Source organism: Mixophyes fleayi, chromosome 8 (genome assembly GCF_038048845.1).
Source record: "Mixophyes fleayi isolate aMixFle1 chromosome 8, aMixFle1.hap1, whole genome shotgun sequence".
Lineage (NCBI taxonomy): Eukaryota > Metazoa > Chordata > Amphibia > Anura > Limnodynastidae > Mixophyes > Mixophyes fleayi.
The window spans coordinates 31412251-31513928 of record NC_134409.1 but is presented as its reverse complement, the minus strand read 5'-3'; the positions used below and the strand labels follow the sequence as shown (position 1 = coordinate 31513928).

Sequence of the window (101678 nt, the reverse complement as noted above, 5' to 3'; positions counted from 1 at the left end):
CGAATGGGAGTGCTAACGGAAACCTAGAGGTGTTTGGCAGAATGGAAAGAAGGTCCATGAAGAAGATAATAATGTCTTCATGAGTGTGCTGCGGGATGCAGAATTCTTACTGAGGAATAAACACTTTGATAAGTTCTTGCTGAGAAATGAGCACTTTGGTAAATGCAGTGTGTATCAGGGAACAATCCTCAGGAGAAGAAAGTGAGTTGTTCTGGTAATGAACTGAACTCAGGAGTTGGTTTAAATAGGGAGCTCCCAGTGCCTATTGGCTGCACAGGTCATGTGAATGCAGCTGCCGGAGTATGGTTGGACTGGGAAGATTACCTGCCAGAATCCAATATGGCCACGCCCATGTAGCAGAACAGACAGAAAGTGTTTGTTTACAAATGGTGAAAGTGCTTAGGAATGCTGCAGGTGACCAGGAGAGGCCTGGATGGCTGTGATATGACACCAACGGACATGGTAAGTTGGACTAAGACCCCGATGTGTGACATCTGGTTGCTGGTCACACCGCCTCAGATGACTGGCCACACCCCTTAACACTATTTCCTTTGCCCAAATAATTTTCTTTACTTTGTGGGCCCCTCAGGCATGAGTCCGACACTGCCAAGCGCATTATTTCTGCTGGTAACTGTACATTGCTACCCTTGGTGTGTTAACGTTTTATAAACTTTGCTTTTATTAAATCAGCATGTGCAGATTTGCTGATTCACCCACAGATGCTTGAGATTATTGATATATTTTATTTATAAAGCTCTAAAATTTTACGCAATACTGTACATTGAGGGAATCATAATACAAACAAATTGCATACAATAGTAAAACACAGAAGGTAAGGATTCATAAGGTAACAGAATAACAATGAACTAGTCATTGTAGAAATGTTAAGATGGCGTATCTATAATAAGTAACTCAATTTATTCTGGTGCCAAAATTATGTTTTTTCCTCCCAATGAGGAGCTAGGCTTCATTGTGACTTCACTGCATTGGCAAGGCTTTGTGGCCCTACCCCCTGACAGGTGCAGTATTGTGTCACAAAGGCACCATACTGCACCTTTATGGGGATACATAATGGTCCAACAAGCAAAATACAGAACAAGTAAAGGTAAAATGACAACATAAATGCCATAATACAAAAACTTAAACATAATACATATTAGGCATGATACAGAACAAACAAAAGCTTAGTATGCCTAATATAAGCATGCGCCGGTGAATGAAATAGGAGCATACAGGAAGATAGAAGGAGAGATGAGTGAGAGGAGTGAGAGCTTACAATCTAATGTTGAGAGGTGAGGCTGAGACAAGAAGGTGGCCATTGTGTATGTATGTGGGTAGAGGCAGGCTGGTTGAGTGGAGTTCGGAGGAATGGTAGGGAGCATAAAGAATGGACTTGAGGGAGGTAAAGAGGAGTTAGATGAAGAGGTATAATGTAGAAATACAAGGGGATAGAAAAGGGTTATTATGTGTATGTACAGGGGTAAGAGTTATGTATATAGTCTGCTTTGTATTAATGGACAACATATAAAATTTGCCTGGCTCCTAAACTTGAAAAAATGTGTCAATCCTTGCTGTATGACATGAGGAATATGAGGAGTAAATGTGAGAGAATTGATTAACTTCTATATAAAACTGATGAATAAATAAATAGCAAAAAATAATATACTGCATGCAGCAGCATCACTATGTATTATAATGAACCCTCAAAACATCACACATTATTAAATATTGACACAGTTTGAGAGATGATTTAGGTAATGTTCGCAGTCAAATCATTTTCTGAAACTAAACCAAGAATAAAGAACACAAAAGACCTGTTGGTCTCTGAAGCAGTTAATGGGGGAATTCAATTTCCCCCCAAGTACCGCCGCGCTAAAACTATTACCGTTATTACGGTAGTTTTAGCCCAGCTTTCAGCTCGCAGCTCAGGGAGCTGCGAGCAAAACGGCAGGTGTTAAAGCTGCCGTAATAACGGTAATTATGCGCACTATTACCCCTTAGCTTGTACGCACCCCTTAGATTGTACGCTCCTTTGAGCAGGGTATTCTCTCCTCCTGTCTTCACCACTGTTAACTCTGCTCTCCAGCTACTTAGCCCTCCTCCTTGAGGACCCTCTTTCCCGCGTCCCCTCTCGCTCCCTCCTCTTCCCTCTAGGGGTCTCCCTGTCATCCGTGCCTTCCCTCTTGGATTCCGTCGTTGGCGGACCTTCCCCTCTCCCCTCCTCCGCCCCTCTAGCGGTGCTTTGAGCTCACTGAGTTACTGTGATTATTGTTTACTGTACTGTGCTGTCTCACCTCGTATTGTAATCTCGTTTGTCCCTGTACGGCGCTAAGGACACCTAGTGGCGCCCTATAAATAAAAATTAATAATAATAATAATAACTATTACCGTAATAACGGTAATAATGCGCAGGCCGTGTTACTTTTAACAGTAATGCGGCCAATTGAATACCCCCCAATGAATGAGTTAGACTTAATCACACAATATGTTCATACCTATTTGGATTGTTTTGGTTTTTCATTTTATTCCTAAATTTGTAAATCATTCTCTTTTATATTTGCTGTAAAGCTATACATTGCAGGAGGGATATAGCAAAGTTAGTGATGAAAATTCCGCATTCCATACAGGATAGATATATAAAACATACCTAGTAGTGACATATAATATTGGCCTGTATCTTTAATTCATATACTTTGAGAAACAGGTTTACTGTGTACTTTGTAGGAGAACGAGATGGCAGTGCAAGCTGTTGTGTTCTCTGTCTGATTAAAGGCACAGACACAGTCGACCCATATAACATTCCTTTGTCCATTGGCTAAATGTATTAATAAGGCAGCAGCGTGAGGGAAATAATTCATAATTGTATAATGTACTCTTAATTAAGGGAGTTGCACTTTTCACACTGCACTCTTTGGCTCTGAGTTATTAAGGAAAACACAGCATAAAAAAGGAGTAACTTTGCACCTGGGCAAAACCATGTTGCATTGGAGGGGGAGGTTGTCACGAGCCTCGGCTGTATGCCACATCCTGGCGTGAACTTGCAGCCGGGCATGTGCTTTAGGTTCTATACTCTGTTATTTTCCTTGTGGCATAGATTTAAAAGGATGTAGGGACAGCCTCCAACACCAGGGGGAGCTCTCTTATGATTTAAACTGGTTCACTTATATTTTTATACATGCTTCCTGGTTTTGTTATTACTTATGCTGGTTCTAGCTAGTAATTAATTAGCTGCCTCCTGAGGCTGATTGTCAGCCCTATCCTCCTCTGTCCTGATTGGGTCTTAGTGCTATTTAAGGCAGTGAGATCAGAGCCTCACTGCCGGTTATAGCGTGCTGTTCACAGTTCTGCTGCCTGCTTGTTCTCTCTCTGTTTGGCCTGTGACTGACTGTGACTGACTTCCCGTGTATGACCCTCGCTTGTTCCTGGACCTTGAACCTATTCTTCTGACCCTGACCATTTGCCTGGAAACCGGATTCTGCTCCTCCGCCAGTGCCCCTGACTTTTCGTTTGTCCCTGGATTCTGTACCTGTGCTTGTGACCTCTGACCTTGGTTTACTCTGCCTGAACCCTATGCTGCTGTCACTCCACTCCTGGGTTCTCCTTAGTCGGTATACGATTCTCGACCCTATGTCAGCCTGCAGCCAAGTCTGTCCCCACCACTAGGGGCTCCAGCCAACACCGGGCTTTTCAGAGTAGACTCCGAGTTTTATTGTGCTGGCTAGGGAGTTCCTAACAGAGGTAAATTTAAAATGTGGGCCAGATTTATAGTTGAGGTAAGTCATGTTCTAGATCATAAATTTCAGTGTAAAAATGAATCAAGTGTGTGCTAGATGAAAAAACAGCCAGTATTTAACTTATGTGCAACATTATAAACTAATTTGCACCTCTTGCATTGTAACATGATTTTGTCCAGGAGAAAATTTACTTAATTTTACCTTACTTTCCTTAATGACTGAGGCCCTTTAAGTGATCTCTGAAGTGCATTGTAGAGGAGGTAACCTGATAGTCAGCAGTGAGTGGACAAGTTGGGGAAGTGTGGCAAAGGAAATGTATTAAAATAAACTGGAGAACAGCCTCATGCTAATATATTTGTAATGCCCCGTGAGCAGGGCCGGACTGGGACTAAAAATCAGCCCTGGCATTTAAAGCATACAGGCCCACCTGTTGTGGGTTCCATGCACTATATTGTTGCACACTGATGCTGGTGCAGTACACGTTGCTGGTGCAGTACAACATGATATAGTATGAATGTGTGTGTGTGGGGGGTAATTATTTCTCTAAATAACCATCAACAATACATTGTTAGCACCCCCATTACATCAATAAATACCATGACTATACGATATTAGTACCCAAATTATAGCAATAAATAACCCCCCCACACACTCATACTACATTAAAAACAGCATCCAGCATTACCCCCCTACAGTACAGCAACCAGCATCACCCCACATTACAACAACCAGCATCACCCCACATTACAGCAACCAGCATCACCCCCCACATTACAGCATCCAGCATCACCCCCACATTACAGCATCCAGCATTACCCTCCACTTAACAGCATCCAGCATTACCCCCCACATTACGGCATCACCCCTACATTACAGCAACCAGCATCACCCCCACATTCAAGCAGCATCCTCTCCTACTTATTAGCAATACTAAGCCCCAAACACACTACAACATTGCAATCACCACACCACCCCATACTACAGCAATACCACCAATTATACAGGTGCCACTGTTTGAAACCAATGTTTTGCTTTTTTCAAATCTCCCACAAAATAGCAACAACAGAATACTTACACACATATAATTAACTGGTACCCTCTTCTCTCAATTAAATAGCAATGGCAGAATTTTCATAATTCATTTCACACAAAATAAAATTCTAACAAATATATCAGAAAAAACATAACTATTGAATGATCATTTGAACCCACATGGCAGCATTAAAAGTATTTCCATATACAGCAAAATGTCAGAGGAAAATATTTTTTTTACTACAGTAACTGGATATGCATCTTTTCTATTCATTTTAAATAGCACAGTATATAAATTAAGGGGGATAGAGGAGGTGGGTGAGAGATTATTGGATGTGATCCATCAGTTTGATTAGATAGGAAACATTTAGATTATTTACTTGGAGACGTCTACCTCCTTGACTCACAGGCAGGGCCGACAAGAGGAATTTTGGGCCTCGGTACAGCAATTTCTTTGGGCCCCTTTCATATTCAACAATGAGAGACTTGCCATTGGCAGAAGTTCATATTATGTCACACCATAGTGCACCCAGTTCATATTATGCCACATCGTCGTAGTGCCCCAGGTCATATTATGCCACATAGTATTAACCCTCAATTCATATTTGGCTATGCAGTAGTGCCAACAAATCATATTATGGCATAGTAGTGCCCCCAAATCATATACCATACAGTAGTGCCCACAAATCATATTATGCCACAATAGTGCCCACAAATCATATTATGCCAAAATAGTGCCCCCAAATCATATAATGCCACAATTGTGCCCCCAAATCATATTATGCCACAATAGTGCCCACAAATCATATTATGCAATACAGTAGTGCCCCCAAATCACATGATGCCATAGTAGTGTCCCCAATTCATTATGCCAATTACAGAAGTGCCCCCAGTTCAAGAAAGGATGGTCAAAAACACATTGCACATGAGAAAATATATGAATTTACCTGATTATGGCATCCTGTGTTCTGTTCTCCTACTGGGCGCGCTGGGCGAGGAGGGATCCACAGCTATCCGCTCACACAGGCAGTCGAGATCAGGGACAGAGGGCAGTGGTCGAAGTGAAAATTTAGAAGTGGGGGTATGGAAAATATAAGTGAATGGAGTATGAAGGCTTACTTTTTTCATTTTTTTTAACACTTGTCCCCTCTGTGCATTCCTATTCTTCATTACTACATGTTTTTTATGATGGCTGCATCCCTGACATTTCCATTCTTAAGATGTTTCTCTTTTTCTTTTACACTTTCTTTTACCTATGCCCCTGCACCATCTTCTCCTCTGTCCCTCTCACATGTCTCTCTGCACCATCTTCTTCCCTGTCCCTTTCACACAGCCCCCTACACCATCTTCTCCCCAGGCACTCTCACACATCTTCCTGCACCCCCTTTCCCCCTTGCTTTCACATACCTCTTCCTGTACACCCTTCCCCCATAGCTCTCTCACACCTCTTCCTGCACCCCCTACCCCCCTGGCTCTCTCACACCTCTTCCTGCACCTCCTACCCCCCTGGCACTCTCACCCTTCTTCCTGCACCTGCTTTTGTCCTTGGCTCTCTCATCCTTCTTCCTGCACCCTGTACCCCCTTGGCTCTCTCACACCTCTTCCTGCACCCCCCCATGGTTCTCTCACACTTCTTCCTGCACACCCTACCCCCCTGGCTCTCTCACACTTGTGACAGCCCCGCGATTCTCTCCCCCTTTCAGAAAAAAAAAATCCTTAGGGCAGAACTGGAAACTGTGTCCAGATTGCATGGCACAGTGCCAGTTTGGAAGGGCCGGCACACTTCCAGCACTGACAGAGGGAAGAAGCAGGTGAGGATAAGGGGGGAGGGAGCGGAGGAGCTCTCATCAGTCACGCAACAGAGGTGGCTGGTTCCTGGGGAGGAGCCAGCCACCAGGAAGCCAGTAAGTGTCGGACCAGCCCATCTAGCATTTGCCAGAAGTGCCAGATGGCTAGTCCGGCGCTGCCCCTGAGGCATGTGTAAGTGCATGTCGTTCCCCTTGTGTGTATGCCTCCATGCATGTATGAAAGGCTTAGCATGACGCAACATTTTTCAAAATTGACTTGGTTGTCCAGAAATAAACAGGAGAGAGAGCTTCATTGATGGACAAAGTTTTGAGTGATAACTGTTCAATTCTACAACGTTAATCTGTTTGGGTGATGCCAAGGACAAAATCGAGTTTGTCTGAGTTCCAAAAGGGGGTCTCTGAAAATCAGAGATGAAGAGTGTTTATAATGCTGTAGAGACTTGGTAATGTGATCTTGATGTCCTGCCTGTGTGTCAAGTAGTGTGAGTGTTTGTTCTGAGAAACACCAATAAGGATCAAATAAGCACTTGTCTGTAGGCAGGAAGGAGGTGAACTAGTACCCAGTATGAGTGATTAAGCTGAGTGACTGCAACAGAGTAACAGTCCTACTACATAAAATGTCAGCTCTTCTCTGAAGTAACTGTACTGCCTAAATTAACGAGGTGATCTGTGCTTCAGTGTGAAACTGAAAGTAGTAAAGTATGTCTTACATCTGAGTTCCCAGTATTGTGAGTTCCCAGTATTGGGTTCCAGCTCCATGTGCTTAGCTACAGGTGCCAGGTTTGAGGTAAGGTAGACTGGACCAGTCGACGGGGATCAGAAAGATCATGAGGTGCTGTCTCCCTTGCTGGCTGCTCCCAATCTGTCTTACTCTCAGCTTAAAAGTAGAATATAAGAATAAACAGGATCAGCTAAATTCTGCATCACGTGACCTCCCCTGCACAATGCTGCTCGGCTTTGCATGTTTCATGTACCTATGATTTTCCAAACAGGCCCCGACATTCCAGGATTCAGACAACAAATCAGCAGCTGAGTTCGAAAGCAGCAGCAACAGATAGGAGAGAATAACACAGTCCACAAAAATTCTTTTCCTTTAGCCCTTCTAATTTATTTCCTAACCTCTCTTACTCTCTCTATATCCTTATTTATTTTTCTTCCCCTATACCTTTTTGAATCTATCTCTCACCTTCCACCTTGTCCTGTCCATCACCCAGATGTGTTTTTACCTTCCATTTTATCCTCTCTCCACAGAATTTCAGGACAACAAGAATCAGCTTGAGGCACAAAAAGTCAGCGTCCAACCATTAACCATCATGTAATTGAAAACTTTACTTTCAGCTGATGTTTGCCAGAGACCAACTATTGTTTTTGTTCCACTACACTTTGCCCCCACATGCTGACCCCACCCTCTCTACTGGCATTCTTCAGTACTGGGGGATGCCATAGTATGTACTTCCTCTGGGCATCATGACACCATGCTACACTGCTGCACGGGCCCCAGTAGGAACTGGTGCCTTGGTAGCCTATTGGGTAATGCAACTCTGAGTTGAAGACGAAACATGCAGTCTCCCATCGAGAATTAGCAACGCGTACATATATAATAGAGGAGACTTAAAAGTAGAGACACATAAGAACAATGCTGCAAGGTGCTCTGAGGGCCTAATTCCACAATGGCTCTATGCAGAACACAGTTGAATACTTAACTACTGTCCTCATTTCTCTTACAGAAAAGCAGAAGAGCAATATAGTGAGTGGTAAACTACTTACATTAGCTTTTTTCACTACCAGGATGAAGAATTAATATTAAATGTGATTTGTCAACTAGACAGCTTATATTAAAAAGTAAATACCATTCACAGAACATTAAACTAAGCTTCATCTGCCAGTACATCAACCTGGGTTCTTGCAAGATAAAGTACATAAACAAACCTATAAATTAGAAATACTGGATTGAGAAATGAGAACTGTATACAAAATCTGCCTGGAGCTAAAGCTGATGGTGTTCAATGTTGGCAGTGATGAGAGCCTGTATATTGCAACCTGTACAGAGCCAGAGAAACTTAAGTTACTTCTGAGCATTGGCACATTATAATAATGGTTGATGGGGCGACTGTCTCATGCCCAGGGAAATAAGGGGCCCACAGGTTCAGCTCCACCAGGGCAGCCTGTTTTTGTTTCTTGTTTTTATTACCACTTTTTATAAAAATGTTTATTAGTATGGGGGAAAAATAGCCCTGATTTGCACAAGCTTTACAATGCAAACCCAGACCTGTAGAGGGCATTGATGGCCTTCATAGTGGCTAGCCGCTCCCCATGGACTAGACAACATATTAGATCTCCTGCTGCTGACAGTGGGAGTCAACCTGACTGACTCAGCTCCTAGTTTGCCAGCCTAAGGCAGGATATATTACAATTAGACTAGCTGATCATAATAGTGATAAGATCAAAACTGTAACTGCCCACCATCTCCTCATCTCCCCTCCTGCCTAACAAGCTTTGACATTGTCACCCATTTAACCTCCAAAATTGACAATACCCATCAAGAGTTCTCCGCCTGCCAGACCCCCACCTGCCTTACCCATACCCTCGGCCTCTTGTCAACCTATAATCGATTCTTTCAACCCTGTCTCCAGTCTGTGCCTTCAGACATCTATTCTGCCTCTACCTGCTTCCTTGACCCTATTCCTTCTCATGCTCTCGCTCTCTCAATGTTTGCCATCACTTAGCCCACCTCTTTAACTTGTCTCTCTCCACTGGTATCTTCTCCTCATCATTTAAGCACAATCTTGTCTCACTCATCCTTAAAAACCCTCCCGTCGATCCTTCCTGTCTTCCTAACTAATGCACAATTTCTCCAATGCCATTTGCCTTCAAATTACTCAGGCAGCTTGACTATAGGCATTGCGTAAGTTTTTCTGCTCTCACTTCCTCCTTGACCCTCTCTAATCTGGATCCGTCCCCTTCACTCCAGAGACTGCCCAGAACACCAAAGATCTTCTCCCTGTCAAGTCTAAGGGGCACATCTCCTTACTCATCCTCCTGGACCTCTCTGCAGCTTTCAACCCCTGGACCACATTCTTCTTCTATTGGCCTTCATGGCACTGTCCTCTTCTTGGTCACTTCCTTCCTGCCCCACCCCTCCTTCTCTTTCTAATTCCAACTACTCTTCCTCTCCTTTCCTCTCTCTCACTCCTCATTGGGATCACACAAGGCTCGGTCTTTGGGTCTTTGCTGTTCTCTCTGTACCTTCTTACTTGGTGAGTTTGTCAACTCCTCTGGTCTCATAGACCACCTCTATGCTGATGACACCCAAATCTACCTATGCTCTCCTTCTCTAACCTCTTCCATTCTCTTCTTTCTTATGTGTACAGCTGTCCCTTTGCTATCTCCTCTCAAATTTACCAACATTACATAAAGTTTAAAAGATGTCTAAAATTGAGCTTATAAACTTCCCTCCCTCTAGATTCTCCAAACCTCCCCAGATCTCTCTATCAATAAAACTGTGCTCTGCTCTGTCCTTCTGTCTGCTTCTTGGCTGTCATAATTGACTACACCATCTCCTTCACCCCCACATTCTCTCCCTTTCCAAATTCTGTTGCTTCCACCTTCAAAACATTGCAAGAAGTAGACCCTTCCACACCTAAGAAGATACCAAAACTCTCACCCACTCTTTCAATCTCCCACCTAAACGACTGCAACATCCGACTGTCTGGCCTCCCACTCACTAATCTCTCCCCATTTTAGTCCATATTCAAAGCCACAACAAGATTGATTTTCCTCTCCCGCAGCTCTGCTTTTGCCTCCCAGCTCTGCCAAACTCTTCACTGGCTTACATTACTTACAGTATACAATTTAAACTCCTCACTGTCTGCCACAAAGTTGTCAGCCACTCGACCCTCCCCCTACACCTCCAACCTAATTTCATTGCACACTCCCAAAATCAAAGTGTTTCATTCTGAACGCATTTGGACAAGGGACAGTATCAATGACATCTGAACTATTTATGGTGCTGTTTAACTGTGAGCAGCACACCCCCAAAACAAATTGAAAACAAATAAAAAAAATATGTATCTATCTATCTATATCTTGCTTTTAAAATGTGATTCAATCTAAACACAATTGTGTGAGGGACAGTATTACTGACTTCTGTATCACTAAGCAGTCAAAAAACAGGGAGCTCTTTGACTGTGAGCAGCACACCCCCACCCCCAAAAGTTTAATTCTTACTTTTAAAATCCCAAGTGTTTCAATCTGAATGTAATTTTGTGAGTAACAGTATCACTGACATATGAACTATTGATTGGACAAAATAGAGCGTGCTGTTTGACTGTGAACACACACCCAATAAATCTAAATATATTTAATTCTGGTTTTTAAAATCCAAGTGTGACTGTGAAGGCTATTGTGAAAGGGGCAGTATCACATCTGTATTAGTAAATGGCCAAAAGACAGGGTGCTGTGAATGACCTGGCATTGTGTGCTAGAACTACTATGTTGAAGGGATGAGGAGGAGGATAATGATGCGTAAAACGATACACCTACCCAGTTGGTTGTCACGATCATGTGTCCTTTTCTAGGGACTGAATAGCATTTTGTTTAACCTTTGGATACAGATGAAGAATTGCTGTAGGTAGAAATGGAATTGAGATGGAATTTGGAATAGTGGACACATGATCTGAATTAATTTGGTAAAACCTGATGCGTTTATAGCAGAAATTGGACACAGATCCAATGCTAACACAACTGTCATGGCTCTAGTGAGTCACTGTGTATACTAATTAATGTTTAATACAATGCTTATTCTTGGTCCACTTCTGTATAGAATTTTCACCCCCAGCAGAGTTAGAATGCCTCTTGGGAATCATGGATTGCATTCTGGAAGTCAGTTTACATTTGAAAATTGGATGGTGAACTACACACTAATAATGAGGACACTGATGATGAAGGTGTTGACGGTGAATATTGCATGAGGTGTCTATTCTGCTGCTAGCTGATGCTGGACTGCTTGTTACTATAAATGATTTTCCACCTTTTGCTGAACTAGTTGAATTAAATTGCTGCAAATTATGTAACAGGGAGAATGTGCCTAGATGTTCAATGTCTTTAGCTCTACTTATTGTGGGGTCACAAATACTACAGATGCCTTGACAAATGTTGTCTGGGTTGGGTTAAAAATATTTCCACATGCAAGAGGTGGATTTTTTTGTCTTTTGCCCAGTATGAAAAATACCCCTATCATGGTATGAGGTGGTACCACTGGTGGCTTCTTTACTTTGACACAATCATCGTCCTCCTCATTATTTTGTTCAAGTCCAACACATTCCAGCATTTTCAAATCCAGAATTATCCCCCACATCCTGTTGCATTTTAGCAAATTAAAAAGTAGCATCCTCAATTTCTATGTCTAAATCATCATCATTTTACTCATCCTCACATTTTGATATGGTTGTGAAATTTTGGAAGGTGTCTGCCCTATAAGTACAGTGTCAGAATCTGAAATGTCAGACTCACATATAGCTCTCAGGGACACCCTAAGACTCTGCTCAGAATTCTGTGAATGCCCAATTTGGTTTTCAGCCTCAGTGTTCTTTCCATGTTCTGATATGGGCAACAAGGTGGTGCATAGGAAGTTACAGAAGATGCAAAATTGTGTTGGGCACACTCTTTGCAATAGGCATTTTAGTGCATGTAACAGGACCATTACTAGCAAAACATGGTCAGGGTTTTGTTGTCCTTGCGGGCGATATTTGGAATGTCAGCTATTTTCACTTTTCAAGACAAATCACAACATTCATCAGTAACTTTTCCCTTAATACTTATATCAAGAGATGATGTTTTCTTTTAGATTGACAAAAGGTATTTTTTGATTTGGAGCACCTGTGAAACCACGCTGTGCGATTTTTGGATTTGTACGACTGAAGCATTAAGACACTTGCTATCCACTGTCCCTTTCAGTGAACTCTGAACTGTCATCATCTCGCTATCTTAGGCTGGGCACACACTACAGAAATTACCAACCAATGTGCTATCTACAATGATTGTACCAACGACTGAAGTTCTGATCAGTCGGCTGATTCATGTGTACACACTATACATGTTTTAAATGGTTTTTGCCCAACTCGGCGTTGGGGCAGCCAATATTGTCTGTCATAACCTTGTTTCAAAAGATTGTGACTCTGTACACTCTAAACTGATATATATCCTCCCAGCAGCAATATGCTCAATAAATTGAATTAAAGGGATACATTTCAACGTGAAAAAATGCCCACAAACAAGGATTCGAATAGGAAATACAATATTGCAATTCATTCTATAGTACATTTGTGTATTGTGTATGTTCATTTGCAACTGCACATTTACTATGGTTTATTTAATATGATGCCCACAATTGATCAACAGCAAGTTCATGGTCTTTTGCTTTTCGCTATGCAAGAACACTACAAGCACAGACCCCTAGGGATAGAAGGAGAAAGAACTTGATGGACCAAGGAGTGGTTGTACAGCGGAGGCTCCTTTTCACATATGCTCCTGCTACAGGATATTCGGGACAACCCTGATGACTTCAAGAACTTCCCGAGGATAAATGACTCCACAATCCAGGAGCTGCTCCAGCTTGTCACCATACTCATCCAAAAGTAGGACACCCATTTAAGGAGACACATACCTGCAGAGCAGAGACTGGTTGCTACCCTGAGATTTTTGGCCACTGGAAGAACACTGGCTGATCTTAAATACAGCACAGCAATTTCACCTCAAGCTCTAGGTTTGATCATACCTGAGACATGTGATGTTATTGTACAAGTTATGCGTGGACAATATATGAAGGTTTGCGAAAAAAATAGTCTGTTTTTTAAAAAATATTTTTTAATTAAAATAGAAACTAAACATATTATAAACTACACAAACAAAATATACAGTACAAAAAACTGTAGAGATGTATAAGCGCTGCTATTTACCTATATACTGATGGGATATGGAACCCGTCTCTGCGCATCAGAGATGGGCAGTTGGGAAAGATGGGAAAGCGGAATGAATATTTATGAGAATTGAGGGCAAACATTGATTAGGGTCTACAGGAGTATGAGACCCATCTCTGGTGTGCAGACCAGAGATGGGCAGAAGAAGGGAAAGCAGAACGAATATTTTAACTTAAATAGGGCACACAAAAAGCATATAAAAGAAATTCCCTCCATCATCCATCCCTCCATTATCACACTGTGCCCCTTCATTGTTACTTTTGCCCCTTCACAATATAATATGTGCCCCTTCCAGCGCTAATTGACAGTGAAATAATTGAGTACAATATGTATATGACAAACCTACTAAGCTTTACTTATTATAAAATCCCATTACAGGAAAACAAATGTGAATGCCAAGATATAAATAAAAGCAAAATCAATTGTAGATGCCAAGATACAAATGAATAATCACTAGCAGAATAAACAATAAGACACAAAGGTGCACAAAATGGGTTGGCACAAAAAATATGGAAATTGGAAATAAAAAAGAAAGAAAAAAGAAACAATAGAAAAATTGAACTGTCCTGAATCACTGAAAAATTGGTTGCTTCTAAATGTTTATATCCAGAATAGGAAGATGAGTACTTGCGGTGTTGCTGAGCCCAAATGTCAGATCCTCATGTTGGATGTCTCAGAGCAAGGGTGGTTGATCCGTGTGCTGCAAAGCGAAAACTCTGCTCTCCAACAGGAAACAGGAAGTAGTGTGCGTTCCACAGTGGAATGCACGCTACTTCCGGTTTCCGAATAATGTCCCGACCAGGCTCGTCTCGTCACTTCTGTGACTTTTTCAATATTTTTTTTCATTGCTGGCTCCCCCACCACCCGCTGGGACCACTGGGCCCTAAGCAAGTGGCTAGGTTGCCTAACGGTAAATCCGACCCTGCCCACATTGCTCTGCCACAGCAACAAATCCTTCTTTGGATAAGACAGCTGACTGTGTAATCAAAAGAGAAGGTAGACTAGTTAGTATGACAGTACATGCATGCATTGATTTAGCATTACAAAAAAAATTCTCTTACAGTTTCCTGTGACAGTAGAGGAATGGAAAGTTATTGTGCAAGATTTTGAAACACTTTGGAATTTCCCCAATTGTGGCGATGCCATAGAGGGCAAACATGTCAGAATTATGCCACCCTCAAAAAGTGGATCCTATTACTACAACTATAAAGGATTCTTCAGCCTTAATCTGATGGCGATAGTGGATGCCAACTATGAATTCCTATTTGTGGACAGTGGGAAAAATGGAAAAGTGTCAGATGACGGGGCATTGGAGCAGACTCCTTTCCATGACCAACTTAAAAACAATACACTTAATTTGCCTCCAAGAACCAAAACACAATTTGGACTAAATTTTATTTTTGTTTCAGATGAAGCTTTTGCCCTGTACCCCAATGACACCAGAGAGGAAAATATTTAATAGATTGTCAAGAGTGACGCGAGTTGTGGAAAATGCTTTTGGTATATTGAGCAACAGATTTAGTTTTCCATTCCACCATAAATCTGCCCCTAGACAAAGTAGACAAGGTGGTGATGGCTTATTGTGTCCTACACAACCATCTTGGGCGTAAAAGCTACAGAGCGCGCAGTGGACCTAACAATATGAAGAGCACTGTAGAAGTTGAGGAATGGTTGGGTTGACACCAATGGAGTCTTCCTAGGTGAGAAATTTCAGTAACATAGCAAAGGTAAATAGGGAGGCTTATTTGCAATATTTTAATGGTGAGGGTGCAGTCCCCTGGCAAATGGCATTTTGTATTGTATATGGATTCGCATTGTATGTTTGATTGTACACTTAATTATCAGGTAAATGTAAACAAATAGATATTTTACTGATTAACAATATTGTATGTTTTACTTACTGTGCCACTCACTAGTATGTTGTCTGTTTCTAGAACTTCAGGTGAGGTACTACTGTCCATCTCCATGTTGTAGGTAGACTGTCTTGCTGTTTCTTCATGAAAAGCAGGAGATCAAAATAGCACAACTTGGGCACATAAACATCCTCAGCCCCTGCCTCTGATTGTTTGGAGGCCTCAATCTTATTAAGTTCTTTTTTGAATACAGAAAGAAAGCAGTGAAGTATCATCATTACAGTTAATAGGAGAAAGCAACCAAAATTTTGTTTGCACCAGTGTCTACCTCCATTTTGAGAAATATCAAGTGAGGAAGACAGAGAGTGTTGGATGTTATATGCGTGAGAAATATATACCTTTCTAAAGGAAAGATTCTGCAAGTTTTATGTTTTTACTGCTGACTTTTATGCTCTGCCAAGCCCAGTGATTCAAGTGAGCTGTCTTATTTTTTTTAGTTATCTGAATTGCATATATGTTCCTTGTTACTGCATTACCATCTTATTGCACAATTTCTGTATTGCACTGTTTGAGCGAATTTAAGTGCATCAGCAGCCTAAGTTTATTGAATAATGTCTGTGTAATTAGAGCATGGTATACGGTTCCTAGTAACAACTAGCGTTTATACTGATAAGTGGACCTGAGGTAACTCTTAATTTAATAACCTAGAAGGCGGGTAAAATAGAGGTACTCTCTATAGTATAAAACGCTGTCTATATATTTTATATATATAAATATATATATTTCTATATATCTATATCTATACATATTTATATATATATTGCTGTTGTGCTAATTTCATTGCACTGGAAATTCTGTTTAATATGCTATTTCACTTGACCCATTTATGTACATATTGCAAAGCAACCTTCTCATGAAGAAACATATTATTTTATATAAAAGTTAAAATATTTAGTGGTTCTCGCACTTCAGAAATAAATGTGCCGGTGTGGATTCTAAAGACGATCCTGAAGTGCCACTATTTGACTTGTGTGTCTGAGGTCATTGATAGGAAGTGGGTAGTAGGTTCCCTTAGACTCCCACTGGTGTTGCAGGTTTCCTGGACATATGGCGAAGACGCCACGGCAATCTGACTAAGGTGGAGGAACTGCATAGGAGAGATAATGGTGAGAGCTACTATTCTACTACAAGCCCCTATTACATAGGTACACCTGGGAAAGGTATAATAAGTTGTTTTGTTGAGAAATTACATTTAACCCTTCAGTGCTATAATCACACTTTGACAGGAATGATCCTAGGACCTGTGAAAATGACTCTAATATGCTGGCTTCTCTTATAATTAGACCTACTTGATGCACTGTGTAACAGTTTGCACATTTATCTGTTTCTTGTATTGTTCCCATGAGGTGAAAGGGGGCTCTATATTGTACAAAAATAAGACGATCAGTTCAGAGATTTCACTGTGCATTGGGGACCCCTTCTGTCCAATATGCTTTAGGGTCTACCTGGCTTCTCCACGATTTTGTGATACTTGATAATTGGTAGGGAGACCCTTGCTTACAGGGAACCCTTGTAGCCCCTCTTCAGACCGGAGTTTCCCGTCCAGTGTCATCCAACTATAAAAGCTGCTGTACTGCTAACCTTTCTGTAAAGAAGGGGTGAGCCTATGAGGAAGACCCCCAGAGTAGTGGGTGAGCACTCCTAAAAATATATTACAAATAAACAATGACTTCACTGCTGCACTGACTCCACTTCTTAAAATAAGGGATGGCATCTAAATACACCAATTTTTTTTATGTAATAAGTTTTGTTTGTATTACCTCCAAGTGATACATAATTTGTGACAATCACACAAAAGTGACTGTTGCACTTGTAAGGCTAAAATGCTACTCTGGCCCCATTATAGCTGCTTAAAAATCTTCTCCACTTAGGAGATAATTATTCTGCATTGGGTACTTTAGATCCTCAAATTAATTTTATACCCATGGACTCCACATTGTGTCATTGTAGGGCACCGATATCTCTAAATTGTTAACCTGCCGCAGCACTGCAAGGCCTAAATAGTGTTGTAGCCGCTGCCACCTCAGGCCCTATGAGTTCCGTGACTGGCAGTGCGCAAGTGCTATAATACTCCCTTACAAGAGCTCCGGTGAACAACCACCTCACTGAGCAGAATCTAAGGCCTTACACTCCATGACTGAGAACCTTTAGTCACTGTGGATCCCTTGCGTTCCTACCTCACCCACCGAATGGCCGTCTATGGCAAATTGGTGTGGCAACTTGATCTGGTTGGACACATCCACCAGACAACAACCAGCAGAACTGAAACCTAAACATACAGAGAAACTAGGGACTTAAGCCCAGGCAGGACATGGCAGAGATAACCAGGCTGGGCCAAGGGGCAAAGCTAGACCAGGACCAGAGCAATCCCCAGAAAAGACTCTGGAGTGAATGTACAAAATTTCATATAACTTATTATACATACTCACCCACACAATCCTGCATCCTGTTGCAAGTTCACATCAGAAATTTACAAACAACATGGTCAAAGCTTCAGTTTCTAGTCATTTGTCTTCAGGCCATCGGTCAGAGAAGACTTTCTTATTATCCATTTATTTTTTAACTGCTTCATTATTATTGTTGATATTACAAGAATTGTAATCCAAAGATCTAGATTCTTTTAAACCATAAGAATCACATGTACATTAGAAGGGGTAAAACCATGCTGTCACCCAGTGGCCACATGTGAAATAACAGGCTGTGCTACCACTGTTAAAAAAACTTATGAAATAAAAGACTGTTGGTTAAGAGAACTATTCTGCTCCTCAGTTACAGTCTGAATACATACGTCTCCAACCAATAAGCTAATTGGTGCCCCCAGTAACTGAAAATGACAATGTCCCTTTAACAATGGTTGCTTAATTATTTCATGGGGCACCATGGCCATCAATAACCTATTCAGTATACCTTCTCTTCTAGCTCACCAGTAAATAAGTACTTTCACCTTTGCAACCTCTACCTGCACAAAACCTCACTGGGAAGGATAAGAACGGACACACAAAAAACACTTTGCAAGTCTGAGAGTACACTGTCCCCAGTACTTAAAAATCACAAACTAAGAGCAGAGTCTGACACCAACTTGCAGATTTCCCCAGCAAATTCAACTCCCCCAGAGAGATTATTTGAGAGTTTAATTTGTCCTCTAATAACAGAAATGAGATCAGGGAGATTCTTTCATACATTAAACCACTCCCAACAAAACAAGATCTCCAAGAAACTGAATGAAAGGAAGTGGCCGCCATTCAGAGTGACATATGTCAATCAGCAGATTGTCTCACCACATTAGAAGAAGGAATGGAAGCTACAGATCACATGGGCTTAATCTTAGAGAAGTTATCTCCTCACAAGCAGCTGAGTCAACATTTCTAAACGTCATGTTGTAAGACCTGCACAACAGAGGATGCTGTAATAACATCTGCATGAGAGACCTGCCAAAGGACATTCCACTGTTTTGCTTGATAGACATATTGAAAAAGATCTTCAAAATGTTCCTAGACCAGGACCTGAATAACTAAATTTCCTTTGACAGGGTCCACAAATCATTGAGACGAAGCTACATGGTGTCATCAGCAGTCTCCACTACTTCATGCAAAAGGATGAAATTCTCAAGAAGATGCATCAACTTGATGGAATCATCTTTAACAGAGACAGAATACACATCTGTTGTGGGATACATTACAGCAATGAAGAGTCTTAAAATCTCTTACAGAAGAACTTTGTATAAGTAACCTGAAATACCACTGTGGTCTCCCACTTAAAGTACAAGTAACCTGCAACACGGAATTAGCCACACTTCACACATCGCCTGATTCAGATGTCTTCTGCTCAGTCCTGGAAATACAGAAAATGGACCTTCCAGATTGAAGAGATCTCTCACATCAGATCAAATTCTCATAGTCTGTGCCTATCATTTTCAATAGCAACAGTTTAAATAATAATAAAAATGACTGTATATTTCTGCATTGCAATAAAGACGGCTATATACCTGCATTACCACAAAGATTGTGTTATATTCGTGCATTTTGTTTTGGTTTGCAACTGATCCCTGCACTACCTTAGAGTCACAAATATAAAGTGAAGTCTTCCAATCAGTAGTCAGAGGGAGACACACCTGAACTACATAACAGATCAGAGTAACAAGCAGACAGCAAAGCAGATGAAAACCTAACAAGTACAACAATAACAGCTTCTATTTGTTTCACATCTACACTCACTGCTTCATCATGAACAGTGTGTACTTTCTGGAGAAGATTATTGATCCCAGTTTGAAACAAAGCAAAAATGATAAATACTGTAAATGTTAAACAAGAACTGCAAATGACAAGCCACAAAAGTTCAGAATTCAAAGTTCAAAATTCAAAGTTTTAGGCATCTCTACTAAGGAATAATTCAATGATTACGCTTTTTGATGAATATTTTGACTGTGAGATATTTATTCCAGTATTCTACCAAAAGGAAGCTGTATCTGTAAGATAAAAAAAAGTCATTGTACTAAGAAATAAGTAAGTTATTTACTGTGGAAAGGATACATTCCAAAAACATACTAGTAGGTTTATGGGCTGCTTTCAAATTGACCCTAGTCTCTCTCTCTCTCTTTGTATGTTAGGGAATTTAGACTGTAAGCTCCCGGGGGGCAGAGACTGATGTGAATGAGTTCTCTGTATAGCACTGCGGAATTAGTAGCGCTATATAAATAGCTGATGATGATGACGATGACATATTCCCCGAAATGTAAACATTTGCCAGTTCATGAAGGGTATGTATGTATGTATGTGTGTGTGTGTGTGGGGGGGGAACATTCAGTCATAAAGTGATTCACCTAAAGTTATTACCAATACTGAGTGGGTGGGTTTAGTACAGCATGGTCAGGTGTGTCTCGGTAAGTAGAAAGCACTCATTTCAAGTGTTTCTCCAAATCCATCACACTACATTTGTACCTTGTATAAATTTAAATGGAATTTTCAAAAATGACAAATTCAAATATCAATCTCCTATTTTTTTTAACTAGTTGATTTTGGGGAGCCAAAGCAACATTTGAATATATTTCTGATTCACCAGAGCTGTTCAGAGTACACAACACAATCCATTTTCAAAATCTAATTGTATTTTGTGGGTTTAGTTACATTTCAATAATAGCCTAGTACATACCAAAAGATGGCAAACAACACCATTGCAATCTCTATGTTACAGAGAAAAGGGTTAAAAACATATAGTACAGTAAGGGTTACAAATATCAGTACATTTTTAATATTTACATTTAACCTTAAATGGAAAATTGTTGGCACACATGTAATGTCTACTTAGCTACTGCCAACACATTATAAAGGATTATTTCTGAGCTTTGAATATGTCGTTGGTTTGGACACATACCAGCATATGATGCCATGTTCATGACTGATGTCAGGGACTTTTAATACTATAAAAACAGGAGCTTTTACTGGTTGTCACATACACTGTGTGCTGATCTCAACAGACTGCAAAATGTTTCTCATCACACTGCTCATGCTGGTTGGTGCAGCCCTCTGTAAGGATGGTGGTATGTATTTAATAGGAGTAAAACACCAACTTTAATTAAAACTTTATTACTTACTTTTTTAATGTTTCTATGCTCTCAACTGTGAATGCTATTTTCTGTTTAACTCAGGTACAAAATCTGCATCTGATGACATAAACCATATGACAGATACATTACATGTAAGTAGTACTGTATTTCTATGAAATATATCAATTGCCGTCCAGCATTAATAGATAAAAAGGAAAGATATTACTAATATATTAATAACTAAATCAATATGTGGTGATAATGGGTTTCTGCTGGTCCAAGACACAAATATCAATTAGATTTTTTTTCCTTCTGTAGACTTGTGTAAACTGCAAAACTATATACAATGTTGTGGATCTTGTAAATAAATTGGTTAGATTCATGTGAAGTCACAGGATTCCTTGATGCACTGTATTTGGCTGTCTCCTATGTTCTCTCCTACTTATATCCATCTCTGTTCACTCGTTGTACCTCATTTATGAAGCACACTGGATGCACACAACAAATAGCTTTGGTTTTGAATGCCTAGATGATCCACACTTTAAGATACACGTCTACTCTCAAGAGCTGACTCTATAAACTAGAGGTTTGCCTAGGATTGTAGGAATGGAGAGGGAATGTGAAGATGTGCACTGTGCAAAAGTATAAACAGTCCAATCTCCCAGCACTTTAGAAATATCCCTTTCAAATTCACTATCATGAGGAAGGGAGTCAGGGAGGTTACAGAAAGAAAGAGATATTGGTAAAGCAAATACATTGGTATTAACTTCAAAACATGAAAACATGTTGCCTTTGGATTTTTAAGAACCTGGTACAGATAGGCAATAACAAAAATGTCATCACAATAACAATATTAAAAAAATTACAATCTACATCATAAGAAATATCCAGCAGGTAGAAAATACATAAAATTACTTATTTACACCATATATTGCACAAACAATGTAATGGATTTAACAGTATTAAAATTAGAGAAATACTTTATTTTTATATTAATAACATTCTCAGTCATTATACTTCTGAGACACCTGACCTATAAACTGCACATATTGCACCTAAATACTTATTACTGTTCCCATTATTATATCTTGAGTTTTGATGTTTGTTTAACATACTTAATTTTCCTTGTATTCTGTAATATGTAATGTTTTTTCTATACAAGATTGTACTTACTTATGGTTGATTTATGTTGATTTATTTTCTTTAGAACTCTGCAGAGCTTCGCAAAGATCTTGTGAAACTCATGTCTGAAATTAAAGTAGCAACGGTACTGTACATAAGCTTGATTTATATGTTTTTTCAGTAGTGGTGATAAATATAGATGACAATAAAAACAAAATCCAACATAGCCATGTAGCACTTGTATTTCTGTCACCATTCATATTTGGATTATTAAGCTGATGTAGCCCATGCCCATGATCCGCACAAACCATGCCCCTTTTTTATGAGGCCATGCCCCTTTTCTAATAGATCCTGCCCCTTTCGCCGTACATTATGCAGAGTGTGGTCATAATGTAAGATGGATCACGCAGGAGTCTGGTTGGATAAAGTATTAAGTTAACCATTAAAGCTCTGGGCAAGAATCACTGGGGCAGACTTATTGCCACAATAGGGGCAGAGTTCATTAATAGGCCCCAGAGAGTTGTTGGTCAGTTCGTTAGTAAAATATATTCAGATTATTGTTAGTCAGTCAGTAAATTATATTTAGTCAGTACGTCTTTAGTTCATTGTTAGTCAGTCAATCGGTAAAATACATATGTTTAATCATCAAATTATTAAATTTTGTAGATAAATTAGTCAGTCTATTACTTATAATAGATAGATAGATAGATAGATAGATAGATAGATAGATAGATAGATAGATAGATATAGATAAAACGATCCATTAGAAATTCACTATCAAAATCTAGAACAAACAACAAATGCTAAAGTGAACATTTTAACTGCTCACGCTGTGCAGGATAAAGACTGCTGGAAATGAGTCATTTTGTTTTTACATTAAGACTAACTGATAAGACTACATAAAAGCGGTGATAAGTGACCATTTTGTACTTAGAATAGACCTGATTCCTGAAATATAAAAAATATCAAAACGGTGATTTTAGTTGTTTATTAGTTGTTTATGAATAGTTAGTTGTAATTGCTAGGATCTTATTGTATCATTTAAGTACTCTTTTCTATATTTCCATTTTGGTACCCAACAATCCCTTGTGACCCTTCCCCACCAAGCCACTCCTTTCAAGAGTCCAGTTTGGGCCTTGTTTTGGTCGGGTTCTCGACCACTATTAGTATCAGGTTTAATGAGATTCCCTTTCTGACAATAGAACCAGAGTGGTCCACAGAGTGACCTCCAAATACAACTTGGGGAAATCACAACCTAAACACATGAAAGTGGTAGAAGTGGCATTTGCTCTATGCCTCCCTTTTTAATATTTTTCATTTATTCTTGCTGTAATACCTTTTAAGTTCTGCAGACACTGACCCTACAAACTGTTCTTTTCACATGTTATGAGAAATATCTACCAAATGGTATTTTTTTTAACCATATTTAAATCAACCAAAATAGCTGGAAATAGCCAAAAACAATATTTTGTTGCCCCAACTCTAACCTATAATGCAGTGATTATTACGAGTTTTCAAGGATTTAAAAATATTGGCTTCACTAGCGGTTAGAGAAACTCAGAACTTTCCCACTCATTTTAAAGTTCCCATTCATGTTATTCTGTTTTCCAGAATATTCACTACCTATAGAATACCAATTGAAATGTATGGGAAAACATTTCACTTTGTTCATCCTGCAGTTTTCATTTTAATATATCTGTCAATTCTTTCAGGGTATCCAAATTACTATTCTAAAACTAGTCTATTTAACTAGAAATGAAAATCACTATAGATAAAGCTTTAATATTAATATCAATGCTCCAAATGAATCTCTATGGGCTAAATCCTCCATGCACCTTGTACAAGTCAAGGTGCATGGTGGGGCCAAAGTGGATTTTGTGCTGCATGGTGGATGTTTTGTGGTTCATATATAACCTTCACTGTGTTTCAGTATTCTACTAATCTGCCATAGTTCTATCATCCCTCATATCAGTTGCCTCAAACAAAGATTCCACCACATACAAAACACTAAAGAGTGTTACTTGCAAATGTAATCATCATATTAAGAGCATGTAACAGAAAGAATACAGTTTTACGTACAACGTTCCCTGTGTGATATATAAGGACATTACAAGTTAGCTTGGAGTTATGTTCCCTTTATAAAAGCACTTGGCCTGCAACCTGGTTCTTTTGTTTGGGCACAATATTTCTTTAGTGTCTCCTAATATTTCACAACAGACGGTATATTATCCCATATGCAAAGGGTCTAGACGTTTTTAGAATATACACAATACTTTTCCTAAGTTTATCATTTTGGTACAACATTGCACAGAATAATTTTGTTTATGTTATTTTTGAATGTATCGTAAAATATAAAAAGATGGAACCAAACTTTAGTGATTATTTACATGAATACATTATTTATGACCCTTTAACAATTGCCTACAAAACATAGGATGTACAGGATTTGTTGGGTTTGAAAATCTCAAGTGGAAAATGGAACATTTATCAAGTTATTTTGTATACAATCTAAAAGTTTTTAAAGTTTTAGGAAAGCCATCAACTTCTTAATATAACTTAGTGAGGACCTATTCGAACTGACACTTTATGTTTTAGTTTCTTTTGCAATTACATGGCTTGTGTATAGCCCTCTGAGCAGTTATGCAAACAACATAATGTATTAATTAAGCATATTAGTTATTATTACTTTTTATTACAGCCGGAGGAATTGGAGGACAAATCTGAAGAAATTCTAAAACAATTTATTGACACACTTGTATGTAAATCTTTCTGTATAAACAGCTATAAATATTAATAATAGCATAATTGCTGCTCTTGGCAATGCCGGGATATATTTAGTGGAGGAAGAAGGTTATAGTGCCCAGCACTTCAGAAGCGCTAGGCGGACCCCAATATGGTGCGGCCACGCTCCGTGCAAATACTGTCCTGATTTGCCCAGTTGAAATATTGGGAGGTTTGGATTCAGTGTAATCTACATCTAACACCATCTGATAGGTCAGCTATTGTTAGGCACAAAACACTATATCTATCAGTGCTGGAAGGCAGAGGCATCTAAGACAGATCTCCCTACACATAGGAAAATACTTATTGACACTGGTCACATGATTTCCAGTGACCAACATGGAAGCCTGTACATTCCCACTGAGCTGTTCATAGAGCTCACATTAAAATAATAAACCTTTTAAAAAGAAAAAAAGAAAAAAAAAGAGGACCTGCTCAGTTCTCCAGGTGAGGGACCCCACCAGGGCCGGACTGGGACTAAAAATCAGCCCTGCCATTTAAAGCACACAGGCGCACGTGTTGTGGCTCCATGCACTATATTGTTGCACACTGATGCTGGCGCAGTACAACATGATGTAGTATGAGTGTGTGTGTGGGGGGGGGGGTATTTATTTCTCCTAATGACCCTCAACATTACATTATTAGCACCCCAATTACATCAATAAATACCATGACAATACATTATTGGTACCCAAATTACAGCAATAAATAACCCCCCCACACACTCATACTACATCAATCACCCCCACATTACAGCAACTGGCATCACCCCCCACATTACAACATCCAGCATCACTCCCACATTACAGCGTCCAGCATCACCCCCCACATTACAGCATCCAGCATCACCCCCCACATTACAGCGTCCAGCATCACCCCCCACATTACAGCGTCCAGCATGACCCCCCACATTACAACAACGGCATCACCCCCCACATTACAGCGTCCAGCGTCACCCCCCACATTATAGCAACACCCTCTCCTACTTATTAGCAATACTAAGCACCAAACACACTATAACATTGCCACCACCACGCCACCCCATACTACAGCAATACCACCAATTATACAGACGCCACTGTAGGAAACAATGTTTTGCTTTTTTCAAATCTCCCACAAAATAGCAACAACGTACAGAATACTTACACACACACATATAGGTAACAGGTACCCTTTTCTCTCAATTAAATAGTAATGGCAGAATTTTCATGAATCATTCCACATGAAATAAAACTAACAAATATTAAAAAAAAACATAACTATTGAATGATCAGTTGAACCCACACGGCCGCATTAAAAGTATTTCCATCTACAGCAAAATGTCAGAGAAAAATATTTTTGTTTTACTACAGTAACTGGATATGCGTCTTTTCTATTCATTTTAAAAAACACAGTATATAAATTAAGGGAGATAGAGGAGGTTGGTGAGAAATAATTGGATGTGATCCATCAGTTTGATTAGATAGGAAACATTTAGATTATTTACCTGGAGACGTCTACCCCCTTGACTCACAGGCAGGGCTAACAAGAGGAATTTTGGGCCCCGATACAAATGAAAGATTTGCCTTTGGCAGAAGTTCATATGATGCCAAACCGTAGTGTGCCCAGTTCATATTATGCCACATCGTAGTGCCCCAAGGTCATATTATGCCACATAGTATTACCCTCAATTCATATTTGGTCATGCAGAAGTGCCCACAAATCATATTATTGCATAGTAGTGCCCCCAAAACATATACCATACAGTAGTGCCCACAAATCATATTATGTCACAACAGTGCCTCCAAATCATATTATGCCACAATAGTGACCCCTAATAACATTATGCCAGTAGTGCCCCCAAATCATTAGTAAAGCCCAGACAAAAACTCATTCACAAATAATAATTGGTACAGCATATCAGATACTGAGTGTGAGTCCTAAAAGCAGCTTAATACATAATTTACAATGCAAACAAAAATAGATATATTGACACAATTACAGATAAAATTTATGACAAGCAATGTTTTTTCCTCTTAATTAAAAATCTCTGTACAGATAAATATGCAAAAAACATTACAGCGCAATGATGAGCAATACATAGTGTTAAACATTATTGGATACGCTGTAGTGTCCCCAGTTCAAGAAAGGATGGTTAAAAACATATTGCTCACGAGAAAATATATGAACTTACCTGATTATGGCATCCTGTGTTCTGTTCTCCTACTGTGCGCTGGGCAAGGAGGGATCAGCAGCTGTCAGTTCACACAGGAAGTCGGGAGCAGAAATAGAGGGCAGTGGTCGAAGCAGAAGTTTAGGAGTGGGGGTATAGAAAATATAAGTGAATGGAGTATGAAGGCTTGATTTTTTATTTTTTTTAACACTTGTCTCCTCTGTGCATTTCCATTCTTCATTACTACTTGTGTTTCATGATAGCTGCATCCCTGACATTCGAATTCTTAAGAGATCTCTCCCTTTACACTTTCTTTTACCTATGTCCCTGCACCATCTTCTCCTTTGTCCCTCTCACTTAACCCTGCACCTCCTGTCCCTTTGTCCCTCTCACTTAACCCTGCACTTCTCCTTTGTCCCCCTGCACCACCTTCTCCGCTGGCTCTCACACATCTTCCTGCACCACCTACCACCCTGGCTCTCTCACCCCCTCTCCCAGCGCCCCCTTCCCCTTTGGCTCTCTCACCCCCTCTCCCAGCGCCCCCTGGTTATCTCACCCCCTCTGCCAGCACCCCCTGGCTATCTCACCCCCTCTGCCAGCACCCCCTGGCTATCTCACCCCCTCTCCCAGCACCCCCTGGCTATCTCACCCCCTCTGCCAGCACCCCCTGGCTATCTCACCCCCTCTGCCAGCACCCCCTGGCTATCTCACCCCTTCTGCCAGCACCCCCTGGCTATCTCACCCCTTCTGCCAGCACCCCCTGGCTATCTCACCCCCTCTGCCAGCACCCCCTGGCTATCTCACCCCCTCTGCCTGCACCCCCTGGCTATCTCACCCCCTCTCCCAGCACCCCCTGGCTATCTCACCCCCTCTGCCTGCACCCCCTGGCTATCTCACCCCCTCTCCCAGCACCCCCTGGCTATCTCACCCCCTTTCCCAGCACCCCATGGCTCTTCCACACTCTTGACTCCCCCCCGCGCGATAATGAGGGCACCCACGCGACACCCCCCCCCACGAAAATCGTGCCCCCCCCTCTTCAGTAAAAAACAAACAAAAAAAAACAAAACAGGAAACTCACCAGTGCACAGCATAACGGGGGAGGGAGCTGAGGAGCATGCAACAGAGGTGGCTGATTCCTGGGAGGAACCAGCCACCAAGAAGACGGGAGAAGTGCCAGATGGCCAGTCCGGCCCTGGACCCCACCCAGCAGGTGTGGATTTACATGTATGTGCCGCCCTATGCCTTCTCCCACCCACAGTCTTAGTTCATGATTAACACTACCACTGTATCTTATTTGTTTAAACTCAATCCATGGAAGTAAATACATGATATCCTATACTAAGCTCATGGTTAAAGATTTTACATGTTTTAATACGTAAATAATTGTTTATAAATAGGCATTTGACTTTAGAAACATATTTGTTAATGTTAGAGAGAAACTCCCTAACATTAACAGTGTTAGATATATGCATAAAATTACACGTTTTTAAATTGTACATTTCCATACACAATATGTGTCTATTAATAGCATTGTAGACCTTAAGAATAATTTACTAATGGTTTGAGTAGACAAGTACCTTTGTGATGTTACGAAATGTATTTGGGAATCAGACACCTATTTCTATAGAACATATGGATGAGGAGCGAGTAAATTTAGAACAGTAATAATGGGGAAGTCTGAGCGCTCATATTAGCTGCGGGATAAGCACAATAGTGCACCCAAATATGTAATCATTATTCAAAACCAAGATTTCAGGATGATCAGCAACCAATGGACATTGGGAATATATATGAAGGCTTCCTGGTTTATATGATGAAGCAGGTGGTGGAAATTGGTAATTTAAACTAAATCCCTAGATCCAAATAAGCATAAATACCCAGCAAGTAAAGCATATGTAAACCAATATACCTCACAAGAGGAAATTAAAATATTTGTCACTTAAAATAGACCATAAATATAGTATATGACACATAAATCAGGCTAAAATGAGCCGTAAAATGGATGAAAAATGTAAGAGTATAACTTAATGAAAGTTCAGGCCCAATGAGACAGTAGAACCTGCTTAGTGTTGACACATGTGCAAGACAAGGTCAATTCCACCTTCAAAACTACAAATCTCACACAACAGATGTACAGATGGACCATGACAGCGCTCAGTGTAGACGTGCACCTATGTATGATTAGACTAATCAGTGGGTGATATTCTGTACTTATAGATGTGCTGCACTGGGTAACTGCATGTATTGTGTTATTTGTGAGTCTGCTAGGTTAACAAAATAAAAGGGAAGCATGGTTTCAGGATACATTATATTTTGCTGACCAACTTAATATGACAGAATTGAACAGAGTTTTCATAAGAAAAGCAGATATTTAAAGTCATTAAAATATTTAATAATATTTAAAAGTGAATATTTAACATCTTATCATTGTTGATCAATTCACAGAAAAAGTTTGGCTGTACCTTGGATATTATCCTTAGAAATAATGGAACTACATTAGTAAGTTTACATACACAAAATTCATATGCACAATAATCCTATAATTTAAGATTGTAAAAGTCTGTGTACAACTCACTGGTGTGTTTAAGGGGGTGGTGATTCGGTTAAGAAATATTGTCCAAAACATGATACAAAGTAAAAATGTTCCAATAGTATTTGTAGACTATGCTAGATGAGGATACAGATATTACATATTTCTGTGTGCATTATATGTATGCTAAGAAAAATATGTCTGCTTTAAAAAAAATTAAGATGAGAAGCAATCTGATCTACTAGACATGTTACATATGGAATATCCACACCAGCTGTAGTCCTGCACTTGCCCCTGAGATATATTACTTATAAATTACAGATTGTTTGTATTCATCAAGCTGCTTCCCATCTCCTATACTGTAAATAGTAAAATATTATGGAATTTTGAAAGAGAATTCACATAAATCCAAAATGTTGTTTATATTAAAATCCAGAAATTGTCAGTGTTCTATATTTATACTATATTTATGAAACTAACGCATTTTTCATATTGCTTTTGGGCAAAATTTAGAAGAGAAGGATTATGCAGATAGTGCATTCATGCTTACAGATGAAGTAGAGATTGTTCCACAAAGATACTTAGGGCCTCAGTTAGAGTTATAAACAAATACAACTAAAAAGGTACAAACTTGTATTTATCACACCATAAAATGCAAGGGGTGCAAATGCTGTGCCAAAGTGCAAAATTGCTCCCTCTATCTGGATTTACTCTTAACACTAAATGAGGCAAAAAATGTTTTCTAGCTCAACTATCCCAAACTACTCACAGATATGTAACAAGATAGCAGATTCTCAACCTGATCCTTAGGCATGGGGCAGCATTCACTAGAATTCTCGGCTTTCTCTGTATCTGTGAGAAAACAGAAATTTTGTAGCCGCTAACACTAGAAAATTTTACATTTGTGGTTATTCAGTCACTGGCAAGAAAGTTTGAGCAAATAAAAATACTATTTGGCAGTTCAAGGGCACAACTTTGACTGATATACTTAGTTTTCGTGTAATTGACAAAACAAAATGTACAGGTCTTTTTGAAATGTTTTTATTGATAATGTTATAGCTATGGATGCTCACATTTCCACATATTGTAAAAGCAGGCATTTTTCACTATAGTAAATCTCCTCCTAAATATGAAGGCATTTGTCAAATGCTGGCTACTAGGGAAAATATTGCTGATTGTAATGGGAAGATATGGGGATTGAGATATTTAAATAGCGTTTATTGATTGGAGAATATGCAATTTGGAGGGGATGATCCTAGTTTAGCAGATAACTGAAAAGCCCTTTTTCCCCTCTTAAAAATACATGATTTCACTCCCTATTTAGAGGTGGTGGAGATCAGGCTAGGCCAGGGTTTCCCAAACCCAATCCTCAGGGCTCCCCAACATTGCAGGTTTTCCATATCTCCCTTCTGGAGCACAGGTGTATTCATTACTGACTGACCCATTGTAACAGATCCACAGGTGGTCCTAATTATGTCACATGTGATCCGGAAACCTGTACTGTTGGGGAGCCCTGAGGACTGAGTTTGGGAAACCCTGGGCTAGGCATATACAGATGAATAATATATATTTTATTATAATGGTGTGTTCCAGTGACCACTGTACCACAGTGGGTGTGCTGTACCATGGTGCAATGTTCCTGATTGTCAGGACTTTATGCTGTGCGGAGGACACTTGATCGTGTTATTTGTCCATAAGAAAGGTTCTCCATCTGTAGTGTCATTGGGATGCCGCTTACACCAAGCATCAGCACTTCATGCAGGAAACCACATTTATAGGTGCAATTCTATAAATTATATTTTAAAGAAATAATATAAAAATGTAACATATGATATATAGACCAATATCCCCGTACGTCCATGACTTCAAAATATTTAAATGTGGATCCAACATGCAGTATTTTAGGGGGAAAAAGAAAAAAATTGTTATTAATTAAGCCTTAACTAAATGTTAAGGGCTGGTTCGAAAGCAATTGTAGACAGGACTTTGAAGTGATTTTTTAACTTTTGCTGGCATATGCATTTACATCTGGGAAGCAATCCTACACATAATAGAGCAAAGGATCTATGCAGAAACACTTACCTAAAGCACAAAGTGGATAATAGTCTATGTATGAACATGCTGGACAAACATGAAGATGTGTGTAACAATGTGTGCTGTCAGATCTCCATTTTTGAAACTTCATAAAATTATATTTTGTATTCCCATTGTTCCCCCTTTAAATAATGTGGTTTTTATATAGTTTGCACTGTATAGAACATGCCTTGCTATAATAATTATACATGGAAGCTACCTCTTAAAAAGAGTAGGGATGCCTGAGTGACCCAACATGTGTTCTGTTATTTGGAAAGAGAGTATAAAATAAAATTATTTAAAAATAAATAAATAAATGTTCCATTCAGAGATACAGTTAATTTAGTGCTTGGCACAGTTTATATTTAAATCTCATTTTAGAGAGACCTACTCGATGAAGGTGTTACACCGGTTGCAGAAAATTCGCAAAGAGCTATGGGATACATGTTGGTAAGTTATGTTTATTATTTTGTTTATATTTTTAAAATCTTTTATGTTACACAAAATAAGTTAGAAATAAATGTTGCATACTGTACATTGAAATTATTGCTGGCAAAATTTCACACTGGTGTTGAAGTTATAAGGCTTGTAGCATTTAAATCATAATATTATTGTGACATATTTTAAATAAATCAGCCAATTAAGGTTTTTACACAGCATGTTTTAGAACAACACTTATTAGATGTGATAGACAAAACCTTTAATTTGTCCATGCAGTCAAAGTGGGTACACATCACGTTTGAGGAACATTAACAATGCACTAAAGGACACATCTCAAAGCTTCCAGCATCATTTAGCGCAGTGGTTCCCAAACTGTGTGCCGTGGGTCCCTGGGGTGCAGCAGCGATCTCAAAGGGGTGCCGCAGCCAGCAGGTAATAAGCAAGATAGGGGACTACTTGGTAATTATTTTTGCTTAGGGGTGCCTTGAAAAAATTATGGAGAGCCTAAGGGTGCCTCGAACTGAAAAAGTTTGGGATCCGCTGATTTAGCGTGACCATACACACATTACACGGACACTGACAAATGTTTGCTAAGAGCTTAGCAAGTGCTGAATGAGCATTTCCATAGAACTCCATTGTATTTTTAAAGCATAATTAATGGTTAGAAATTAAGTAGCCCATAACAAAATTGACACAAAGTGAATGCTTGTCAGATGAGTACAGGTAATTTGACTTGCATATTATGATGATTTTCATCCTAGCACTTTTCGTATGCATTGAGAATGTGTTTTAAAATAAAGCCCATGTGTATGAAGCCTAAGGTTGCTTTTCCTTTCTTTATATGATACTGTAAGCTCTTTAGCCAAGCTCAGGTGGAAAAAAGTGCATTGGTTACTCATACCAGCAATTCATACTCTATATAGAAGATACAAATAAAAACTGTTTCATCATGAAGCAGCTGTACTTCCAGCCCCAACCTGTAGTTCTTGCTCATCATAGCTATTGTCCTATTGATTTGTTAATGAATACATATTATTAACATGATCTACCTTGAGGATGATACATGTTCTCACATATTTGTACTTGATTATTACCCCGGATACCTGCCTGCAGGAGTATACTGCTGACTGAAAAGCTCCATGCAATGGGGTAATCTGGATTTCCTGCTTGCTCCCAATCCCATATTATATGTCCAAAAACCACTTGGATAAATCCTAAATGTTCTTGCAGATGGAACCCTGAATTCTGTTTTCTTTATACCACACAATTGTTGTCATTCTGCTACAAAGACATCACTGCTTTTCACATTGAGATCTAATTTACCCAGATGTAGCCGTGTTTGAAAGAAAGAAAATGTTGAGCACCACTAAATATTAAGGTCAACAAAAGTGGTGCATTTGTTATATATAATATTTAACTCTAAAATATATTTAAAAAAAAACAATGTTTTATTTTTTTTATAAAATAATGCTCAAATTATAGTCCCATGCACTAATGAAAAGTGAGTGACCCAACATGTGTTATGTAATTTGGAAAGAGAGTATAAAATATAAATATTTAAAAGTAAATAAATAAATGTCCCATTCTGAGATACAGTGGATTTAGCGCTTGGTACAGTTTATATTTAATATTCAAATCTCATTTGTAGACAGGCCTACTCATTATTACTGATAAATCCATTGTAGAACCATTGAAAACAATATTAGAAGCCATTTTGGTAAGTTATGTTTAATATTTTGTTTATATTTTTTAAATCTTTTATGTTACGCAAAATAAGTTAGAAACAAAATTTGCATACTGTACATTGAAATTATTGCTGGCAAAATTTTACACTGATGAATTTATAAGACCTGTAGCATTTAAATCATATTATTGTGAAATATTTTAAATAAATCAGCCAATTAAGGTTATTACACGGCATGTTTTAAAACAACATTTATTAGATGTGATAGACAAAACCTTTGATTTGTCCATGCAGTCAAAGTGGGTACACGTCACGTTTGAGGAACATTATCAATGCATTAAAGAACACATCTCAAAGCTTCCCAGCATCATTTAGCGTGACCATACACACATTAAACGGACACTGACAAATGTTTACTAAGAGCTTAGCTCAAATTATAGTCCCATGCACAAATGAAAAGTAAAATACAAAAACTGCAATAACAACAATTTTACATTTGCATTAAAACTAAAATGACAAAGGATTCCCATAAGCAGGAGCCACCAACAATGGCTATATCACTGGTTATCAGATACAGAGTAGTATGAAAATATAATAAACATAATACAGTTCAAAGTGATGTAGTAATTACAGCTCTCTGCTATAACTGTGTATCTTATGGTAGGTAGTTCCTAAATTACACCTGCGGTATACAGAAATATGTTTGTGTGTTCAGAAAAGTAATGATAGCAATCCCAATAGAAAAAAACAGTCAAAACCTATAAACATAACATAACACCAGAACTATGTGACCACAGATATTAATGAATATGAGTAACTCACAGGAAATCAGTATGATATGGTAATAAAATAACATGGTCATAAAAGTAAAATGTTATCTATCAATAGAGAATATAGCAAAACTGCAATATAAATAATCAGGTTAATATTAATGCATCAAAGAACAAATAAAATGCAGTTGTATCAAGGAATGTGCAAAACGTTGCTAGATATTTATGTAGAGGCTGCTGAACGGATAAATGCTAAAGTATTTAGCTCACTTGGCAGACAGTGATGGAGTATATGTTTCTCATATGATTTCCAGTTGCCCTGCTCTTACAGTTTATATATTGCTTCACTATATAAACTGCTGAACATGCTGGCACTTGAAATATTAAACATTTGTGCACTTTCCATCATACATGCTGTATACACAGGCAGATTTGGCCACTCTGTGAGTGTCCGGATCAGTGTCAATATATTATAATATGATTGTTTGGCTTTTGGGCCAAATAACTTAATCTATGGGGTAAAAAATACATTGTCATTGTTTCAGCCCTATCAAATTTTCTGCTGTTGCTGACATGTGATCACATGTTGAGTGATGTTGTGTACATCAAACTTATACAGCGATTACAGTTGAATAATTGATGTTGCACTGCAAGGGGTGGAAATACAAACATATTTTGCTGGTAGGGCGCATACTGCACTTCCATGCTGCACACTCACATTACCCAACTTTTATTTTACATTGTATTTTAGAGGTTAGCTAGACTGCATCCCCCCTTCCCCACCCCCCTTCAGCACAAAATGTTTTTTCAGGTGCACCCATTAGCTGGAGTTTCTCCTAACTCGATAGAAGGAGCATAATATCCAGTTTTATTCCCCAAAATAGTCTGTCAATTAAACTGCATGTTTCCAGTGATAACTTGTACCATTTTACAATATGAACAATAGATTCAGTAATTTATCACTGAGCTTACGAATTCCTATCTTAAAATATTGGTGATATTAATACTAAATATTCCCCAGGCAACAGTGAGTGTGCTCATACCATCCAAAAGCTGTTTGTACAGTAAACGCTAACATGTAGGAACAAGAGAAAATGTATCCAGTCATTATGGTCAGAAGTATCTTTAATTCTTAAAGGGGTTTAAATAAAAACACAATTTTGCAGAAACATTTTCATATTATATTTTACAAAAGCTTCTTAGTATAGACATCAGAGGAATCTGTAATTTAAGCAGTTTATGTCTCAAATGTGATATAAGTAATATATATGTCAAAAAGTATATCTTTATAGGAGTGTATTGGATGACGAATATAATCTAGATATTCAGGGTATTACCCACTTAATTGATATATGCATATATTTAAATATTGATGATTGATATGAAAATTCTCTTAAAGAGACAGCAATACATTGATTTGCGTTATGAGGACATAATAACTGTATACATTAATAAGATGATAATGTATCCAAAATAGGTGCTTTTACCAGCTGTACTTGAAATAAAATATTATAAATATCAGAAATATTAAATAAATATGTAGCAAGCAAATATATAAATGCAATAATTATAAACAATAAAAGAGGAAGCTGACAGCTCATATTTTAGTCTTATTTATTTTAACACAATTTTCACTTACACAATCACAAATCACTTGTTGTTTTAAACATGTTGCCTTATATACAAAGAGGATGGTCTGATTTTAAAGCATATCAATAAAATGAAGGTTTTATCTATTGTAGCCGAAGTGTGGCCCCTACATAAATAATACACAGTGATATAAAAGCTCCAGGACATTTAAGTTTTATGTTACGTTTTCTATTTTTAAAAACCTTTAGACTTTATTTAGGAATTTTCTTTTTTCTAAATATTTTGTCTTTTGCATATTTTCAAGAAATTACAAGGTATTACTGAAAACACTGTGGATTTACTTTGGAAAGCGGTAACGTCATATTTTTTGAACAATATTTTTTCCATTTTGAAAAGTATGTTATAGGTTTTATTGACTTATATCTCATAATTTTTTATTTTAAGAATTAATTCACTCCCCAAGTGGCAGAACTATGGGTTTTCCATGTCTTCAATAATCCACCCTTGCTGGTGCAAATACCACTTCAATCTCCAGGGCTCGACACTCTCAATGAATACAGCATTTAGTGCAGTGTTTTGATAATGTTCAATCAATGTTATAAAAATGCTGCACTAGAAGGTGTATTCGGTAAAACTTCTCCAGTATGTCTTGCACTTGAGAGGGGCTTATTACCAGTGCTATTACAACTGATCAATGCAGGAAATATTGGGGTCTGCATTATACAGCTTTTATTTTGAATACTCCCATTCATAAACTCACTAAATGGAAAATAAAGAAATGCACGAGGAATGCAATAGTGCAAAGGACCTAACAGGTAAGATAAATGGTATTTGATCAGTTTGCCATGCATCTAGTATACAAAGGAAACTTGGATTCACTTTCAGCATCATGAACATGAGTGGAACTCTACATTAGTCCATACGTAGAGGTTTTAGTTTAACTGCCCTCATTTAATAAAAAAAGCAGAAACTGAACATATAGGACCTCATGTAGAGTGGGACGCAAGTCCAACTCATAAGCGCAAAGAGCACTCTTGGCTACTACGCATGTCAGACTGAGACGGATCTCCCTCTTGTACCTCTCTATGCTTAGAGAAGAGGAACAGAGGAGGAAGTGGGCGGGCCTAGCAATGTAAAGGTGTGCTTACGCTCTTTACATGCTTCGCAGAGTTGGAGGCAGCCGCAGGTAGGTCTCTAGGAGACATATCTGCTGCGTGAACTTTCTCCTGGTGCACGTTCCATGCTAATGATGAGGACCATCAGCACCGGCCTTGCTGTTTTAAATAAAAATAAGAAAACAAAAGTGTTAATTTTTTTTTAAAAGAACTCCCTCAGCTTAACTAACCTTAACTAACTAACTTAGCTTAACTAAGCTTAACTAAACCTACTGTTGTTTGGGTGGAGAAGCAGAGCGGGGTTTTTTTTAACACTAATTTATTTATTCATTTCTCTGCCTTACAGGGTCGCTGTGACTGACACACTAAAGTGTATCATGCACACTAGCCCATAAGGCAGATAAAGAGATGTGTGTGCAATTTGCATAGTATTACCATTTACAAATTAAGTGTCAATTTCGTCCAACTCTGGGCCACAGTGTGAAATGTATAAAGGACAATAGATGTAGTTACTTGGAAGATCAGTGGAACACAAGTAGACTAGGATTTATGGTAAGACCACATAGGACTGGGCTAGGGAGACAAGATTATAGCAGCATCTTTTAAATGTTTTGTTTCTTATGAATTGTTAATGTCCTACTGGTGCTTTATACTTCAATGCATTTTATTTATTATTTTATATAATATCTTCTGCTTGCAGAGGGCAGCAAGTGCAAAATTCATTTTAGTTTCTTGTAGAATACATTTCATTACTTTTTACAGCTGGGATGTGATGTCAGCTGAGGTCCTTGTAATGGGATGTAGGGGCGTAACATTGTGGTGTGGTGGGGTTGGAGAAAAAAATATTTTAATGTAATATTAAAGTTTTGATATCTCCTCTCTTAGCCGTCTTCTCATGTTAGTGTACTCCTGGATGTAGCTGTTTCTCTGCCTGTTTTCTCTTTTTCTGCTGCTTTGCATTTCTCCACTAGGTTTTCTCTTTTTCTTTCTGTGGTCTTTTCTATGATTCTTTTATCATCTGCTATCAACACACTCATCTTCTGCTGCCGTGAGAATTTCAAAGATCTTATTTTCTCATTAGCTTGTTTCATTCTCACCCACTTTAAAACTGAGCACATCCTGGGCAGGCAGGAGGTGGAGACAGTGGCTGTAATATAAATATTTAAATATGTCAATCAATATTTTTTACAGTTGAGCCCCGTATTAACATCAAAGTGTTTGAAAAAGCTAACAAAGGTATGAATATTGTGCTGTCTGTAAGATAATATTCTGTCTTTACTAAGGTGAATACATTACTATGGTAAATACATTGAAATTACATTATAGGAGTTCACTGAGGTAAACACTACACAGCACAGGACATCTATCTGCACCCTGGGATACAACAGTCATGGGCAAACGTTTTGAGAATGACACAAATATTATTTTTCACAAAGTCTGCTGCCTCAGTTTTTATGATGGCAATTTGCATATACTCCAGAATGTCATGAAGAGTGATCAGGTGAATTGCAATTAATTTCAAAGTCCCTCTTTGCCATGACAATGAACTTTATCCCAGAAACAAAATTTTCCCTGCATTTCAGCCCTGACATAAAAGGACCAGCTAACATCAGGTCAGTGATTCTCTCGTGAACACAGGTGCTGGAGATCATTCTGTCATGCTGGTTGAGCTAGAATAACAGACTGGAAGCTTTAAAAGGAGGGTGATGCATGAAATCATTGTTCTTCCTCTGTTAACCATGCTTATCTGCAAGGAAACATGTGCAGTCATAGTTGCATTGCACAAAAGGGCTTCACAGGCAAGGATATTGCTGCCAGTAAGATTGCACCTAAATCAACCATTTATCAGATCATCAAGAACTTCAAAGAGAGAGGTTCAATAGTTATGAAGAAGGCTTCAGGGCGCCCAAGAACGTCCAGAAAATGCCAGAACAGTCTCCTAAAGTTGATTCAGCTGTGGGGATTGGGGCACCACCAGTGCAGAGCTTGCTCAGGTATGGCAGCAGGCAGGTGTGAGTGCATGTGCATGCACAGTGAGGCGAAGACTTTTGGAGGATGGCCGGGTGTCAAGAAGAACAGCAAGGAAGCCACTTCTCTCCAGGAAAAACATGAGGTAGAGACCTATATTCTGCAATAGGTACAGTGATTTGACTGCTGAGGACTGGGGTAAAGTCATTTTCTCTGATGAATCCCCTTTCAGATTGTTTGGGGCATCTGGAAAATGCTTGTCCGGAGAAGGAAAGGTGAGCGCTACAATCAATTCTGTGTCATGCCAACAGTAAAGCATCCTGAGATCATGTGTGGGGTTGCATCTCATCCAAGGAAGTGGGCTCACTCATAATTTTGCCTAAGAACACAGTCATGAATAAAGAATGGTATCAAAACATCCTCCAAGAGCAACTTCTCCCAACCATCTAAGAACAGTTTGGTGATGAACAATGCCTTTTCCAGCATGATGGAGCGCCTTACCATAAGGCAAAAGTGATAACTCAGTGGCTCGGGGATCAAGACATCGAAATTTTGGGTCCATGGCCAGGAAACTACCCAGACCTTAATCCCGTTGAGAACTTGTGGTCAATCCTTAAAAAGCGGCTGGACAAACAAAAACCCCCAAATTCTGACAAACTCCAAGTATTGATTAGGCAAGAATGGGCGGCCATCAGTCAGTATGTGGCCCAGAAGTTGTTTGACAGTATGCCACCGCGAATTGCAGAGGTCTTCATAAAGAAGGGTCAATACTGCAAATATTGAAATATTGACTGTTTACATAAAGTTAATGTAATTGTCAATATAAGCTTTTGACACTTATGAAATGCTTGTAATTTTACTTTAGTATATCATAACAACATCTGACAAAAAGGTCTAAAAACACTGAAGCAGCAAACTTTGTGCAAACCAATATTTCTGCCATTCCCCTAACTTTTGGCCATGACTGTAGTTCTCTTGGTTTAGTCTCTTTGTAACAATCTGCTGTGTACATGGAGAATACTTTCTATGTCAGACACAATAACTGAATTGGTTTTACTATGTTTTTCTTGACATAAAGTTGAAGCTGGGGCAAGGATCTGATGGATTACTTCTCCTAGATCTCCTAGATCCAGGTTACACTAGATCTATTAGTTTTGTGTCAGGAGAGATCCAATCCAGACCTTCTCTAAAGGATTTCCCCACATCTGATTGGATCACTATGACATCACAGAGATTTCTAGTATCCACCTAGTACCTAAAGCAGAGGGGATCTGGTTGGCAGAAACTGAATTACTTGTCTCCTGGTTATTCCCTGGACCCTTGGGATGTCTCAGAACAACAAGTGTAGAGAGGTGATCTAAAAACATCACAGTACTGAAAGACAGATTTTAAAAGAAAATATACAAGCTAATCTGTTTGTAGCATACACATAAATTGGCAATGTGATAAGAATCTTAATTACATACTGTATATGGCAGAAATATGTCAATATCAATATATTTGTATATACTGTATATCCCCCTTGAAATCAGACAGAATTGTATGATCTGGGAATTTATTACAGGGTGAGTTGCTAGGAGTTCAGGAGCACAATTTAGTTAATATTTTGTATTATAATGTCAGATGTTTTTGCAGAATTTAAGTCTTCTTTTATTTTGAAGCCACATAAGTGTAATAGCATCAAGCATTCAACCAATAACAGACATTTGCTGCTTATTGTTTCATCCTCCCTGGAATCCTGGCACACATTAGATATTTGGGTTACTTGGCGTATAATTATAGGATGTCTTTTTCAGTTGCATAATCAGCACTTGGTAACCAAAGGCCTCACTTCTTTTACACTGATTGAAATTGTTTCTTTGTTATCTTCTAGAAGGAACTTATACAGCTGGTTAAGGAATTGCAAGATTTACTATGCAAGGTAAGGAAGAATATAAATTTCAGCTTTACCTTCCTGTGCCATTGAAATGATTTGGGTGAGAAGTATTCCAATACAATGGATTTAAATTAAACACAGCCCCCTCATCAATGGGGAATAATTAACAACTCAAAATATATTGAGCCCCCCGTGCAGACTTCTTACCTTTGGTAGTGATAATGCCGACTGCTGCTCCTCCATGTCTGTTATAGGCTGAGTTTGTGATGTCATAGTGTAGTGCACCAGTCACAGCACAGTGACACTCTCTCAGCCTATCACTGACACAGAGGCCTTGTGCTAATGTCACCCCATCCACTAACATGCTTCATTATAACTAGATCACATTTTAGAAAATATTTGAAATATTAAAATTGTGGTTAGTAATGAAATGTAAAGTTTCTCGCAACAATAAGGTAAGGTTTGACACAAGTCTTGTATCTAGATGTATTTATGGATATTTTGGTTTGATACTTACATTTTAGCAAACAGGGATATATTAGTTATAAGATATTAGTTTTATGACAGAGTCCACCTGTTACTACGTGTGCTCTTGGACAAACATCCCACTCTCCTGTGTGCCCCTATAATAAACTTTGCCAAAACACAGATTGATAGTCCATTTTAACAACAGAAATATATGTACAGTATAACAGGAAAAACAATAAAATGAAAAAAACATTTCACCAAATATAATTGTAAACCAAAATCCAATAAGTGCATCCAACAACAGAAATAATAGGTTATTTTGTATATGACATGGGGCCAAGGAGCACCAGTAATACCTGGTCAACTGAAAGAGGAAGTTGTAGTGGAACATTTCTGTGTTAGACTCATGTATTTCTTTATAAATAGAACATAGCAAAAGTATGAATAATGCCAAAACCTTGATTTACTTCACATAATTTTAATAGTGATTTTACATATTAAATCTACTGTAGGACGTATATTACTAAACATGTTTATAATGTGTACTAATTGATACTAAACAATGAATCGCTACACAATTTACACCACAGTTGCGAGTTCTGTCACTTGTATAAAGACACTTGGCTATGACAATGTATGTTATATGGTCACGGAACTTCTCAGGTGCTTCTAATATTATTATCATGTATCAGTATACATTTTCCTCCATATTATTAACACAGATTATTTTGAATTTCATTGCATCAATAAACATAACACAAATTTTAAGATCCTACATACATTCTATGATTTCTATGCAATATTATATTTTTGTTGAATTAGGATGAAAACCTAGTCCTGGACAGTGAACAAATCCTTGAAATTTTGGTAAGATTTTTTATTAACTTTCTAAGTCAAAGTTCAATATTTCTTTAACAGTTTAGTGGGTTTTTAATGTATAATTTATTTTGTGATCATCAGTTACATTTATAATATTTCAATAAACAAGTTTATTTTGCTTTATTACATCGTAAAATTGATTAACTGTTTCTACTATATATTCAGTAGATGAATTTCCTCTATTATAAGCTAAACTCTCTCTAGACACAGAGATACTTATTGGTTGATTTTTTTTACTTAATAGTTTCCCAGCTTTCACAAGACTTGATGCTTTCCTCCATGATGCATGGAGAATGAAATATTGCGGGGAGGAAATAAAGCCTAAAATCTCTGTAAATGTGGTTTGGAATTCTCCATGTATTATTACTACGGTAAAATGCACATTATTATCATTAGGACGGTAAACTTTCACGCTGATTATTGCTCGCAGGTCTGGGAGCCGCGAGCAGAAATCTGAGCTAAAATGACCGTATTAACGGTAATAGAGAGCAGGCCACATTACTTTCGGCAGTAACACGGCCAACTGAATGTGCCCCTAAGAGTGCTTGCCTTCTGTACAGTTGTGAAATATTTACACATATTATATACATGCATAATCCAAAGAAGGGTTGAGGTTAAACCTGTTCTTGAGAGCTTGCAATCTAAAGGGAGAGAAGAAATAGACAGATTTGCGTCTGTACAATGTACAGACTGTTTGAAAATGGTTTGTGTAAGAAAGGTACTGGTGATGGAGGGCATAACTTTAACAAGAGGTATGATAAGCATTAGCTTTCAGTCACTGCTTATAGTTTGAGAGACTGGGAAAAGACTGATATTACAGGGTAGAGCATTCAGGAGCAGAGTGACGGCTCTAGTAGAGTCCAGCAGACATTTATGAGATTAGTAACATATGAAAGTAAGGCTGCAGGTTGAAGATATTTTTATTATTTTATCCTTAGTTATAGAAGGTACAAGTGAAAGGGATGGTGGAGCTGTACAGCACAGGCAGGACCGCCAGGAGGAATTTGGGGCCCTAGTACAGCAACTTTCTGCAACCCCCCTCCACACATAGTGGGAGAAGGGATGTGTGTCGAAGAGGGCGTGATCACATAGTGGCTAACATGGGGTGTGACTTCGCCTCTTTAGACATGACATATTGTGTATTAAAATGGTGTTGCTCTCACCTACCTGTTATTGCAGCTTTCACAACCTGGTACTGGGTTCTTGTATGGATCCTGGAAATTCGGGTTCCTGTTTGAAAAATGTACAGGTACATGAAATATGGAAAATAATAAGTGAGCACCGTACATAACACAGATATAAGTGTGTAGTATACAGTACATAAGATAATATAGTATATAATTACATAACAAGCAAAATATATGTGATTAAAATAATGACAAATATCTATATATAATAGAAAATAAAAGGACAAAAGGCCCCTAATAGTGCAGTAGTTTAGGATTAAAATGCAAAAACTATAAGGTGATAATTCTATGCATACCAGAAGAAAAAATAATAATAATCACTTATCTGTGTTAGGTTCTTGTTAGTGCAACAGTACATCCAGTTTACTTCACAGTGTTAGGCCAGTCCTCTCCATTGAGATACCAAAAGAATGGGATGGAAATGCCATATAGTGTAGGATCATTAAAATCCAGTTTTATTGCACAAAATCATATAAAATGCACACTCACACAAAGTAAAGGAATGTGTAGCTTATCTGTAATTCAGGTTCAAGATGTCCCTGTTCCTCTCCTTGATTGGTAGATCAGGAACTGCTGTTTTCCATAGTGGTAATCCAAATAAATAAAGGTTAAGATAAATTTATGTAACAACCAAAGATATGTAAATTACTAAATAGTCATATGGCTCAACGAATTTCGTCTTGTAAAGACTTTGTCAGGAGGATTTGCAAAAACATCTATTTTTCACTGATTTATAGTGAATGACGGACGCCATTTTGCACATGCGTGATTGTCGAAAACGCCAATATTTACAATTTCTAATAGAAGGACCAGATGGTAATGTGTAATGAGCAGCTGACAAGCTGCCTGTGGGTACTAATAGCAATCTTATGAGCACAATTAGAATAAGGCCAGATCCGGTCATCTTCACTGTCGTGTTCAAGCTAAGTCTGATTATTTTCAATTCGCTTTTGAATGATTTCGGGGGGGTTTTCGGGGAGGGGGGGGGAACCGACTACCACCGATCTGCCCTATTTTTATAATGAGAGAGAAAGTGCTGCACCCATCTTTAAGTAATTGAGGCTACTGCGGCGGCCATCTTATGTCAGGGCTAATACAGAAATCATAAATAAAACACCTATGGGCACAGTATAAGCAAACATAACATCTCGTATACAGCAGTTTTAACTTGGCAAACATGTATTACATAATCACAGTTAATAACATAAAAAGAACCTATACTTGTTATATAAATATCCATATAAAGTTATAATACACATATACAATTGCTATTTATGTACATTTAAAAGATTGTTTAAAAATCAATCTAAAAACAGCATATTCAATATAAATATCATATATTACAACCAGACACTGTGAAACAAGGGGAATTAAAACATGGAAATCAATTTATCGTAATACTTCTTTGATAAGGGAATTTTTGTCACGAAACACACATGTACATTCGTAAAAGAGTGAATATAATTTTTTTTAATACAAATTCAATATGACCTTATGAGTATAACCAGCTAAAATACATGAATGATATTAAAAATCTATAAGGCGTAGACCCCATATTATTCTAAAAAGACCTTAAAAATCATGAATCATAAAATAATTAAAGATATTTAGAATCATATTCCAATATACTATCTAAAATTAATTTTTTTTAACATTGCACATAACGTAAAATTATCTATTTTTAGCTGTATTGTATAATAAACTCTGTGAGGTAGATCTGATTTCATAGGCCAGGGGAAAACGCAGAATTTGAGGAGGGGGGTTTCCACAGCACCCCACCAGTGGACCTGACCAGCATGCATGGGGCGTGGCTATAATTTTAGACAGTGCTAGGTAGCTCTCCAACTTTTGCAATTCCCCTTTAAATACACGAGCAATGCTGCGTGAACTACTGTTAGGTGCATGTAGCTCCCCCTTCATGAGTAGAGCAGTGTGAAGTGGGACATACCTGACTGAGTGGGTCAGTTCCCAAACTCAGGACTGCCCCACCAGAATCAGGACAGTTGGCAGAATGTCCTGCTCTCTCCTACCTGTTCTTCCCGCTTTCAATACTTGTTGCTGCCGCTTGGGTCCTAAGCTCAGTTGTGCTTGTCTGGATCCTGGAATGTTGGTTCCCTGTTTGGAAATAGAATAGGTACATGACATATAGAAATATCAGCAATGAGTGAACACAGTAGGCTCCCTGCTTCTCTGCAGTCCGACATTAAATCAAAACAATTCATGTTTTATTATTAGTGCCCCTTTCCTGTAACCAGCCTGACTGTAAAATAATTTTATTCACCTTTAATAAAAAGACCCACTTCCCCCAAACAACCCCAAAATTAAATTAATAGTAATCACATTTATTAAATAAACCTATTTCCTACCATAATTTAAATAACTTGCATTCACTTTTAAGAAAAAGCAATCCTTTCTCCAAAACTCTGCCACACATTTAATTAATAGTGGCCAAACTCCCAACATTAATCATCCCACCCTACAATGATAAGTCTGCACCAACCCCACTATTAAATTAAATTAAATTGCCCCACAATCACCCCACAAACAAAATAACACCAATTAGCCAGGGAGGGGTTTGGAAAAAGAAAGTTAATAAAAACATAATGCACGACAGGCAGGACAGGGGTTTCCAGAGACTAGGAAACCCCCCCTGCATGCGCCCCTGTAGGCCTCATTAAATCCATTGGGGGTAAGTGTATTGATTTGGTATATCCAGAACATTTCCCATTGTGATAATTTGCTCTGCATGTCTCCCCCTCTAGGGCCTAATTGGACATGTTCTATTGCCTTAAGTGTAATATGGCTTGGATCAGAATTATGTTTGGAGGCAAAGTGTTTGGAAACCGAATGGCTTTCTGCCTTATTTTTTAAGTTACAAATATGTTATTGGATTTTTAATTTTAATGGTCGTTTAGTCTTGCCTACATATTTATAACCACATGTACATTCTAGTAGGTACACAACCGTATTTGTCTGACAATTCATAAACTGTTTAATTTTGAACTTTTTACTGCTATCAAAGTTGTTGATACACTTGTTAAAACCATTCAGACCTAAAAAAGTTTTATTAAATTTCCTATTCACGTCCGGCAATGTACTAGGGGTTAGGTTGTGTTTAAAGATAATCTCAGGTTTTTCTGGGAAGATGTTCACCAGTACTGGGTCCATCCTCAGGATTTCCCAATGCTTAGGGATTGTTGAACTTTTTCTGTGTTCACAACAATTATATTTTGTGATAAATGGAATACTATCTTTCTTTTTATCCCTTGTAGTATATTTTAATAGGTCTAATATCTATATGTTTGGAAATGGTCAAATAATGAAACACAATTGTAAGTGTACAAGAGAAATTGCTGCCTCTAGGGGCTCTGCACCCCAATACAAAAATAAATATACAATACAAATTAAGAGGCGCTCAAAAATTACATAGAAATTTAAACTCCAAACCAATTTATTAAAAAAATAACAATATGGGGGATACTCAATCGCCAGCATTGTGTGTGTATGTATATATATATATATATATATATATATATATATATATATATATGGCCCCTGGTAGCGGTCATCCATGTTACTCTGGGCACTGCTCCCCTATGATGGTCAGAAGTGAGCTTAATGTGCCAAAACCGCATGGCATTGAAGCTCCAGAATGCCGGCATTTTGGGTCTCCAAAAATTATGCCCATTGCTATTGTTTCTATTTTATCAATCCAAAAGGTCATATAGTCTGGCAAGTTAGATGAGCGGAGAGAAAGAGACAGAAGGGGTGATTGTCCCACCTTAGATATGTGTGGGCCCCTTCAAAGTTTTGCTATGAGGCCCAGATATTTCTAGCTTCCTCCCTGTCCTTTTACATGATTCATTCAAGCGTTGCTTACATATAACACAAAAATATATGAATAGCAATGACATAGAATATACATTTACAGCCTATATTCATTTTAACCCAAAATAGTTTACTAAATTACTTCAAGCGGTTGCTAGTAAATGGTTAGATAATTGCCTCAAATAGTACTGCATCCACTTTGCACTGTTTTACTGATTTTCAAACTCCAACTTCCATAACAATATTTCTTAGTGAAAAGTCCTCTGTAACCCCCCTAAAGTTGTGTATGCCGCAGAGTATTTTCTGATGATCAGGTTAATAAGCCTAGCAAATTGGATGTGAGTATGTGAAGTGTTTGCCTGCAGTTTAATTATGAGTAACAAGTGCAATGTAGTTGAGAAATATTTTGTTAATTTTTAATCTGTCTAGATAGACTGTTATAGAGATACTTCCTGATGATCTTATTCATACTTGCCAAATTTGGAAAGGGGTGGGGCCGTGTCATTAGGTCCCCTCCCCTAAACGGGCAACACAGTTTTGTCCAATTACAGCAGGGGGCGGGGCCACAATGACACACAATTCACACCTTAAGCCCCGCCCCAGCCACTTTAAAACAGATGTCTTTAGTAACCGGGAGGTTGCCCTGCTCTCCTGGGAGGACTTCCAGAAATTCGTGAGCCTCCCGGCAATTCCGGGAGATTAGGCAACTTTGGTCTTATTTGTTTTTTTTGTGTAGATCTGTTATTGATTTGCTATACATACAGACAGGGCTGCCACCACAAATTGCGGGGCCCAGTACAAATGTAACAGGCAGGGGGCCCCTCCTTCCTTCTCTCACCCCACCTTCATTTTTAAATTATTCTCTACACAACATTTACCTCCCACCCCCATTCTCTACAGTTACCCCCATCATTAGTTCCATCTAACCCCTGCAGTAGTTTACTTACCTCTCTGCGCCTTCTTGCAATCTCATTTTGGCTTCTCTGTATTGACAGCACTGTGACGTTCTTAATTAATCTCTGTCCGGAAGCTGGGGACCCGGGGTCTGGGACTTGAGCAAATAGTGGCAACTGTGGGTCCCGACATCCTTAATTACGCACAGAGGTCTTTCCCAACAGTACCTCTCACATTTCAAGTGCAGCTGCTGCCTAGAAATGGTTCCCGCTACCTCCCTTAATTCACTGCAAAGGCCACCACCCATAATAAATTTGTTTGGGCCCAGGACTGGTGGGGCCCCACTCTGCTGTTGTCCCCCATACAGCTGTACTCCCTGTACCCTCCTGATGGCGGCCCTGCATACAGGTACAAAGTGGTACTGGCTTTTAATGAAAGTGATCTCCTGTATTGCTAAGCGGAAGACACTTCGTCATATAGCTGGATGGGGTATCTACACCTGAGTTTATTTTATGCCTGTTTTCCGGGTCTATTTTAATGTTATCTATTTTTATAATTTTTTTATTATTTTGGTATTGTTCGTTGTAAAATTCGAATGTAAAAATAAATGTTCTAATGGTTTGAAGTTATAAACACTATATGCGTATATTAATTATATTATGCTATGTATAGTGATGGTGATTTTTTTAGTGTGCTATGAGCTGTCTCCAGTTATTTGATAATATACATACACAATTAGAGTGATATATTTTAATTTAAATGTTTGATTTTTAATTTAACATTCCCAAAGAGATTATTTACAGGTGTGTTTTTTTAAAAAAAACTGTTATATAATTGGATATCCGCTATTTAAATATTGAGAGTTCCATTGGATCCAATTATACACCATAAAAGGAAACGAATCAGGCGAAGGATCTTAGTGCACAATTTGCCTAAAGGGAATAGCTGCATTACTTCTAGATCAAACTGAGCTAAAGAAGCGCTGACATAGTGATCAGTGCAGGAGACATCCGATTATAGGACTGTGCAGCTACTCCTTCTTTTGTTAAACTATTTATGAAAGGATCTCTCTTATTCCTCCTAATCAATATTGGAAACAACTATAGATGAGCGGGCTCAGATTGCGGTAATCCGAGCCCACCCGAACAGTGCGGATCCGACGGGATCCGAGCACTGTTCGGGTATTTCCGGCGGCAAAAAAAAACGAAACAGAGGCTCTGACGTCCAAGTCTCGCGTCGGATCTCACGAGACTCGGATGTCATAAATTCCCCGCTTGCGGCCGTCATTTTCATTCGGGCTCAGATCAGGGAAGGTTGTAGTAGTGGTGCTCCTGTGTCCTGTCTGTGTCCTGTCACTCTGTCCTGCTAATCCAGTGGTTACTTTGTGGTGTGCTCTGTCCTGCTGATCAGTCCAGTGGTGCTTTGTCCAGTGCTCTGTCCTGTTGAGTCCAGTGGTGCTTTGTCCTGTGCTCTGTCCTGCTGAGTCCAGTGGTGCTGTGTCCTGTGCTCTGACCTGCTGAGTCCAGTGGTGCTGTGTCCTGTGCTCTGTCCTGCTAAGTCCATTGTTATTAAAAATTTATTAAAAAATTATAAAAAAATAAAATAAAAATAAAAAAAAAATTATACAAAAATAATTTTAAAAAAATATAAAAAAAATTATAAAAAAAGTATTAAAAATTTTCTACTGCAATATATAAATACGTTCACTGTTCCTGCAGTCCAGAAATATTAGTACTGCAATATATAAATACGTTCACTGTTCCTGCAGTCAATAAATATTAGTACTGCAATATATAAATACATTCACTGATCCTGCAGTCAAGAAATATTACTACTGCAATATATAAATACGTTCACTGTTCCTGCACTCAAGAAATATTAGTACTGCAATATATAAATACGTTCACTGTTCCTGCAGTCAAGAAATATTAGTACTGCAATACATAAATACATTCACTGTTCCTGCAGTCAAGAAATATTAGTACTGCAATATATAAATACGTTCACTGTTCCTGCAGTCAAGAAATATTAGTACTGCAATATAAAAATACGCTCACTGTTCCTGCAGTCCAGAAATATTAGTACCAGAGATTAAACTGTAATGGAGTACAAAAATTTGGAGGATAAAGTAGGGAAAGATCAAGAACCACTTCCTCCTAATGCTGAAGCTGCTGCCACTAGTCATGACATAGACGATGAAATGCCATCAACGTCGTCTGCCAAGGGCGATGCCCAATCTCCTAGTAGAGGGCATGTAAAATCCAAAAAGCCAAAGTTCACTAAAATTAGCAAAAAAAGAAAATTGAAATCATCTGAGGAGAAACGTAAACTTGCCAATATGCCATTTACGACACGCAGTGGCAAGGAACGGCTTAGGCCCTGACCCGTGTTCATGACTAGTGGTTCAGCTTCACCCAAGGATCTAAGCCCTCCTCCTCCCCCCCTCTAAAAAATTTAAGAGAGTTTTTCTTTTTGCTATTTTTTGAGAACTTGGGCTTTTTGGATTTTACATGCCCTCTAGGAGATTGGGCATCGGGCTTGCCAGACGACGTTGATGGCATTTCATCGTCTATGTCATGACTAGTGGCAGCAGCTTCAGCATTAGGAGGAAGTGGGTCTTGATCTTTCCCTACTTTATACTCCAAATTTTGGTTTTCCATTATATGTAGCACAAGAGAGCGTACCCCTAAGCCACACACACTCGGCAAAGCCTTTAAAAATGATATGCGGCACAGGAGAGTATCACTGGACTTATACTGCTGAATCAGTGAACTTTGTAATAGCAGTACCACTGGACTTATACTGCTGAATCAGTGAACTTTGTAATAGCAGTACCACTGGACTTATACTGCTGAATCAGTGAACTTGGTAATATTGCAGTACCAATGGGCTTATACTGCAGGATTGGTTTTGCAAATTTTGTTGTAATTAATTTTTTTTTTAATTATTTTTTTGTATTTTTTTTTTTATAACTTTTTTTAAATTTTTTAAACGCTTGGGAATAATGGGGAAATAACTATGCCCTTAGAAGCACAGAGCACAGGACACAGCACCACTGGACTGAACAGGACACAGTACAGGACCCAGCAGCACCACTGAACTCAAAATTGACAGAGCACAGCACACAGCACCACTGGACTGATACTGCAGAACACAGCACAGCACAGCACAGCACAGAACTAAACAGCACAGCACAGAACTAAACAGCACAGCACGAGATCTACCAGGACAGAGGACCACCTAACAAACCCTCCCTCTACCCTGATCAATGCCCGAGTGAAGATGGCGGCGACTAGCGGGGAATTTATCGGTTCCGAGTATCGCGAGATCCGACAGCGGGATTATGACTCAGAGCCTCCGTTTCAGGTTATTTGGCGCCAATACCCGGATCTGTCTCGGATCCGACTCGGATCGGCAACGTTCGGGTGGGCTCGGATTCAGGAAATCCGAGTGCGCTCATCTCTAGTTACAAGGTGATTATATACATACATTTAAGAAGGTTTTTTTTTAATAAGTAATCATTTTGGAAATGATAGTTTGAGGTTTTTTTAAATCGTTTATATAGGATATATTATGTTATTTTGTGCTTTCATTATGTCTTAGTTTTGTTTGCCCATAGGACTGTTGTTACAGGTAATGCATCATATGATAAGAAACTCTTTTGGTTCCCTCTCCCTCATTGCTTTCCTCTATTTTCTAATTTTATTTTTTCAAATAGTGATCTTGGGTTCTAATTTCCCTAATCAACCTAGGAGCCCATTAGGATAAAAGAAGATAAATGTAGCACAGTGGCCATAGGTTAGACAGACATGATCTTTTTGAAGACTTTCCTTTGTGGAAAGAACAAATACTTTACTGATGTATGATTAAGGAGATATTCAAAGCATGAACTTGAGCAATGGGATTGATAAACCCTAAACGAAAGTACTATTATCTTCATGCAGGACAATCCAGGTGTGCTACTATTTTATAATGTTCAGTGTGAGCGTTCAGTATGCAATAATGCTACAATTTCCATAGGGTACTTTTACAATAACTTTTTTTGTTTAATTCATACCTGATATTCTGGAAACTGATAATCCAATGGTATAATAAAGCCCAAAGGCTTCCTTCCTGCAGGAGGACACCAGTGATGGTGAACTACAAATAAAGCCCATTTCTCTTAACTAAATTGTGCAATCCAGTAATCCCCCCCAGAAGATAGTGGGGTACAGTTAGAGACAAACAACATGCGATTGCAACTTTTCCCAATAAGAAATGCACTGCATCGCTATGGTAAGCTTGGTTGTGGGGCTGGGCGTGAGGTCTCTGGTGAGCCTATCGTACAAATGCCCCTGCAGTGGGCCATCCACACATGGTGCAAGAACAGTGTTAGAACTTTGTAGTCTTCAGCTTAACAGATACATGTAAGTAAAAGTGTTAAATGTTGCCATTAATTCTGTCTTTATTTTTAAGGAACGTCTTCGCTGTATTCTCGGAGATGTTTTGGAAGTTAAGAAAATATTGGTAAGATATTTTATATATCTTAGTTCAAATACTAGTTCTAGCACATCATTTAATCTTATATAACATTTCTTTCTAGTACGAACATTCTCAAATTTAAAATAGCTATGCCCCTAGAACAGGCTATAACCCGCTGTGATTGCCATACCCTGTTCTTACCCATTTATACACGTCCGTCCGGAACCAATGAAGCCATGCTTAATTTTTGTAATTAAGTAAGGCTCTACACGTAGGGTATATTGGTAATCAGTTTATACCAAAAAAGAAAAATCACCGCACCAGATAAGAGTAATTAATCAATTAACTTCCTCAAAAATTTGTACATATAGATACCTAGGATAGAAAGGGATATCCCAGGGGGTGCCCCCAACACATAGTTAATACATTCTGATGGAAAAGGAAAGATAGTGTATATCAGGGGCACTCCTAATCATTACTATAGTAAAATCTAAATTTTATTTCATATGCATTAAAATTGGTAGGGATTAGAGCGAAATATTAAAATAAAATTCACAACAACACTGTTTGTCTTTATGTTCTATTTTAATATTTCACTCTAATCCCTACCAATTTTAATGCATATCACTTAAATTTAGGTTTCACTATATTAGTGATTAGGAGTGCCCCTGATATGCACTATCTTTCCTTTTCCTTCAGCATATATTGGTAATCAGCCCAGTACAAAGGGACAAATCCCCCCAAAATGGGAATGTCTCTCCAAATCCATGAATGTCGAAGGTACTCAAAAGGCATGTTAGTAAATTCACAAAAAGCACATAAAAAATGGTAAGACCAGTGGTCGTATATATGGTGGTTTACGATAACACGATATTTAGTTTCTAATATCCAATATTTAGTGTTGCAGAATAAAGAGAATAGAAACATTTTGACGTCTATTTAATAAATCACCTGTCTAAGATTCTGGGCATAAGGACTATAAAATCACAATGATCATATGTTGATACATTTGGCCAACAAACCTTATTCAATATTTGACAATCATTCCAGGATACAGGTTTATTTCTCCTCTGTAGTCCAGTGTAGATCCAGTTTTTTCTGATGTGTAGGCATAGTGTTAAGCAGGTTGCAATGAGCATCTAGCACTAATCCCCCATGAGTAGGGTAATACCCCTGTGGTTCTTCTGCTTTATGCAACCACCCTTTGTTTGGGCTTTAGAGAACCAGGACGATGTGTGGTCACAAAAAAAAAAGGAAATTGAGAGACAAAATACTCACAGACGGGATTGTTAATGGATCCATAATGTGGCACAGAAGTGAAAATGAAATAGATGGTCAAATTCCCATTAAGAGTTAAGGCAACTGAAGATGATGATATTGATGAATCAGTATTTTTGTAGCTCCAATAGAAATCAGCATAAACAGTAAGTAAAATAACTTTGGTATCTGATTTGTGGGGACATGTTATAGTAGCTATGATGGTCACAAGACAGACTCGCTTAGTCAAAATACTTTTTTGAAAGGAATGTATATATACATTGCACTCTGGTGAATTTGACTGTGAATTTGACAGCACCAAGTCTATAGACCACAGGAGCAGGCACATAATGGTACATGATGATAAACAAATAGAACCATTTATACTTCTAAAGTTAATAAGTAACAGATATAATACAATATTCATACATTACACATATTTAGCAAGAAAAGTGTAAGGTAAATTTATGATAATATACATTTCTCTATCTAAGTGCTAAGTGAAAAGTTGAAACTTGCTGTGAATTCCATTTTATTAAATAGGGTAGAATATATTAGATGGGACACATCTCCAGAAAGGATACAAGACAAAACAAGTTAATATTTGATATTCAATAAATACTAGAGAAACATATTTGACTTAATTATAAAAAACATAGAGGCCCTTTAGGAGTAAGGATGTTACGTTTTGCAGCATGAAGGCACAGTGGTAAGCATTGCTGCCTTATATCTTTGGAGAGAATTGGTTTGATTTCATCCAGGTCACTATCTGTGGAATGTGCTAGGATTTTCTCCCACAGTCTAAAAACATACTGATAGGCTTATTGACTTCTGACAAAATGGATCCTACTTTGTTTGTGTGGTAGAGAAGTTTAACTGCAAGTTCCCCTGGAGCAGGGTCTAATGTGAATGATTAAATATTCTCTGGAAAGTGCTGCATTATATGTTGACATTATAATGCTTCTTGTGTAGTCTGCTATATGATTTACTATGCTGTATAACTAAAACAATATCATGTTTCAGGAGGAAACACCTGAAGCCGAGAAATTGCTTGAAGGATTATTACTCAATGCAATTGATAATATAGTGGTAAATATGAAGTACATTATATTTTGGTACTATTGCACTATAAAATTTTTATTACAATGTATGTTGTATAATCACAGAGATGCAATCTGGTGTTACTGTCTTAACACATGTGTAAATCTAATTAATAGACAGGCAGTAAAATTCACAGAACTGGAGTTAGCTCAAAATCCGAAACTTTTTTGTTTAATTCTGCATTTTAATATCCATATTAAAAATCTTTAAATACATTCACATTTGTGAATTTGGTTCGAAAGTATTCATTTTAAGATGCAATTTAAAGACAAATCAAAGGCATTTTTGTGATTTGACCTCTTACATTTAGACTTATAAATCAGTCATTGACTATTCAGTATCACAGTTACTACAAGTTACACTATGATGGGGAATTCCACATGTTAGCAATGCAGATGTTATCTCAGGATCAAACTATGTAATAAACAAAGTTAATAAAATCAACGTTTAGGTATGAAATATTTTGGGCTATGTTTTGTTGTTTGAGCCAATAGTCACCTTTAGTAGGTATTCCATTGTAATTTTTGTTATAACCAATATGCCGCATTATAAACCCAAAAACATTAAATTAAAGAAATTTTAAATTCATTTAGGCAAAAGAGCACTGCACGTTGTGATTTTATTTTGTCATAACATATAGTGGAAAATTGGTAGCTCACTATTTTAAATCAATGATATGGTTAAAGTACTTTATACAGTTCAATTATTTTGCAAAGTGTATTATGCAGACTCAAATAGAGTATAATTTTATTTCAGAACATTGTAAATGAAAAACTGCATCTGCAACTGCCTGCAGTAGCCCCTTTGTGTTCTCTGGTAAGTGTGAAATACTAAATAATATTGTAAAATATTTTCTAGAATTCAAACATTAATGAGCAGCAATAAATAATCTACAGACAGAAATCTCCGACATGCGTACAAAAAATGGCAACAACTTTTTTTATCTTTGCTACAACACGCTTGGCAAATCCTAATCTATGGCTGGGTGACTACTAAAGTCTCAATAAGCGTCAGTGAATTATATGCAAACCTGTAATTACAAGCGGTTCACTAGTTCTGGTGTTTGTCATCATCATCTTCCACTACTTACACCTGCCCATGACATCCTCAAATAAAACTGCTTTTTCAACCGTATCTAAATCTATGTCCCAGACTGAATCCATACACAATTGTTTTAACAAGCCCTTAGTGTACATTGCCAACATTAGAACACCCCTTCCCTGAGGTCTGAATCGCCCCAGTTATGTATGTTCACTTTCTGAGCACACGCTATGTAAATGGTTGCTTCACTCTGAATCAGGCCCATAATGTTAAATGTTATCTAGTACCAACATTTACACTAACAGTACATTAACGAAAACACTATTGGTAAACAATTTATGGAACACTCCTGAACACATTTACATAAACACACACACACACACACACACACACACATTTATCTCAATGCTGTCAGCCACATGTGTTCCAGCACTGTCAGCAGATCCAATGCCTTCTTCTGCTGTGCTTGTTCTGTACATCTGCTCACACTGTATTCTCAGCACCAGCACATTTCATCTGTCACCAGGGAAAGAACTTTTCTTCTCAATGCTCTTGTATCCACCAAGGCCTCTTCCACCCAGTCTCCATCCCCCAACTAAGTTTCTTTTCTTCCCTCAGTTTTCCTTGTTCTCCCCAGATGCTTTGTCTCATGTGCCCTTTCCTTCATCCCTCAACTCTCTGGTCTCTCTCACCTCTGTTGTCTTCCTCCTCTTATTTCTCTCTCTTCTCCTTTTAGTGTTATTATTTTTTCCTCCCCGTAGATGATCCTCTCATTTAGACCCCAACCAACCTGCTATCTGCCTTCTCTCCTGTGCTGTCAATGAGAAGCCTCAGGAGCAATTGTAAAGAAAACAGCTTCTTTATTTACTAGAGATGATCCGACGGGATCCGAGCACTGTTCGGGAACTTCTGGGAGCCAAACCGAGGCTATGACATCCAAGTCTCGCGTCGGATCTCGCGAGACTCGGATGTCATAAATTCAGCACTAGCGGCCGCCATCTTCATTCTGGCTGCGATCACTCGTGAGAGAGGTTGCAGTTAGGGAGCTCCTGTCCTTGTTTAAATATTAGTGGTACTTTTGTGCTTTGTCCAGTGCTCTGTTCTGCTGAGTCTAGTGGTGCTTTGTCCAGTGCTCTGTCCTGCTGAGTCCAGTGGTGCTGCCTGTGTCCTGTGCTCTGTCCTGCTGAGTCCAGTGATGCTGCCTGTGTCCTGTGCTCTGTTCTGCTGAGTCCAGTGGTGCTTTGTCCAGTGCTCTGTCCTGCTGAGTCCAGTGGTGCTGCCTGTGTCCTGTGCTCTGTCCTGCTGAGTCCAGTGGTGCTTTGTCCAGTGCTCTGTCCTGCTGAGTCCAGTGGTGCTGCCTGTGTCCTGTGCTCTGTCCTGCTGAGTCCAGTGGTGCTGCCTGTGTCCTGTGCTCTGTTCTGCTAAAAAATAAATTAAAAAGTTATACAAAAATAATTGTAAAAAAATATTTTAAAAATACTAGGTACTGCTGTATAACTCCAGTCCAGTGGTACTCTCCTGTGCCGCAGATAATTTGTAAAGGCTTTGCCCAGTGTGTGTGGTTTAGGGGTACACTCTCTTGTGCTGCATATAATGGAGTACAAAAATTTGGAGGATAAAGTAGGGAAAGATCAACACCCACTTCCTCCTCCTAATGCTGAAGCTGCTGCCACTAGTCATGACATAGACGATAAAAAAGCCATCAACGTCGTCTGGCAAGGGCGATGCCCAATCTCCTAGAGGGCATGTAAAATCCAAAAAACCAAAGTTCACTAAAATTAGCAAAAAAAGAAAATTGAAATCATCTGAGGAGAAACGTAAACTTGCCAATATGCCATTTACGACACGGAGTGGCAAGGAACGGCTTAGGCCCTGGCCCGTGTTCAGGACTAGTGGTTCAGCTTCACCCAAGGATCTAAGCCCTCCTCCTCCCCCCCTCCAAAAAATTTAAAAGAGTTATGCTGTCAGCAACAACACAGCAAACAACTCTGCCTTCTAAACAGATGACATCACAAATCCCCAAGACGAGTCCAAGGGTGTTGGTGGTTGCGAAGCCTGACCTTCCCATCACTGTACGGGAAGAGGTGACTCCATCCACCATTTGCAGCACACCCTCTGCATATGCTGGAAGGATGACCCACAGTGTAGATCCAGATTTGGATAATCAAGATGTCAAGGAGGCTATTGATGTAGCTGGTGTTGTGGAGGAACTTGACGAGGAGGATGCTGATGTGGTTATCATAAATGAGCCACCAGGGGGGGAAACAGTTGTTGTCCATGGGATGAAAAATCCCATCGTCATGCCTGGTCAGAAGACCAAAAAATCCACCTCTTCTGTCTCGAGTTATTTTTATCCGAATCCGGACAACAAATGTATGGCCATATGTAGCTTATGTAAAGCTCAAATAAGCAGGGGTAAGGATCTTGGCCACCTAGGGACATCCTATCATTTCAGCCACAGTAGTTTGGTAGGCCCTGTCACTGAAATGATTGGTTTGTTAAAGTGTGCATGTCCTATTTCAACAACATCAGGGTGGGTGGGAGGGCCCAAGGACAATACCATCTTGCAACTCTTTTTTTGCCATTATGTGCTCTTTGGGGCCTAGTTCTATCTCCATCAGAGATATTCCTGCAGGCCATGTCACCGGCACAGCTATGTTGGTGTTAGACGTGCGCTGCATACTCTGTCTGATTTAGCAGAAGCTAGCCATTGGCCTTAATAATCAAATAGGCTTTCCGTGATATTACATTGTCAGGGATAAGGCTAAACTGAGTGTCATGGTATTTGAGATCCCTACCTTACCTACACACAGCGTATACAGCGCTGCTATTTGTTCTATCATATTAATGTTTAGATAGGGTCTCTACATATTAACACACTCCGCTTGCTCACATCACCCAGTGAATCAAGCGCTATATAAGTGCCAACTTTTATACACGTTAGGCAGCGTCTTTAACGAGAATACAGTATCTATATAATTGTGAGTGCTTTAAGATCTTACATGACCTTTAATCAGGCCACTTTAATCACTGCTCTATTACAGATCTCTGTACAGTGATCAGCATGCATATTTTTGCAGAACCAATTTAAAAATTATAAACAGGGTCTCCTAGAATACGTACTATTTTATTTAAAGGAGTTTTAAGGGGCATTACACTCTAATAGAGAGACTCATCATTTCTGAATAAAAAAAATGCTCTAATTCTTGTTAAGTTCTCAAAAAGAGGAACTGCCATTTCTATTACTACTTTCTTTCTTTCTTTCTGTATTTCCAAAATAGAGGAACTGCCATTTCTATTGCTACTTTTTTTTTTTTTGTGGTTCAAAAAAAAAATAACTGCGGCCTTAACTGCTATGTTGGTGTTAGACGTGCATCCGGTGTCCGCCATCTGTGCAGTGGTATTCAGACCAGTTGAGGGTTATATATTGTGGCCCCGGTACCAAATTGGGTACCGGGGCCACTCCACTACGCAGTCCAGATAGATGCGTATCAGATATTAAACTACATTCAATGTTGGGGCCAAATCCAAAATTAATTAAAATGACCTGTTATCGTCAAAAACAAGAGGTATTGACGCGTTAGAACTACACCCTGTATATGCTGCAGAGGATGTAGGATCAGCCATCTGTAGAGTGAAATTCAGACCAGTTGAGGATGATATATTGTGGCCCCGGTACCAAATTGGGTAACGGGCCCACTACACTACGCAGTCCAGAAAGCTACCTCGGTCCAACGTTTTGAACTAAAAACAATATTGTGAGGTGTGAGGTGTTCCAAATACACTGGAAATTAGTGGAAATTATTGTTATTGAATGTTATTGAGGTTAATAATAGTGTAGGAGTGAAAAACAAACAAAAAACAAGATTTTAGCACTTTTTATGCTTTTTTAAAAATAAATCAGAACCCTAAACCCTAAATCAGAACCAAAACCTTTCGTAGGGTGTTTTGGCAAAACAAATCAGAACCCAAAACCTCAAGCTAATCAGCACCCAAAACCCTAAAAGTGCCCGGTGCACACCCTTATTATTTACTATCCCTCTACAAAGTGACAAATGTGGCTGCACATAGTATTAAGAGCAGATCTATGATCGGAAACCAATCAGGCTTAGCAGACACACACCGGCCAATAATATCATGTAAACTTGTTCTCATTGGCAGTAAAGCGTCTAAGCTTCAATGATTGGCTTCTTGTCCGATTGCGGCTCTTTGATAACCTTTGGTTGCTGTTATTGATATGAATAACTGCACTTAGTCCTTGTCCCTGTGTTGGGAAGTGCGTTCTGGGCATTCTCCCCTTCTTCTCCCAAGAGTCTTGAGACTCATTGGTATTGGGGTGAATAAAGCTGTACTTTCCCCTTTATAGTGTACAAAGTCCATCCCATTGTGTCTCCCTATTACTGCAACATACATTAGAATATAAAAGCACCAGCACTACTCCTAGTATCCTGAAAACCAACCACAGATTTAGTTGTGTTTACAAAACATACATCATGTCCACCTTCCAATCATATGTATAAAAAAATGTATTACTTCAAGTACAACTAAAATGATATTAATAATATAACAATTGTAATTTTAAACCCCACAGTGTACACTGTTATAAAAATATATAAGAGTACAGTATATGTATGATATACACTCATAATTAGCATAAATGGTGAGTTGTGACAATATGGTTTGTCTGATATAATAGTGCTATTATAGATAGGCTGCATAGAGAGGAACTATATGCTGATGGAGAGTACAAATTAACAAACCCATATAGGAATATTGTATACTTATCAGAACCTGTATAAATCAGGGAACTCAGAGGGGATAAATAGATTTGTGACTACCCTGTAAAGCAGTAACACCCCCTACATGTGTTATTTCCCACTGATCAAGTTAATTTAAGCAACTTGTCCTATAACACAAGATATGGCACTTTCCTGCACTTAGCCAGCATACAACTAGAAACACCCCATTCCATGTCCTCCCATAATACTGAGTGACATTTGTACCTCCACATTCGCCCCCATCTTGCGCTGAGCCTTGTACTTAACCCATATAAAGCTGTACATTGGCTTGAGAATAATAGCACAATGTCACAAATGGCATTTATGGAGTAATGCCACCTTTTTGGCTATATAAATTACCTTTTTTTGAGGCATGACCAATCCCTTCCAGAATATGCTTAATGTTCACACTCTTTAAATACATATTGATCTGGAATATATCATAACAGTATAAAGTGTCTGTTCCATCCTCATATGTAAAGCTGGAGCTTACAATAAATCCCTGCAATAATGTGGCATGATACATCCTTATTTGCCATCAGAGAGCACTGGAGCCCTGTGATATGGGCCACACATGAATGTGATCACATGGGAATAATCTGATAGCTGCAACTTCACAGCTGACTGGTGGTGTCTATGCAAATGTTACCTACCCTTAGGCTTGGGCATTAGTATAGCCAACTACAGTCTTAGCCATACTTTCCAAATGTATATGGCTTTCAGGGAGAGATCACAAACAATGTATTCCAGACTGTTATGAATGTAGGCTGTCTATTTAGCCCGATGTACTAGAATAACTGTTTATGTTACAACTTGTTTTTTTTAAGTTGCTTAAAATACTATCCTATTTATTCCATGTAAGCTTGGGGGTGTACATGGCGTAACTGGTGCACCTGGCATTGGCCGTTGAAATCTGATTTGGTAAGTGTAAAACAGATAGCAATTAAAATAACAGGTTGCACGTATAACTTTTCATATAACCATGTTCGCTTCTGCTGGAGCACTGCAGCCTGATTTGATATCTATTTTTTGCTGCAATTTAATAACGTAGAAGCTAAGTGATTCTCTGCTGCCCCAGTGATACTGGCCCAGAGTGGTTAGGGATAACTTACATCTTCAGTTGGTCAGTGTGTGCTCAGACATCGCTTGGAACTGAAAGCACAGATAAAAAAAATTTAGTTGGGAAATAGATGATTTTTTGGTAACAAAAAGGACAAAAAAAAATAAATCTAAAACATTATACATTAAAATACTATTTATTATATTTAAATAATTACATTTTTTTTTTAATAGTTTTGCTCTGTTACCACCATTCCGATATGGTGATACCAGAGCATGCATCGCAGAGTTTTAAGTACTATAACAATACTTGTTATATAGGCTTTCCCATGCAAACTCATGTATATTGCCACTGATAGCAATACTGTTGCTGGCAATAACCCACTTTTGTATTTTATGTAATGTTATAATGAGCTCTATCACTGTCTGAAATGCCCGTTGTCAATGGCAATAAGACTCTTTGCCTGTTGCTAAGAATGATCTTTGTAATTTGTAAAAAAAAAACCTTCAATGTTGCATCAAAGTGTTTCTCAGGATGGGCACACCATGTGTTGTCGGTTTTTTTAAACTCATTTTATTTATTTTAGTAATTCTTTTTGAGACTGGTGAAAATATTTGCAAATGCATAGATTTAATGTTATGGTGGAGAAAAGCTACACCTGCACTTATAAATGTGTCACTAGTGTATAGAAGTGTTTGTGTATTCTCCAGAGCAACAGCTTCAATAAATGTCCAACAGTAACATTAGAAACTGCTCCAGAATTCACAAAAAATGGCTGTGTAACTATTGTACAAGGACACAGTCCACACAGTATAGGAAGCTGTCATGCAGCATAAAAGAGTATGAGAATTAGAGATGCTCACTGACCCCCGTGTTTTGGTTTTGGTTTTGGATCTGGATTACCGTCGTGTTTTGGTTTTGCAAAACCGCCATTGCGTGTTTTGGTTTTGGTTTTGTTTGGTTTTGTTTTGTTTTGCTACTTTGTTGAAAAATCAATCTTTTTGGGCATAAAATAGCCAAATTTAGTGCTCCACCTGTTTCATGGATAAGTAATGTAATTGTAAAGCTAATAAATTATCCAAAAAACAGATTAATTCCTGGTAGGTAGGCCTTCATTAATTCTACACACAAATCAGATTGTCTTCCTCTCCATCTATGCATATTGGTAATGCAGCCATCGTCTTTGGGTGTATATTACACCCTACACTTATAGTTAAATATCTAAAGAAATGGACAAAGGCAGTTTGGTTTCTGTCTCTATAGGCCCCCCTCCACTTGTAGAAAATGCAAATAAATTCAGCCGTTAAAGACTGTACAATATTAATTAAAATCTACAAAGGCAGTTTGGGGTCAGTCTGTGTATGACACCCTACCCATAATGAGAAATTGCCAAAACAGCAGCCTTTCAAGACGGTACGTGATATGGAGATGCCCCAAGTCCCTTTCTTCTTTGGGGGTAGATTGCACCCTAGACTTAAATAGAAAGTTTTAAAAAGATGTTATCATCATCATCTGGAGCTTCATCCTCACCCTCATCAGTGTGTACGTTATCATCACAGACAATCAATTCATCACCGCTTTAATCCGCCATTAGAGAACAGTCAGTGCTTGGATGTCTTTGATGGTGAAGGCCTTCCTCGTGGAACATGTAGTTCATTTTTATAAACATCATTTTCTCCACATTTTTGGGAAGTAACCTTCTACGGCGATCACTGACTAAGCTCCCGGCTGTGCTGAACACTCGTTCAGAGTACACACTGGAGGGTGCGCAGCTTAGCTATTGCAAAGCAAGTTTGTACATGGGTTTCCAAATGGCCTGCTTTTCCTTCCAGTAAGGAAAGGGACTGTCTGACATTTAAATATCAATTACCTCTTGAAAATAATCCTCCACCATCCTTTGCATGTTAATACTCGTATTGGATGGAGTTATGGGCAAGATCACACATTTTTTTGAAAAATCCTTCAAACCAGCCAAAATGTTAAATTGTTCTGGTCTGCCCTCTGCGTCTTCCCTGCTTCTTTTTGGGAAATTTTATTTTTACGAGCAGCAGCTGCTTGAGAAAGTGATGGAGGACACTTCGTCAAGCCGAGGCCCAGTTCAGCGGCCAACTTACTGAGCAATAGCTCCTTGCAAAAGTTCACATCTCGCTCATTTACAAGTAGAGACTCAATGTAGGTCTTAAACCTTGGATCAAGCACAGTGGCCAAAACATAGTGATCCAAGTTCAAGATCTTAATAACTCAAGGATCATTGTGAAGCGAATTAAGTACTTGATCGACAAGGCCAACATACTTTGCTGAATTGCTTGCTTTCATCTCCTCCTTCAGTTTCTCAAGCTGCTTTTCCAATAGTCTAATTAAAGGAATGACTTGGCTCAAACTAGCAGAATCTGCACTCACTTCACACGTCACAACTTCAAATGGTTTTAGCACCTTGCACAGCACTGAAAGGATTCCCCACTGTGCAAGACTGAAATACATCCCCCCTCCTTTCCCAATGTCATAGCTTGTGCAATACGCTTGGATGGCTTTGCGCTGTTCCTCCATCCTCTGAAACATGTACAGGGTGGAATTCCACCTAGTTACCACCTCTTGCTTAAGTTGGTGGCAGGGCAAGCTAAACTGCTCTTGGAGCTGCTGCAATCTCCTACATGCTGTGGCAGAATGCCTGAAATGGCCTGAAATTTTAGGGGCCACGGAAAGCATCTCCAGCACCTCACGGTTATTTTGTAGGAGGCTCTGCACCACCAAGTTGATTGTGTGAGCAAAACAGGGAATGTGCTGGAAATCACCCAGCTGTAATGCTTGCACTATATTGTTGGCGTTATCAGAAATGACATATCCTGGGGAGAGTCCAAGTGGTATAAGCCATGTATTATTCACATCTCTTAGTTTGCGTAACAAATTGTCAGCTGTATGCCTGTTAGTGAAGCCGGTGATACAAAGAGTGGCCTGCCTGTGACAAATGTTATGTAGTGGTGTAAATGCTGCTGCTGTTCCTGCTGGTGAAGGTGAATGACCAACCCAGTGGGCTGTCACAGTCATATAGTCTTTGGTTTGCCCACTTCCACTTGTTCACATATCTGTGGTTAAGTGTACAGGTGGCAGAATGGCATTTTTCAGCGCAATCTCTACATTTGTACACACTTTTTGGTATAGTTGTGGAATAGCTTTACGGGAAAAATGGAGTCGCAATGGAATTCTGTAACGCAGACACAAAACCTCCATTAACTGTGAAAAACCAGCTGCGTTTATTGTGGATATAGGACGCAGATCTAACACTAACATGGCAGCCATGGCGTCTGTGATTCACTTGGTGACTGGGTGATTGCTGTCATATTTGCATCCCCTAGCAAATGATTGTTTCACAGTTAATTGTTGAAATGTAGGACAGCTCATTTTCTTGGCTTGCCTCTGGGCTGACGATTCACCCCCAGCAGCAGCAACAGCAGCAGCAGTGGGACTAACGCTTTCTTCAGAGGAATCAATTATAGTGCAGGAGTCATCCAGCCTTAATAAGTGGGATGCAGGGCTAACTCCGAGCGCTACTGAGGATATTGATGAGGATTGTGTGGTGGGTGTATTTTGTAGCGGTCGGGATGTCGGTGACCGGAGGGTCCTAGCTGATGATGGAGTGCTTGTAATTTTTTTGGAAGGACTTTCAGCTTTTCCCAACACTTTGCCATGAACTCTCGTTAAATGGCGTAACATAGACGAGGTTCCAAAATGGTTAAGGTCCCTTCCTCAACTGACTGCGGCTTGACATTCACTACAAATGGCTATACAATTGTTATCTGGAATTGGGTACAAATAATTCCACAAATAAGAATTTAATTTTTTTGTTTTATGGCCAGGCATGACAATGGCCTTTTCCTTGTCATGTGCCAGAACTGCTGCCACTGGTGCAGGACTTCACAAACAACCTCATCAACATCCTCATTAGCGCCCTCGTTGCCTACACAAATCTCCCCCTCATCCTCTTCTAATTCCAAAGTGGCATCCTCAATTGGTGTATCACCGGCTACACTCGGGCTGTTCAGGCACACATCAGCAGAACTGCTGAAAGGGCCCTTCTTTATGGGTACACTAACAGAATGCTCACGATTAGACATACCACTGTTGGATGGACTCTCCACAGGGATTGTTGTTATTTCTGATTCCGAGCATACATTATCCTCTAATGCCTTACAGTTTTCTTGCAGCCCGGATTTGTCGCGTAACAGTAGTTGTGCTGCACTTTTATACTGCAAATTACTTGGTCTTGCTTGGTCACGAGTGACCGTACAAGAAGAAGGCTCAGTAACATGTTTGAATCTGCCACTAATAGAGAAAGGCGAAGGCCTCATTCTTTCTTTGCCACTGCGTGTGTAGAATGGCATGTTGGCAATTATTTTTTTTTATCGGCAGTTAACTTTTCCTCAGTTACACAGTTCTTTTTCGCTTCAACGCGGTAAATTTTTTTGTGGTGTGTGTTTTTTTCCAAGATTTAAAAAGACTATGTACTTTTACATCGCCTTTCCCAGATGACGTACTGGGAACACTACCATCAGGACTGGTGACAGAACCTGGTTGCGGATTCTGCTCATATGTGGACTGCTTTGAATCCATTTTAATGAGCACAAATTATTTGTAGTGCAAAATATTGTATTAGATAGATATTGCTGACTAAGATGGCTTTTTTGGACAGCCAGAACAATTTAGTGTAAAACACTGGGGGATATGTGCCAAAAAAACTAAAAAAAAAACCTCTATCCTCCTCTATTACTGCTCTAATAATTGCAAATGGTATTAATATTATAATTGAAGAGATTATTATAGACCCTCTTATATGTACACTACTTGCTCTGTCCCTGCGCTAATATAGCCTGTGACCTAACCCTGCTCTCTCCCTCTGTCAAATGGCGATGGATTGCTGTGGAGGCTGGTATTTATGCTTCTCAAATCTCGCGAGAACCGAGCTCCGAAATATGAATACGTCACGATGACGTTTTGCCTCGATTTCGATTCCGAATGGGCGGGAGAGTACCGAGCCACTCGGCTCAGTACTCGGATAGGCGATATTCGTATGGATTCGGATCTCGGGGAACCGAGCCCGCCCATCTCTAATGAGAATACTCGGAGCACATAGAAAAAACTGAAGGCATCTTGCTCTCTTCTGTCTAAGGTCCCCAGAGGAAATGTAACCTAGAAGTGTGAATATCTGTTTAACTTGCCCTCTTATTTTATTAGAACAACTGGAAAGAGAAAAGAGGTTTAGAGTATGATGCACTAATCACTCCATATCCGCATTAATTATCCAGTAATATGTCTAATTATTAAAACTTAACCTTTATTTTTAGGTTGATAAAATAAACAGCGAAATATGTTAACAGATTAAAATAGTGAAAATGAAATATTGTATAAAAACTGGCTATGCCTTGTATGTCTCTTGTTCTTCAAACACTAGGGGTAGAATAAAGTGCAATAAATATTGCTTATAGATAAATAATAATAGAGAGCTTAATTCTTCTCAAATGTACAAAAACCCCTTTATTCTTGTGTAGTTGCAGCTTCAGTCTTATAATCAAATTATTGAGCAGATTATAAACAGATCCTTTTCATGTAGAATCGTATTTAATTGTATTGACACTGTGATTTAGAGCCACTTTGTAAATAGATACAAATCTCTCACTTGTTACAATTGCTATGCTAGATTGTATCAAACAGCATAAGGTCTGAGTCATCTAAGAGAGATGAGAAGTAAAAAGACGTCAGTTTATCTATTGTGCCGTACGAGCTCAAAGTTTTACTATCAAGGCTGTGCTTTGGCAGAGTTATTTATACATGCTTCTGTGTTATGTTTAACCCGTTTTGCATATTTTGTATATCCTCCCTGTAGAGCCCTGAGTCTTTTTCAATTGTTCTAATAAAATGCAATTAACGGCTTTGAACTAAGATCACTTTGAAAGATAACAGGGATGAATAGATTCTCAATGAAGTAGAGGCTCTAGGCTATTATTATTATTATTATCAGTTATTTGTTAGGCGCCACAAGATTTCCGCAGCGCCGTACACAAAGCAAACAGTAGACTATACAGGGTATAACAATACAGAACAATGAACAAAAATACCAATGCTTCAGAAACTCCAGTTAGGTCAATGCAGTAGAGGCGGAGTAGAAGAACAGGTGTGGAGACAAGAGGGAAGAAGGCCCTGCTCATTCGAGCTTACATCCTAAGGGTGGGTGAACGAAACAGACACAATTGGAGGAAGTTGAAGTGTGGGGAGAGGGACCGGGAGGAGAGAGGGTAGAACGTTTGGAGGAGATGCGGGTTAGGTAGAAGGTTGGTAGGCTTTAAGGAACAGGTGAGTTTTGAGTGCTCGTTTGAAGGAGCACAGATTAGGAGAGAGACGGATGGAGCGAGGGAGGTCGTTCCAGTGGAGGGGGGCGGCACGGGAGAAGTCTTGGATTCTGGAGTGGGAAGGCTAGTATAAGATTATACATAATATGTCGTTTTTATGTTGGTTTGTTTGGGTTAATTTGTAGATTTTATCTATATGTATTGTCCCCCACAAAACTAATCCGTTTGGATATTATGCCAACAAAACCACGGCAATAGAATAACTAGCACATATTTTATGTGTCCTCCTTATGAAGCTCTCGATCTTAACAATTATTGTAGTGGATACTTTTATTAGCTTTAAGCTACAATCACTGTGTTATCCCCAACGGGACTGACCCGCTTAAATGTTAACAGAGCCACAGCAATGACTAGCAGATATTCTATTAGAGAATTGCTCCGTATAAATTATCTTTAAAGGATCTGATCTTATATCTAAGCTGCAGCTGCTACTGAATCTATTGAGACATTTCCCTAGGCATAGTCAGTGAAACCAACGCGCGTTTCGCTGATTTGCTTGTTCACGGCAAACCCGTTACTCTGTATAAGCGGGGTTTTTAAACTCTGGTTAGCCAATAGGGGATTGTTAAATGCAATCTCTCCTGATTGGTTATTGATCCACTATAGTGCTACTATTTGTCTATATCTTTTGTAATGATCATGTGTCATCTTAAGATATCATCTTCCGTTTAATATATACTGGGGATTCTAAGATTTAATATGTGATTTTTGTACAGTCCTTCATAATAACAAGTTTAGGATATTAATAAATGCCTAACAATTATCAAGATAAAGATTATATGCAAAAAGGAAACTAAGTCTATGCAAGCATAAATAAAATTGGATTAAAACTATAGACAATTATAAATATCATGATTTATACATATAAATTACAAAATTACAATACAGTGAGAGTCAGACTATTTTAAAGTATTCCAATTATCTCCAATTATGTATAAAGTGCATAATAAATATACAGTTAACCTCAAGTGAAAAAATCTATGTGAAATATGTGTAAATAGTGAATATTTTACTTTAATAAATTAGATTATAGAGAATAAATTAGTTTTAAAATAATAAAAAATCAGAGACCTAAGGTCATTATTTTTAAGTTAAACTGTGTATATTATTGAATAAAATTATTAAGATTTTAATATTGTTACTGTGATAGTGCTATAATAAGTCTTAATTATTCTTATATGTGTTCATACATTACCATATATGTAAATATCATTATTTAAAATTTTAATTTAAATTTTAATATTATTACTGTGATAAATGTGCTGGAATGTGTCTTAATTATGTATGTAAATGCCATTATTTAAAATTAATAGGACAGCATTAGGTTATGCATTTTAAATTGGTGCGGACAATATGTTTATAATTTGTGCAGTATAATCCATATACGCATTTTTAAAGTTTATATTTCTATATAGATAACAATTACTTGTATATTATTATTTTATAATTTTGTCAACAGGTCACCACAAATCCAGGCAACCTATTCCAGGTATGCTATTTGAAGCATAATCTTGTACCCAGAGGTCTAAGACCAAGAATATATCCAGCATATGAGTTAGCCAATGAAACGTTAAAAGAGAATGGGAACAAACTCTTTTAAAATGTTCATGTGATTTAATGAAAATACTAATTAAACATGATGAAATCAAATTAGCAGAATTTACTGATGAAATTTCAAAACTAGGGGACAAATTAAAAGCACATGAAAATGTGGATAAATTCCAAAGAACTTATGATAAATATAAGAAGGAAATTGAACAAATTGAACAAATGGTAAAAGAAAAGAAAAAAAGAAAATTTATAAGGGACAAAACTGATTTTAAGCAAAATAACGTTTTTCGTTGGAACAAAGGTAATAAAATAACTTCCAAATCCACTATGAACCGAAGCTATACTACCTCGGAAACTGAGACCTCAGATGGGGAAAGATCCAAAAGTCCCCTAAGAGGAAGATCTGATATGTCCCCACAGAAGAAACATTTTTTAGAGAGGGAAATAAGAGATCAAAAACTTACGGAAAGGGGAGGGAAGAAATACAAGGAAAAGAGATTTGAGAGATTGGGAAGGAATTCCTCAAAGAACACACAGGAAGCAGAAATATTAGAAGAAAATTCCTTGAGAATAATAAATTTATGAAACCATATATTAACCAAATATCAAGTTGACATATTGTCAAAAGGATTTTCTTTCTCACCTATGTCAAGAATGGATAGATTTGAAATTGAAAAGGACCTACATCTCTTTATTAGAAAGTTGCTTCTTCACAAATTTTTCAAACAAAAAGATGAACAACAAATGGAGAACCTAAATGATATGACTAATGATTCTCAGAGTGAAGATGCAAATATTGTATATCAGGAATCAATTCTTGACTCTCAAGAACTTGAGGCAATATCTGCACTTGAGGAATTACAAATGGAAATATCAGATATATGTTATTTACCCAGTAATAAAAATATTGGAACAACATTGAAAAAGAAGTCTACCTTTTGTCCGAATATCTCTATCCTTCCAGAAGCATCAATATATATGGAACTAGTTTCTAAAGATATTGATGATTTATTACAGAACCAGATTAAGAACAAATCCAATATCCTAAGAGAAGAAGAAATGGCATTAGACAAAATGAGTAAATGGAAAGATGTAATCTTTAAGCCCTCAGATAAAGTGGGCAATATCGTCATTTGGCCAGTAGAGGAATATAAAATGGAAGTGTATAGACAATTGAATGACAACAAATGTTACAAAAAATTATCATCTAATCCCACAGAGTCTTTTTTAAAAATTTATGAGGAATTGATTACAAATGCATTTGATGATGGCATTATAACCAAGAAAGATTTTGACTTCCTACGGACAGAAAATCCAAGAGTTGCGACCTTCTACATTTTACCCAAAATCCACAAAAATGAAAAAAAGCCCCCTGGTAGACCCATAGTCTCCGGTATAGAAAATCTCACAGAAAATGCTAGTGTGTATGTAGACAATCATCTTAGGGAATTTGTTTATACACTGCCTTCCTATATCCGGGATTCATTGGACATTATAGGGAAGGTACAGAACATTTTAGTAACCAGTGATACATGGCTCTGCACTTGTGATATTGAAGGTCTCTACAGTAGTATTGAACACCAGATAGGACTCCAAGCAGTCCGTCACTTTTTGGAGATGAAGATCAAATCCGATCATAATGACTTTATCTTAGACTTACTGAAATTTGTCCTGGAAAAAAACTACTTTACTTTTCATCAGCGGTTCTTTCTACAATTGAGAGGCACTGCGATGGGCACAACTTGTGCCCCCACCTATGCTAACATCTATTTGGAGTGGTGGGAAAGAGAGGTGGTCTTTATTGAACAAAATGAGAAATTCACAAAACACATAACAATGTGGTTCAGATTCATTGACGACATCTTCCTAATTTGGGAGGGTGAAAAAGATCTGTTCATTGAATTTATGGACTCACTAAATAAAAACAAAATAAATTTAAAATTAACCTTTGATATAAATCGAACAAAAATCAATTTTCTGGACCTCACAATTTATGTAACAAATAATATGGAACTCGCTACGGATATGTTTAGAAAAATAACAGCCACAAATAGTCTTCTCCATGCAACAAGTTCGCATCTACCATCTACCATTAAAGGCAGTCCAAAAGGGGAATATTTACGAACTAAACGCAATTGTAGCCAGGATAATAAATTTAAATTACGAGCTAATGAACTCCAAATGAGATTGGAAAGGAGAGGATATAGTCATAAAATCCTCAAAAAATCATACAATGAAGTAAAAAATTATCAATAGGGACCTTCTAATCTTTCCAAAAAGAAAAACCGAAGTTTCGAATGGAAAAGTGAGATTCATCAGTAAATTCAATAATCAGTGGAGAGCCATACAAACAATACTTCAAAAACATAGTCACATTCTAAAACTAGATTCTGACATATCAGAAATCATTGGTGATAAGATTTCCACAAGCTGGAGAAGATCGAGAAATCTGAAGGATCTTCTGGTACAAAGTCATTTTGACAATAGGATTGAGGTTCAACCAACCATTGATAAAATCACAGAATGCCATGCCTGTGGCAAATGTAAAGCTTGCAAACTCATCAAAAAACAAAATACTTTTCAGATAGATATGGCAAAAATCACCAAATAAAATCGTTCATAAATTGTGATACAAGAGCAGTATACTACTGTTTGACATGCACGTGTAATATTAACTACATAGGGATGACGAGTAGACCCCTGAAACAGAGATTGTTGGAACATGCAGGCAATATTAGAAATGCCGAACAAGATACTAGAAAAATGAAAAAACTAACTACAGTGGCAAGACATTTCCAAAAAACCATCAGAGTAATCCTGATCAACTGATAGCCTTTGGTATGTAAAAAGTTAAATTAGGCATTAGGGGAGGTGATATGAAAAAAGAACTACTTAAAAAGGAAGCGAGAATGATCTTCCTAATGAACTCTATGCAACCAGTAGGCTTAAATGAAAATTAAAATTACAACATGTTTCTTTAAAATGTAATATTTATTCATATATTTAAAGGGGTTCATTTATCCTAGAATCGCTCTATAGAAGAAGGAGAAAGAATAAAAGAATGATAAAAATATATGAAAGATCTGGCAGATCTGCATTACGATACCTTTAAAGTATGATCAATATATCTGGAATGGAGTGTCTTGGTTGCAATTGTCCTAGAATAAATAGGAATAATAATAAAAAAGCAAAAGAATAATATGCAGAAGGAAATATAGCAAATAAAGTGAAATTAAATATATATACATACCTGGAATAGGTTGCCTGGATTTGTGGTGACCTGTTGGCAAAATTATAAAATAATAATATACAAGTAATTGTTATCTATATAGAAATATAAACTTTAAAAATGCGTATATGGATTATACTACACGAATTATAAACATTGTCCGCACCAATTTAAAATGCATAACCTAATGGGACAGTAATTCGCTGTCCTATTAATTTTAAATAATGGAATTTACATATATGGTAATGTATGAACACATAATTAAGAATAATTAAGACTTATTATAGCACTATCACAGTAACAATATTAAAATCTTAATAATTTTATTCAATAATATACACAGTTTAACTTAAAAATAATGACCTTAGGTCTCTGATTTTTTATTATTTTAACACTAATTTATTCTCTATAATCTAATTTATTAAAGTAAAATATTCACTATTTACACATATTTCACATAGATTTTTTCACTTGAGGTTAACTGTATATTTATTATGCACTTTATACATAATTGGAGATAATTGGAATACTTTAAATTAGTCTGACTATCACTGTATTGTAATTTTGTAATTTATATGTATAAAAATATTAAAGGGTTAACTCATGGTAAATCATGATATTTATAATTAATTGTCTATAGTTTTAATCCAATTTTATTTATGCTTGCATAGACTTAGTTTCCTTTTTGCATATAATCTTTATCTTGATAATTGTTAGGCATTTATTAATATCCTAAACTTGTTATTATGAAGGACTGTACAAAAATCACATATTAAATCTTAGAATCCCCAGTATATATTAAACGGAAGATGATCTCTTAAGATGACACATGATCATTACAAAAGATATAGACAAATAGGAGCAATTTAGCGGATCAATAACCAATAACCAATCAGGAGGGATTGCATTTAACAATCACCTATTGGCTAACCAGAGTTAAAAAACCCCGCTCATACAGAGTAACGGCTTTGCCGTGAACAAGCATATCAGCGAAACGCGCGTTGGTTTCACTGACTATGCCTAGGGAAATGTCTCAATAGATTCAGTAGCAGCTGCAGATCCTTTAAAGATAATTTATACGGAGCAATCCTCTAATAGAATATCTGCTAGTCATTGCTGTGGCTCTGTTAACATTTAAGCGGGTCAATCCCGTTGGGGATAACACAGTGATTGTAGCTTAAAGCTAATAAAAGTATCCACTACAATAATTGTTAAGATCGAGAGCTTCATAAGGAGGACACATAAAATATGTGCTAGTTATTCTATTGCCGTGGTTTTGTTGGCATAATATCCAAACGGATTAGTTTTGTGGGGGACAATACATATAGATAAAATCTACAAATTAACCCAAACAAACCAACATAAAAACGACATATTATGTATAATCTTATACTAGATTAGAGCCTCTACTTCATTGAGAATCTATTCATCCCTGTTATCTTTCAAAGTGATCTTAGTTCAAAGCCGTTAATTGCATTTTATTAGAACAATTGAAAAAGACTCAGGGCTCTACAGGGAGGATATACAAAATATGCAAAACGGGTTAAACATAACACAGAAACATGTATAAATAACCCTGCCAAAGCACAGCCTTGATAGTAAAACTTTGAGCTCGTACGGCACAATAGATAAACTGACGTCTTTTTACTTCTCATCTCCCTTATACCCCATTCATACTGCACCAAAATCCCGGGTTTTTCCCAGGGCGAGTTTAAACGACCCGGGTCTTGGTGCAGTATGAATGGTACAAGTCCAAAATCCCGGGTCTAAAAACCCGGGTCTTCAACCTGAGATTTATCGAGGGGTAATTCCCAGGTCGGACCCGGGTCGCCGGCACTATAAATGGTGCAACCCGGGTTTTTCAAACAGAAAACATGCTGATTGGCTGTCTGCCTGTCTCTGGAGGATGATGTCATCGTTGGAAGCCCGTGGAACATTGTAGAAGCTTTTTAGGAGAGATGGTGGATGGTGTTCTCAACATAAAGCTGAAGCAGAAGCGTTTTTTTAGGGAGAAAATTGCTTTTATTAGTTTACAAAAACAGTGTTTATTTACAGCAATTATGACACACTGGATGGAGGAAGAGGTGCGTCAGCTGCTGAATGTCAGAGGGGAGGAAGAAATTAGAAGGCAAGTGACTGGGACTGTGAAGGATGCCACAGTGTACTACAACATCGCCAAAATACTCACACAACGTGGCATAAAGAGGACACAGCAACAAGTCCTGAACAAATTGAAGTCCCTGAAGAAGCAGTACACTAAAGTCCATGACCACAACAGGCGCAAAAGTGGCGCTGAAAGAATGGACTGGCCCTTTTATGACCAGTGCAATATGGTCTTTGGACATTCTCCTCTGACAAATCCAATTGCACTGTCATCTTCTAGCAATGTGGATGCGGCTATACCAACACCACCAGAGAGCACACAGACAAGCGAGACCGCAATGATAATAATAGAAGATTCTATTAAAGACACCCCAGAACTGGAGTGCTCTGCCACAACAGATGACACCAACATGTCTTGGGAGGAATTGAACGATTCACAGCCATTCCCTGCTGCGCAAGTCGTTACAGAGACTTCGCAAGAAACGCAGCCAGAACCAGTGCCGGTGTCAAAGTCTACGCCAGGTCCCAGTTTACGCTCCAACAGTAAGTATCTTTAATAATCTCACATAACAACCAACCATATATACATACATATATATCTACATAATTGGGAAAAAAATGAGCTGTATAAACAAAAGTCCCAAAATCAGAGAACTATATCAACCGAAATGCAAGCCAAATACCAATAAATATATCTACATAACTTTAAAAAGAAAAAAACAATTTTTGGAACATAACTGTCAAAAAAAGAGAAGTATATCAACATAAATGCAAACCAAACACCAATGTTTCTACATAACTTTAAAAAGAGAACTATATCAACAAAAAGCCCAAAAGACAAATATAATACACTCCAAAGTATTAATACATTAACACGCATATGTTGCAGTGCAAAACTACTGAGCAAGAGGGAGGAGGCCTCAAGCACATATCAGCTTACAACACTGCTTTTTTGTTCTGCCACATTATATATATTAATGTATGTTTTACTGTGTTTTTTCTACGTACAGTTTACAACGTTCCAAAAAAACGCAAAAGGCCCAACAAAATGGACCAAGCAACTAAAACAATGACAACTGTCATGATGGATCAACTGCGGGAGATGGACAGCACCATGAGGGAACACGAGAATACACAACTGCAGCTTTTCATGGATAATGAGCGGGAACTGCAGGACTCTTTCCTCATGCAAATCATGAACATGCAGGAACGCGTGTTACGCGAAAATCGTGAGTGTATTATGGGATTCATGGACAGACTCCTCTCACAGGTGCAGGCATCTCCTTCAAGTCCTTATTATTATGAAGGACATTATCCTATGTACCAGCGGGGGCAACCCATGTTAGGCAACAATAACCCTCCAAACCCGGTACAGAATACACAACATTCTCAACCTATGGGTAACCCCAACATAGAATACCCACCGGGTTTTCCACTCCAAACCACTCCACCACCAGAAATGCCACAATATTGGTAATTGTAATAATCATGTTTTATGGTCAAATGTTTCACAGTTTATTGTTATCATGTATGTTACGTGTGATCTGGAATCACACCATTAGCTTCACATATAACGTGAAAAGCAAATTTGCACTGTTTGGGCACATTTGTGTCTTCGGTTTACTACTTATGTATAAATTTTATTTTTTTCTACATGCAAGTAAGCACTTTTATATTGTGTCATTTTATATTTTTTGGTGAATAGACATATGAGGAAATATGTACAAAACAAAATACAATATGTGAAATAAACATATATTTTTTATTTTAACATTTGTGTGGTACATTCAAACAAGTGAGGACAAATTGGCAGTGAGGGTGGTCCTAATAAGTTCAGCAGAGGTATTGGTGCGCTCTCCTTCAAAAGTACTGGAGTCCACTGACAGCACTGGCATTTCAGATTCCTGCACATTCCACTCTGATAGAAATTGCTCTTTTTGAATTTCACAAATGTTATGTAAAATACAGCAAGCAGCAACCACGTGGGGCACAAGCTTGGTGTCAATGTCAATGCGCTTCAATAGACAGCGCCAACGTCCTTTCAAGCGCCCAAAAGCATTTTCCACCACCATCCGAGCCGAGCTGAGGGTATGTGTAAACCGGATCTGTTCCTGAGACAGGTGATGTTGCTGAGTGAACCCCTTCATCAGCCAGCGCCTCAAAGGGTAAGCAGCATCCCCAATGATGTGTACCGGTATCTCCACACCATCAACAAACGTAGATTTCTGTAAATAAAAACATGCAGTTTCACGTCACCATCTTAAAAATATTGGTCAAATAACGCAGTACACTTGGTACTATATGGTGAAAATGCATTTTGCAAGTGTTACATCTGTATATAAAAAGGGGCAGTAAATACATACAATATTGATAGCAAACAATAGTATATAAGCTTCAATTACAAAAACATCATACAACATTACACCGATATTTACCTCTCTAGGGAACAGCCAGCCATCTTGTCTTTCCTCGGCAATTTGGTAAAGGTCTGAATTTGCTAGAACTCTTGCGTCATGGGAACGTCCAGGCCACCCGATGAAAACATCTGTGAAACTAACATAAAAAAATACATATAGCAATGTTTTACAATACGCATTACACATGGCACAGTCACATAAAAAAAAACCCATAAAAAATGCTTACCAATAGTTGTGGTCAACCACAGCCTGCAGAATGATGGAATGCCAGCCTTTGCGGTTGTAGTAATCCGCATGGTTGTCTGTGGGGGCAATGATGGGGATGTGTGTCCCGTCTATGGCTCCAGCACACTGTGGAAACCCACGCTTCAGGAATCCTGCAATTGTATCATCCAAGTGTTGACCTTGCGGTAAGGAGATGAAGCGATGATACAGGGCTTCCAGCAATGCCGTGGTGACTTCATGCACTAGAGTGCACACCGTGGATATCCCCACTCCAAACAAGCAGGAGATTGTCCGGTATTCTCGAGGGGTAGCATACCACCGCAACACAATAAAAAGGCGCCTACATGGTGGAATAGGTTTCCCAAAGTTAGTGGCCTTCCTGGAAAGTGCTGGGGTAATAAGGTCCAGCACATAGTTAAATGTCCCACGTGACATTCTGAAGTGTTGCATCCACTGCTGTTCCTCAAACGCTTCCACAGTAGACCAGAAAGCTTCTCCGTGGCTACGCTCTCTGGCACGCATGGTTCGGTTACTGGCAGCACTGAATCTCAAAATTGAGGCAATGCTGGCCCTGAGAAACACTCTCCTCCTGCGCATATACAGACACAGAGTTTTCTTCTGTTGTGCCATAAACTTCGCCTTCATCCTCCTGAACTGGGACTGTGCAAGAGTGCACAGTGTCAGCAGCTGCAGCAAACTCTCATTTGCTGCATAAAACAGCAAAAAAATACTAGTAAACATGAACTCTGGGCTACACAAAAGTGAGTCGTCGGCCATGATGAAAAGTAATGTGGTAAACAATCACCACCCACTTTTGCATCATCTTTATGCGTCAACAAACCAGTCACCTTTCAATGACATCACCTTTTTTCAGCCAATCAAAAGTGCTCTGGTGATGACTCCCACAAATTGCCAGGGCACAGACTTGTGCAGTATGAATGGGGTCAACCCGGGAAATTCCCGGGTCCGAAGTGCAGTATGAATGGTGTTTCTGAGCTGGGACGCTCCGAGACCCTGCAAAAACCCGGCTTCAAAAACCCGGGATATTGCAGGGGCGGCAGTATGAAAGTGGTATAAGATGACTCAGACCTCATGCTGTTTGATACAATCTAGCATAGCAATTGTAACAAGTGAGAGATTTGTATCTGTTTACAAAGTGGCTCTTAATCACAGTGTCAATACAATTAAATACGATTCTACATGAAAAGGATCTGTGTATAATCTGCTCAATGATTTGATTATAAGACTAAAGCTGCAACTACACAAGAATAAAGGTGTTTTTGTACATTTGAGAAGAATTAAGCTCTCTATTATTATTTATCTATTAGCAATATTTATTGCACTTTATTCTACCCCTAGTGTTTGAAGAACAAGAGACATACAAGGCATAGCCAGTTTTTATACAATATTTCATTTTCACTATTTTAATCTGTTAACATATTTCGCTGTTTATTTTATCAACCTAAAAATAAAGGTTAAGTTTTAATAATTAGACATATTACTGGATAATTAATGCGGATACGGAGTGATTAGTGCATCATACTCTAAACCTCTTTTCTCTTTCCAGTTGTTCTAATTTGTTAATCTTAGGTTTACGAAGCACCCCTGAGTTAAAAATATCTATATGAGATTTAAATTAATATATCAGGGTTTTATCACTCCGTAATACTTGGTGCGACTCTTTCCATTTCCCCTATCCCCCAATATCTATGACCTCTTATTTTATTATCAGCCACAGCTAGCAAAACTAACATGTACTGTATAGACATTTTGACAAATTTAAGCTACTTCAATTAAAGATCTGTTTTGTTTTCAACAAATGTTATAGTAAGAGCTTAATTGTTCATTCATTCTTAGATCAAGCTGCTATATATTTATATTGTTCAATATTATTTTACAGATGTGGAGGACTCCAACCATAACACATCGCCTTCCAAGGGAGAAAACTGATTCCAAATCTGTGCAATTTAATATTAATGATTGTCTGAAATTCTCATTTGCATTGGACGCTCCATGTTTTTGAGAATTGTTGATTGTTGCTTTATTTCCTGAATGATTTCTTTAATCAACAAATCCATCACAAATTAATAAAATGTGTATTTTAATTATTTAGTTAAAAATCCAGATAAATTAATCAGAAAATCTTATATACTTAAAAACCAAAAAACCAAATGAAAAAAAGAAGAAACTCCAAATGGTTGTAGTAGGGGAGAGCTGGCAAATTTTAGCCTGGGGGCCAAGACTCGACTCAGCAGCCTATTAGGAACATTTTAAATGGGAAAAAAATACAGGTGCCCTCCAGCCCAGCCTGCCCCTGGGTTGTAGTTTAATGAAGGAAACAATAAACATTTATATAAATGAACAACTGTGATACAAAATTCTGCTACTAAACTTAACAAAACAAATCCAAAATTCACAGTGTTAAAAAACAAGATATCTGTCATATACTAACTTCAATTATAAACATTCCAGCCAGAAAAAAATGTAAACTATATGTACAAAGTATCTCTGAATTAAATTTTTTCAACAAATGAGCAAAATATAAGATACAACTGTGATGTCTCACAAAGGTTACTGTGAGAATTAGTAACATACATAGTAACATAGTAACATAGTTGATGAGGTTGAAAAAAGACACCAGTCCATCAAGTTCAACCTATTTTGGATCTCCTGCGATCCTGCATTTATATTTGAAATTAATCCAGAGTAAGCAACCGCCAATCTGTTTCAATTGTGAAAATCCCCCCAGACTCAATATTGCAGTCCTATTTTTACCCTATATCCAATACTAGCCTTCATTTTAAATTAGTGGTCGTATCCCTGGATACACCTTTCCGCTAAAAATTTGTCTAACCCTTTCTTAAACATATCTATTGAATCTGCCATCACAACCTTCCCTGGCAATGAATTCCATATCTTGACTGCCCTTACTGTAAAGAACCCCTTCCTTTGCTGGTTGTGAAATTTCCTCTCCTCTAACCTTAGGGGATGACCACGTGTCCTGTGTATGGTCCTTGGGGTAAAAAGTTCCCATGAAAGCTCTCTGTATTGACCCCTAATGTATTTGTACATAGTAATCATATCTCCCCTTAGATGCCTCTTTTCTAAAGTAAACATGCCTAAACTGGCTAACCTTTCCTCAGAACTTAATGACTCCATACCCTTTATCAATTTTGTTGCCCTTTTCTGAATCCTTTCTAGTTCTAAATTATCTTTTTTATAGAGTGGTGCCCAGAACTGTACTGCATATTCAAGATGAGGTCTTACCAACGATTTATACAGTGGCAAAATTACACTGTCTTCCCTTGCATCTATGCCCCTTTTTATGCATGCCAATACTTTGTTTGCCCTTGCAGCTGCTGCTTGACATTGAGCACTATTGCTAAGTCTACTGTCTACGAGCACTCCCAAATCCTTTTCCAATATAGATTCTCCTAAATTAATTCCATTTAATTTATAGATTGCGTTCTTGTTTTTGATCCCTGAATGCATAACCTTACATTTATCTGTGTTAAACCTCATATTCCATTTGGCTGCCCAATCCTCCAGTTTATTTAAGTCCCTCTGTAGAGAAGCTACATCTTGATCTGATTTTATTACCTTACGGAGTTTAGTGTCATCTGCAAAAATAGAAACTTTACTCTCTAAACCATCACCAAGGTCATTAATAAATATATTAAAAAGGAGTGGTCCCAGCACGGAACCTTGAGGTACTCCACTTAAGACTTTTGACCAATTAGAAAATGTTCCATTTATCACAACTCTGTTCCCTATTCTCTAACCAGTTTTCGATCCAAGTACAAATTTTGATTATTAGACCCAGTTCCCTCATTTTGTAAACCAACCTCTTGTGTGGTACTGTATCAAAGGCCTTTGCAAAATCTAAGTAGACCACATCTACTGTTCTGCCCTGGTCTAAGTTCCCACTAACTTCCTCGTAGAAACTAATTAGATTAGTTTGACATGACCTATCGCTCACAAATCCATGTTGATTCCCACTAATAATTTTATTGCAGACCAAGTAATCCTGAATACTGTCCCTTAAAATACCTTCCAGTAGTTTCCCCACTATTGATGTCAGGCTTACAGGTCTATAATTCTCTGGCTGTGATCTCGTCCCCTTTTTAAACAACGGCACCACATCTGCTATTCGCCAATCCCTTGGTACTGAGCCTGATGAGATTGAATCTCTGAAAATTAAGAATAGCGGTCTAGCTATTTCCGAGTTTAACTCCATAAGGACCCTTGGGTGTATGCCATCTGGACCTGGAGCTTTATTTATCTTAATATTCTTCAGTCGCCTTTGGACTTCTTCCTCTGACAACCAAATATTAATTAATGGCATGGTTTCATTTCCATTTTTATGTATTACTCCTGCCATTTGTTCCTCTCTGGTAAATACTGAAGAAAAGAACGTGTTTAATACCTCTGCTCTTTCCTTAGTATCATTTATCAATTCACCCATCTCACTTCTTAGGGGTCCTATATTATCTTTTTTAATCCTTTTGCCATTTATATACTTAAAAAACTTTTTGGGGTTTGTCTTACTTTCTTTTGCAACGTGCCTTTCATTTTCTAATTTAGCCAATCTAATTTCCTTTTTGCATGTTTTATTACATTCCTTGTACCTACGGAAGGACTCCTCTGACCCTTCAGACTTAAACAATTTAAATGCACGCTTCTTCCTTTGCATTTCTTCCCTTACCTTTTTATTTAGCCACATTGTTTTCGACTTAATTCTTTTACATTTATTTCCCATAGGAATGAATTTATACGTGTATGTTTCCAACAACATTTTAAAGACAGCCCACATTTCTTCTGTATTTTTTCCTTCAAAGGCTTTGTCCCAGTCTATGCTCTTTATAGACTCCTTTAGCATATTAAAATTTGCCTTTCTAAAGTTTAAAGTCCTAGTTGATCCCTTATACCGTTGTTTCTGGAAATTAATTTCAAATGAGACCATATTATGATCACTGTTTCCCAAGTGCTCCTTTACTTGAATATTTTATATTACGTCTACATTGTTTGTTATTACTAGGTCCAGTATAGTCCGGTTCCTAGTTGGTTCCTCTACTAATTGGGACATGTAATGGTCTTTTAGCGTGCTCAGAAACCTATTTCCCCTAGCTGCACCGCAGGTCTCAGTACTCCAATCAATGTCTGGATAATTAAAATCCCCCATAATTAAAATTTGACCTAGTTGTGTAGCCTTTTCAATTTGCTGTAGAAGTTGGGCTTCATCCATCGTACTAATATCTGGCAGTTTATAGCATATCCCTATCAGCAACTTCTCTGAACTTTTTCCTCCGCTGGATATTTCCACCCACAATGCCTCTATATTATCACCAATATTCTCGTATATAACTTCCTGAATACTTGGTTTTAATTCTGGCTTATTATAAAGACATACTCCTCCTCCCCTTTTATTTACCCTATCCCTCCTGAAGAGAGAATAGCCTTCCAAGTTGACTGCCCAGTCATGTGTATCATCCCACCAGATCTCCGTAATACCTATAATATCATACTGCTCATTCATTGCTACTAGTTCCAACTCCCGCATTTTACCTGTCAGGCTTCTTGTATTTGCAAGCATACACTTAAGTCTATTGCCTCCCTTAAGTATTTATTTTTGCTTTAAAAAAGGCCACTCCTTATCGGCTATGCTTCCCTTTCCCCCCCTCTCCACCCTATTGACTCTTGTTAAATTCCTCCTCACTACTCTCAATGTCTATCCCATAAATACTTGCTTGCCCCTCCCCCCCGTAGCCTAGTTTAAAATCTCCTCCAACCTTCTAACCATCCTCTCCCCTAGCACTGCAGCCCCCTCCTCATTCAGGTGCAATCTATCACGACAATAAAGATGGCAACTGACCGAGAAATCAGCCCAGTGCTCTAAGAATCCAAAACCCTCCTTCCTACACCAATCTTTTAGCCACGCATTAACCTCCCTAATCTCCCGCTGCCTCCCTGGACTAGTGCGTGGCACAGGTAGTATTTCCGAAAATATGGATGTCCCTGCCTTAAGTTTGCGACCTATCTCCCTGAAATCATTCTTTAGGACACCCCTTCTTCCTCTAACTCGGTCATTGGTGCCAACATGCACCAAAACCGCTGGGTCATTCCCAGCCCCTGCCAACAATCTGTCCACCCGATCCACAATATGCCGAGCCCGAGCACCGGGGAGACAACACACTGTTCGGCATGCACGGTCCCGGTAATAGATTGCCCCATCTACCTTCCTAATAATTGAATCCCCTATCACCACAATCTGCCTGGGTCCCTGAGTAACTTTGGTCACCTCTATGCTGGAGAGACCATTCCCCTGGTTGCTAGAGGAAGCAGTCTCATCCAACTCTACCAATTCTGAACTGCCTTCCACAGTATCTTCATCCAAACTGGCAAATCTGCTGGGATTGGTTAGCTCAGAACTGGCCTGCCTCTTCCTCCCTCTGCTACCCCTAGTAACTGTTACCAGCTGCCTACCTGTGCATCCTCCTCTGTCTCTGCTCCACCCTGCTCAGCTAATGCATCAACGGTGAGCTGTAAACTCTGCTCCAGGTTGGCACAGTCTCTCAATGTTGCAATGGTCTGCTTTAGATCAGTTACCTGGGCTTCCAAAGAGACCAATTGCTCACATTTCTCACAGAGGTATAAACCTTGGAACACTTGCTCCAAGTGTGCATACATATGACATGATATGCATTGAGTGAGATCATCAAGCCTGCTACTACTCACCTTATTATGGCTAACCTAACTTCTTATAGCCTACAGTGAACTTGAGTACTAACCTTTGCTAGCCACTTTCCAGATTAAACCCCTTCCTGGATTCAACTCCTTACTAGATCTAACTCCACACTTGAAATAAAAAAAGCAGTGACATTACAAGCAAAGGGATTCCTCATTGACAACTAAAGCATTAATGTAACACATATGCAAACATTAAGGGGCATATTCAATTGGCGTTATTACGGTAGTTCTAACAGTAATAATGCACAGGCCGCGTTACTTTTAACAATAACGCGGCCTGTGCATTATTACCGTTAGAACTACTGTAATAACACCGGCTTTTTGCTCGCAGCTCCCTGAAAGCTGGGTTAAAACTACCATAATAACGGTAATAGTTTTAACCCGGCGGTACTTCGGGTGGAATTGAATTCCCCCCTAAGTCACATACATTTGTGAGCTCTAACTTAGTATTAGCAATGCAGCAGAGATACATTTTCACTTTTAACATAACATACAAAGGGATTCCCAATATAAAACCACAGAGGTAATATGACTTAAATTTACAGTGTATTTTGAGTTGCACATATCTAATAGCTCAAAACAAAAGCGTAAGGCTGCATTTATGGGTGGGGTACGGAATAATGGCTGCCCTTATTCAGACAATACTTACCCTGATGCGGTAACCCCGAACAGCTACTTCACGACCTGGCTCCAGGACGACTGCCAAGGACTGCGACCAATGAAGAATCCGGCCACTCTGCATGACGTCACTGCTGACCGGGACGCTATTCTCCTTGCTGTTGAGGTGCAAATGTAAGTATGCGCCCATACACAATCTACTTTGCTTAGCGTTGTACATTGTGTATGGGCATAATTACATTTGCACCTCAACAGCAAGGAGAAGAGCGTCACGGTCGGCAGTGACGTGATGCAGAGTGGCCGGATTCTTCATTGGTTGCGATCCCTGGCAGTTGGCGGTCACAGCAGTCGTCCTGGAGCCAGGTCGCGAAGTAGCCGTTCGGATCGCCGCGTCGGGGTAAGTATTGTTGGGATAGTCGGCATCGATATGCTGACTACCACCGGCATTTTTATGGTCATAATTTTACACCTATGTGTGGGCCATAAAATTGTGGTCTACTCTAAATGATGTCATAAATATTACTACATTTTAACTTCTTGCGCTATGTTATACCATGTATAGCCAATGCATTATAGCAATTTCACTGCAGTATTCAAGTTATTTACCTTTTTGCAATAATCTACACTGTACTCTTGCACTCCACTGTGTACGGGCAATAGTTGGTGCCCTCCATATATAACAAGTGTATAACATTGAAATATCAAATATTTATGGCATCAAGGCAAAAACATCAACATCTTATCTATTTGTATGTAAACACTAACCAAATACACGTATTATATTTACAAATGAAAATATACAAAATAAAATACTTTGGGGGGAATTCAATTGGCCGCGTTATTTGAAAAAGTAACGGGGCATTAAAGGCATTACCATTATTACGTTAATATTAACCCAGCTGCGAGCAGAAAGCTGGGTTAATATTACCGTAATAACATATTTATGCACACTATTACAATTACCGTAATAACAGTAATGGTGCGCAGGCCGCATTACTTTTTCAACTAACGCAGCCAATTAAATTCCCCCTTTATTTCAATAGAAGTTTGTGGAATGTTGGAATGGTTTCCTTTGGTTATATATAGTAAGATAAGAGACCTGACACAGCTGTGAAGTTTGTTTTCATCTAAGAAATTAACACAAACAAGTTTAAGAAACAAATCCAAATAGTTATTTACTTACAACAGGACAGTAGGTAGATGCATATTCAATGTTGAGCTTGGGAAAGAAACACAATTAAAGATTTTGTTCTCTCTGCAGTTCTTAGTGATGTCAGAAATAAATGCATCCATAAGGATAAATATCAGATTTCAACTTTTTTATTATACTTGCTCATAATTTTTTTTTTTATTTTGGTGAGGTTTAATTAAAGTATACTGTGTGAATTTTATTCTAAGGTATTCCATATGTAAAAGTAAAAAAAAAAGATAAACGCATCAACAATTTTGACAAATGATAACGACCATCTCCAATGCAACTAACCTTTTAGCATGAAAACAATTAATTTACATTTGGATACATGTTTGAGACCGCTATACTTCACCTGTTTATTAAACCTTTATTATAACCTGCACCATACTTCACTAATTATTATTATCCTTTATATTGCCCACATATAATGCATTGCTCTACAGAGAATATTATTATTGTAGATTTAGTAACGTGCTCTGCAGTGCCAAACAGTGAGGACATACATAAAACAAGGACATACTCAGTAGACAAACTGAATTCATAAATGAAAGAGAAGGGTATTCAGGGCCCTGCTCATGAGACAGCCTACATTCTAATTGATAGGTCACAGCTGTGACAAGTGGAATAAGTGTAGCTCAGAGTGAAGATTGGGACAGCTTTGGGCAGGGCCAGACTGGGACTAAAAAAAAAAATCATCCCTGGTATTTAAAACACACACAGGCCCACCTGTTTTGGGCTCCATGCACCATATTGTTGCACACTGATGCTGGCGCAGTGCACGTTGCTGGTGCAGTACAACACGATATAGTATGAAAGGGGGACAAAGAAATGGGACTGTTCTCTGACTATTTCAAACCACCAAACAATTTGTAATTAAAACATTAATTTAATGTAAGTAAACATCAATAACACATAGCCATTGCATTTCCACAACATATAAAATACTCACCCACTGCAATTTATCAGATAGCATGAAAAAAACATAACAAACATCCACCTCTTAAAGCGCTTGTAAGTTATTTCTAGGATGACTATTTATTCAATCCTGAGGGGCGGAAAGTCAATATTACACACTCCCCACAGAAAAAAAAAATAAAACAATTTGAAAACCATCATGGGTGTGAAATGCAGTCTGATAATAGTTCAGACAATGTGAAATCAGGTTGAAAAAGTAATGAACTAAAAGATCTTATCATTAGCCACTTATACTTCAATAAATTCTAGACTCTTGATGCCCACAATCCACTGATGTAGTTCAAAGGGCAAATGAGTATAAAACAGACCTTTCTTGAATACAAAGCAATATTCCAGCTATTTGCCAACCGCTGGAAACCAACCTTTCAATTCCTCCTTTAGTGTGAAATAAAAATAAATCCTCCTGCTGGCTCCTTTTTAACAAATCCCCTAGAAGTGAGCAATATATTCTTGGTCCTTGGCCAGAGATTTTCTCTAGCATTCAATGATTGCAGATTCTTGCGGCTATATCCACTCACCTTTGTAAATAAGGACTGTACGGTGTTACAAATAAAACTCTTAATTACAGCTGCAGGGGTAGTGAGGTGGTAATAAGTCCATCCAGAAATAAAACTTTAAAACCGCAAATGAAGCATAAAATCTTTAAACCGCTTCTCCAGTGCAAAAAAGTGGCGTCCACGGAGAGTAGCAAAATAGTAATGGTCCACTTCGTTAAAAAGGCCCTCTAGAATCTGGGATTCTGGACATAATTAATATCAGGTGGAATCAGAGAGAGAAAAACAAAACACACAGCAGATCACTAGGTTTCCAATTACAAAAAAGTTGGTGTAAACATAAAATCACATATATTTGGATATTAAATTTAAAACACAACATAAACCATTATGTCACTTTAAGAAAAAATATGGATATAAGAAAAGTGCAAAAATGCACAAAATTAAAACCACATTTTCCAAAATAATGCTCTTTAGGACTAGAACTTTAGACTTTTCCCATCAAAGGCAGTTGTTTTACTCACAGGCCATTGTGGGACACCGATAATTCAACCACCTTCTTTTAAGTTGTGTTTCAACAAGGCATAGGGGTCCACTTAGACCCATTAGGAATAAAGAGCACCAATTGCAAATTTAAAACAACATTGAAATTTATATTTTATATATATATATATATATATATATATATATATATATAAATAAAACACAAAAGTACCGATAATGTCCATAAATTATAAATAAAGACATTTATTATCATCATCAGGCCAAACACAATATTTTTCTGAGACACAAACTTAGAACTTTTCACATCAGGAACCATGGTTCATCTCTTGAGCCATCTGAGGTATTAATCATTTTTTTTTTAAACAAGTGTTTATAAACGGTCACATAGGATATACAATGCAATATGAATACATATCACATCAAACAAAATACAAACAATACTTAAAATGAAAGAACAGAGCTCTCCATATATCGGAGAGGAAATAGGTCAGATTCAATTAGATGATGTGAAAGAAAGACCGGAATTTTTTATATTTAAGAAAGAAAGTACGAAAAGAAAAGTAGGAGAGAGAGATAGAAAGAGATAAATGATGAGAAGATAGGTAAAAGGGGAGAGGGGGTGGCGTGGCGGAAATCACCCAAGAATTAGGAGCAGCAAGTCCTGAGGTATTAATCTTTGAGTTATCTTACTTTTGACTTCACTTACAATTATCACAGATAATTCTAATCAAGGACAAAAAAAGTTTTACTTTCTCAAATATCACATGTAAGGGCATAACTCAAGATCCATATGACTACTATGGAAAAAAGAAAAGTATAAGGCTACTTTCTAAAAAGCAGAGAATTGGACAAATATATGAGTCAATTCTCCATACAAAACAAGGCTAGGTATTTATACATAAAAATTAATACTAATTAGCCCCTTAACTCAATATCATCCCTTGTCAGAAATTTACAGACTTCTCCTCAACTCAACCCAAATGGAGTCTATTCTGTCATCCTAACATACAAAGCGATCAGACTAAGGTTAATATCACAATCTTCCTATGTACATCCAATTTTTCGAGTCCTAACCAAGATGTATAATTACTAATAGACACAATTCCCATCAATTTATCAAATTCCATTTAGCTCAATAGACTTGAACTGGCTTCCTGATAAACCCACAGGTTTTTTCAAATGTAACAAAGACAAATGTATGACCTGTCCCTTTGTATGTAATAAGAAAAAGGGTTTTGAGTCCTTTGTATTGAAAAAACAATGTCATATTAAAAGCTTTATGAACTGTCAGTCAACATTCGTAATTTATATCATACAATGTATGTGTGGCCTCCAATATGTGGGCCGCACAATAAGGTCCCTGAATGTGAGATTTTTAGAACATAACACCTGTAAAATGGTGAAGTCACACAGTCTTTCGAGACATGTTAGTCAAGCTCATGGAGGAGAGATTGACAGCGTTAAAATATTCTCAATTGAACAGATTAAACCTACTACTAGAGGTGGTGACAGATTCGTAAGACTACAGAAAAGAAAGGCTTTTTGAATCTTCTCACTCTGTACTTTATTTCCAGGTGGTCTAACGACAGCGTGGGAAAATCCCCTAATACTATAAATAGACTTCGTGCATGAACTAAATTCATTGCGTATCGGAGTTTCTACACTGTAGAAGCTGTTTGCTGCAGCTCTCTTCTTTTTTTATTTTTTTCAAGCAAGCATGTTTCGGAGTGGATGTTACAAATATGGGGCCCTTCTGGCTGAAGATAAGAAGACTTCAATCAACAAGGGGGCCCTCCTGGCCAAAAGAAATGAAGGATTTGACAAGCATATGGACTTTGGGAATTACAAATTATTTTTTGACTTGGTCAAGCAGAACTTTGGATAAAAATTTATTTTGGAACTTGGTCAAGCCGGACTTTGAATACAAATTTATTTTGGAACTTGGTCAAGCCGGACTTTGGATAAAAATTTATTTGGGACTTGGTTTACAGCCATTTTAGGATTAAAAGCTGCTGACAACAGATGATAACATCAGTGGTGAGTTTTTGGTATTTATTATTTTTAATAAAAGTATGTGGTATAAATGAAGGTGTTTTGTGTCTTTATTGGGGTTCAATTATTTTTATTAAATGTATGTGGTTTTAAACAGAGTGTGGTGGTTTATTTAACATTTTCTTTTGTGGACCTACAGGTCCCAGCTAGCCATGGGTGTCAGGGCATGTTGGCACTTGTGGTTCTCCTAGTGCCAACATGCCCTGGCTGCCATGGGTATGCTGGTGTTTGTAGTTATACAAGCATCAGCTGGCCCACACTGTTTATGGCACCCTGGCTAGGTGGGACTTGTAGTTCTATAAAACAAAATGGCATCCGTTTATTTTTTTACACTTATTTCACTGTTATTACCCTACACCCACCACCCAGTGGTGTAGGAAGAGCCCTAGTGCTTTCAGCAATGGGCTTGTTATCCCTAGAGGGGGGGGCCTGCTCATTTTTTTTGTCAGTTCCCACTCCCTAGGGAATCCATAGTATAGAAAAAGTGTAGGGATAACAGCGCTGCTCTAAAAATATGTAAAGCTGCCAAGGTGGGTCTGTGTGGGACGAATTCCAAACTTCCCAATATAGATCAATGTAAGCATAATATTGACCCACGGCCCTATGAATTACAATATTGGTAAACGGAAATACAATATGGCTAAAATGGCAAAATGAATACTAGTATAATATAATGAGAACAGGAGGCACTTTGAAAATAACCAGAAGGATTTATTTAGAACTAAATATCATAAAGGTAAGCTCAAAAAGGTAATATATGTATCAAGCTGCAAAATAAAAAATGTATGAAGATAAAAAACAAAAAAATGAAAAATAGAGAAAAGAAAGATAAAAATAATATATAAGGTCAAAAAGGGGTGAAAAAATAAAATAAAATAAAAAATATATAAAAAATACAAACTAGCAAAAACAGATCCAAAGTTTTTAGGACAAGGAGGAAAAATAACGTTCAAACCTCTGGCGGGATGGCCAGAAAAAACAGCAGTCGTGTATACTACTGAAAATAACAATTCCAGCGATGAATATAAAGGGTAGAAATTACCTCTGTGAAGGTCTCATCAGAGGTTCAATGAAAATGTCAGAGTCTGTGAAGCCCTCCAAGGCTATAAGCGAGGGCTCTCTCCTTCCGGAGACGGTGCACCGCCGACTGTAGCTGGATTCAGTGAGCTCACCTTCTCTTCCTGTGTCTTGGAACGCAAGCCTGCGTTCCAAACGCCGCGCTTCCGGTATCGGGCAGCCGGGATGTGCCGCAGCGCTGGAAAGTGTGTGGACAAATAAAACTGTAATAAACCTGTTCTAGTAGAGAACAATAAAAACAAATAACGAACGCGTTTCACCCCTCCATCGGGGGCTTCCTCAGGGAAAAAATGATGTCTAGATCCATTCCAAAGAGGGGGCGGTGCGTATTTACAGGGCATCCGCTTTAGACACCTCCCTAGTAATGTTTTGATTGGTAGACGTGGACATGCCTTTAAAAGAGGCTGAGTCTGAGTGAAAAAAGGAGAACTTTAGTTTCTTTAAGGTCACATAGGTAGTGATGTATTAAACATATACCAAGAATTATATGAATGAAATATATAAATCCAATGGCTCTTATAGAGTATAGTTGAGAAAAAATTTATAAAAAAAAAAATAAAAATAAAAAAAAAATAATAAAAAAAAATAATATAAAAAATAAATAAATGTAAAAAAAAAAAGGAAAAAAATATGTAAAAAAATAAAAAAGCAAAAAATAAAAATATTACCCTATTGTGTCAAGGTAGAGAACAACTGGAAAACCATACTATAAATGCAGAGGTATATGAATCAGGTAACACGGAAAAAAGGTCTGAGTTTGCTATAGAAAGGAACCTAGGTCAAAATCAATGTTCAGACCCTTAGGGGTTAGAGTCTCAAGGTTAAAAATCCATTTGGCCTCCTCCTTAGATATGGATGCTATAGAATCCCCCCCTCTCCAGGATTTTTTCATTTTTTTTAATTCCAACAAATTTAAGTAAAGTGGGATCATGGTTAAGTACTTTTGAGAAGTGGGCAGATACACTGTGTGATTCAAGTTCATTTCTAATATTCCGTAGATGTTCCAGAATTCTGACTTTCAAACTTCTCACAGTCCTGCCCACATATTGTAGGCCACATGGGCACTCTAATAAATAGATGATGCCCACCGTGTCGCAGGTGATATGTTCTTTTATTTCATGGTTGCTGCCATTAGTGTGTGAAGCAAAGGTCATCATAGGTTTCGTGGTGTTCATTCTAGTCTCTTTACAAGCCTTGCATCGGTTGCAGTAAAAGAATCCTTTTCCTTGTTCCTTTAACCATGCTTCCTTAAAGTCAGAATTAGCCAATGGGACGTAGCTGTTAGTCAAAATGTCCTTAAGGTTGCAGCTTTCCTATAAACCATCCATGGTTGTTTTGGAAGTATGGTAGACAGCTTTTCATCCATTAGAAGGACATGCCAATGCTTTCTCACAAAGTTTTCAAATGTTTTGACCCCATCACTGTACTGAGTAATGAAGAGGACTTCATCTGTTTAAGTGTTCTTCTTCCCAACTTTTGGTACAAGGAGATCCTCTCGCTTCATTTGTTTAGTTTCCAAGTAAGCTGTTTCTATGACTCCATCACCGTAGTTTCTTTCTTTGAGTCTTTCCTTCAATGCCTCAGCCTGCTGTTCAAAGGTGGAAATGTCAGAGCAGTTTCTTCTGATCCTCATCATCTGGCTTTTGGGTATGTTATTCAGCCATCTTCTATGATGATTACTTGTTGCAGGTATGAAAGTATTTCTATCGACGAGTTTCAAAAAGGTCTTAGTTTTCAGTTCGTCATTTTCTACATATATTTCCAGATCTAAGAATTCTATCTTTATTTGGCTAATGTGCTGAGTAAATTTGATGTTAAGGCTGTTGTTGTTAATGTAAGTGACAAACTCATACAATTCTGATAGAGGGCCATCCCAGATACATATAATGTTGTCTATGTACCTTCGCCATTCAAGCAGGTGTTTCTTAAATGGATTGTTGTTCCAAATATGGGTATTCTCCCAGTACGCCAAAAACAAATTTGCGTAACTGGGAGCAAATTTACTACCCATAGCGGTCCCTCTAATTTGCTTGTAGAAATTGCCCTGAAACCAGAAGTAATTGTGTTCCAAGCTAAAGGAGATAGCTTGGATAATAAATTCAATTTGTTCAAGAGGAATAGTGTTTTCTTCCAACAGTAAATTTCTAGTATGTTCACATCCACTAGAATGGGCAATGATAGTATATAGGGATGTGACATCACAGATCATTAATATATAACCATTCTTCCAAGAGATATTGTGAATCATCTCAAGGACCTATGTAGTGTCCCTTAAATAGCTGCGCTGTTTCATGACCACAGGTTGTAGATATTGGTCGATATATTCAGAGATGTTGGACGTAATGGAGCCAATGCCAGACACAATAGGTCTTCCAGGTGGAGCGGTAAGACTTTTATGTATTTTCGGAAGAGTATAAATTACAGGAATTCTAGGATGTTGGTTATATAAATATTCATATTCAGATTTATTTAAAATTCCTTTGGTAAAGGCATTCTTTAGTAATTTCTCCAACTCCATATTAAACATCAAGGTGGGGTCACTCTCTAAAGGTGCACAGGTAATCCTATCGTTGATCTGCCCTTGTAGTTCTTTTAAATATTCTTCTTTATCAAGGATGGTAACCCCTCCTCCCTTGTCTGCTGGTTTAATGACACGTTGACAGTCATTTTTTAATTGGTTGATAGCCAAACGTTCCTTTTTGGACAAGTTGGGATTCCTTCCCACCCTTGTGCCGGTATTAGGCATATTCCTCAGGTCTTCCTCCACCAATTTCTGGAAAGTCTCAACATAGGGTCCTTTGATGTAGCTGGGATAAAAGGTAGACCTTTTTTTTAGGTCGGTATGAATATATTCAGAGCTCCTTACATCCTCTAGTCCTTGGATTTTTTCTCTCTGGAAGAATTTCTTCAATGTGAGCTTTCTAATAAATTTGTGCAAATCTATATATGTGTTAAATTTATCAAAGTGATTGCTAGGAGCAAATTTTAGACCTCTATTGAGTAGCTTAATCTCTGTATTCTTCAACGGCTGCTTGCCCAAATTAAAAACTCCTTCCATTTCTGTGTCGTGTTGTTCAGCAACATTCATTTTCTGATTTTCGGTCTTGCTCCTAACCTTTTTGAGCTTACCTTTATGATATTTAGTTCTAAATAAACCCTTCTGGTTATTTTCAAAGTGCCTCCTGTTCTCATTATATTATACTAGTATTCATTTTGCCATTTTAGCTATATTGTATTTCCGTTTACCAATACTGTAATCCCTAGGAAATCCAGCCCAGCGCTAAACAGCCTGGGGTTGGTTGTCATTATGGCAGGTGGACCCCTACCGAATGTCCCCCTGCTATAGTGCCACCCCAACGGCTGGTTTGCCTAGTGCTGATTCCGTGAAAATCGGGGGGACCACACGCAAATTTTTTCCACGATTTTCACGGAACCAGCAGTAGGCTTGCAGCACTAGGGTTAATAGTGGCCAGGCGGGGGAACCCCACGCTTTTTTAAAAAAAAAACTTTAATTATTTTTTACAGTATTGACAGCTGCCAGGACCTCCGGCTGTATGACTGCAGTGTAACAGTAATGTGTTTACTAATCTTGCAGCTACAACACAGGAGAGTTTGCTAAAGATGGGAGTGTTTGACATTGCAGCAAATCGCCAGAGATGACCAGCGATTTTGAAGATCAGAGTAAAAATCACAGTTTAATATATTTGAGAACTTTTGGACTAAAATCGTGGGTGATCCGTGATTTGCCGTGATTTTAACACGCAGAAAAAAATCGGACCTTGATACATTTACCCCCTGATGGGATCACTATGACATCACAGGGATTTCTAGCATCCACCTAGTACCTAAAGCAGAAGGGACCTGGTAGGCAGAAACTGAATTGCTTGTCTCCTGGTTATTCCCTGGACTCTGGGGATGTCTCAGAACAACACATGGAGAGGGGTAATATAAAAAGATCACAGTAATGAAAGACAGATTTTAAAAGAAGATATACAAGCTTATCTGTTTGTTGCATACACTTAAATTTGCAATGTGATAGGAATGTTAATTACATACTGTATATGGCAGAAATATGTCAATATCAATATATTGGTATATACTGTATATCCCCCTTGAAATCAGGCAGGATTGTATGATCAGGGAATTTATTCCAGGAAGAGTTGCTGGGAGTTCAGGAGCCCAATTTAGGTCATATTTTATATATTGCTCTTGGAATCATTGTTGTTTTATACTGCATAACGTCAGATGTTTTTGCAGAATTTAGGACTTCTTTTATTTTAAAGCCACATAAGTGTATTAGCAGCAAGCATTCAACCAATAACAGACATTTGATGCTTATTGCTCCCTGGAATCCTGGCACACATCAGATATTTGGTTAATTGATGTATAATAATAGGATGATTTTTTTCAGTTGCATAATCAGCACTTGGTTACCAAAGACCTCATCATCATCATCATCTATTTATTTATTTATATAGCGCCACTCATTACGCAGCGCTGTACAGAGAACTCATTCACATCAGTTCTTGCTCCATTTGAGCTTACAATTTAAATCCCCTGACATGCATACATTCAGTCCAAGACAGATTAAAGGCAATTATTTTGCACATAAGGAAACTACTGGCTGTTTTTTTCCTGTAGAACACAAATACTTGATAGCTTATGTGTACCCTGAAATTTAAAGTTGATCTAGGACATGCCCTGTTCCAGCTATAAATCTTCCATCACATTTTAAATGTACCTCCCCCTCCAATGCAACATGGTTTTGCCTTACTTACTTACTTACTTTTGCTTCATTTCACTTAATGAATCAGGCCCTTTGTTTCTTTTGTTTCTTTTTTTTTTGCCCAGAGAGAGAGAGAGAGACACCAAATTAAGGGCAACATTAGAGCTTTGGGCAATTTGTTATAATTGCTTTGTGTATGTAATGCCTCTCCGGAGCAGATCAGGGTTTGGCGTTTCCCGACCTTTTGTGGCAAGAATTTAGGAAGTGACCAGACTAACCACAGTAAAAACATAGTTTGTCTCTGCGTCTTCTGTCATGCTCCTCAGAAGTCAAACGGGATCTTCCAATTTGCATAGGTTCATCAACAATGGAAGGATGCAGCACAGAATGTGGAACTTGTCTATGGGTCAGGCGTCGGGACACCTCCTTCTCTGCCGATCTCTCTCGGAAGCGCAGGTCTACTTTGATACACTGAGATATGATGGCATCCAAGGGGGTAGAGAGCTCATGGGATGCCAGTACATCTTTAATGCGATCTGATAACCCCTGCTAAAAAGCACCCACTAATGCTTCATTGTTCCAGGGCAGTTCAGAAGATAATGTACGAAACTCAACCTATTGGGCTACAGAATGATTCTCTTGGCGTAGCCTGAGGATACCCGCAGAAGCAGAGGAGATTCGACCAGGTTCATCAAAAATCCAAGGAAAGGTCAACAGGAAGGATGTGTAGTTACTGAGAAGAGGGTTATCCCTCTCCCAGAGTGGGGAAGCCCAGGCTAAAGCTGGGCCAGTCAATAAAGAAACCACATATGCGACTTTAGTCTTGTCAGTAGGAAAGTTTTGGTGTTGAAGTTCAAACTGGATTGAACACTGATTAAGGAAGCCACGACAAAACTTTGGGTCCCCATCAAATTTAGCTGGAGTGGGTAATCTGAGCGTAGAGGAAGTTGCAGAAGAGGCCTGATGTCCAAGAAGTTGCTCAGGAGGAGAAACCGGAACCACAGGCTGAGTTGCCTGAAGCATATCAAGATGGCCAGCAAGAGTCTGGAGACACTGCTGGCGCTGTGTATTATCTTGCTGTTCAACCCATGCTGAGGTGCTGTAGCATATCCTTCGCAGAAAGCTCCACCGGGGGATCAGACATGTGGCCTGTTCTTACTGTCACGAATCTGAATAATATTTAGCGGATCCCTTGTCTCTTCCAAAAGGTAGAACTCACTCCTGCAAGAGGGTATGGATTTCGCTGCTGCGATCACGCAGGTCTTGGCCTCTTGAATGAATGCTGACAGAGTAAATAGTGGAGCTTTAACACAATGGGTTGGTACAGGTGGTGAGAGAGACCCTAGATACACAAGCTTGATAGGCCCTGGCTCAGTGGTAATACAAGTGGTAGCAATACTGGAATATGATAACATAGATGTAGATGACACGTCAGGACAACTGCAGATGGATACTGATGCAGTACAGTTGAATGAAAGAAATAACGGTTTAGGACTGGCTGATCTGTAGTAGGTAACTCTGGGCAACAGCGAACGATCACTAACATGGCAACAGTTCAGATAGAAGTGATAATGAGGTACAACTAGCTGATCCACAATTGGTAACTCAAGGTAACGCAAGGAATACTAATACAGCAACAGTTCAACAATGGTAGTAACGGAGATAGAACTTAGCTAGTCCGAAAATGGTAACTCAAAGCATGGAAGGTGAATTACTGATACAGCAGCAGTTCAGACAAAGTTAGTGGTAAAGTAGAACTTAGCTGATCCGTAGATAATAACTCAGAGCATAGCAGGAGAATCATTGACACAGCAGCAGTTCAAACAGAGGCAGTAATGGCATAGAACTTAGCTGATCCACAGATGATGATTCAAAGCAACAGGTGAGTTACTGGTACAGCGGCAGTTCAATATATAGAGGTAACGGAGGAATAGAACTTAGCTGATCCATGAATGGTGATTCAGAATAACAGCTCAGTTACTGGCATGGCGGCAGTTTTAGTGTAGAAGCAGCAAAGGCGTTGAACTATCTGATCCGTAGATGGGGATTCCGAGCTGCAGCGATGAGTACAGGTGCAACAGGCAGTTCATTAGCAACAGTTCAATATGTGGAAGTAACGGAGGAATAGAACTTAGCTGATCTGTGCACGATGATTCTTAGCAACGGGTGAGTTACTGGTACAGCGGCGGTCCTAATGGAGAGGCAGCGGTGGTATTGAGCTAGCTGAACAGGAGATGGTGATTCCGAGCAGCGATGAGTACAGGTGCAACAGGTAGTTCATAAATGGCAGCAGCAGAGAAGAGTACAGCTGATCCAGGATGTACAAGCAAACAACAGGTGAGTCAGACCACTGGAAGTCAAATCCTACTGAGAGTGAGTAACTTGAAGAACAGGCAAAGGACAGAGGAACAATGGGAGGTTTAAATAGTGCTCCAAAATGCTTAGAACCAATGGGAACAGGTGGGAGGTCATAATCGAGGGTAATAGGTAGCACATGCGCAGAACCAAATACAGATGATGCCTCGATAATGAAGTTTGTATTTTTGATCACCGCTTACAAGAGGAAGGTAACAACACCGGTTCCTGTCTATGGGAGCGACGTGCGACAGTCACTCTCCAGTCACATTGCTCTGTGCCATTGATATGGATTCACATCAGTCCACAGAAGACCAGGATCACCAAGCAGCTGCTGGCCCAAGTCATGATGATATTAATCCATCTAGGTAATCTGCTAAAGCCTATGTTCAAGTGTATAGTGGTTTTAATTCAGGGAAACAAAAATGTAAACAAAAAGCTATTACCTTGTTAAAGAAAAAAACACCTCTCTAATAAAGGTGAAAGTTTACTGTAGAAAAACATAAAATTGCCAACATGCCATTCTTCCCAAAATATTAACAAGCATACCAGCATCAGATAGTTCCCTTCTCTCAGCTAGATCCCAACACCTGCAATCTATAATGCCATCAGCCTCACCCATATCAGTGTGTACATCATTCTTCCTCTTGGAATTTGTAGTTAATTTTACGGCAGAGCTGTCACGAATATTGGGCAATTCTTTTATACCAGACCAAATGTCAAAATGTTGTGCTGACTCATCTGCATCACCACTGGGTGCCTTGAAAAAGCTAGATTCTGGCGAAGCAAATAAAGTACTTGATCTACAAGTCCGACATAATTAGCGGAATTTCTTTGTTTCATCTCCTCATTCAATTTCTCTAGCTACTCACTTCACAGGTGACTATTTTGAGTGGTTTCAGCACCTTGCACAACATGGAAAATATTCTCCACTGCGCTTGACTAAAGTACATTCCCCCTCATATTTTATTCTTCTTGCAGCTGCTGCAATCTCCTACATGCTGCTGCAGAATGCCAAAAATGACCCGAAATATTTCGGACACAGACAGCATCTCCTGCACTGTCATTTTTAAAAAGCTCTGTACCACCAAGTTGATTGTGTGAACAAAACAGGGAATGTGTGTTATGACTCGCCGGGCTCTCTGTCAGAGTAGCTAGATAGATAGAAAGATAGCTAGATAGATAGTTAGGGATAGGTAGGTAGGTAGTTAGGTAAGTTAGATAGCCACTGGATGTTTAGATAAGTAGTTAGTTTAGTTCTTAGATAGATTAGATAGATTAGTTTAGGTAGATCAGATAGGCAGATAGATTAGCTAGATAGATTAGATAGGTGTTAGATAGGGTGAGTTTGGTCTGTTCTCTGTCAGAATCTGCCCTCAATTCATGCTGTCATTTCTATATTATACCTCACCTGGCATGCCTGTTTCTCCTTGCTCATTCACCTGGCTTCTTCATCACTTGCAGCCTATTGGTTCTGCTCTCCTTAAAAAGCAGGCTAATCCTCTACATTTACCTTAGTGTTCTGCTTCCTTGTGTTTGCCCTTTACCTGCTCCTGTTGTTTCCTGCCGGCTTAAGCTGGGTACACACTACACTGTTTTCGTCCAATAATCGGCTGAAACAGCCGACATACAACCACTCGTTCAAAAGTCGGGTCAGTGTGTACAGTTACACGATGGTCGAAAGTCTGCCCAAATGGACGATTGTCACCTCATTTGGTTGGTCGTACCGTTTAATATTTTCGTTCCAATCTCGTTTCCGCTGTGTAGTGTGTATAAACTTCAGACCGATCCACAACAGTAAGTACGAAATTACAGTCATTGCTCACGACAAGATGGCTGTAAAAAGTCGCTAAAGGGACGTCCGCTCTTCCCTTTATCGTTCTAAACAAGGCTAGTGTGTATGCAGTCCATGGACCGAGTGATCGGACCATTGATCGCATGTAAAATCGCTCGGCATAAAAAGTTGGTCGAAATTTCTGTAGTGTGTACCCAGCTTTAGTGTATTCCTGTGTACCAGACCTTTTCCATTCCTGACTACTCTTCATTGGATTTCTCTGTGTACCGACTCAGCTCTGCTTTGACTCTTCACCTGTGTTGATATCCCGTGTTCCAGACCTGATTCTGTTCCTGACAATTCTACTATCTACTCACCAGTTCAAGTCAGCTATCTCCTGGACCCCGGTAAAGTCGTGCTCCCAGGCATGGCTCCGGCGTGAGCTGCAGCTCCTCTGCTCATCCTAACCTAATACGGAGACGCAGCCCCTGCAGCATCTCTGTGCTCAGATTTCAACAATCTTCCTTTGGCTCCGAACTCAACCTTGCCACAGGTACTATTGACTGTTTGCATATATCACTGTGTGCCTATAATTGTAGTTATTCCTGGCAACCGCCAAGGAACTTTTTCCCTCCAATCTCTGGACTCTTAGCAGTACTGTGGGTTGTAGTTACCCCAGGAAACTGCCTAAGAAGTGTACACTAAATCTCCGGATTCTTACCGGTATTGTGGATAGCAGTTACCCCTGGCAACGCCTAGGAGCTGTTTCTCCCAAATCTCCGGACTCTCACCGGTACTGTGGGTTGTAGTTACCCCTGGCATCTGCCTAAGAACTGTTACCCCTAAATCTCCGGACTCTCACCGGTACTGTGGGTTGCAGTTACCCGTAGCTACTGCCTACGTTCAGTTTCATCATCTTTACCTATCACTGCAAGTTCCGTTCCTTTCCAGACAAGCATCGGTACAGAAGTCGCTGTGGATCAGAGGACTTCTCTATCAACTGTTCCTTATTTATTCCAGTGGCCACGAGTGATATATCAGTCTTGACACCATCTACTCGGTGTCTCACCCAACTCCCTCCTGCACTTCCTACTCTACGGCCTCGGTAACTCTATTCCTGGGTTCTCCCCAGCCAGTGCACATCTTACGACCCTCTGTTTGTCTGCAGCCAAGTCT

At 38.6% G+C, this 101678-nt stretch overlaps 2 protein-coding genes across 7 annotated transcripts; both read left to right on the top strand.

Moving 5' to 3' along the window:
- The first annotated feature begins 20876 nt into the window (after positions 1-20876).
- Positions 20877-80096, top strand: LOC142099143 (uncharacterized). Of its 6 annotated transcripts, XM_075182314.1 has the most exons (14): positions 20879-21000; positions 21109-21158; positions 22214-22273; positions 29507-29560; positions 32046-32114; positions 33754-33822; positions 36454-36501; positions 38456-38500; positions 41106-41153; positions 42399-42443; positions 52820-52870; positions 55106-55171; positions 55940-55999; positions 79889-80096. In XM_075182314.1, exons 1-14 carry the CDS (start codon positions 20946-20948, stop codon positions 80009-80011), a joined length of 843 nt encoding a protein of 280 aa, XP_075038415.1. In that variant the 5' UTR covers positions 20879-20945; the 3' UTR covers positions 80012-80096. The 6 variants fall into 6 exon arrangements, with proteins under 6 accessions (XP_075038417.1, XP_075038416.1, XP_075038420.1 ...); XM_075182316.1 differs by lacking the exon at positions 29507-29560 and having other exon boundaries at positions 20877-21000; XM_075182315.1 differs by lacking the exon at positions 36454-36501 and having other exon boundaries at positions 20878-21000.
- Positions 75024-76920, top strand: LOC142099955 (uncharacterized). The gene is made up of 3 exons (XM_075183965.1): positions 75024-75889; positions 76357-76616; positions 76909-76920. Exons 1-3 carry the CDS (start codon positions 75202-75204, stop codon positions 76918-76920), a joined length of 960 nt encoding a protein of 319 aa, XP_075040066.1. The 5' UTR covers positions 75024-75201.
- Positions 80097-101678: the final 21582 nt, after the last annotated feature.

Excerpts from the sequence above, each read along its gene's own strand:
- LOC142099143 (XM_075182314.1), top strand. The coding sequence starts at position 20,946 with ATGTTTCTCATCACACTGCTCATGCTGGTTGGTGCAGCCCTCTGTAAG. Across the intron at positions 29,561-32,045 it reads GAAATAATGGAACTACATTA|AGAGACCTACTCGATGAAGG; the intron begins GTAAGTTTACAT and ends ATCTCATTTTAG. Across the intron at positions 56,000-79,888 it reads TAGCCCCTTTGTGTTCTCTG|ATGTGGAGGACTCCAACCAT; the intron begins GTAAGTGTGAAA and ends ATTATTTTACAG.
- LOC142099955 (XM_075183965.1), top strand. The coding sequence starts at position 75,202 with ATGGTGGATGGTGTTCTCAACATAAAGCTGAAGCAGAAGCGTTTTTTT. Across the intron at positions 75,890-76,356 it reads TCCCAGTTTACGCTCCAACA|TTTACAACGTTCCAAAAAAA; the intron begins GTAAGTATCTTT and ends TTCTACGTACAG.